Here is a 127,122-nt window from a genome sequence, read left to right as displayed (position 1 = left end):
TTATAGACAAAGCTATTATTTTTCCAAGTCTTGAAAATTAAGGGTTTTTTTTTTTAATTAGATATTTCAACAATGGAAGAAAATGATATCAGAAGGGAAAAACATGGTAGGTTTTATGTATAAAGATTTACAGGAAATGTGAATTGTAAAGGACAAAAAAGACTTCTGAAATCAATTCACTAAATCTTATTCAATCAATTTTGAAACTTCCAAAAATTTAAAAGATATTCCAATTTCATGATCAAACTTCAGTAATCAAATTTCCAAGCAGGAAATTTTCAGATCAAATTAGTGATCTGAGATCTGTGTTTGATGCAGACTTCATTCAGGTAATTAGGAGTAGGTGAGTTTAAGAAGCTAGTAGCTATTTCCTAGGTTTTTATTGACTTGTACTGCATTTGCTGGCGTGCTGCTGCAGTTCATCAAGAAAGCATGTCAAAGAGCTCTCATTCAGGAACCGCGCCACTAATTTTTTCACAGACAAGCAGTGGCTGTGAAAGATAGGGAACTCTGAAAAACATTTGAGGACTAGCAGCATCCAAGTGATTTGAATTAAGTTCTCACCACAAAATTGGCACTTTATTAGATGAGGAAAAGCTGGCAAATAGTCTGAATTTAAAGCAGCAATTTATTTTTGTATAAGTTGCATGTATGCGAGCTGAGAAAAGAAATGAGCACACCCAGTTAAAGGCTATTAATTCCTACTTGCTAACTACTGGCTGTACAGAATTGCAGAAAGCTACTTTTCTGTTTCATGCTTTAAAATAGACTCATAATTTGTTAATTGGAATAACAAATACTCATAAAGATTTACAAGTTACATAAAAAAGAAAATATCTCATTTGCTTTCCTACAAGAATTCGTGGGATAAGCTGATCTTACTATTACTCTGGCAGCACATCTCCTTGTACTGGAGACACCTGTCCGGGCCGCTGAGGGCCAGCAGCAGCAGGTTGCCATAATGCCAAGGTAAAATGCGTCTCTCCCGAAGGAGGAGCAGACAACACACTTCAGGGGGCTGTGCAGGCAGAGCAACGCAACCACCTACCCTTCCAGTGCGGATTCATAGCATTCCAGTAGCACGCATGGCACAAGCAGAAATAAACACAAGTGAGGCCTCATAGGGTGAAGAAAAAAAGAATAGCCTGGGGAGAGCATATGCAGCAGAAGTGAAGTGGACAAGCACAGGCTTGTTTGCCATGAACATACAGCAAAATCTTCAATACAGGGAAATCCTGAGTGTAATTCTATTGACATAATATTTTACAGGTATGCTGCTTATAAGAGGCGAGTTATTTGTCTTGCAAGGTAGTTTCCCGAACACAGACAACTGTCAAAAGAATTTCAAGAAATTCCTTTCATAGGGATTTTGCCAAGATAATTCTGCATTCAGAAGTGCAATCTTTATTCCACACAAACTCCTCACACATTTTTATGGCATATCAACATCAGTAAGCACAGATTAAGGTACTATCACTCAGGGCATGCTCAAGAAATATGTGGCATGATTATATTCCTGGAGACTACTGTTAAGTATTTCATTTTCTATTCAGTTAGTGTTATCTTCACTGACAGTCTTTTTAATAGGACTTTTAAATAATTAGCCCTAAACATCAGAAGTTTGATTCTAGGGGAATTTTCTTTTTGGAAGAAAACAAGCAGAAAAAGCATATGCACTATAAAAGTCCTCTAAAAAGTACCAGAATGCGGCTGCCACAGTACTTACGAGCAGCATCACACGGGTAGTGTGTGAATTCAATGCTGTAAGTTACATTTTGCCACCCACTAACTCTGATGTCAAACTGTGCAAAAATTGGTTTACAAGAAAGCCCCACTCTGGTAGCCAACTCACAAACTACTTCCACTTTTCGTTAGTTGGCTTGAACTGCACTGCAGACACACTTAAAAAAATTAATTAAAAAAAAGAATCAGTGGCAGATCTTAGCTTACAGTTTTTTTTTTCTCCTCAACTTCTCTATGTTCAACCTTTAATTACTCAATGATGCTGCCTTTTAAACAGAGGAAATTCTTTTAGACCATCCTCAAAGGAGAAATTTCTTGATGTTAACGTTAATAATACTATTTTGACCTCATTATTAAGAAGAATGTAACAAAAGCTATCTTTATTTTAACTGCACGTTAAATAGGTTTCTAACGTTACTTGAAAACGGTCCTTATGGAACAACGACAACTCACAACTACTTAACAATTTATCTCGATCCTTCATTTAATTTCTTCTATAACTCCTGCATCAGTCTCATTAAAACACCTGTCTATCTTTTCTCATTACCTTAGCACACAAAGCCTTCACCAAGACCTTACTGTTCCTCTTAACGTGTGTGAAGAGAAGCACTGATCAACTCCTGAGAAAAGGGAGCTCATACAGATGATCAGGTTAACAGAAGGCTGACAAAGATTATGTACTCCTTCACCAATAAGAAATGCTGCTTTCCCATTGCTGTTTCTGAAATGCTAGACAGTGCTTTCTGCCTCCTTACACTGGTACTCATGAAGTGTTATAACTTTAGTAGTCAATATGTTAATAATTTAGTTAAGCGGCATTCCCTTCTTCTGCCAGCATAGAGAGTAGGATTTTTCTACTAGCAAAAAGTCAGTGAATAAAACAACTTGTGCTCACTTTCCAGAACATCCACCAACATGTGCAGCTCTTGTGACAAAATAAGAAACGTCAAATTCGGGGTGAACTTTTCCTAGGTCCAGGTGAGCATGGAACAGTAAGGCACTCCACAGAGTCAGGAACATTCTTTGGAACTTGGAGGGTGGGTGGAAAAAAAAAAAAAAAAAGGAGTTGCTTATGACTACCAAACAATGCTACTGAGAATATCAGCATTTGGCTTGAAGAGAGGAACAAGTTACAAACGGGAGCACGAAAAATTACAGACCAAGGCTTCATGTAAAAGGAAGAAATAGAATCAGCTGGCTGGTTTCTCTCTCTTCACTTGCAGTGCCAGATACCAGCCCATATGCCTCACTCCACATTCCCACTGACCACACTCCTAGCTAGGGCACACAGGCCTAAAGGAAATATAGACCCACAGACCTGTCATGCTCTTCCTCTAGGGACATTCTTTGAAGCTCAGTCAGTGGAAACTTAGTTCTTCTCCTGAAAAGAGGAAGCTGTAAGAGGAATACTGACTGCATTCAGTTCCTGAGCTGTAGTTTTAGAAACTCTTAGGCATAGACTTAGTCTAGTAAAGACTGCAGGAATTTGCTCCAGCGATCATTGTGGGAAAATCAGGAGAAATAACTGGCTGATTAGATCAGATCAGCAGGAGGCAGAATGCCTAGTTGTATTCCAACTTTGTGAACTACCTTCTTCAGAGATTTACTTGAGGGTAAAAACAAACAAACAAGCAAGCAAACAAATGCCCTCCCCACCACCAATACCCTCTTCTATGTCTTCAAATTGAAGTGCTTCTAAAATCTCTTTCCAAACAGGCATTGCTACTAGTTTTCTAAAGCTAAGCACCATACTGGCTGGCCTATATACTGCCAAACTATAGAGACTGAAGAAAGCTCCTCATAACAAGAAGTTAGTACATCAGAAGTATTTTACATCAACTGTAAAATAAGATGGCTTACTCTTGTAAGAATTTATGCCTTATTTTTACAGTCTTAGAACTATGAACTAGCTTAAATTTGGGTTACATTTAAATTTCAGCAGCTTCCCATTTTCTTGACCACTTTCATTTGAGCCTTTAATAAAATAACTTTAGACTGTCCCTAAAAGAACCAAGGTAACAACTGCTGCATCAGCTGCCGACTATTGCTCTAATTTAGATAGATTAGGGCCTGATTTGTATTTAAGCAACAGAAAATAACCCCTAGGTAATATCAAAGGGAATTTTTTGTTTTCTTGTCTGTGACCCAGGACCTAAATTAATCTTGCCAGGACTTCCCCAAAGGTGTCTTTTTTCTCCTCTTCACACTTTGTTCTTTACCAACAACATATTGCTGCTGAATATTCCTGCTTAACAAGGAGTAGTCACTTAATGATAACATTTTATTACTAAGTGATTAAGTAGCTTTGTGAACATGATTCCTGTGCATGAGCAGGAGTCGCACACCTATGACACAGTATCAGCAAAACTTGGGAAGGTTGTGATCTAGGTGTAAACACTAGGACCATTCGCCAAGAGAATTAAAACTGTATTTTACACATGTGGACAGAGCACAGTGCTTCATAATACCTGAGGCACTTCCAAACCTTCTGGAAGGCAAGCACAGGAGCAAGCAGATGAGGACGACCAGCTCCATGCTGGCAGGCACCCAATCAGCAAGTCATGTTACAAACGCAACTCTCTAAGCTAATTTTGAGGAAAGGGGAAGCCCTGCACTAGGTTTCAGCTGCCCGGACTGACAGACCAAGGAAGACTTTCTTGCAAAGCTTGTTGTTGCTAAGCAAAGCCAACTGCCACCCACATCTGCAGACTTTCAGAGAGGGACAGCTGCTGTTGGCATTGTCCCCAAACGAGGGGGCAAACTTTAATGGTAACAATTACAGAAAGGAGGAAAGCTCGTCATCTGCCCTTCCACCAAGTCCACTAAAAATACAGAGTCTGATCTTCTACAACTATTCTAATTCTCACTGCTATGTTACTGAGAAGCCTTGAGGCAACAGTGGCATACGCCAAGTAGACCAAGCCACTGGGCAAACCCTAGGCTAAAAAAAGAAACCACAAGCCATAAATTGGCAGTTGCGATGGGCTGAGTGTTTAGCTCTGGCTCCAGGCTCGGCAGCGCTGCAAGCACGGCTTCACTCAAGACTAAACAGATCAGTATCGCATGCAGGTTTTCAACAAAAGGTGCTATTTTGTAAGAGAAGGCTAGCGTGTAAAATACTATGGAGATGAACACTTAAAATTCATGTTTCGCATAAGGTAGTTTCTCTTCAATCAGTATCAGTGTTTATTAAAACCTTTTCTGTTAAAATTATATTTTACACAAAGTCAAATGGAAACTCCATGGCACAAAGGTTAACAGTGCTACAACTCACTTTTAGGCTCAGTCCTCCAGAGTTAAGAGATCACTCAGAAAGTACCATCACCTGTTATGCAGAAGCAACTGTAACAGCCAAAACAAACAAACAAACAAACAAGCAAACAACAACAACACCCCACAATCTAGTAATTTTAAAAAAACACTTCAATAACACGGAATGAAAGGTGCCAGAGAAATGCAGCAAAACGGCGCCGCAGAAACGCACCCACGCTGTGACCAGATATCACGGGCAAATATTTGGAGGCGAGGGGCGTGTGGCGAGGGCGCCTCCCTGGGACAACACGGGCGCTCGGGAGCTGCATCCGGCCCGCGGGCAGCCTCTCCCGGGGACACGTTTGCTCGTTGGGCGCCCGGGCCGCCCCAGCCCCCATGCGGGACCCTCGCTGCGGCCTGGGGCGACGCGGGCGGGGGCAGCGCGAGGGGCTGCGCGCGGGGCGGGGCGCGGCGCGCGCGGGCGGCCCCACCCCCCCGGCCTCTCCCTCGCGCCGCCACCGCCCGTCCCCGCGTCAGGGGCCCGGCCGTTAGCGACCGTTAACAGCTGCGCTGGGGCCTGGCGGGGAGCGAAGTGGGGGGGAAGGGGCCGCGCGGTGGCTTCGCGGCGCCTCCCGAGCGGAGGGGAGCGCGCAGGGGCTCCTGAAGGCACCGGGCTTCCGTCCTCTCCCTCCTCCCTGCCTCCCCGCCAGCGCTCACCTCGCTCCGGCGGCAGAACAGGCGGGAGCGCAGAGCGCGGCTGCCGCCCGAGCCTGGCGCCCTCCGCCGCCTCCGCCCCGACCGCGAGGCCGCCCACGGCGCGACGAGGCTGCAGGAGCCGGGTCGCTCCGACGGCTTCCGCTCGGCGGCAGCCACCAGGTGCGCGCGGGCGGCGGCCGTTGCGATGCGCCTGCGCGCGGACCCGCCCGCACCTGCCCAGGTGCGCGCGGCGGCCGCGCACGCCGCCCGGCCCGCGGGGAAGGGGGGCACGTGCTTCCCCGCCCCGCCGAGAGACGCGGCGCCAACGGCCGCCGAGGCGACAGCTGAGGGGGCTGAGGGACAGAGAGAAAAAAAAATAAAAAGGAGGGATAAAAACAGAGTTACAGCTTCCTTTTTTCCTCTGTCGAGCAAACGTCTCTCAACTTTCTCTGAGCCTCCCCCTTTCCTCCACCCCTCCAATAAAAGCACCATTACAGCCCCTGCACACCATTTCAACCCCCCTTCTTCTCAGTGTGCTAGGTAAAGGGAGTGCAACGCGCTGAGCAAATACACAGGGTTAGTTGGCAGCAGTTATATTGACTCAACAAAATTTTTATTACTAAGTTCGCTCCCTGGAGATATTTTATGCATCAAGATTTAGAGCACAGTTGAGGTGCAGTTAGCAGAGACCATTAGTTCTAGCCTGTTAAATTTCCTATCCTGTTTTAGCCATCTTTTGTGCCTTTGAAAGCAGAGGAAGCAGTGCCCTACAATTAAGGGGAATGCTGGCCTTAGGTCCTGAAATTCAAGTACAGCAATTTCTAGCACAAAGACAATTTAAGGTTTCAGAACTCAGTTTACATTGATCTACCTTTTTTAAATGATTAAATATGTTAGTCTCTTGAATAGTCTACTTGTAAGGATTTTTTTTTTTTTTTTTTTTTTTTTTTGGAAACACGGACCTGCTTTATGACTTCGCCCCGAAGTACCCTGAGATGAAACTGGAGAGCAAAGCGAAGCCAGAGCTGTAGGCGCAACAGGGACAAACCGGGAATGTTGCTTGGAGAAGAGACATGGGCAGCAGGAGATGAAGTAAAGGAGCAATCCCTTAATTTTTGTTCTATTTACCTTTCTAAAGGAAACTAGACAAGACACATCTTGCCCATTAACATCTTAAGAGCCAGGATCCATAACTACACTGACATGTGGCCACCCAAACCCTTTCAAATCCTTTCACAACAAGCTCCAGCATAGTACTAACCATCTCTTATTCAAAAAGATTTGTTTGCAAAGCTACTCACACAAGTAACAGCTGACAAAACTAAGGTTTAGGCTCCTAATCTCAAGTTGTTCAAATTATGAGCCTTTTAAAATCTGATGTAGCTGCATGTTACAGATGCCTCATGAAACAGTCAAGCCTAGTCTAAGAAAGTAAAAGCAAGCAAAAAAAAAAAAAAAAAAAGTTAAGTTACTGCTTTATTTCTTTTCTAAAGCATTCTTGCTAACATACTTACTAATGTTTCCAGGCCATTTTTCTAGTATCAGAATAAATTAAAAAAAAAAACAGTGGGGAAAACAAATATTTAGTATAATATTACCAGAAAAAAATTAAATATCCTCTAAAGTTATTCCAAGCATTCTGTACCTGTGGAGAGGAAGGGCAAAGAGAAGAGGCAGAGACACCAGTTTCGGTGAATGAATCAATAGAAAACAGAGCCTCGCTCTCCTCTTCTATTCACCCAAGGCAAAACTGGGAGATGGGTTGCTAAGCAACTACATAAAGACTGCAGCTCTCTGAAATCAGCCTCAGTCCCGGGAGTCTCCCATTCAAAACCCTTTAAGAAGGTGACAAAAAACAAAATCATTCTAAGCAGTTAAAGCAAAAAATAGAAAATAAAAATCAACGCTATCAGTTAACTAGAGAAAACAAAGCATGAAAAGCCACTCCTGCAGATGAAGTAAAAAAAGATATAGCAAGCCCAGAAACTTAGACTGGTTTATAGAAACCACAAAGGCGATGGAAAAGCCATCTATTTTTTCTCAGAACACTATATATTAGAGCAGGATTTTATCCAAAAGAGTATCTATAGTCGCAGTTTTTTTTTCTTTAATTGAAATCCAAGGATGCCTTAATTGCGCTCTTAATTTAAAGCCTTATACATAAAAATTTTAAAGCCTCTTTAGAAAGCAGTGTACCATCTGATAAAAGCTCTTTGCTAAATTAAGAGAAAAAAATTAAAAAAATTTGTAGCCTATTGACTCCCATAGTCCAGATCCCCTATGACTTCTCCTAGCCTCAATACTTACTTTCCTGACTCTTCTTCTATGTAGCTCATTGCTCATACCTTCACTTTCTCTTCAGTCTCCTAAAACCTACTTTTGCCCCAGAGCTCTACCAAGCTGCTTAATGGAAACCTCTATGTTGCCAGCTTCAGAGTCTGTGCTGACTGCCAGACAGCAGGGATAAAGGCTTCAAGGTTACCTGGGGAAGGAAAGGGGCTTATCTACCCAAGACTTTTTCCAACTCCAGTTTTCATATGAAGTCCATAAAATTGTTATGCATCTGACAATTGCAAATTTCTATTAAGTTTACACCAGCTTACCAATAACTCAATAGCTACTGAAGTGCAGAGGCAGGAAATGCTGTAACTCCGCCTCACCACTAAGGCTACTAAGCTACTCAAAATACAGCACCCAGTTACTGATACTCAAGATTAGATACAATTAAACTGGTTCCCTTGAGAACAAGAACTCCCTTGACTTTGCATAACATGTGAAAGGAAATTAACTTTGTGCAGTGTCAAATGTCAACATAAAAAGCTAAAGTTACCTGAGGAAACTGAAATTGTTTTAAGGAAATAATTACTAGTTTTAAGAAATCTCTTTTGATGCCAAATTCTAATTTTACCAAATACATAACAGTGTGCTGCCTGAATACCAAACATAATAGTGTAAGTGCTTGATACTTGTTTTTCCCCAGAAATGAGATAAAAAAAAAAAAAATTGATCCTTCTCTATCTATGACAAGGTATTGCTTCCTTAAGGAACCACAAGCATATTATGTACATGAGACAGGATCATAATCCCCTGTAACTAAAACCGTTCTCCGGAAAGATGCTTTATATGGGTTAAATTAGACCAGTGGCATTTCTGTACATACAACTCCGCTGTCTAAACATAGAGAAAGTGCAAAGTCTTCAAAATAAAAACCAATATGCATTTGTCAGATTTCCATTAGAAGAAATAAGTGAATAAATTTACAAGTGGATTTTAATATTTAAAATGGTAAGTTTAATTGAGACAACTATAATCAGTTTTTCAGCATTTAAAAAAAGCATACTTAAAAATAAGTAAAAAAACAAAACCAAACACACACCTTGGAAATACACTTGGAATAATAATAAAAGCATTGCTATTCTGAATAAATGATTTCAGGACTGAAATTCAGTATCTTAATAAATGAACACAGAGGCTAGACTAATAAGGATAGGCTCTTGGTTTTAGTACTCTCAAATAAACAAAGAACAAACTGTTTTATCAAGTTTTAAACAGCTTTAAATGCTAACATTGAAAGGAATAAAAGACTGTGTGCTCAATATCCTTTATGCTATTTCTCTGAGAAGAGATTGTCAGATGTGCTTCTATATAGAATTATGTTGTATTTTAGAAAAACTTTAATAGAGAAGATTAGTTTTCTTACTACACAGTGTAGAATATATAGGAAAATTGTGAAAAATAATTTGAAAAGCAAAGTCACTTGTGCTCTAGCTGTGAGTGAATAATTTTATCTAAAATACACTTCAGCAATATTCTATAGAGAGGTTTATGGCCCTTACCTTTGTTATTTTTAATTTTGGATGACACGCTACATATGCCATACATATTATTATTATTAACATATTCTTATATTACTAATATATAATTGTGTATAAAAATAGTATCTATTCAAACAGAAAAAAGAATCCCAACTGTCATCTTGATTCCTAACTTCAAAAATAATGAACAAGTTTCTGTTATTAACATACTAAAATCTTGCGTATAAAGCACTCCTTTGCTGAATAGAAATAAATCTTTCAGGGTTGCAAATTTCGTTCTTGAAAATAATGCAGATCTCTGATACAATATAAAATCTTCATATTTCCAATTATTTTGTGCTGATATGCCTTCTGTCACAGTTGTATCTCATTCATAATTTCCGAAGTCAGATTAAACACACACAAAAAACACACATCAATGACCCATACAAACAAAATTCAATTTCTTAATGACGCACGGGCCTTGTCAAGTATTTCCTTTCTGATCTTTGGATAGTTTGGGTGTACTTCAAGGACCTGTCAAAAGACAAAAACAAAGAAACAAAAAACATAAAACAGCACATACACAAGTTTGAGTTGTGTTTGAAAAAGAAAAAAAATACTGATGTTTGTTATTCTCATTACTATATTTACATATAAAACTCAATATGACCAGTTTTTAAAAAATGCACAACTATTTAACTATAGAGATAGAGACTACACTGTGTACAGATCAAGAAGAGATGTGTTTAAGAGACACTTGCTTCCCTCCCACTCTTCCATGTGTTCAGAGAAGTGATCTCCAGTTCTCTTTACCACAGGAACTAGCAACTGTATTTAATTTTATTATCACAATGTTCACTCTGCCAGTATAACTGTATCCCTTTCCCTTATTCTTCATCTGTCCCATACTCTCAGGAAGTGAGTTCCTGTACTTTGTATTTTCTGATATTAACATTTAATCAACTTCTTCAGCTGCATTTCTGTATGATTAACCAACTTGCAACTCCAAGGCCCAAAGGAAGAGATGCCTCTTGGACATGATCTCCCATAAAATCTCCAGACACATTTTTCACTCTAATTTACCTGGTATCCAGAGAACTCAGGGTAAAGCAGACTGATTACATATAGAATGCTTAATTTGCGCTCATTAAATTGGACATTAAGCTTGTTAAACTGGACATCTTTCTGTTAAAGTTTAATATTCTATAAATATTAATGTATAGGAAACAAAAAACACGGTTCATGAAAGTATCACCATAGTAGAGTTCACACAAAAATTTTACCTTGTGACAAACATCAATTGCATCAACATATCTCTTTCCTTTCAGGTAATTGAAAGCAAGCTTGTATCCTGTAAGGAGCAGGAAAGACGAGATGACAACTACCATTTCTGTATTAAGTAATGAAAACATCACATTCAAATTTATCTGCTGCTTATTTCTACAGTTAAAGTTGTTTGCTAATATTCTTTCACCCAAACTTGTAAAAAATCGAGTTTTCTGTTCTTAAACACACTGTAAGTAATGAATAGAATCTTTTATTGCTTGAATGAAAAGGCAGCACTATTCCAATGAGTATGTGTTAGTACAGAGAAAAACTTAAAAGTTGCCCTCATTCATTTACTGCAGTGCCCCACATAATTTCTCACTGTGGTCCACAATACACCGCCCCTCTAGAAACAAAATGCAAATTCCTTTATTAAAAGGACAAAAATAAAAATAAATCAGGTTAGCAATAACTAAGGAAAACCAGGGAATTAAAAACACTACTTTGTCTCACTGCTGAAAGACTATAGATTTAAAAAAAAAAAAAAAAAAAAAAAATGCCGTGTAGGAACACTGAAAAATCAGCCCAGCATGTAAGAGACACAGCTGAAGTATATTAGCATGGACAGAGATCAGAACTCAGAAAAAGGTTTAAAATGCAGTTTTGAATTTCAAACCTTTCTTTTATAAATCTTTCTCTAGAAAATGAGTGAAGATGGATTTGAGACCAGTTCATACAGTTTTACTTGACTGCATCAGTTTTGTTGCTTTAAACATTTTTGTTTTAACGCCTGGCAATTTTAAGTCTCACAATGCTCTACAAAAAAACCAAAGAGCACACAATGCCTTCAATTTCACCTTTTTTCTATGTAAGTTCATTATAGATATCACTTTGCAGACAAATGACAATTAGATTTTGTATTTTTGCTCAATTCTGACCCTCAGGGGAGTTTCAAAACAACAAAAAGTAGATTTGGTATGTTTGCTACATATTCAAGAAATTACAATTGTAATTGCCAAAAAGGTGTGGTATCCAATGTATTTATTTGAACAACAACTGTAGAATCTTGGCCAAAATATCCATGAGTTCTCTATAAGACTATTTATTAAAATTACTGCAATCAGACTCTTACTTAGAATCTGGAGATTTTGCTACAAAAAATAAGTCAGATTTCTAGGAGTCCTTTCTATTTCTGTTTTGACTTTTGAGTCTGTTAGGGACATGGTTTAGCTGGCATGGTGGCAATGAGTTACTTGATGATATTGAAAGTGTTTTCCAACCATAATGATTCTATGATTCTATTCCTGCTTTCACTCTCCTGATTTTGTGACCCACAATGTGCAGGGTCATACCAAGCTTTGGCAACCCATCCATGCCTGCTGATTATTGTATCTTTAAGTGTATTACAAAAGCAGGAGCTAAACAACAAAACATTTAGTTCCATTAAAAAAATACTTATTTCTTTATGCTACAGATCATATTAGATATAATCATGATCCCAGACATGGGAGCTGTAGCTAGAAAAAACTAGATGTATGATATTCATATACATTACAATTATAATCTTATTAGAAGCACTGATGTTTCAGTTGACATGAAAACTGCCTCACCTTAACATTAAAGAAAATAAACATGCAACACCTCCACACACAAAAAAACACACCAACACACACATACATTAGAGATTGCAAATAGTATGTATTTTTCTAAGCAGAATTCTCAAAAGTTTATCCCAAAACTAAGAACAAAAGTTGGGAAACTTTTGATAGTCAGGAAACTATCCTTAGGACCTAGAAATAAACTATGGAAATTGAATAAGGAAAGGGCTTTTACCCTATGTATTGGTTTTAAAGTGTTTCCCATATTAATGCTCTAAAAATGACAGCTAGACTTGCACTAATCATCTGAAGTGGAACTTTTAATTAAATATTCCAAGCTTTCATTTTAGCAATTTTAAACAACACATAAAACATACTTAGATGCTTTTAAAAGCATGTAGATCCATATATATTTGTCTGATTATCAAAATGGAAATTAAATCAATGATCTGCCACTGTATGATATTTAAGTACTAAAAATCATTTTAATAGGTGATAATACATACTGTATTACTATAAACACTTTCAAAATACTGTTTACAATACTTACAAGCTGTTTACAAAGGCAGTAAACTATAAAATGATTCCAAACCAAACCTTGTGGGGAAGCTTCCTAAAAGTGGAAACTTCTTAAGTATTATAAAATTGCTGTCTCTTGCCAGGACGCCTCTCCAAATCACTATTAAATGGACCTTTAAACGTTCAAGGCTTTTATGAGAAGACGAACAGTAAACATACTCCAACAAAAGGTAACTGTTTCACTTCTCTCGTATCGTCAGAAATCATAAATTTAGGCTGTATAAACATACCTATTGTTGGATTTGTCTGGTTTCCATATTTCCATGCCATCTCATAATTTATTGCTGCATCCCTATATGCTTGTTCTTTTTCCATTATGTATCCCATGTATTCATAAGCCTTGCAACATGACTGCAAAATATAAATATTCAAAGTTTTATGTAGGGACTGTATAATACTAATAGCCTACTAGAAAGTTTACTTGAAATCTGTTAGCTAGAAAGTATAAACAATCCTTGTGCTAACTTCTGACATGATATTCTGTTATTTAAAGCATCAGTAATACAAATCAGCTGTATGGAATTCTGCCCAGTGAATTTCTAAGTTACCCCTAAGTACAGAGTAAGTACAAAGTTCCTACGACAATACAATTAATCTTCCAAAAATGCTTAGAGCCTCCAGCAGCCCAGTAATACCTCTCTTAACAGTAATCCTATACAGCAGCCACATTTCAAGTCCAATCTGAAAGTGTTAGATCTTTCAGAAATGTTGTTTGTTTCATTATTTCTTAAAAATAAACAAAAAAATCTTAGCCTTATTTTGGGAATGTTTTGCATTACAACCTCCCTTAGCAAAACAAAACTATACTGAAGAGAACACCAACTATTAAAAGTCTTATATTAAATAATTACCAATAGCAAGTCACAAGCAACTGAAAAGTGAATTCTAAAAAGTATCAAGCACTTCATGCAACCATTAGTTTTGAAAGTTACATGTCATAGTCTATTACATATTTTAAAACCTTTTTACCTTCAGGAAAAAAAAAACAAAAACAAACATGCAGGAAACTTGTATTAAGTACATAAAACAGAACGAATCATAATTATAAAAGCCAAGATGCTAATTCAGGTCTTGATTTGAGCAGCTTATAATCTTGCAAGTTTACATGTTGCTGCTAACAGGCCAAATATTTTAAAGACAAAAATGAAACTCATGAAAATATGCATCTACTTTATCATACAGCAGAGCAAAGATACTGATAGATAAGTGACATTTCATCTTTAATTTTGAAAGCCTAATTGGAAAGGACAAAGTCTACTAAAGAAAAGTACCCAAATCACAGCATATTGCGATAAACAGAGTACCTGGAAGACCAGGACAATGAATTCTTTATAATCATTCTTATTTGTGATAAATTGGGAGCTGGGGGAAATACAGAATCCAAGAGAAGTCAGTAAGAAACTCCAATTTTATGGAAAAAGTCTGCTCGCTTGTTTGACTTACAGGTCATTAACCTAATTCTAAGCCTTTTAAATGGAAACAAATCTGTGTTACATATTAGGCTTTTATACAATCTTTACTTATTTACTTATATTATTTATATATTATTATTATATGTATTATTATATATTATTATTATTTATATATTATTAAATATTACTAATATTTACTTATTTCTCCATATCATTCATTTCTGATTGCCAAAAACAAATCTTAAGAAAAAAAAAAAAAGCGTTCTCTCTAGTTCTCAAATTCTCTAGTTCTCTGTTCTCAAATTCTCTAGTCTGGAGAATGACACAGAAAACACTTGCTAGTAAATTTAAAAATACATATATATTCTGACATCTAAAACATTCACCATCTAGCTGTACAGTATGATTCCTGCCTGGCTTCCTGCTTTGCATGTAAGCTGAAGAAAAAACAGCATCTTCTCTGTGTTGTACTAGTAAAGAAATGGACTAACTTTCTAACTCCCTATCCTACCTCCTATTATCCAGAGCTCATTTATTTAAGTGCTCCAGGCATCTCAAACCTTTTAAAAGAAAACAAATTATTTGGTAGTCTGATTTAGTAGACTCTGCTTTTGGAGCTGCGTGGATATTTCTGCAACAAGATATAATTTGTGGTACAGAGGGGATCAACAGATCATCTATTCTGAGATATGTCTTCTTTTGAAACATGACTCATGTTTTTCTACCCTGCAATGATAAGGATTTTACAGCTTTCCTTGGTCATCTGGACAAGCAAGTAACTGTCCTCCTAGTTAGAATTCTTTAAATTCAAAGCAGCTTTCTCAAAAAATGAAGCTGAACACCTTCTATTTTAAGAGGCATTTCAGCAGAAATGATAACATTATGCCAAAATCTGTTGCAGCTGCCTCTTATTTTATGTATAGAAATAAAAAGAATACAAGTCTGAAAGTGAGACTCTCACGGAGGTGCCAGAAATGTGACAGAAGGAGAAACCCTACCTTTTATACTGAAGGATTAAGAAAGTGAAATATATAGCATCAGGTCCTTACCTAAATAGAATCCTGAGCTTGTAACCATAGACTCTGCAGAGGACTTGGACCGCTTTATGCATCCCATCAATAAAAACCATGATCCTTTTTTTCTCCCCCCCCCCCCCCCGCAAAAAAAAAAAAAAAAGGCGGGGAAATAAGTAAAACAGCTAAGATCTAAAATGCTCCTGTAGTCAAAAGTCAAAGCAGAAGATTTGGTAATATGCCTGCTCAGAAATCCCCACATTTTAAAACATGAGGGCTTATCTCAAGACAAAAGAGGGAATTAATATAGGCCTTATTAAAAAAAAAAAAAAAAAAAAAGGACTGCATAGCAGCCGGCTTACAGAATAAGGCTTATAAATTTAATTGTTTAAAAAAAATACTCCAAGATGGGCATATAGCATTCCTTAATAAACACAGCAAGCATCCACAATTTATATGGCTACCTTTTCAACAGCTTTTACAAGACTGAAATGCATCTCTCATTCCCTAAACATCTTCAGCCTATGTGTCACCAGAGTTAAGACTATGAATAAAAATGACTAAGAAGCATTTACAGACAGTTTTGTTTTCTGTGCTCCAGAGCAAATTTCTGGATTCATAGTTTGCTTTGGTCTACTTCTGCTTAATAAATTAAATACTAGTCAGTTGGAAAGAGGCACATTTTGCAAGCATATTTCAGAGGAAAACTAAACATTCAAATGAATTATAATGGAAAGTTGTTTTTTGTCACTTACCCTGTTATGACGAAGGCATCGTTTTAACAAATCACCTGCCATATCATATTTTGCAGATTGAATATATATATCAGCAAGCAGAAGCCAACTTTTTTCAAATTCCTCTGCATCAATTGGATTCCAGTTCATTTTTGAAATTCGTTTTAACTGATTTCTGGCTCGTGGAGTCTGTTTTAAGATCATGTAGGCCGTGGCCATTCCCAAAAGTGCTGGTATATGATCCTTCTGCAATTAAAAGCATAGCTGCTTTTCTTTTTGTTATTGTTACTCCTTCAAGAAAAGAGAGTTTTCTAAATAAGACTTTTACTGAGCATCAAAGTTGGCTTGCATGCTTCTTCTTAGGGTAGTGCTGTAAAGATCTGGTAAATTAAATGTCCCCCCGCAAAAAGGAAAAGCTGGATTCCTTCTCCAACCATGACCACCTTTTATGCTAATGGGTAGCTTTGCACTGGAATCCAAATTTTGTCATATTGCAAATAAAATATGCAAAAGCAGCCTGTACCAAGTTGTTTGTGCTTACAGAGTAAAGGTACCATAAGACACTCTGTTGGCAAAGATTAGAAATTAGAAAACAGACCCAACAACCCAAGCTGAAAATCAAATTCCCATTTTAATAATTGTGGCGAGGTGGGCATCGAGCTTTAAGTTTGCAATTCAAAGGAAAACTTGTAAGAGATGTTGTATTTTTTCTGCCAATCATTTTTATCAGCTTGAGATAAAACATTTTTAATGGGAAAAATAATATTAAGGCCATTATAGGTGTGAGACAGGAAGCGAGGAAGATGAGATCAACTACCAACCTCAGCCACTACAATTTCAGTGAAAGCGTTCAGTGCTCGTTCAACATTTGATTTCTGTTTGGTTGCCATGAGACAATAATTTTCCATGATTCGCAACTGAATATGACCCTGAACAGTCTGTGGCTTGAGTTCTTTGAGGAGATTTTCTGCTGTTCTCACTGCCAACTGCACAGACTCTTGCTTCTCTGTTGAATTACTGTTATCGAAAAGAAGGTATTTGTAAAAACACGTTTATTACAAACCAAGTTACGCATTACAGCTGATTAAAGGCATACCATTTTGTATAACACGTATCTACACGTTATCTACATTTATCCTCTCTAACAAAGACAATTCCAATTGCTTGACAAAGGCAGGCTTTTAATACAAATAACTAGAATCCCAGATAAAGTCCTCTATTTTCTACTCGAATTTGATAGATTTGTTTTACAGTCTAGGATGGTTTCTCACAGTACTGTAGATATAGTATCCAAAGAATTATATAAACTTGATTTCTAGTACTTCACGTAAGGCACATTAAGGGTGATGCTGGAAGAATGAAGAACACAATTAGTATTTACTTCATTCACTTACCCTATGTCAGCATCCAAATTTTCAAAAACTTCACCCCCTATAGTTTCATTATCTGGATTCAAACAAATTTCAATCATGTTATAAACAGCATTCTGTCCCCAGTCACTGTCCTTCCGAGCTTTATTAAAGTGTCGGAGTGCATCATTTGGTTCACCTGTATACCTAAATAGAAAAGAAAAATATTTAAGTTTGAACAAGTAAAATCCACCTCCCAACTCTACCCCAAATCCAAGAATCACCCCAATCAAAAAAAAAAAAAAAAAAAAAAAGTACTTGCAAACTCTGAAAACTGGATTTACATAGTTTAAGTAACATGCACTCTATTGCAATGAACATGTTTTTGCAGGCTAAAAGTAGTCTGAGAAATTCTAATTAAAAGGAAACAATATTATTACATAATTAGAATAAACAAGAATATCCCTTTTTATGAACAGCAAATATGAAAGGTGTGTGCAAGACAGAAAAAAAATGAATAGCTTAGCTTAAAAAATGAACTCATTGGAAACACATAAGGAAACCACCCCCCCTAAAATTCTAGCATTAGATTCTAGCAGTTAGCAAAGTAAGCGCTATAGTTAGCACAATGCAGGCAGTACCTCTGACTACACAACAACATAGAACAGGAAAGTTGCTTCCTATGTATTGCATGATCAAATAAACCTTATGTTAATTATAATTTCAAGTACCAAAGATAGAGTCCTTTGCAGTACTGAAAGCCTGGTTCAAATTTTGTTCTGGAAGAATGTTTCTCAGCCATTGAAAGAAATCTTGGGACTTCTTCCAGCTTCCCAGCTCTTCTCAATAGATCAATTAATCGTGAAAGAGTTGCATAATTATCTAAACATACAATAATCAGGACATTATAATTCCAAATATCTGTAGTATGAGCAGATTTAGAAAAGATTATGGTTTTTTGTCAAGTACAAAAATAATACAGGGCATAATACATAAAGCATACTACCTAGTGAACATAGATTAAAAAAAGAAAATAATACTTGCAAAATAACTAAAAACCTGAAAATATAGTTGTACTTCCCTTTCAGGAACACCCCAAAACACTTGCTATATACTCACAACTTCCTTCACATAGAGAAAAAAAAAAATGTTAAAATGCAGTAAGATAACACTGTAATGAACACCAAGCTTTCTAATGGACTTATTCTCAGAATCTGTAAAAGATCAGAGAAACTTTTTTGTATCACATTCAAATTTCTTATATTAATCCTTTAAGGAAGTGCTAAGTTTCTGTGCATGCACTTTGGTATCTTAAGCACAAGAGAAAGTGCTTTATGGTTATAATTAAATAACCCTGTAGCTACCTGGCTTTAGGGAAGCAATATACATTAATTCTTCTAGGTACAGTAATTTACATTTACATTGCTGCAATGTAAAGTTTTACGCACACATATATTAAAAATATATATGGTGGTCTAAAAATATACCCTATATTTTAGAGAGCAGATCTCTGAGTCACGCAGAACATTTTTTTTTAGCTAAGCTTTTTTAGCTTCTATCTCTTTAGACTTGCGTATCAGAAGTATGTGAAGGTATCGCTACTAAGCATTCACCTGGCTTGCGTTCTAGGAGCTGCTGGAAGTGGAAGACAGCTTGTTCATAATCTTGCTTCCTGAACATGATATCCGCCATCATCTACAGCAGTGACCCATTCAGAGAAAACAAAACATTATAAATGGCACTTTATAATGAACTCTAGTTCTTTCAAACTGCCAGCTGAAACTATAGCTTTAAAGTATTCCAAGAATTGCACATGAGTATGTTTCTTGTTTGTTTTTTTTAATGAACAGTTCTGGTGAATAACCACAGTAGACACACATAGTAATGATGAACAGGGACAAGGTCTCTTCTATATTTTTCATAAGACCTTTTAATGTACATCTGTAGTATGTTTTGGCTTAACTTGTATATATTTAATCTGCCATTTCTGAAAAGTAAAAAAAAAAAAAAAAAAAAAAAAAAGGCATATAGAAAAGCAAATTTAGTTTGAAGTTGGGGAAAAAATACTATAGCCTCTTTCAGTTATGTAGGTAACACAAACTATGTAGTTTTGGTTTCTTTCCTGAGAGCTAGCTAAAAGTAAATTTAATTAAATGTACTTAAAGTATTATCATCCTATCCCTATACCATACTAGGATAAATGAAGATGCTGCGAGATAAGTAGTTCCTGTTTTAGTAGCTTTTGATTTAGTACATAAGAAGCAAAATTAGTTTTAGTGTATTAAATTGTCTTTTAAGGAAAAGAGAGACACAAAACAGATTCTGTAGCTATCTACCATTAAAAACATCTAAGGAGAAGCAACCACAAATCTATCAAGATGCAAAATTATTTAAAGTACATAGAACCTCTGGAACTGTGAAGCTACTACTGAAGGATGTGTTTTTGTTGTTTTCTTTCTAAGAACACTGCTGAAAGTATACACATTATGCCATGCTTTAGTCAAACTTGTAACTTGTATTTCTTCCTTTACTGGTATTTTTGGCACACTTTTTACATTGAGATTAAAGTAAGGTTACAACAGTTAGAAACTTCGTACTGAATCATAATCATGTAGAAACAGAAAAACATTTTCTTGCAACACACTTCCCACATCTTTGAAACCAGATATTGCAGATTTTAAAGAGTATTATTTGTGGTTACATCACATTTTAGACAGCAAATACATATCCAAAAAAGCTTCTGATACAGAATTAGTACGAAGGTACCTTACCATTATAGCTGCTTCATTATCTTGGTCATTCTTCAGCAACAATGAACACTGGTGTTGACAGGCATCAGTATCATCTTGTGCAAGATACAAACGTGCAAGTTCCAACATTGCCTGTAGATAAAACATTTAACCATACGCCGTTCAAACACACAAGAAAGCGTATTCAGTTCCAAGAACGTTTATGTTTGAGACCTCAGGTATAGTTTTCTTTTAAAAGAAAAACTTTTTCTGCTGCTTACTGTGGGTTCTTGGCCAAGCAGTTTCATTTATTTCTATTCCCTCACCTATAAAATAGATACATTTTCTGCTTCAAAAGGATATTCTGGAGGTATATTGAAAACAGATGCTTAGTGCTTCTCTGAAGATAATGCCATTATCCAGTTCACTTGGAAAAATAAAAAGGAAGTGCAAGTAATTTTAAACTCACTGACAGAAGCAAATATCTCATCAGTAATACAATATTAAGAAATTCCAGCAATTCTTTCAATCACATTAGTTTTGTGGGGAACCACTTCTGAGAAGCAACTGCAATACACATATTAACAAACTAAAACAGTGCACAAGCATGCATCATTAAGATAACCATTCTGAATAACAGTAAGCAACAGCACTCCTGCTTAATTCTCAAGCTTTTCTTTTTATTGATTTTGCTTTTAGGAAGGAGGCATTTATAATTGAATTTCAATTCTCCTTCTGGTTTCACTTACGAGGCTCATGTTAGTGAAAATTTTGAAGATCCTGTTCAGTATGAAAAAGCTGTATATATAATATTTAATTTTTTTCCTGCCTCTTTTGAAAATTTTAAGGATTTGATTCCCTCTCACAATTTTTTCCTTCATCCTTCTTGCAAGTTGCCTTGAAGTAAGCCCACCTCAAAAAATCTGAAGCTGTTGCTTGATTCTTGGAAGCACCAGACATGAGTATTACATAATAAAACCAGGTGACATGCTGATTATTTAGCAGCTGGTGAACCTGACAGCTGTGCAGTTAAAAAAAAAAAAGTCTTCACATACACTTATACTAGAACACGATAAAATAAATTTGATAAATTTTTATGGTGACTAAGAAACCATGAAGTTGATTCTGTTATATGATCATCATCAGAGTGTTCTCAGCCTCTCCCTTCTCTAGAGCACAGGGCTATTAAAGAGAGGTAAAAATAAGCACAAATTTACCAGCAATTATCAACATGCAGATTTGTGGGAAGAGAGAAGCAGCACAATAACCATTGCTGAACAAGAGGAAGTTATTAAAACCAGAACGCTACCAAATACAGTGGGAAATCTAAAACTGTTAAAACAAAGAGAAGAGATAAGTCGTCAGAACTGACTCAGGACATTGGGGCTTCATTCCAGACCACAGGAACCAGGCAGAACTGGCACAACCTCTGCTATTTCCCTGCTCTACCTCCACACATCCTCCACAGGTGCATGAAGACAGATGTATTGTACAGGCTAACAGACAATTCAGAGGGAATCCAGAGAGCCACACTTGAATCAGAAACTTGGGTAAACACGAGGTGGTAGTAAAACAAAGAAACAACAACAAAAAAAACCCCCCACACACTTATCCACATAAGCAAAGAAAGGAAGCAGCTTTGAAGTAGAAAGAAACACAAAAACTTTAAAAGCTCTATAAAGCAGATATAGCTAATATATACTTCTATGCTGTGGATAACTGGAAGAAATTTTAGATACCATGTTTGAATAAAAGCAATGTAAAATAGCCAGTAGGAGGACTGACCTTGTTATCGTTTTCACAGTGAACAAGAGCTTCTTTGTAAAATTTAATTGCTTTTTCATAGTTTCGCTGGGCTGTAGAAAGTCTTGCAATCTCAGCACAAATTTCAGCTGCTAACTGTTTCTGTGCAGGAACCGCATCCAGCTGCTCTACTTGAGCCCGCTTAAGTACTCTGGCTTGTAGTTCCCGAGCCTAGGAGAAGGAAAAGAATAAAGAATGAGCAATCAAAAATTGTAAATGAATGGAGGAATGAATGCTACAAGGCTGTAAGTGCAAATTATGCTCTATATGTTAAATAAAAACAAGCAAACAAAAAATTGTCCCTGTTTCACAAAACAAAGAAAACCATCAAAATAAAAGCAAACTAAATTCTTCCTTCAACAACCACATTGTCTTATTTCCCTAAAACCGACACAAAAACACACTGAAAAGCAACCTAGTGTCTAGCACTCCAGAGAGAATCCCAATATTTTTTTTCTGAAATACTCCTAATTTTAACTATATGCCAATGCAATACTTCCCATTACAAAATCTGCATTTCATACAACATAATTGTTAAGTAACATGCTTTGTGATATGCACAGAGTATCAAAACAAAAAGCCAGGGAGGATTCCAGTTCATCACTTACAAACAATCAGCAGATATTACTGCTATCCTTAGGAAACCTTCAGTTTTGAGCCAAGATATCTGCCCTCACAGTTGTTTAAAATATACTCCACTAAATTATACCCCATCAAAAACAAAACAAAACACCACACACACAAAGAACCTTATACAAAAACCTTATACTATGAATTAAGGCTTCCAGTAGCACCTTCATTTCTGACACAGAATTCAGATGATAATGGGCACACAAACCTTTTTTTTTTTTTTCCCCCCCCTTTGTAATCACTTGACATTTCAAATCAGTTCACTGGTATGAAATCAGTAGTCATTTCATTCACTAGTGGTTTATCACTACCATTTTTCATCATTTACACAAATATTATGATCAGAACTTTGGAAAAAAACAAAGACAGTACAAGCTTTTCTAAGTTTTTTATTTTCCTTCTTTTACCTGTTGTAAGGAAACAATAGCTTCATCATTCTTCTCCATTTTGTTGTAAATTTTTGCCAGGAGAGTCTGGTAACGTCCATCTTCCACCAGATAAGACAATTCATTAACTATAAGAATGTTAAATCAACACGATTCTTTCAAGAAATGAACCAAGGAAGTTCAAAGAAATATGAAGTTCCAGACAAAAGTTTAAATGAAAACTTTGCAGCTCAGGTTTTAAGCATTTAGGATTGTGATTTGATGCTATGTTGGCATTAAACAGTGAGAGTAAGCATTACACAACCTATGAATAGGTTGAGATTTGAGGAAGAAAGACATATATAAAAAAGTATAAATTAGTCCGTCTATTTGCATTCTCAGAAACATATGAGAGGCTTTTGATTTAAATGGACAAGAGAAGTAAAGCTTCTCCTGATATATCTTCTATAAAACCTCCTCTGGGAGAAGGAAAAATGTCCAAACCAATCTGATGAGCGTGTAATTGCAGCCAAAAAGCATAAAATTTTAAAATGAATTTTATAGTCAGACCTCAAACTACTTTTCTTTTGCTAGAAAGAGACATGAACAAGAGCAGTTGTTTCATATCTTAGGATCTATCTTGTTAGTAGCAGCAAGCTGCTTTTGATTAGTGACTGAAACACACGTGCATAAAGTAATTCTCGAAAAAGTTATTCCCTAGTTTGTATTAATTCCAGTCTGTTGACAAAGCATCTCAAATGCATTTACCTATTTCAAATATTTCCTAAATCTATGCGTCTTAAAAAACATTAAGGTATTGAGCTATACCCGCTTAAGAAACTGCCTTTGAGTAGCTGTTATTGTGAAAGAATGTTTTAAGTCATAGATTAGCCCAGGTTCTCAGCCGCATGAAATTACTCCCTTTAGTACTTTTCCTTCAGTTCATTTTTCTTTTCCAAAGGTTATATAGTTTTGAAGTTCTCCAAGGATAGTAAACTGTTTTGTATTTCACCCCATGAACAATACCAAAACAAACACTTCCTTGCACAGCCTAAAGGATTAGTAAAACAGTGACAAAGCCAGCCACAAGTATTGGTAATAAGACTTTATAACACTATCTCTCTATTCAAGCATCCACAGTAACTAAATATTAGAATTAAGCCACTGTAAAAATACTACCTTAATTAAGTGCTCAATTGCTCACAAAAAACACTTTTTAATACTGCTTAATAATCTCATAGTCACACAGAAAATAGAAATAAAGAGGAGCAGCAATTGAGTGTTCTGTTGCAAATTTGTACCAGGCTCATGATTTAAAGCTTGCTGAAGTACTTTTTCTGCTTTTTCATATTGCTTCAATTTCATTAAGAGTTCAGCCAAATCATAGCAAAGGAAATTCTGTTGACCACTTCTCAATGCAGCCTCATAGTAACTGATTGCCTGAAAAGAGTAAACAAAAAAGCAAGAATTTTGAATGACAACCATCTTGCTACTTCAGTATTTAATCACATAGCTACCTTCCTTCCTCCTACTGTAACCAAGTATTTTTAAATAAATACTCTACTAAAAGAATAGACTTCAGTTGGAAGTACAAGCTTTCAAAAATCTAGAAATGAAAAATTGAAGACAAATAGAATAACCAGAACCCACATTTCAGTAACAATGCACTAACAAAACCTAATCATATTAGCACATTCTGTTTTGATAGGGTCACTGCTGATACAACTGCATTTTCATAAGCTGACAGAACTCAATAATTCCAGTCAGGTTGGTAAATAGTAAAACCAAATTTGAATTCCAAAGAAAAGTATCTTCCCAAACCTAGGGTCTACCTGCAAGATGTGAAAATTCATGAAAAGGTTAAAAAAAAGTTATAACCTAACAGAAAGGGGTCCCTCTAGTCTCTTTATATTAAAAAGTGTACTCTCAAGAGTAAAGTATTTATTCAAGAAAAAGCAATGTTCTGTCTCAATAGCTTACACTACAAAAAAAAAAAAAAAAAAAGGCAAAACAACAACAACAAAACTTAAAAAGTCCGGATATCAGATGTTATTTTAAGGTTCACTGCCACAGTTTCGAAGTAAAAAATGAAAAGAAATTGTTTACAGGCATTTCTAGTTTGCCTTACATATTTCAAGTACCTCTTAATGTGCTACTTTCAAGATGAAACTATATCTTTTCAAGATGAAACTACATTCATTTCAAGATGAAACTACAACCTCTGACTACTGTAAGCATATTTAAAAGACTGACTCCATTAGCTGAAAGGAAAATTGGAACTGGAATTATGCTAAGAATTACATTTCTATAATGACTTTGAAATATTAACTAGTATTGTTTTAAAGTAGAATATGCTTAAACATGCACAATATATATCCCCACTGTATATTAGTCTGAAGTACCATAGAACAAGTCAGGAATGATGTACTCAGATACTTATAATGCTTAAACAGAAGCAAATAACTATTTTAACTCTTCTAAAAACACAATGCAATCTAGACACACTCTAACAGTTAAGGTTATCCAGATAACATTATTTAGCCTGGTAAAGCCACTTGAAAATAAAATGTAATACAAAGCAGGCAAAACTAATGTTGACAATAATGGACACAACACGTGACTGGTCTAATGCAATATAACATACCTTTGAGTAGTTGTGTGTTTTGATTAGGGCTTTTCCTATTTTACTTGCTAATGCTGGATCTTTTGGATTTTTCTTTAAGGCTTGCTCATAGATTTCTACGGCTTCATCAGGCTTGAAAAGCAACAGGGAAAAAAAAAAAGAAAAAAAACGAAATTAAGATTAAAAGATTGAAAAAAACTAAATCTGCCAATACCCCCAAACATGAATTCCAGGTCCTAGCTATTCATAAGCTTCAATACTTCTTAGAAAAGAAAAATCACTACAAAATTGAAAAGTCTATTTCAATATACATTTTCATATTAAAACATGCAGAGAATCTGGCAAACAAACGACTGAGTTAACCTAAAATTCTTTTTCCACTGCAATTCCTCTACAACTTTACTACGATGCAGCATAAAGCACATACAGTGAAAAAATTCTATTGAAGAATTTGCCTTTCTCTCTTTCAGCTCTGTTATGGTAGAGATACTTAGCACACAAGATCCCTTTTTTTCTTACTATTCTCTATTTAGTAGAAAAGCACAAACATTAACACCCAAATAATCAGTAATCACCTATGGCTCCCAAAGGTGAAATAGGTTGTGTCCCAACCCAAACTACTATTTTGAAACCTGAACTCAAATGCCTAGTTTTCAAATGCTGTCTACCTCACCACACTGCCTCTTCTACAGATAATTAACCACACACTTGCTTTCTTGATCAACTGTGAAAACATAAAAGGAATTCAGTAACTTAAGAGCAACTGAACGTGAAATATAAATTTCAATATATGAACTAATTTAACTAGTTATATTTTAAGCTTCATGACTCTTCTGGAAGTCTTTAAACTTCTTTTTGAATATTTTAGATTCATAATTAGTACTATGGGTAAATAAGTATTATTCAAGACAAAATTCTCCTTGACTTGCCCCTCCATTTTTAGAATAAATTCATCTTCAAGATTTTTTCTTTGAAAATAAAAACTGCTGTGCTCCTAAGTTTTAATTGCTCTAAGTATAAATATTACTTGCTATATTTCTAGAAAGTTTTTTTTCATCCTTCAGTACATTTTGCATGCTAATTAGCTATTGATATGAGTATGTTACATAGTCTCAACTTGCCCAAGTCAGCAAATGACTTTCAGCCACAACTCAGTCATCCTACTCATATATAGCAGGCACTTACCTCTTGAATATTCATGTATGCATCACCAAGGAGGAGAAGAGTATGAGCACTTGGCAGCTTTTCTACCAGGTCTCTGGAAACAGAAGACAGAACCTTGCTCATTGTTTAACACGTCCGCAGCTAGACTTAAACAATACAGTAAATAGGTCACTTTCATCCTACAGACACTGTTTTCCAACCCCTTCCTCTCCCTGCTTAAGGCAAAAGAAATTAAAAAAAACATAAAGATCTTTCACAAACTCAATTACCATTTTGATTATTACAACAGCCAATTTAAATTAATTCATTAATACACACCTAAATAAGTATTTCTGACTTATTTTAGCAGGGAAGTAAGATAGGAGCTAACAGAATACTAGTATTTAACATCTTGGAAAACAATATATACATATATATATATATATATATATATATATATATACACACACATACACACACACCCCTCCAAAATAATTACCTATAGCAGCCAGCATAGAGCTTCTTATCTTTTCTGCACTGAAGATAAATATCTGCCATTTTTTCTTTAGCTTGCACAAAGTAAGGCTGTTCAGGTGTAATATTTCTGAGCATAGTTAATGCTTGTTCTACATCTCCTTGAGCAAGTGCCAAATCTGCATTTGCAATCACAACTCTTAGCTCCTCAGGAGTTCCAGAAAATTCATTAATGGCATCTTGCAGTACTATAGCAGCTTCATGCTGCAGATAATAAAACCAATAGAGTTAAGGATTGTCATTGAAAAGGAAAAGAAAAAAAAAAAAAAAGAAAAAAAAAAAGGAAACAATCAAAGCAAACAGGTGACTAGAGGCATTATACAAAGAAAAGGAAATGAAGAAACCAAAACAGTGTTCCCATTTATTTTGCTTAATTCATCTAAAAGGTAGACAAATGTTACTTTGCTCTTGATTGTAAGTGAAAGTTATGCAATATGAATATATGCAACAAAATGTTTTTAATCGACTTTCACTAATTCACTATCCTAAGGAAATCCTCTTTGTAAAAGAAGAAATGGTTTTCTATTTTGAACTAATGAGGACAGACATTTCTGTTAATAAAAGGGAATTGCTTTCAGATAAGCATAAGAACAAACTCAAGTTTGTTTTCATACCGGTTCTCCATTCAAACGATGAGCTTCTACTAATTCTAGAAAGACAGACACACGATTGCTGGCATCTATTTCAATTCCTTTTGCTTTGGCTTTCAAGGAAGCTGTAGGCTTTCTCATCCCAGGTAAATTCCTTGCCATCTGTAAGGTTTTAATAGCTTCTGATAGTTCTCCCATCTTCTTCTGTGTTTGGGCTTTGATTAAGTGATAAACAGGATGTTCTCTCACCTAAAGGAAAAGAACTAGCTGATAAGTTTCTAAATTTTACTTTATATAATAATTTTACTTTATATAATATTCAGCCTCCCAAAAGAAGAGTTATTTTTTCCTGAATACTGATCTCAGTTTCTTTCTCCCAATACGGCCAGTTTGAATTTCAGAAAATAAATGAAAACATAACAATTTTCATGCAAATCAATAATCAAATGCTTAATAATCAAGGAATGCTTCATCAACAGAGATATGGGAATAAAAAAAAAAAACACTCCAATATAGTGGAAGTTATTTATTCTACAACAATGCTTTATTTACCAGATTTGCTGCGCAAAGGACTGAAAAGGCGAACCAGAGATTTAATGCAAATAGAAGATCAGCATAGCCATGTGGCTACTTCTCTTAAAGCAACATGAACTGTCAAGAAGATGCAAAAAGATCCCTTCTCACTCCCTGATAAATCTACGCTTAGCTCCATCAGTAACTGTACATCTGTGCAAATTTAGAAACAACACCTGGTCATTCTTCAAGTCCTTCTGTGTAGGCTTTTAGGTCCTTTTCTGAGGGCTGTTGCAGATATTGTTTGGAACTACAAATTCATTTTGTGTAACTTACTCTCAACATCTTTATAAAGACTTGAGAAAGAGCTACTATTTCTTTTTCTATTCCAAGACAATTTCTTTATGCTGCAGAAGTGATTTTGTCTTAACAGTGATGTCTCCAACAAATGTTCAAATTTCATGTTCATGTAGACATCAAGATATTGAATTTGCAGTGAAAGTCATAAAAGGTTCTCTGCATCCAAAATATGCAAGAAGCTTTGGATTGAATACAGTAGTTTTTTGTTTGTTTTTTGTCTAGCTTACCTCAAAATTGTAGCTCAGACAAAGTTCTAATGATTGAGAACACAGTTTAGTGTTATTTTGAGCCAAATACACCTGAGCCATCAGTAGGTGTGCATCTGCATAAGAAGGATTCCTTTCAAGACAGTGTCGTAGGTTATTATGGGCTGCTTCAGTATCTCCTGAGAAATAAAAAGGAAGAAAGTGGGAAAAAAATAGGTAGTAGTAAATAATGAAAAATAAATACTCTACATTTAAGCACATAAAGTCATAATCTTAAGTGTGAGCATTTAATGAAAGAACTCACATATGAAGGTTTTCATAGTCGTTGTCAAACAGTTCCATCCCTAAATCATTTGCTAACTGATGTTTTTGGAAGCAGTAAATGAAGTAATAATACCATATCTCTACATTTTTAAAAGTGCATTTTAGAATTAAAATTAAAATATATTCATAAAAATCACACACACAAGAAGTGTAACTTCACTTAACTAATGCAGCACACGGCACTGTAAAGTAAGAGATATTCTATTAATCATTATTAAGTTTTAAAAATATGAATTGAACGGATGAAATTATTTGCACATGATCGGTGACTAGCTAGCCCGTAGACAAAGTATTACCTGACAAGTATTTCACCTTCGCAACTAAAAAGACAGCTTGTTGAAGACCTGGCGCAGTTCTTACCACAGTTTCAAGAACAGAAGCACAGTGCTTGAGAAGTGGTGAAGGAGACTGCCCAGAAATTGCAGGCTGGGAGGGAAAAAACAAACAAACAAAACAAACAAACTCACACACTCTAAAAATCAACAGGAACATAAAATATGCAAAATGGCCTCCAACTGTAAACCCTTCAACACCATATAAAAGCAACTGAAATGTAAACGGAGCATAAAATATCGTGAGCTGATGAAATGTTTCAAGAACAGAATAATCACACTGTGACCATACAAGCTTCACATTAAGATCTGCTCCTTATTAAGTTGGTATGTTTGATAACCTACACCCAAACTTTCTAAAATATCACTGCATTTCTCATTCCACAAAAGATGCACTTTCCTAGTTTCCAACTAAAAAGTGTATAAAACGGAATAAAACATTTACTTCAAACTCATGCTTATGAAGCAAAAATTTAGAAAGTTTTCCCCTTCAAACTAAGAGATCTCAAAATCCAATAATAATTCCTATTTTCAGACAGATGTGGTCTCTTGCTGCTTACCTGTGCTGGACAAAAATTAAGATACTCCCTAATAATTTCCAGCAAGAAATCAGGATTTAATTTTTCAAAATACTCCACACCAAGAGGAAAACCATGCAAGGATGAGAAGTGAGTATCCAGAACTTCATTCAACATGAGAATAACTTCCTCTTGTCTCTTATGTTTTTTCATAGCTAAGACTGCATGCAAGAAAGATAATTCCTACAGAAGAAAAAAAAATAAAAATAAAAAATAAAATTTCAACATTACAGACCGAGATGAATGCATCTCTTACTCTTACAGTAGCATGCAATAATCAGTGTCAAACACTTCTTTATGAATAGGAATATTTAAGATGTTTATTAGTAAAGACACCAACAATTATTGCATCAATGCATTCCTTAAATTTGTGCCAGAAGCTATAAAGCTTTCTACCTGCAAAATCCTGCTATTGCCATCTTATCTTCAGAGATAAGCAAGCAAACAGTTTGGTGTCATGATGTTAAGTTACACATTAACTTTGATTGACAAGATAAACTGGTAAAATGGTGTTGCATTAAGAATGCTCTGCTCAAGTGCAAACTAACTGGTATCAGGAATGCAAATCCTAATCTAAGTAGGAAGGAAGACATCTCCTACCCCAGATTTCCCAATGGACTGTTGAATTTCTTTAAGGAATTCCAACTGCTGCTCTGCATCTTCTAATTGGTCCTGTGTTAGCTGACAGCGAATAATTCCTGCAACATATTAAAACATTTTATTTCAGATTTATCTTCATAGCTGAACACTGTTTTCTAAAAGTAACTTTTCTATAATCAGCTTTTTGTGCACTGTTCAGCCTTTAAATATTTATAATGTAACGTACATAGAAATACCTAGATTGCATGATAATGTATAACCAATACACTATTATATATTCAATGCTGTGAAGTAGTTGCACATACGGATTGCATCCCTAGAACTAAAAAGTTAATGAAACGTTTCCAGGATAACACAAATAAAAGCAATGTGAAATTTGGCTTCCAAACTCAGAATACGTACAAAAAGAAATCACAAATTAAGAGACAGCGCGCACACACACACCAAAAAACACTAAGTCTTTAGCAGAGTTTAGATATTGAAGTAGAAGGCACTGGCACTGTTACAGAGAAAAATGCAGAGAAAATGCCGTGATGTAAGTGTGCCATGTTTGTTCTCTAATTCCTCGATACCAAGTGGACTTTTTTTTTCAGAAACATAGTATGTACATACTTCAAAACTCCTAAGCTACAGTTAGTTTCAGATTTTTTTTTATTGTGTTTCTAATTTAGTTATGTACATAAACAGGTACCTTTATTAGCCATGGACATGGAAGATAATACTGTGTTCTGTCAACTGACCTTGAAGTTATCCCTCTAGAGGGGTAACTCTAGTCATGGACCACAGAGGCACTGTACTAAAACACAATGGAATGGTAATGCCTGCTTAAGGCAGTGCCATTTGATTATTTTAACACCTTTTAATAAATTAAAATGTAATAAATATTTTCACAATAAAACCCATCCATGACTTACAGGCCTAGACATCTAAATGTCTGATCATTACCATTACTTTAAGATTTCTAATTGAAAGAAGTTTCGCTCTTGAAAAGGAAGATTGAAAGACCTAACCTAACAGCAGAAACTACTGCTGCACAAAAGACAACACACCACAAACACAGAACGCACTGTCCAACGCTCTCCACCTATTAGTGCCAGCTTTTCCTAATAGCGGTAGTAGGAAAACTAGATCAAAAAGTCATGCTGTACCAAAAAAAAAAAAAAAAAAAGTGCAAAAAAGCCTTACCAGTCAGTGCAGAAACACTTGTTTCATCAAGTGTCATAGCAGTCTTGTACCATTTCAAAGCTTCTTTGACTTTCCCTTGTAAAATCATTTGGTAGCCAAGTTCAGTAGCAAATTCTGCATTGTCAGATGCCAAACCAAATGCTCTTTCAACTAAGGCTTGTGTATGTTGAAGGATGAGTTGGTTGCGGCCACACTAAAATTTAAGAATAATCTTATATCCTAAACCGATCATTTAAAAAAGAAAAAAAAAAAAAGAACAACTGAAAAACAAGACACTTGCACAATCTCTTTAGAATTTATTTTAAAGTCTACCCAGTGAGTATTGCTGCAGCAATTGAGACAACATCCCATAAGATTACATTAACCTCCTGTGATTTTTACGGAATTGTGACATTAGTGTGCTGGATTCAAATATAAAAATACAAGATCTTATGGCAAAGAAAATTCTACAGGGAGAGTCGACAGCTGCTTTGAATGCTTCCTCAAACACAAAAACAAAAAAACCTTTACAATTAAAAATAATTAAAATCGTATGTCAGTTTCAAGGCTGTGTGATTAACCATACCAAATGCCAGGAAAGTGACTACGGATGGGTAATACGGTGACTGGACATTTGAGGCTATTTTCACTGGAAATCTATTTCTCATTTAAAAAGCAATAAAAATATTTCCTGAAATGAGATGGCTCAAGTATTTCAGTTTACACAATGTGAAACTTAAGACATCAGCTATCAAAGGCTACATAAGTTAGCCTTTTTCAGCTTTCTAAAAAGCATTATTTTGGCAGACACTTAGCATCTATCAGAAAATAAATCAAAATCAGGATGCATGGATATCTGTATCTCACATAAGAAAGAAAAAAGCATGCTCACCATTCTGCTGAAAGCTAATGACATTTTACAGTAGAGCTGTGGATTATGTGGTTCCAAATTATCCAATGCATTAATTAGGTCTCCTAATCTTGATGAAGCCTTAAAAAAATTGGAATCATAATTGGAATAAAGAAGGTACAATTATATTAACTGAAACATTTTCACTAAAAATTAGTCGCAAAGGATTTTACTATGTAAAAATATCTTGAAACTCAAACTTTTTCAGGGTTAAGAGTTTATTCCGCAGCTGTGGAAAACACTGCGGAACAGGAAACAGACAATAAAGCAGCTCACTGCACAGCCTCCTGCTGTACTTCAGAAGTGACCGATTTCAGCAGAGACTGATCAAATCAGTACTCCTCTTCATCAGGAGAGTCCTCCAAAGCAAGACAGAGTGAGGAAAGCCTGCTAGCCTTTCAGGGCCTCAGTGTGATACAGCCAAGCATGCTCTGCAATTCCTTCTACAACTGAAACACTTCTATATGCTCTGACTTCCAATATGACAGTTTCTGAAAAACTTAGTATACTTCAAGCATCTATAGCACCGAAATAACCTAAAATGCATAAACTTTATTAATATTAATTTCAGATGTAGGCATTTTAATTATGTTTAAGTGTCATTTAAAGTTTTTATGACCTTTTCATCTTTTTCCTAAACCTTGGTCATATTTGACATTTTACTCTAAGATCTTCTGTTTTCATCTTATGATGTTAAGAAAGATTACTGAATTCTTCGACAGCTTTAATGAATCAGTCTGCAATTGCTACTGCAAAATATGTTGCTGCTTTTCCTCTGACTGTGCCCAGTAAGACTTCTTAGTTTCATTGATGACTAAGAACTCAATACAACAGTGTAAAAAAAAAAATAAATAAAATAAAAGCCATTAAAAATTGAAATATGCTCAAAAACGTAAAAAAAAAAAAAACCTATAAAACACCAAAACTACTTTTTTATTTATTGCTAAATCTACATCTAAATCTATTGTATTAGCATTTTTATATATTAAAAAAATATATTTAAAATATAATATTTTTTTTCATGATAATTTAGACATTTCCTGAATGCGAAAATGGCAGGACCACTATATATGCATTCCTGTGCAAAGAGGGATTTAGGGAGAGGAGAGAAACACTAAAGAGAAATCACAGACTTACAAAAATATTCCTTGACAGAAAAGGGGAAACAAAACACTACTGCAGGACGGTTATTACGCAGGAATATGGCTTTCGAAATTTTATTCCTAAGGAGCTCATCTGTTTCATTATTAATACTTCAAAATAGTATATTTTCAATAGCTGAAAAAATGATGCAGGAAGTCAAAGATATTTGGGCAGCAAACGTTTCCTTCTGCACCAGGAACTGTCCCTCCCCACCTTCAAAAAAAAAAAAAAAAAAAAAAAAGCCACCATCCAAGCAGAGCAGTCACATGGGTCAAAATATGGAAACATACCCCCTCCTCCTGTAAATATGTAGCACAGCACATAGGTAAACAGAGCATCCAAGGGGAAGGACACAAAGAAGATCATGTACATGGGATCTAGCTTACCACAGTCTGCTAATGGACTCACCTCAGAGATATTTCCTTCCCTACAGAGATAATGCAGAGCCTCCATTCTTATGGCTTCTAAATTGAGAGTGTCTTTCTGCAAGAGTCTAAAAAAAATATAGAATTTGAACACCTCTTCAGTATCAACATCATTTTCTATGCATTAAAATCCTTTTAGAAAGGATTTTAACCCAGATGATTTTGTATTTACATCTTTTCTAGTATGATTTGCCTTGTAACTTAAAGTAGTAGAAAATTCATAGCTTAAGAACCTGGATGAGTCAACCTTTTTTGATCAGAATCCTGGTCATAATTATACAGGAAAAAAAGTTCCAACTCTCAGAGTTTGTTTTACTGGATGCGATCCACAGAAAAATGTGTCTCACACTATTAATGTACAAATAGTACATAAAGAAAAAAAAAAAAAAAAAAAAGACATCCTGTTTTTAAGAACTCCAAGAACTGAAAGATTTTACTGATGAGGTGCCTAACAGCTGTAGCAACCATTATCAAGAAAATCATTTCTAAGACTTTGTGGGCTTTTCGGAGTTTTGTTTCTTGGGCAAGGAAAGGTTAGCGTCATTCTTTAGGGAGAGGTGGGAACCATAAAATAAATAAAACCACACACACATCAAAACAGGTGCCAAAGTTAGGTTCAAATTTCTCTGTTTAGACACATCTTATTTTCAACAGCTGTTAAAAAACAAATTAGTCTTCTGGACAATGCAAACTGCTTGGTTCATGGATAACAAGGCATATTTACATATGTATTTAAGGGTCCTCCTTTAAGAAACTCTTTAATACTCAACTATGTTGTTCATATTAGCTTGAAGTACTAGTGGAGCTAGTTTTTAAAACACAGTATTACCATATTTCAAGCTATGTGCAAATTTACCAAAGGTAAAGCTTTTCACAAAAGCTATCCATATTCAAATATCTTATTTTTTTTCTGCTAATATTTTTGTAGCAAGATAAACACATATCACTAAAGTCACTTTAAAGCATAATTCTCTGATGAGAACACAGCTTTATCACTTCATGTCTATCTCATAACAGGCCCTCTGTTGCACACATACACACACAGTCTCACCCCCTGCAAAAAACCAACCAAACAAACAACATATTGATCACATTGATGCAGTATCCTCATGAATTGCAAGGGTAAGTTCTTTTAAAAATTAATTTACTTTAAAAATTCAGACAGCATACATATATATATTTGACAATCTCTATCAATTTTCCTAAAATCACTTACTAGATGACACAAGTATTTTCTTGATTATTTGGACATGAATGAAAGCCCAGGTACTTATTTTCAGAGTATTCTTAATATCTAAGCACAGCAAGACATAAGCACACAAGCATAACATTCATACTCAACCTATGTGCTGTTTCAACTGCCTGTTCCCAGTCTTGCAAGGCTAGCTGTAGCTTCATTTTCTTTACCAAAGCAGGAAGGAAGTTTGGAAAGTTTGCAATTATCTGATTCACAGTCTCCAGAGCTCCTGAATAATTCTGGCGGACCTCAAAATACTGTGCCTAATGAAAGGAAGAGAAATCATCAAAAGTCTCACAGGAGTAAAAAGATTCGTAAGTTTTCACAAAAAGAAGATCTGGAAAAACTGGTGAGGAAAATATATATTACTTGAAATGTATGTTTGCATGGAAAAATATATTTTTCCAGTAAGATTTAATAACAATCAAAAAGCAAGACATGTCTCACAACCCAGTGCTTGACAAGCACCTGCAAAACAAAAGTAACTGCAGTGCAGTATTAAAAAGTTACTGAACAGTTACATGCAAGAAAAAGATGGATGCAGCTGAAAGTAGTAACTGAAGCACATTATTGCCTTACTAGCTTTCCAATAGCTATGTATTAAAAAAATCTCAAAATTTTAGGACATAAGCTGTGGAGGTTAAACATTTTTTCAAGCCTTGAAATATGCAGAATCCAGAAAACCTACACCCAAGAGGTCACTGTTACCAAAAATAACAAAATTTCATTGTAAAACACTTCATGGATACCCTAAATATACGACTTATCCACAGGCATTGAATATCACAGTATCTAATTATCTGAGTAGAACCTAACCTAGGGCTTAGATGTTCAATGTATTTATAGAAGTATTAAAATAGTAAAATAAACTTACTTTACCAAGCAGAGCAAAAACATCATTCCCTTCCTGCAGCGCTTCATCAAAGTACTTCACAGCTTTTTTAATATGAGTTTCTTTCCCACTGGTGACATCAAGCCATGCTTTTAGAATCAAGCCCTTTAGGCAAAATATAAATTGTATTTTTTTTTTTTACCAACTAGATAACCAAAGAAATATTAGATATTTCATAGTAATAAGTACAAATAACATACTAATGAATTACAACTTGAAGCAAGAATAAGTGAAAATATCTATTTAAATTATTTAAAACATATTTGAAATTATAGCCAGTCTGCAACACAAGCTAAAATCCCAGATATTTGATTGTACATTTAATTTAAACATCTACTTTGACATGTCAGATTATTTACCAAATTGTAATCAACAGCAAGCAAAAAATTGCAATATAAAATATCCCTACCCATCTTCTAAAAATTAAATATAAGAAATACATCAAAAATTTAAACCCCAAGCTAGTACTGCCCTATTTTGCTAACAATCAGTTAACTGCTTTTTAATGCAACAGAAATGGGATAAAATTCACACACCAAAGTATTTCAAATAATAGAAGGGTTTTTATTTTAATGTAATAAGTACACATTAAAATATTTGATTAAAAAAATGTATATGCATTTAAATGCTAACAGGCACATATATGTATGTGCATGGCTTCTATAAAAATAAAACTTAATTCTATTTGGAACAGATGCCTCCTTCTCTAAGAGTCATGGAAGAGAACAACCACTCTTTGGTTTTTGCTAAGAATCAGCAAGACGCTGAGGTTTAAATAACAAAATTGATGCAACTAGTTATTAATAAAAAAAAAAAAAATTCAACTGACCTCCACATAGCACTGGATCAGGAAGTCTAGTTTCAAAGCATACATAATCATTATAGAAGGAGGAGGAAAAAAAAAAAGAAACAAAAAAAGAAATACCTCTTTACTACCATTAGAAACTTTGATCATTCTATCAACATATTCACGAGCTTTGTCCTCACGACCAAGATACCACAAAAATAAGCCTGCGTAGTACAGAGCTTGTTGTCCTGCAGTTTTACGTTGCTCCTTCATTTTTGCATCCAATTCCAGAATAGCATCTCGATCTGAAAAGGTTTTGTTCAAGTCTTTTGTGAGACCATGTAAAAATATTACAGACGAGTGGCAAACAAATCAAATACTTCCAAAGCAAACATTGCTTTCTGAATTGTGTACTGGCAATATACGAACACATAGGCATTCCCTCCCAGCTGAAAATCTTAATCAACTATAAACATAAAAAGCAGAAGAGTTCCATTAACATAGTCATTTATGTGAAAACTTTTACAAACCTCCTAGCTGAGATTCCTGCCAGGTAAAGGGTAACCCGACAGTAAATTTCATATTTATATCAGTGTCTGCTAAGTAAGCAGTTGCTGTAGAATGACCCTGAATAAATACAAGATTAATGCAATCCAGAATATTTTTAAAACTTGTGATCTAAAGCTCATTTTCTCACATCCTCTTTGTGATTGTCTGCTCTTCTCACCAGGTTAATCACCTGTTGACATCTTTCCTTTGCCACATGAGACTTACTGCCGAGTATCTCTCTTTTCCATTTGCAGTTCATTTTTATTTTTAAATTAACCAGTAAATTTAAACGTCAATCTTCCTACTGGGACTTACATAGGAGTACTTAAATGAATAGTAGTTTTACTACTACTTTAGTAGCTGTTCCCAGGGCTTCAAATAAAAGCAATGCTAAGAACAACTAATAAGACAGAATGAAGTTTCACATCATACTGCTTAGCAACAACAGAGTTATTTTGCAGAGTTAAGATGACACCACGGCGGCATATTAATGACAACTCAGTTTACCTATGTTGTCTGCATCTATTTTTCAGATTCTAATTTTGAAGAAGATTTTTACATAGGAAGTTAGATTTTTACATTACTAGTTTTTACATTGGAAAAAGGGGTACCAAAGTCTACCAAACTCTTTTATGCATTTGTAAAGTCAAGGTAACTTGAAAGATAGAAATGGCCTGGCTTTTGACTGCTTACTTATTCTGCTCAAAAGACCTGGCATCAGTCAACAGTAAACAACCAGAAATATCTCGATTGAAGTAGTCCCCATAGAAGATTTTTCACTGTGGTAGATAAGACACAAGATTATAGTTTCTTTAGTGTTTTATTTTAAAATTTAACCTTACTCTTCATAGTTGTGTGTTTTGGTTCCTACTTATAATCTTGAGATACTTCACTCAACTACGTTACTAGACATCACATTAAATACAAAGCTGAACTGTATTCTTTTGAAAAAGCTGAAATAATATACAATGCTCAGACCATAACTTACAAAACTCTTTTATAGGCATTAAACAACCATGTAAAGTTTTAAATAGCATTGCCTTCTTGATCATACCTGGATTAGGACTCTTTTTATGGGCATAAATTAGAGCCATCATTGTACAGAGTGACACTTCCTGTTTATTTTTAATAAATTCCAGTTGCCGAATACTGTCTTGGATGTCACCTAGTGAAAAACAAGACCAGAATAAGCTTTTTGTCTTTCAGGACAGAAAACATCAGCACCAAAACCTGTTTTTTCTTCCCCTTAATTTTTTATTTTCTACTTTGATAGTTCTTCCTATACAACTTCTGTGATTATACACATATCCGTTATCAAATTTGTGTAAGTCTTTCAAATGCAAGAAAGGAAAAAATCATCAATACAGAAAGCTATGTGCTCATTCTGTCGGCTGCCTTAAAGATAAAAATCATCTTTATTATTTGATTTATATGGGGCATTTGCACTCCTGTTTCTTCACATATCCAGAGTTTTTTCTTAGATCATGGGGATCTTTTGAAGATTAGAAGAGGAAAGAAAACTTTTGAGAAATAAGAATACACAATTATAGAAACAGAGGAAAAAGTTTGGGAAGTTTGAGAACAGATGCAGTATCTAACTACCTCTGGAATTCTTCCAACTACCTCGCATCTTCCCCCCAAAAAACTACACACACCTTATTCATACCCCTGATGCCCAACCAAGTACACTTAATCTTATTTTAGCCCCAAATGTTTAGAATACATCTAGCAGGAAAGACTAGGAATACGTTTTATTTATACCTGCTTTGTTTTCCTACACGTTAGTTTTTCTTTTTTATTTAGACAAGAAATTTCTAAAATAAAGAGGGACATCTTCGAAGCGATACAAGATAGCAGCTTTTGATGGCCTATATGAAGGTACTTACTTTGGTGCAAGTACTGTCACATAAAAGATTTTAAGAAAGGCATTTGGTAGCATACAAGCAGATAATCCCAACCAGATGCGATGGTACATCTACCTTACCGGTTTACTTCGGGGGGGGGGGGGGGGGGGGGCGAAATCCTTATTGACACAAGCTTGGGGTTGCTCATTAGTAATCTGTGATCTCCCAACAACATTAGACTTTTCAAAACACATTAATGCAAGAGGGATTCTCCCAAACAGAATTTTTTTGTCATCTCCCCTGAAGCAGGCAGGAAAAACCAAGTTACTATAACTGTATTGAAGAACAAAAATATTAGGTGAAACAACCAGCAAGTCTATCTCTGTGATACCAAGCAATGGGCATTTGGGTAGAGCACTCCTAAACTGTCCCTTACCCCTGAGGCGAAAAGCCTACAGCTCCAGGAGCACCCCACATGCCCGGGCGCAGCCGGAGGGCGCCCCACGACCAGGGGCACCGCAAGACCCCGTCCACTCGCCGCAAGTGACCCCTCGGGCGGGTGAAGCACAGCAGGACGACGCGACTGCCCCCGCAGGCTGGGGGCCGCCGCGGAGCCGCCTCGGCAGCGCCGCCCGCTCTATCACCAACTCACCTGCCCTGAGGGCGCCGTAGGCCCGGTAGAAGAGCAGCACCGGATCGCTGCCCAGCCGCCCCAGCGCCTCCTCGGCCGCGGCGCGGACGCAGTGGAAGTAGCCCTCGCGGCAGTAGTAGTTCAGTAGGGCCTGCGGGAAAGACGGCCCAGGTCAAAGACGGCTCCCGCCGCCGGGTGGCCCCCGGAAAACCGCGCCGCCCTGCCGCTACCCCGGGCCGGAGAGACAACGAGGGCGACCGCCCCGGGCGCGTCACGACCCGCGCGCACCTGGTACCCCGCGGCATCCATCGCCTCAGCGCGTTGCTAACCAGAGCCGCCGGGGCGGGGCCAGCGGAAAAGCAGGGCCCGCGGGGCGGGAGCTCCCTGCCATTGGCTGACTGGCAGCAGTGCGCGCCGCCATTGGCTTGAAGAGAAAAGAGGGAGGGAGAGACGCGGGAAGAACGGCAGCGAAGGGCAGAGTGGGCCTGCTCGTGCCATTGGCTGCTTGATGAGGCGGAGGCGGGACCGTAGGACCAGAGGGAGCTCCCATTTGCTACCCCTCGGTGGGGGGGTGTTACCACTGGGGCAGAGGAGGCGGGAAGAGGAGGGCTGCTTGGAGGTGGTTAGAGTGCAGCGCGCCCTGGCGGGGGGGCGGAGCTAGCCCTGCTAGGGGCGGGGCGCTAACGGTAACGGCTGCCAGCTAATGCGGAGGATATGAAATGGCATAAGCAAGCTTGGCACCAGGACTGCAGCTGCGTTTCCAGCTGTTGTGTATGCCAGTAAATTAGTTTTGGCATCTCATGCTAAAACATCAGAAAACCCCAGTTTACAGAGGACTTTTTTTTTTTTTTTTTTTTTTTTGCTCATGAATCATCTCATCTTTGCAAAACGTAAAAATTACTGTTTAACACAAAGAGGCAAACCATGCTTCAAATCCTGCATGTAATCCTTCAGCTTCTGTAACATTGAAAACCTTGGGTAGGTGTGAGAAACTATTGCTTTTGTGTGACTTGCAATCAGCAATTACAATGTTGTAGTTTTCTTGTAGTTCTCTACCTTATCTTGAGAGGTATTTTTGAGTAAAGAAAGGTTTAAAATCGATAGATACAATACTAAAGAATATTAGTCACATTACTACTAGATTTTTGAAGCAGTCAAATATTTATATCAGATTGTGGACAATTTACATACCTTATAACATTTTAAGACTTATTTTGTCTACATAATTATACGAAAATGTGTATCTTTAGCCTTTGTATCACAGTTACACTTTATTTTCCATAATGAATTTCAGAGCAATTTGAAAGAGTAATGTGTAGAAGATACTCCTCTGTGTGTAGGAGAAATCTCTTCCTTTCTCCAAAAAAATCTATAATGAATTTTAGAAAAGATGCTTTGATTTTTTATTTCTGCATTAGCACGTGCCCAAGCATACAGAACATGATTTCTCACATACTGCTTTCTTCAATATAAGCAGTATAGGACTGCAATGTAAAGTTATGTAAGTGTCTAAAATTAATATTTTCAGAAATTCATTGAAGCAATCAGTAAAGAGTAAATGACAGTCCCCCTTTCCAGCTGTGTTTGCTTTGTCAATATTAGTATCCACAAAGCATAACTTCTAGGATAGTGATGCTTCCCAAAAAGATTCTTAAAAATTCCTGAGAACAAAGCAGATGGTTACTCACCTCAATGTTGATTCATCTTTTCAGAAATGCACTTCAATATGAGATGTTCTATATCCTGTTCATGAATAGCAATTAGCAAAAATAAAGTGGTTTTCATGATCCAATGTGGGGAATTTTGTGCTTGCGGTACTATCCTGCCCTCAGTTTCTCTTTGTAAAACAGAAGACTGTTTAGTTCTTCACACGCCAATCAATGGTGTGGGCCTCCTAGGATGGATATCTTCCTAGGATACTCCACTGCATGGAGTTGCTGCATGAAGTCACTCAATGCCGCGCTGTTGAAACATACAGGATCATCATGTTCAGTGACTGACATGCAGTGAATTAGAAATTCTTAGTTGGAGACTGACAGGACAATCACAAGGATTTCCTTAGTGGAAGAAAAATCAGCATAATCCAGCAGTCTCCTGGATGCCATAAGACTACATCTTTAGATGCTGGTGTTCTATCTGTAAATCAGTGTTTGTTAGCTGAAGAACTTTATTATTATGGAACAACAACAACAACAAAACTTTTATAGTTGCTTTGGATGCTTTCAGCTTCCTTCCTGGTAATGGCTGAACATTAGGAACTCTTAACTACCAAATCTCTCTTACCTTCAGTCATGAAATATTTCTCAGACCTTTACAGTGTGGCTGTTTGTCAGTGCCATGCCTCCAACCTTTCCTTCCAAGATACTCCAGGGGTTATTAGTGGACACTGATATTCCTGCACCTGTGGTTTTCCTATGGAATGAACTGGCAATGTGGTAGGAAATATATTTGATCCGCCTCTCTTTTATTCAGCCAGGAGGTGAAATACACTGCAACAGTTATTTACAGCTTTAGTTGTTATTGACAGTCTTTTAGTACCCGCGCTGTGATATGCAGGTATCTTTCCCCTCTATGTATCTCTGTAGCTTAATGCTCTTGGATAGCCAGAGCATACTTTTATCTATTTGCAAGTAATGTGCCTGTTCCCGAGTATACAGAACATCTTTATAGCATGTTACAGAAAGACAGTTAAGATTGCAGGAGCACTGCTTTACAAGACAATAAATGGAAAAATTGCAAAAGATACTATGTATTAAGCCAAAACAAAGCCTAACCAAACCAAACATTTTTTTTTAGAAACTAAAAAATAGTAATTTTATCTCTATATATTGCTGTTTCCTTTTATGCAATAGTATTTCTCATCTGTGTTTTGTCTTTCTCATCAGTACAGAAATAATACTTACCTCTAGGACAGCTTTTTGTAAAGATTTTCAGTACCTATGCCTTTTTAAATTCTACCTTATTAAATTTCAGGTAATAAAAACAACAGGAACATACAATAAAAAATGTAATCTTTATTATTTTGGCGCATTAGTAATGTTGTTTAGCATCAGTTTGGGTAATAGTAACATTTTCCTGCATGCAGTTCACTAATACAGTATTAGTCAATAATTTTAGTAAAAGTAACTATATTTATTTTTTTTGTGTAAGAAACTTAAAATGTCCTGATGTGTTTGATTACACAATTTTGCTACTTTGTCTGTGTGAAAAAATATTGTGGACCCAAGATCACATTTAGAACTGTTCCAATGCAGCATGAAACTAAAAGAAATAAAAAAATAAACAAATCACATTAAAAAAAATCTGAGAAAGAAAAATTGTATCTGAAAATTTATGATTCAGGCACTACTTAGACATTCAATTAAAACTTTTCATCATTTCCTAACTGAAAAAAAAAAAAAAACTTAGCTTTTTGGAAGTAACTTATGAACTTGCTTTGCAGAAAGTATCGAAATGGTTGCAAATACAGTAAAAAGTAAGAACCTTCAGCTATCCATTCGCTTAGATATCTCTTGTCTCTGGAGTTGCTGTGGACAGAAGGTAACCAAAATGGTATGACATCAACCTGAAGATAAAATTCAGTTCGTATTTTATGTACATAATGCTGAAAAATAAAATAAAATGATTTTTACAGTATTTATATTTGCTTATAAAATTCTAACATTATTTCAACAAGTTTAGTAGTTTTCAACATGTCTGTACAGTCTGGATACACACTATATGCATTTCACTTAAAATTCAGGAATGTAAAACCAATAAGCTCCTAAATAGCTGCAAAATATTGCTTTATGGTATGGAGGAGCAAGGTCTTGTTGAATAGTTTATTTTGTTTAGCTCTGATGTATGGCTTCCCATATTTAAGACTCCTGGACAGTCAAAGGAAGAGCAGCATAGGCAATATAAACATGCACTGATAGCATCCAAACTATCTATAATGGTAGAGAATACATAATTTTACCTGTCCAATGCTTGCACACTACACTTATTGTGGTACATATTTGATGCAATAACTGTGCTCAGGTCATTCTTTGTTTGCTCAAACATGCACCACAGGTTAAAAATTACTATTTACATAGCAGAGGGCTTTTCATTAACATATGCAACATCAACCTTACTGAGAGCTGAAGATGGCTAAACAATACTGCAGGATAAAGAGAACAACTTTGTAAAGGGCTCTATTCGATCAATTCTGTCGTTTGGGGCAAATTCATTTAGTACTTGTATGCAGAAAAGAACTTGACAAAACATGGGACTCTAGAGCTACAAAGAAATTTGTTCTTTCTGAAATTTAATGGTCTGTGTAAAAAAAAAAAATCCATTTTTACTCTTGTGAATTATAGGGGACTTTACAAGCATACCAAGGCTTGTTTGGATGTAATTCGCCACGTGAATGCATTAACTGCACACCTCAAAATTTATTATTCCTCTCTAGAGACACTAAGTTAAAAAAAAAAAAACTTTTGTTCTTTGTGACTTAATGTTTTTTCATGCATGATCTATAAGTGCAGCATGCCTTCATGCAAATCATTTCTTTCTGTATATTAGAGAGTCATATAATAGAACATCTGGTCCTTCTACCTCTAAAGTAGTACTTAAACCTTTCCCAACAGAAGCCCCATTTACAAAAATAGTCACATATAATAAACGACATATGAATAAAAAAAAGATGAATCCATCAACACAGATCTTGTAAAAATATGATGTATGTGGCAGTTGAAATGCAAACAGTGGATACAGTTACTGTCTAATGTTAAACACACAAATTACTGGTTTGCACCCCTTTAGTCCCTACAGCCTGAGTAGCCATTTTTTCTCTTCTCTTCAGCAGTGTCAGCTGGTAGTGAGAACAGTAACCTCATGTCAAGGTTGTTTCCCCCATATTAGAGTCACAGTTACTGACGAGGGTCACTGTCTTTTATAGGCACTGACCTTAAATATACAGTACATTTGTAAAAACTGTCCGTTTGGCATAGACCTCCTATCAGGAGTCCCGTTGACACAAACTCATCACCCTTACAGACTACTAACTATTTTGCACATAGATTATTTTACTTGCATTTTACTTTTATTTCTGAACATCTTTACCTTCCTTTTCATGCTTTTCTTTGACTGGTCTTGTTACACGATCATAAGATGGTGGACAAACCGCTGTTGACGCAGTTATATCTGTTTTCTCTGTAAATGAGTTTTCATTCAACTTGTCAATAAGAATTTCATCTTTGATACCCAGACCAGCCCCTCCTTCAGTTTTATTTTTGTTATAGATAAAGGAAGCTTGTTTTACTGTTCGCTTTAAAAGGTGACGTCTATAAGCACGTTGAATAATGACAGCAGAGACTTCTTCCTGTTTTCGTTTTAGTGTGGTTGTAATAGGTTCATAGGAGGCTTTAGAAGGGTTTGATGCCATAAACCGATCTTCCATCTGTATTCTGAGGGCATCCATCTCTCCACTTTCCCCCAACACACGCTTTGTGAAAGCAAACAAGATGTCAAGGCAGTGAATTCTGTCCCCACTTACCATGGGCAGATCCATTGCAATAAGCTGGACTTTGTTTGGTTTCGGTAGATGAAGAGGAGGTTCAAGTGCTGCTGCAAAATCAGATAATTTCTCAAATTCCATGAACTGTGTTGCATCTGGATCAAATTTCTCCCAGACCTCATAGAACATCTCAAAGTCATCCTCGCTCAAGGGCTCAGCACTTTCTTCTGTAGCAACGCCGAAGTTCTCCAGAATCACAGCAATGTACATGTTCACCACCACCAGAAACGATATGATAATGTAGCTGACAAAGAAGAAGATCCCAACGGAGGGGTTGCCGCAGTCTCCTTTCACAGAGCTGCCTGGATGAGCTTTATATGGGTCACAGTCTGGTTCCCCACTGTTGAGAATAGGAGCTAACAAACCATCCCAGCCAGCAGATGTGGTAATTTGGAAGAGACAGATCATGCTGTTGCCAAAGGTTTCAAAATTGAACATGTCATCTATACCGGCTTCTCTCTTGACATAGGCAAAGTTGGACATTCCAAAAATGGCATAGATAAACATGACCAGGAAGAGCAGGAGGCCAATGTTGAACAAAGCGGGAAGAGACATCATCAAAGCAAAGAGCAGAGTGCGGATGCCCTTCGCGCCCTTAATGAGACGCAGGATTCGACCTATTCTGGCAAGTCGAATGACTCTGAACAGAGTTGGGGACACAAAATATTTCTCGATCATTTCAGCTAGAAACATGCCTAAAACAGAACAAGAAAAAAGGAAGGTTTTACCACTTACTCTCCATATTATAATAGAAATTTAAATATAAGACTGATTTTAAAGTTGCTGGTTACATATTAAAGATATTCTGTAAATTCCACTGTATAATTTCTCTTATAACATTTAAAATTTACAGGCATCATATATGTTCAGTGGTAATAACAGTTTTTATTGTCAGATGAGACAAATTATTAGAGAAAATGAAAGTTGCATTACTAATTTGTAAACCTTACAGTGGCAAAAGCCAACCATGAAGCCCCTTGAGTAAATGTTCATTTTATATTTATTTTATCCTCTTTTTTTTGCAAGTAGTACAATAAACAGTACTTACCAACTATTGAGAGAATGACAACTACAAAATCAAAGATGTTCCAGCCTATGGTGAAATAGTAATGGCGAAGTGAAATTAATTTCAGTACACATTCTCCAGTGAAAAGTACAATGAATACTAGGTTTATCCAGTATAAAATATTTTCCATTTCGTCACTTTGGTCATCAGTTTCTACCATCATGGTAACCATGTTTAGACATATAAGAATCATGATGCTGATGTCAAATACTTGCTGGGTCACAAAATCAAATACCATGCCTTGAAATTTGTTCTGAGGAGAAAAGAAGAAAAAAGAATCATCCAATACGATTTACAATTGTTTTTCATTTCCTATTAGGGAATAGAAATTTATATTCAGTGATCCCTATAAGACTTCAATAAAAATAGTAATTAGTGAGAGTAATTAAGACTAGTCAAAGTGAATACAACAGCTTAGTTCGGGTTCCTTTGCATGTATGCACTGTGATAGTCTTCATCCATCCATTCATCCACCTGGCAGATTTATAAATGAAATTTAGCCCTACCGGATCCTGGCTTTACAAACACATCTTTTTTTTTTCACTTGAAGCTGAATTCCTCAGGCATTTTTGAAACATCTTAGCTGTAGGTAAACTAATGGTTTCATTTCTTTTTTTCATTGCTGTAGTAAAAGAAGATACATGTCTTTTGTTTTCTTACCAAAAGTAAATCTCTGGAACTGTAATGGAAAAATTAACCAATTTTCTTTCTACGTTCTTATTTTCCACTTTTGCTGACTAGAGAAAATTTGTACTTAAGCAATTTTCTCTTCTGTATATGTCAATGAAAACTGAGCTCTTCATAAAAAACTACTGGCCTGATGAATAGAAATAATTTTACCCCCGGTCTTGGTATAGGTTTTTGTGGCTTTTTGGATCCCAACTTTTTCATTGCATTGTAGTATTTCTTCTGCTCTTCTGTCATAAATATGTCTTGACCTCCAAAGTAAAAACATGAAATCAAAAGTGGTTATAATCACATTTATACACAGTGTTATAAAAGAAAATTTAGAGAAAAGTGAACAGTATATCATATTATATATATGTATGTTATCGTGAAGACACAAGACTATGCTGACATTGAGCTATCTGCACAACAGATATTTTTATATTTTAACATGTATTATCAAGCTTAGTTAACAATTAAGCCTAGTGAATTTTTAGTTAAAGGCTTTATTATTTCTGAAGAAAAGGCATAGGTATGCTGTCAGTGATAAACAAGACATCTACACGTAAGCACATGCATTGACTCTCAGCATCATATGTCAGACTTAAACATTAAACACTTCACACTGTCATGTCTGACAAAGATGATTTGCTCCTTTTGTATCTGTGTTGAAATGGTATTTTTTCTGATAGATAAGAAGACATTTTTGCCAGTAATGTTTATATTGAAATCTTTTAAATTCAAATAATTACAACTTTCTAAAAGGATGCCTTAAGGAAGATTCTTCCCTCAAAAGTTCTTAAAAGGCACCATATATAAGTCACTTATTGGACAGGCAAATGTGGATTAATCATTTAGGAAACTGAGATTAGTGACTGACTAAAGAGATACTCCCTTGGATAGTTAGATATGCTGATATGTGAGGAAGCATCAGTTAATATAAACACTGCTTCCTGAGTAAGATTTGTAATGATAATGTTCTTCAGCTTTTTCAATTTTGAACAAAGTTTGAGTGTGCATTCCATACATTATGAACCTTACAAAAATCAATGTTTTGCGGTATCTTTAGAAGCAAAAGAAAATACTTATCTTCTTTTTTTGTTGGTTGAAGTTGTCAATAATGACACCAATGAACAGGTTCAGGGTGAAAAAAGAACCAAAAATGATAAAGATGACAAAATACAAGTACATGTACAAGTTGTCTTCATACTTGGGTTGCAGTAATACCTAAGGAAAAAAAATGAAATTCCTTAGATTTCTTGTAAAAATTTCAACTGAATAAGCAGCAACCTTGGACAAAATGTGCAGAATATGTTGTATTTGGACAATATCCTTGTCACTGAAATCAATGTATTTTTGCCCATTATAGTTATTGCCTACAGCATCTGGCAGTTCACTTTCAATTTTTAGCAATTTGTTACAGCAGAATTTGTCTCAGATGATTTAATTTGGTTAATTTTATTATATACATATTAATTGCTTTTGTAAGCAATATATATATTTTATAAAAAAAATCTGAAAGAAGAAAAAGGTATTTAAAATATTTGCAGTACTTACATCTCTTGAATCAATAGCTGCATACATAATATCCATCCAGCCTTTAAATGTAGCCTGTGAACAGTACACACCTGTTTAAACATATTGCTTTAAGAAAGTTATATAACTATTTTCAACACCTGAGTACAGTATCTGGAATTATTAGCATAATACAAGATTTCTAGATAATTTAATCTCTTGACTTTCTTCAGAGCTGCATAGTAGATGCACTACTGTGCACCCCTGTTTTGTCTCTATATGAGCAATGGCATTTCAGACAATAAGTATAGCCAACTAATTTATCACAAATGATTAATATTTTAATGGGTTCATCAAAGTCACATCAATTGTGGAGCCTAGGTACAGGTAAGAAATAGCTTTTGTAATTGAAGACTGATGTCCCTTCCACTTATATCAGTCAGAAACGTGGCAAACAAAGGGAAATGATGATCTGATGAGCTCAGAAAATGTGAGTATTTGAGCTGTTGTAGGTTTGTTATTCTTATTACTATTAAAAAGGAGACTTGAAAAGAGAGTGGGGACCAAAAGGATTTAACATTATATGTATATCTTGTAGTCAAAATATCTGAAATAAAATCTGTTAAACTCAGTCAAACAGACCTATGAAAAATTACCATTCTTGAAGACACGAAGAAAAAGCAAAATTTAATTAAAAGATGGCTTCTTTTGATAACAAAATATGTTCCCTCATCATATTTTGGATTTTTTTTTGTAGATTCTTCTTGTGAATCATTAGGAAACCATGAATATAATCACTGTCATGCAAAAAAAAATTTAAATTAGCTGCAAAGGAGGAGCTTAACTGCAAACAAACCTGATGCCGTAATTTCCAAAGTAGAAGCCACAAGCTCAGTAGAGATTTTGCATTTTTTAAAGTATGTTGTCTGAGCAAAGCAGAACAACTGAACTGGATGTTCATTGTCAAGATATCAGATTTAATGAAAGAACGTCCTCTTTAGTGTAGTCAGTGCTTATGCCTGCTTATGTTAAGCTTAAATTTGTCTGCAGTGATTTTTCTTTAACAAAGTTTTATTTGGACATTTGTGCATACTGAAGAGAAAATAACACACACCAGTGACTAAGAGATCAACATCTTAGTTTCTTTTATGGATATTCAGTTATGTAGATATACTGTATATTCTCAGTGACATAACAGACTCTTGTCTTTTACTCTTTAAATCAAGAGTATTTCATTGATTTCAAAGACTATGGCAGCATAACTAGATCAGCATCTGTTCCAAGTATGTTTCCCACAAGGATATTTGAAAGACATAAATTCAACTGTAGTTAGAAATACAGCAAAACAAAAATCATCCAATTTACTTTCTTAAAGGTATCTCTCTTTTTTTTTTTTTTTTCCCCTGATGAATAACTTCCGGTTTAATTATAAGTAATGTTGTAGAATATTCTGTTTCTTTACCAGAAATAACTGTCAGGAACATTCTCATTCTGAGACAGAATACTATTTCCTTGTTAACATACTAAGTTGTTGGAGCTTCGAAACCACCCTAAACTCTCTCATAGCCCCAGATTTCACCTTCTGAGTATTTTACTTACACTTACCAAGATCCGTTTTATATTGTATACAATATTGTGTTTTGAGACCTGGTTTGCCACATACTATCCTGGTAATCACCTAGGCTTCCAGGAGATTTACTTACCAAACACTAGGATGGGAAGTTATCTTATAAACACATGATGCTGTAACAGTATCCAGGCAGATGTCACATCTCTTTGTGCACACCTACCTCTTTCTCTTTACTTACTGATGCATGAGAATTGTGAAAGTTCTCCAGGAGATGTGTGTTTGCTTTGATGCTTCTCTTTAGACACAGAGAAATACTCGTACAAGTTCCAACCAAGTAAAAAAAGGAACTTTGCAGATCCACACAGACTAATACGAGCTATGCTGGATCATAGGAGATAAATTGTCTTACAGAGACAATTGTAAACTACCATTATCCATGGCACGAATGTTTATTTTCCAGTTAAGTATATTCAAATTGCAAATTATATAACACTTGGAAAATGGTATATGTCTCTGATCTCCAAAGTCTACAAAATTTGATAACACTGATAGCACATATTGTTAGCTTGTATTTTGGGGCAGGAAAGAATTATAACATTGTTATCAATGCCATGTATTTTTCTAGCCAAAAAAAAAAAAAAACCACACCCACAAATCAAACTGATTTTATCTTCTTTTTCTGAGGTCCATTCCTCCCTCCACCAAGCAACCTCAAAAAGGAATTTCTGTAAGATTTATTTTGACTTAAAATTCCACATTGACACGTTTATGATATATTTTTGGAACTTAGAATATTTCTTTCTAATATTATCTTCCAGTTGTTTAGAGTAGTTCTATATGAAATGGCTATGTTTAATTCCTACACTGGGAATTAATCCTTTTTTTTTTTTTTTTTTTTGGATGTAAAACACAGAAATCTCTTCATACTTTACCATGCATTTTGTAAAACAGAAAAAATAAGCAATGGTGGAAGTGAAATCCTACTCACATAACAAACTCCATCCACTAGGAAAGCATTTAATACCTGTGTAAAATAGTACTCAAATTATATGGTAGAGATTTTTTCTCTTATGACAGCTGAGTACTCCCTTTGACAGACCTAGATTAATTTTCCCATTTGGAACCATGGGAACAATAGGCACATTTCTCTGAACTAGGCACCTGGAGCTATGCAATTGCTTAAGCACCTCAGTTTTCATGTCAGAAATATTTTTGTCATCACCATTGGGGTGAAGATAGCACAAATCACGCTTAACTGAGACACTGCAATACCTATTACTCTGCAAATAGTTGTGGGGTGGCGACGGAGGCCATAAGCCCGGAAGAAGGGTCCATGGTCTTACTCCTGTGCCAGGACAGACTAGGTTACTACTAGGAAAGGATGCAGACCTGGGAAGAGTTTTGTTGGTGCCTTAGTTCTGAGTGTAGCTAAGAAAGAGAGCCTTCTAAACCTGCCTTTCCCCATTCTAGGCCAACGGATCTCGAGAAACAGACTGGGAGAAAAGAAACAGTCCGCACTTCCCTGATGTAATTAACCACAGTGAAATTTAAATTGTCAGACTTATCAAAGTCATACCAGCAACATGCTATGACATTAGCTGGAAAGGGCAGTTCATGAACCTCAGTACTGTTGCTTCAGATCCTTTGCAGGTCCACATCAATCACTGTATCATGCAACTGAAGTAAATTTTAACTAACCTAAAAACAGGAACTACTAACTTGGATAATAAACCTCAGAAAATATGGAGCTTGCTGACTGCACATAACCCAGGTTAGAGTCCAACATTTTGTTAACTAAAGCTGGGGCTGATAGTAAGCTACTGAAATCAAAGTGCAGTAGCTGATGCTCTGAGAGCACAACTTTTGACATTTGACACATATTTGCCAGTCTTTTCTTCTTCTTTTTTTTTTTTTTTTTTTTGGTAAATAAACTCCAGTAGGTGTTAACTTGATTGATCCAATGCAATTTTTTGATTTTCATCAACAGTAAAACTGTATTCAAATACTTACAGAAATTCAAAATTAGAAGGGGCTGGAGGACTAAAGGAGATATAAAGGAAGACTAACAGATGTTCTGTGAAATGTCCTAAAAATTCTTTATTCTTAGTAGCCTCTATCTGCTGCTTACTATGAAAAGAGTAATTAGTTATCATTGCAGTGCTATTACTAAGTCACAGATAAAAATCATCAGGTAAATATCTATCTTTTCCATTTTTGGAGCTAGTATCCCTTTTCATTATTATATATAAACAATAAGAGGTATATAAAGAGTGATCACTTACTACTTGAAGTAAAGAAAGGTACCCAAATCCTACATTATCAAAGTTTACTTTCACGTTTTTCCATCGGGCACTTTGATTGTTTTTTATGAGTTCCTCGCACTGACTAAAATTGTTGATTTGGTCGACATCAAACCTTTCATCAGTTGTGGTGTTAACACAGTAGTAGAACTTCCCAGCAAACAGATTTACTCCCATGATGCTGAAAATTAGCCAGAATATAAGACAAACGAGAAGCACGTTCATGATGGATGGAATTGCTCCTAAAAGGGCATTCACAACCACCTAGTACACAAATACAGGGGGAAAAAGAAAAGAGTGTAAGAATACTTACAGCAGTGAGGTTTTGTATACTGTTTTACCAATGCTTAATAAATGTTTTTTAAGAAACTAATACTACAAATGCTAATGCAACACATTGATAACTGTAGCACTGCATTGCTCTTTTGAACATTAAATATTAGTACATGTTACAAAAGAAAAATAAGTAAAAATAATAATAATAAAAGAAAAATAAAATAGTTGAAAGTAAAACAAAATAGAAGACCTGGTGGTAGTAAGATGAAACCTGACACTGATGTTTCTATATAAAAAGAGATATGTGTTAAGTACAAATACAGAAATAACCAAAAAATGCAACAAATCATAGCTTAAAGATGATTTAAATAAAAGTGGCAACCTGTAGATTTAAGCAAAATAGCTTTGAAATTTAAGCTGAATACACAAATGCCATGAATCTAGAAACTAAGTCTCTATTAAAAGGATTATGCAGGAATATACATATCTTTATTGCCTTATTGATCCATGCAAGATTATAACAAAGATTAATTTCTTTGTATAGAAAAGCAAGACAGTTTTGCAATATGTTTCTATTTGAATCAAAATAATTTTATTTCAAGCTCCAGTCTTATTGTTTCATTTATCGAGTTTAAGTCAGTAACACCCTTCATTTAGCTAAAGAAAGACAAGTGCCAAGGACATATTTAGGATTTTGATTTTGCATTTCAAATTATTTTTGGCTAGTCATCTGCTTAGCCCCTTGTAGACAAGAGGTGAATAATTACTTATGTAGAAAAAATATATTTTCTGATAGATATAGTAAGTAATAGCATGTGTCTGTCAGAGCTACCAAAACTTTTGTGATATCTGCTTGGCTGAAGAGCTGAGTAATCATTTCTGCTTAAATATACAATGTCAGATCTTCTCATTTAATAATTGCATTACATTTTAAATTTTATTTTCTTCTCTGTAAAACTTTATGACTATATAGAAAGACAAACAGAATATATATTAGGGGATCTGTTTGTCAGTAATCCAATTCCTACAGTAAGGCAGGAATGGATATATTAAGGTGTCTAAACCCATCTTTGTTGTCCCTGTTTTCTGCAGCACACAAGAATCTTCCCCAGTCAGTATGATTTCCAGCAAGCTCAGAGCTGCTCAGTCTTACTACCTGTATTTCACAGCCTCTTGAAGGCCTTTGGAAGCAGAGTGTTGTGGCAGTGTTACTTGTCACTCAGCACCCTCCTCCTCCCAAAAGTTATGACCAGGAATTAGGACCTGTTTAGAGATCTTAGATATAAATGTTATTTTCAGGGCATATTTCCATCTCATTTTAAAGATCTCCTCTATTTCCAGAGGATAGAAATGTTTGTTACACAGAATTATCCTATCACTTATAAAAACCTGAAGGTTTAAAGATTTAAATTTATTGGACAGCTTTTGGTTTTGGTGATAACTTTAGAAAAAGCATGCTTGTACTCTTGAGATTTCTATTACAGAAAATGTGAAATATTTAGGTCACGTGTGCATAAGCTAGTCACATATTAAAATTTTTATTTAGAAAGACTAATAAGGTCTAAATATAAGAATCCTCATCTCAAAGGAATGGGGGAAATCTTGTTTTACTATCCAGTAGGGGGAATCAATCTGTTGCTATTTAGGTTGATGAAATTGAGAAAAACATAAAAATAAGGAATGATTCAGGAAATTATTCTTAGTCTGACCTGATCTATGTCACTGCATTATGGTATTGCTGTTCTGCATTTCTAAGCCAGCTAGTGCCTCTTTCCTGTTCAGGATGCATTTTGGATTGAGACTCATCTGTTTAGTGTTAATGACAAACCTGAAAATAGAAATGTCAAGACATGAAGATGGGAATTTATTCCCATAAGTCAAATAAATTAAGGTTATCTACACTCACATGAAGGAAGGGTTTTGTTGCATAAATTGAATGCTCATGGCAGTTACCTTATTAACAACTCTGAGATCCATTGGACCACAGCACAGATCCGGAACAGGCAGCAGAATCCTAACAGCTACAGTAATTGTTACAACAGTTATGAACTGAAAATAGTTGTAGAAAGAAAGATTTCTACAAAATGCCAACCAAGGGTTTTGCATCGTCAGATGAACATGTAATGCAGTCTCTCTATTGAGACTGCCAAAAAAGATCCTGAGTAAGAACTGAACAGCTTCCAACAACTGTTCCAACAACTGTTCCAACATCTTAATTCATATAGGTCACTGAATACCCATCAAATGGTAACAATTTTTGGTCACTACTGACCTGGCCTGGATGCGAACTGGTGACCTAGAGATGAAAGGCTCTGTATCCTATTACCAACCCCTTGAGCTATCCAGTCCCCCTGGAAGGTTTTTTAAGAAAAGAAGAAAAGAAAATTAAAACTTTTAGAAGTTGTTTTCTGTTTGTGTTTTTGTTGTTGTTTGCTGATTTTTTTTGTCTGTTTGTTTCTGTGTTTTGCAACAGTGTTGAGCCTTTTCCCTACTTAGGTATAATGCGAAACTGGACTTTTACATGCTGGTCAGATGCTACGGGGCTGACTGTGAAGTCCAGTTTGGGAAGAAGTCTTTAATTTCTTCAAAATGGTTGGAAGAAATAACTTTTTTTTTTTTTCCTCCCATTTACATTTTCTGTATTGTATTTGAGAACACTTGCGGTGTTTTAGGATAATAAGGATATTATCTTACATAATAAATATCCATGGCAGGAGTTGTACATACGCAAACACAACACCTTCACATGTAAGTTACTACAAATGGACACAAAAAAAAAAAAAAAAAGAGAACCAATTATAAAGTGAACTGAATGCAGAAGTCAAGTAGCATTTCTTCAACAGTTAAACAATTTAGAGAACAAAAACCTGCTGGTCTCCTCTTGTTAGGAATATGTTGAAAAATCTGAAGTTTTGCTCTTTTTTTTTTTTTTTCAAATCTAGGGTATATCATTCTAAATGTAATTTTTAAGGGTTTTTTTTTATTTCCCCGGATGTCCCCCAGACCTCTTTTCTGTTATTCTTTCATATTGAATGAAATACCACTAAGTTGGAAAAAGATGTTCTTGGAGTTTTCCTTTCAAAATTACCTATGCATTCCCTCAGGACTGGGGATGATAAGTGCCAGGTCCATTCAAGTGAACAAGGCTCAAGAGCCTCAAGTCTGCACGTTCTATGGCTTCAAGTATACGGAATGACAATAAATAAAAGTAAGAAGCAACATCTGACATCTGCAAAGTCAAGTGGAATCTATATCATCTTAAATCTCAGCCAGTAAAAAAAAGTGGGAAATGAGAATGAGTCTTCTAGACAAAAAGCAGTATTCCATATATACATACACACAGACTTTTTGTGTTTAGACTTCCAGAACATTCATCTTCCAATCAGAAATGTATGTAAGGTACAAGAATTACTCCAATGCTAACTATATGTCTATTCTTCTGGCTGACTATGCCAGTAAAAATTAATAATCCAGTTTGTTGGTTTTTGTATCTTTTTTTGGACAGCATAAGGAATTTGCACTGGAATATACAAAGTAACAGTTTATCCCTGTATGTAAATATAAGGAAGTTTTATTAGTATTGGCCTTGCTACATGGCAGGTCCTAAAGCATACAGTGATTATCATAACTCTATTATAGATCTCACAGCAAAACAGTGTCAATACCTCCTAGTATCTCAGCAACTACAGGCTTTACAGGAACTTGGACATTACACCTGATTAACAGATATATCAAGACCACCTGATATCTGTAAGCAAACCAGCAATTTTGCAAGTAATTCTTTGTCCCCAGTACAAAAGAGAAGGAAGCTGCCAATTTTCAGATAAAAAGAAAAAATATAAGATTGTGTCTGGAACAGTCTTCCTAATAAAAAGGAAAAACTGAAGTGACTACCTACTTTATCTGCTTCCACTTAGCTTTTTATAATCTGAGTAACAGAAGTTCACCAAAGATTTAATGTGTCTTGTCTCTTATCTCAGTTCTCTGCAGGTGCATATTGAAGTCTAGAGAGGTTATTACATTATGATTCCCTAGACTTATTTTCTGTACATAGTTTCTTAAATAATATTCATGTACACAAGCACAAAAAGTAGAAAAAAATTTACTACACCAGTACCTTTATGGAGGAAAGCAATTTTTTTCTTCTCTGCATGATTTCTCATATATGTTGTAACAAGTGTGGGACATGTTCCTCCCACATGTACTTCCTTGCTAGTTGAGAACGCATAAGAGAACCTTCAAGAATTTCAAGGAAGAGCAAAGAGTATGCTTGTATACACATATGTCAGAGATGAAGAGCTTCTCTCTCTTTAAGTAACTCTCTGTAAAAAAGTCATTCATGTGTCTCAGCAGTACAGAGGCTGAAGATACAGTTGTTCACAGGCTGCAGAGAGAGTTGGCAGTAATATACCTAGCATTAGGAAGGAAGGTCAATTACTGACTCAGAAGAACCTCTGAAATTGCCTTGGGCTGCAATGGAGACTGTCTTAAAAGTCTTGAGCAAATATAAGAACACTTGCTATAAGATCTCAAGTATCTCCTGCTCACCCAGCAAATGTCTGAATGTACACAAACCTCTGAGAGAGAACATTCATTGAAAGATGAAGAATGCACTTACATGCCTGGCCTGTCACAGAGTCAGGGAGGCATACGATGACTGGAAAGGAACAGGGGCTCAGGTGGCACCCATGATCTGAATTTAACGTATTCACACAGAACATTGGATAAATTTGGCAACTTCATGCTAAGAAGGTTAGAAGATGCTGAAACAACACTAACTTGACAAGGAAGACTGCATCAGGGTAACTACAGCTGTATTCTGTCTTAAACTGTGGATGAGTTGAGGCAAGGGAGTAAAAGACAAAAGGAACACAGTAAATTTCCTAGTCAGAAGATCAAAAGCACATCTGAGCAAGACCATCTAGAAAGCCCATACCTGAGTCAAATAGATGGTGCTACCTGCTGGTCCAAGGCAAAGAATAATTGGAAAAAACCTTTGTCTTGAAAGCTGTCAACCCCTGTTCTCTCTCTTCATGCATTAACAACTTGAAATAGCTCAGCCCAGCAGCTCATTTATTTTTAACATGGCATCATAAGAATGCCAGCAGTCTGTCATTAGCCAAGCAGCAACGGTCAGTGGTGACATCAGCAGTCCAGCAGCTTGAATTCAATGTATGGCTCTCCTTCATGTGTATTTAACTACATTTCTCTTTCACTGTTTCATGAACTCTTCTACTGGTGCTCATCCTCTAACACACATGTATTATTCATTTTCTGACTTATCATCAAACTCAGGTGCATGTACCAATTCAACTAGATCTGATTCATATAATAGGAACTCTTCTATTTACAGATGGCATTTACAGACTTTTCCAATTAAGTTTCCACCCCACTAAAAAAATAAAGTATTTTGGTAATTGCACAGTAAGTCCAAATCCAAAATATGAATCAACCTATTGAAAATCCCTCTTGAAAGGTGATGAGAAATGCAAAGAGAGGTAATGTAGAGCAGAAGGTCCCTCTTTAAATACCTTCCAAAAATATTTGAATGACTCCTCAGTCTCCAGGAAGAAATTCTTCTCATAATCATATTTATGAAGAATAGGGAATGTCCTGAAGCTCTCCTGCAGATTGTTTCTTTGTTATCTTTTCATACTTTGAGGTTCAGAGGTGTCTTGTGATTTCTGGCTTTTCCCTTCTCAAATTATATAGATAAGATAAACTGGAACCTTGCATATGTGTGGTATGATGTAAGACAGAGCGCTAGGTTTGTAGAAGAGAAATGTGCAAATTCTTATTTGCTTTGTCGAGTAAGAAGCGGAAATGCATGTACCTGCTGGGCAGTCAGTGATGAAAAATTCTTAATCAACAAACAAAATTAACAAAAAAAAATCTCTGCAAACATAATTTTTATCAATTATCAGATCATCCACCAGTGCAGTGAAGTAATTTGCTAGTATCCAGGTTTTTGCTCAGGTTACAAAGGTGAACGTGAGCTTAAATACTTAAATAATTCAAATTAAAAGTATAAAATCTTAAAATAAGTCAGTTGGAAGATGGGCAGATGACTATTTGAGTTCCTTTTCATCACAACAGTATCTTGTAATAGCACTGAGAAGCTATTAGCAATGTGCTGTCTCAGTAATGACTAAACACTCTCAACCAAAATCATTTTAACCAGGTAGGAGATGAATTTGACTTGTGAAACAAGTATAGTGAAATAATAATAGTGAAAAGAGGATGTTACTTAAATAAAGAAAAAATCACGAAAGTTTGTTTCATGGAAAAAAATTGTGAAAGAATCAAGTGCATTTGTCAATGTCTTAGAAATGGCATGTGAACCACCTGACATAAAACTGGAAAATTCTAACATTACAAGATTTATGAAAAGTTTTCAGTTTTCTGACTAAAATGAAGACTGTGCTAAGAATATAGAGTGAAAATTATAAGAAACTTGCTTTTTAGAGCAGTAAGTAGAAAGAAAAACTTTGGAGTTAACTGAGAATATGCAAAGATAGACAGATGGAAAGGATCAGAGAGACAAAAGGTCTCAGAGGAAAAGAGACTTCCTGAACAAGGCAATGCAGTCATTTCTGCTTGTCTGTAATTATTATTGTACAAGTGCAGGTGACTCTGCAGAATGTCACTGGTAGCTTTTTTATTCATCTAACAGTCTATTAAAGACAAACTACATCTATACATTTAATAAGATACTGGGGTTTCTCAGTGCAACTTTACTTCTGTTTCTTACCACAGAAAGCATGACAAAAGACTTCTGAGACAGAACACAGAAAAGGAAAAAGATGTTATTTAACAGACTGTATGATGGACAATAATTATCTGCCAGCCAATACATCACATGGCAGTAGCTAGATGGGAAGACCAAAAAGTATTGTTAACACAGACGAACTTGAAAATAGAATAATTAATTGATGTGGAAATAATGTCTTTAAATTTCACTAGAGGTAGTGAAAAAATAATATTTTGCTCTTGCTGTTGCATATATATGATATTGCCTTTATTTTGCCTTTAATTTTTTTAATAAAAATATAAACTAGGTATCTCATAAAATAAATAAATTTCATACAAATTCTGAATAAATATCCTATAAAAATAAATTTCATTAAACTGTGATCCTAAAACTAAGGATTTTCTTCAAGATATTACAAACAAACATTAATCTTGATAAAAATCATACCAGTTTCAACTATATAAATAACTCCTTCAGAAGCTCTCTTCTAACTGAAGAAGTCTCAGAAAAATCTCAAAATACTAAATATTTATTTTGATTCATGAGTATCTATACACAGAGTTTACACTAAATCTTGTAAATTTTGTAACTTGTGTTTCAGGAGAGATAGGCTTCCAAGAGACTTTCCTTAAAACCCAAAGGTTGTGAATAAGACCACAGTATTCAAACAAAAATTCTTCATAATTCATAAATTTTTGATCAAGAAAATATATTTCTCTGTAAAGGTAAGGGAAACTTGCAGAACTTTCTTGAGAGTAAATACACAAACCATAACTGTATCAAGAGATGCTAAATTTACAGTTAATCCTGTTTATATGGATGCACCATTTACACTGAAGCTATAAAAGAACACTGCATAAGCGATAGCCTCTTACAGTTGGTGCTTGCAAATGCACCAGAGATAATTTTTTTCGATGTTTTTTCCTAAAAACATGAAAATAAATGCAAATTTCTGAATTGCTAACACACTTCTTCATAACATTTCTAAACTCCAAGCAAGATACCTTAAAAATATTGATCAGAAAGTTCGGTAGTTCTTTTTGACCTATTAAGATTCTGTGACAGCAATTCTAAGAAAGGAATATATATCATACCATGATCTGTAAACACTTACAGTGATTTACTGAAGTAACATATATGAGTTTAAAGCTTCTGTAAAAATTTAAACTACAATTTAAACTACAATTATACAAATACCTATACTGTGATTATTCAGATCACAGTATTTTGATGCACTTTCTGTCTTATAAACAATTTTCAAAACTTACTTAATGGGATATTTTCAAATGTTTGTAACTGAGTAACAGACTAAAGCACAGATCTTTCAAAAGCAACATGAAAGCCAGAATTATAGTTTAAATGAATTTTTTTTTAGTAAAAGAAGATCTAAAAATCTAAAAGCAGCTGAAATATCTTTCCCCTGCAAAAAGAACTCAGATAACCAAAAACAACCATAGTAATTTTCTCAAAAGTTTTCATCTTATTTCTGTAACATCAAAAATTTCAAATAATTAGGTTCATATATTAAAAGCAAGTAAGAAGGGGTATGAGGTGACTATATAAACTAATAGTGCTGTCCCTCCCAACGTTCAATCCACAATGTAGTGATTTGTCACACTGTAAACAGTAAGGGTAGAAAAGGGGGAAATACTATACCCATAATATAGATAAGGGGAGGAACCAGTGCTCCACCCCATTCCAGTTGAAGAAAGGTTATCCTATATGAAATAGAAATATATATCTTGTTATTAGTCATGAATCTGTAATGACAGACACTTGATGTTATGTTTTATAACTAATCATATGATAAATTGTTGTTTTCCTACTAATGAGGTTTGGAGAACTCTTGAAAATGCCTCATTATAGCTTTCCTGGTAAGAAAATCTACGGAATAGCCATTGAATTTTAGAGGATATTTAAGACATCAAATACTCTAATTTAGTTTTAAATGTTATGAAATTGGACTGGAAATTTGAAATACAGTAAATGTTTAAAGCCATCAGCCAGAAATATGCATAAGGCATGCAAAACTGAAAGTGCAGGAGGTTTTCAGATTTTTTGCTGCCTTCTACTATTTCTTTAATAAATAAGTCAAGCACGGCATGACATGCTTTATTTTGTGAAATTACACACAAATGCATGCGTTATTGTCACTTAATTCTCTAAGTCAGCAAAGCAATGTATATTCAGTATTCTACACCTATAAGAAGCATACCAATTCAAAACTAGCGCAAAAGCATTATGTTGCAAGTACTAAAAAGCTAAACAAAAAGCAATAGGTATATTCAAATCTCAGTTTGCAGATAGTTCTTCTAAGTACATACATTAAATGAGATGAGAATATAAACCTTATGATAGAAATTTGAATCAAACGAAAGCAATTCCTTACTTTGCCTTCCAGCATCTGAGCGGAGTTGATTTTGAGATTCACTATAGAAAGTTTTAAAATTTCTCAGAATGCAGAATATTAACAGATATTTTACATATATGGCAAAATTCACTTACAGCAAGCATAAGCTATGCACCACTTATATCCTGTTTTGTGCAAGTGATGCATAGATCTTTTGTTGGCTATGTGAAGAGGATTTAACCCACTTATGGAACAATATATTTACAAAACGAACCTGTAACTGTGGACTATATAATGAAGTACATTTCATACTTAGGGATAAAAGAACAGTTATAAGTTTACCAATTAATTAAAAAACTGTATTCTTCTAATTCATCAAAATTGTAAATTTAATTAAGAAAAAGAAACAAAAATATGTGCCTATTCATAGCTTCTGTGTACTGTCATTTCATAACAAAATTATGGAACTATACCAATTTAAAGTTCCTGTGAAAATAGCCTTTATTTTCCAAAATGACCACAGTTTCTTACATATTGGGGATTTTGGGGGGAATACATTTGATGTCTCGTGTTTTCAAGATAAATCTTTCAGTTTTGAACATGGGTAAAAATCATAAAATTACAAAAACATGCTGAATAAAAAAAGCTCAGCATGTTTTGCCATAGTTCAATGTAGGTTTATAAGCTATATAAGAAAGCAAAGAGGTTGATGTATTTTTGCTTCCTTCTGGCAGATAACACAATCTTTTTTAATGGACTTTTATGAAACGAACTAAGTTTCTGAGAGGCCTGTAACTTGATATAATAATCTTATCATGAACTGGTCAATTATTTCTTACCATTTGTTATTCAAATTCAACCTTTTACTGTTCGCGAGTCATTCATAAACTAATATTAATCTCTCTGAATACACTGCTGTTGTAAACGTTTGCCAAGTGCTGTTGGAAAATGATTTTTTAGAATTGTGCATAGTTCACAGTGAGGATAAGGACTGCATAGTTGGCCAAATTTGTTATGTGATTGGAATCAGGCACTTCACTGATTACCATTACCTTTGCAGGACCGAGCTGTAACCCTTTCAAGGTTTGTCTGTGATTCTTGTATGATGTGCTGCTCATGAACTACTCATGCTGTACATCTGAGATTCTACTATATGATTGAGTTGTTGGCATAGCTTTGTATTTTTTCAGTGAAAAAAAAAACTTTTTATAAAAGAAAGGAACAAACAGATCTGAAATAACAGATACCTTCCTTTCACCATAAACATCCTGAATCTTTTTAAACAGAAAGATTTACTACGGAAATCATGTAAGGATAGAGAATGGAATAAAACATTTATTCATCACTTTCAACATTAACTTTCTAGTTTCACTGGTTAGCCAACATTATCATCTATTATCTTTCTGTTTTTTCTAACATCATCTCAAGAGATGTTCTCCTTGTCCCTGTGCAACGTTTGTGTTATTCTCACAGTCTTCCTGCAGCTGATCCAGGAAGTTATTAGAAGTAAAACTGACAGCAATTTCCCAAACATTTATCTGTACAAGTAACACATTTATCTGAATGTTCATGAACAGTAAGTACAAAGACAAAGAGAAAAAGGGTAAATCAAATAGCCATCCTACACTTAAATGAAAACTCATACACTCTGTAGTATTTGACCAGCTCTTACCCTGCTGAATTATCAATTTATGAATTTCAGATGATGAGAAAACTGTTCAAAGTCAAACGGTTACACAAAACTGAAATTAATTATTCTAGTAATCATCTATTAGCAATATTTTTTTTCTGATGCATCGTGAACTAGAGATATGCAACCTGAGGGATACAATTTAAGGAACATAATTCTAAGAATCTGCATTTTATTTCATTAAGCTAATATTTATACCTCAGAACTGTTCAGTCACTATATTGTAGAGTATTCCATTTGATTATAAATGACTTTTGAAATTCATTAGCACAATGTTTCCTCTCATTTTTCCATGAAGTAGAAAAAAAAACCCATTCTCTTAAAACATAGTTCAATAACATGCACATAGAGTTTTGTACTCAGTGGCTTTAAGGAACAAAAGGCATAGACAAATAAAAAAAACAAGTTAAAATACTTTCTTGAGTGAGCAGGGCCTTTAAATTACTCAGTCTAAGTTTGAAGAACCTTATATACTTTGCACTGAATATCAAATAACTGTAGTTTTTTGAAGTAAGAAAAGCACTTACTTTACAAAAAGAATAACTTCATAGAGAAATAATTTGATTTATTTTTTAAGTTAATCAAACTCAGAATATGAATATATCTAGTAGCTAGTATGAATATATCTTGAATATATCTCTGGTGCGATCTAGCAAAACCCAGTCGGGATAAACCAAAGTTGATTTATCAAATATAAAGTGGAAGATTTGAAGAGGTAACAGAAAATATATTTATTAACTAATGTTAATTTAGATTCCTGCATAAGTATTATGATCAATAAAAAATTAATAACATCCTGTTATATTTTATTCATTATTAAGAGTACATTAAGAGAGCACATTGTTGGTAATTTCAAAGCCTTAAATGAAAAACTCCTGAGATTGGCTAGAAAGTAAAGTAACCTTGAAGAACACAACTTTTATGTGATACTGCATATGGATTTAGATGAACCAATGAAGCTTTTTGCTTATCTGTTAGTAGAAGATATGCAATAGATAAAAAGATAGTGCAGCCTTTCTGCATGGATTTATCATTCCTTGTTCTGCATGCATGATTCTTGGTATGCATGCATAATTTCAGATTCTTTCATGTTGTCTTACCCTCATGCCTTCAAATCGTGACAAAGCTCTTAGAGGTCTCAAAGCTCTTAGTGTCCTAAGGGACTTAATGGCACCAAGCTCAGAGTAACCCAATGCATTTGCTGTTAAGCTAACCAAAGACACCTAAATGAAAACAGGAAAGTAAAAATTACTATATTGCATGTACTACTTTACATACCACAAATGTGAGATACAAACTTCTTTAGAAGGATCTAATTTTGCACTACTTTCTTCAAGAATAGGAAGTCTTTCAAATAAAAAAGAAGTAATAGGAAAGAAGAATAAAATAGGTAAATAAATAAATTAACAAGAGTGTCACAAGTTAACAGTTAAGTAATATCTGGAAACATTAATACTTTGGAATTCTGTATTTTTCTGGTGATTTGAGAGCATTTTTCACTTTCCAAAGCAAATGAAATTATTTTTCCCTTTTACAAATTTACTTGCTAAAGTCACTTCTTTCTCTATTTTACAATGCTGTTGGGATCAATAAATACAGTTGATAAAATTCTGGGTTATACTCTTTCTAACTGCTTACAGATCTACAGTAAGCAGACCCTTTTATTCCTTCTTAACTCTGTAATATAGGGAGACAGTATTGCAAGTGTGAAGTAAAGAACAGTGAACCTCCAATCTATTTTGTTTTATAAATTGAACAGTAAATTGATTGTTATATGTAGATATTACAATTGAAAAGTATAAATAACATAAAATAAATATAAAATTAACACCGAGGAAATATGTTACTTACATCGACAATCAGGAAATCCAGCCAGCACCAGGCATTAGTAAAGTATGTTTGATAGCCATAAGCTACCCACTTAAGCAACATTTCCAGAATGAAGATGTAAGTGAAGACCTTGTCAGCATATTCAAGCATGGTCTTGATTGTTTTGCGCTGTTCAATATATATATCTTCAAATGCCTGTAAGTAAAAATATTCCAAAATATTATTCCATTTTGTTATTCCATTTTTTTACTGCACATAGTTTAGGTTGTGGTACATGCAACAAAAACAACAACAAAAAAGGAAGATCTTTTTTCAAGAAAACACATGAGAGCATGGGTTTTATCTCATGTGTCTTTCTGCTATCTCAATTTGTTATCCCTTTTTTTTTTTTTTTCCCCAAGGAATTGTAATTTTCATGGGGAAACTATCTCTGTAGGAGTAGAACAGCAACACAACCATAGCTTTATTAGTCATTGATTTTTTTTGAAAAAATCAATGGAAAAATTAGTGGAAAAATTAGGGGCCATGATTGTGAAAACTGCACAAGTCTGATGTTTTTTAAGAATCATAGGTAATAAATCATAAAACAAGTTCTTTCTTGATATCTTTAGTCTGCTTCAAGTATGGCTGTGTAGATGATGGATTATAAGAATATATATAATAAGTCCTTATTCTTAGAAAGCAATAATAACAAAAAAAAATAGTTTTAATCTTTTTACTTTTCCAGCAAACTGCAACATTTCTAAGGCTACATAAGCCAGCTGCAGGTCTTACTGGTAGCATGTGTCTGCCCATGCGACTACCTCCAAGGTGTTACTTTCGGTGAGGCACAGTTCTTTCCTAAGATAGGCCAGTATACACAGGTAAAATTAGAAAGAAAACTCACATAATTAAGTCAAACATGTTTTCCTCTTGTACTGCATGTTACCACCTCCAAAGCTTAAGGCATACTATAGTCTCTTTCAAATATGTGCTTAAGCCTTTCTAATCAATTAGCTCTCTTTCTTTTATTCGAACATATTGTTAAAAATAAACTTTTTCTAACCTTTTTGAAAAGCATAACTAAAATTACGTCCTCAAAAGCCAAAATTGAAGTTTTCTCATGAAATTGCACTTTGTTCATATTTTACTCACCAGAGCACCACTACTCAGAAGAATCATAAAGACAATGAAAGTCTCAAACCAGTTGTGTTCAACAATTCTGAAGCAGGTTTTCCTAAGGTTCCACCACTGTTTTCCTCTCCCCTCTTCTACACTTACTTGACAGCACTTGAACCTTCGTACACAGCCTATAAAAAAGCATGTATTGTGAACACTAAAGAGAGGATTTTTGCTGAATTGTATTACTGTTGATTATGCATTCTGTTAGGGATACAACCACTACTTTTCCACAAACAGTGTTATCTAGTAAGACCCAGCAGATTTTACCTAAAAGTCCTTTTTTTTTCTCTCAAAGCAAGAAAATTAAGCAATGTGACTATTAGAATTTACAATTAAATGAAAGAATTAGAAAAATTATTTCTGATTTTTAAGGAACTAATCAAATGCTCAATATGATACACACAAGAAGATAAACTCCATGCAATATGAAGGCAAATTATAAAATTCGAGGTAAAAATACACTAGCAAATGTCATTCACATTTGAGGTAAGTTTATGTACTATTATAAGTGAAAGAGTAATTAAATTGTACTTTTTTCATGTTTTGGAGAGTTGATTAAACATTTTTTGTATTTATAGTGTGAAGCTCAGTTCCGAATACTGAGCTTTTCTCTAATTTATGCACTTAACTTATTTAAGATTTACCTTTGACTTAGCTGTTAACTTGATTTTGTTTCCTCTTTCATTTATTTTAGGCAGAAAATGCTTATAATCAATAACGTTATTCTTTACAAAAGCCAACTCTGTAAGAGTATTACTTCTTACTAGTCGAGTGTAATTTGTAAAGAAATCTGTCTGTCATCACGCCCAGGAAAATATCAATCCCAGTGCTGAAAGCAGCAATTATTTTCCAAACTCTATCTGGGCCAGTACTTCATACTTCATTCTAGTATGAAGGTGCTTTTTCAACTTGTGTTTCTCTGTCAAGTATTACTACAGAGCCCCTGGCTTGACTCACCCTATTTCAGGACAACCCTAGAATACATAGTCAGCTTTTCAGACTATGCCCATGATATCTCTTTGATTAACAATCCATAGGTGATACTGACCTAAACAGATTTGGATTTATCAATGCTAACCTTTTCTTGTGTTTTCACCTTCTACATATCTCATGTACAAGGCTACCTATCAAAGCCAGCTATTTCTGTTTTTCTTGTATATACCTTTTAATTGCTGGATTCTAGTTATGATTAGAGCATTTTAATCATATCAGAGTTATTATTATATCATACTGTTACATAACTATAGGGGTAATTGAGTTTTCTTCAGTTTGGTCTATAAGCAGCTTGGCAGGTACCCAAACACTGCTGTTGTCTTTTATTGGCCAGAGCCAGTTTCTGTCAGGATCTGGCAGTAATTTTCTCCTCTCAGACAAAGGCAGGAAGTTAAGATTATTACTTACATCAGTTATAATTTGTTTTTTGAGTCAAGGCATCATCCAGTATACTTACATTTTCAGAATCTAAATTTTGATTATAGGTACTAAAACTGACATTTGTATGTTTATATTACAGTCATAGATCTAGTCCCTTGTCTCCACCTGCTTCCTACACATACACACACACTCATGACGTTTCTCACAAGCAAGGAAAATAACTTAGCAAAACATGTTATATCCTGTTATATCAAGTGGTGCAAAAAAGCCCAACTTTTTGAATGGAAACTTGAAGGATGAGTGAGTCAACTGGATGTGCCTGTTATTTTTTTCCTGAGGTGGCACACAAAGGCTTTTCCTTCTCCTTTGGCCAATTTGTAGAAGATTCATTTAGCATTTTGCACAAGACCATCCAGCTGCAATTTTTATTTACCAGTCAACAGCCATTTCAGCAATGAAGAGTGCTATGAAAATGTGTTATTTTGTTATGTAATTAGACTGTAAGTCAATTCAGGCAGTATAGTAGTTGGTAGTAAAATAAAACTGAGTAATATATTTCTGTCCTATTAAAAATAATGATAAATTTCTGATAAACTTATGTTTTCTTAATTGTTATCTGAAAGATCATATCATTATCAGTATTCATATTGTAAACTGTGCTGTAAAAGTACAGTAAATTATTCTCTAAAAATCATAGGCTGAAGATTGCCAAGTTTAAATGGATTGTACATTTATTCCATATTTCATGAATAAGTATTATTTTTGTTCTGATCACCTTCTGTGAAGCAGGCCTCTGGCTCCTGGGCTTCTTCAGGTTCAATTTCTGGTTGTTCTTCTGCAGGAAGTCCAATGTCAACTGTGCTGCCTTCAGAAGAACTGGACAAATTTAGCTTCTGTAAAGAAGAGAAAGGATCACAAATGCACAATGAATGCTTTTAAGGAAAACATCACTTTTTAAAATAAGGAAATAATTCTTATGGTTTCGAATGTTTTAATATTCAGTGTAAGTGAATAGCTGAAAAAAATACTTAAGTAAAATTTATAAAATTTTTGGTTTTCCTTCTGCATTGCAGGGGTCCTATGGGTGTACCAGTGATACGTATTGCTGTAAATGAAATGACATTTTTAAACTGAAAAGTGTGAATGATGGTCTGTAGCTTGCGAAGAGTTATGACTACATGTAACAATAAGTAGCAATGATGTATTGAACAGAACAAATAAATCTAAATAAACATAAAAAAATTTCAGAGAGTCCACTGAAAGGTGGGTAAGAGACTAAATAATACGAAATAAACAAGGTGGGAGCTCAGAGGAGTGAGAGTAAAAAGCATTGATCACTATATAAAGCTGTAATTTAGAGATCAGCAAGTGACAGATTAAAATTGCTGAAAGGCTAGCTCAGGAGAGGAAGCAGCAAGGAGGGTGAGGTACATTAATGACAGCCGATAAGACAGTAAGCTACATTTCCTAATTCAGTCAAGTTTTTAGTAACACGATGGCCATAAAGACTGGGAAGCGGAAGGTGGAAACCAAACTCAAATACCGTTAATGCATTTAAACCAATCCCCACTGCAACATTCTGTAAGGCACTAGAGGCCTTCTGCACACTGAAGTGGCAGCAGCACGGAAGGCACTTTGCATAATTCAATATCTGAAGTACTGTTAGCAATGTAACAGTGGCAAGAAGGAGATGAGCTACCCCAACAGGAAATTTCATCACTACCAGAATGCTAACCAGCCAGTTTAAGGATAATCTCTTCTGTGGTAATTTAAGGACTAGTTTTATGTTCTTCCAATCAGGAAATTAAATTTGTTGGCTTCTGCTGAAAGAAAAATGTTCATATGATCATAGAGAAATGTTTGCACAAAATCTAAGTACCTCTTTGCTTTCTTCCAAATCTGATTCACTGCTAAATTCCTCTGTGTTTAAATTTTCGAAGTCAGATTCACCCACAGCAATGGGCACTGTCACCGTGAGGCTTGGGTTGTTTATGAAGGACATGTAATCGCTTTCATCAATTATGTACTTTTCCACACTGCTGCCCGTGCCTATGCCACTAGTTGTTCCATTTCCGTCTTTATTGAAATCATGATCCTTGCTGATTTCCATATTTGTATGGTTAGAAATACAGCTATTTTTGTTGTTTAAATCATCAAGTGGTTTGATTTCATCTAATGCTTTTTGTTTTTTAACAAAAGCTTTTTGGAGGAATTCACGTGCTTTTCTTTTCACATAGTCTATGCCTTTCTGCATTCTTGCTACAGCAATCTGGAGATTGTTCATTTCATTGTCATCATCCGTGACAGCAAGGTTGTCTGCACTAAAGGAGCTCAACAGCAGAGCCAAAAATAGGTTCAGTACCTGCAGAAAGATTAAAAAAAAAAAAAAAAGACATTCTAGAGTTTATCATAATGAGGAATATTTATTTTATAAAAATTTGTCATATTAGGTAATACCTAAGAGGGAAGTCCCAATACGTCACAAAAACCAAACAAAAAATACCTTTTCTTTCCTCCAGAACAAGATGGGGTTTTTATTTTGCTTTAGCTGATATCCAGTACTGAAAAATGTCCTATTACTGTCTTATATCTGTAAATGTGTCCTTAGATCCCCCAAAAATTTTTCATGCAAAAGCTTGTAATCTAAAAAGGGAGATAAACTTTGCTACACAACATCATCAGAAACTTAATATAACCCATCACACAGCAGAAATTATCTTGGATTATTTAGTTGCTAATTATATGTGATAAATAATAAAAAATCTGCAAATGGTTTATAAAGAGCCCATAAACTAAAATTATGTGAAGCACAAAATATTTGCAAACAGCCAAAAGACAAATTAAGAATATGTCTAAGCGCTCACTCCACCATTACACTCTGTATTTCAACATTGCAAGGTGCAGAATACTTTGTTCCGAATTCAAGAAAGCTTTTATACTTAACTCTAAGCACTGCTTCAAACCACCTGCCTAAGTGCTTTGCTGAAGTAGAGCCAGAACACTTAGTGCATTCGGCACTGAGCCCACCCTCCTGCCAAATAATTTTTGTTAATGTTTTGATTACATACCACTAGGTTTCCAATCACCATGACCATCATGAAGACAGTAAGGCACATGGCTTGGCCCGCAACCTCCATGCAGTCCCACATGGTCTCTATCCATTCCCCACACAGCACTCGGAACACAATCAAGAAAGAGTGGAAAAAATCTTGCATGTGCCAGCGGGGAAGTACACAGTCACTTGCGATTTTGCAGACACATTCCTTGTAGTTTTTGCCAAACAGCTGCATCCCAACGACAGCAAAAATGAAGACAATGATGGCCAGCACCAGGGTCAAATTTCCCAGAGCTCCCACAGAGTTACCGATAATTTTTATCAGCATATTTAGTGTTGGCCAAGATTTTGCTAATTTGAAAACTCGTAACTGGAAAGAGAAAAAGAAAAGCCATTATTAGGACAAGCAGCAAGAAAGGCACAAAAGGATTTTAAAGTTAAATTGTGGAAAGGTTTCACTGCAAAGTATGACTGGAGTATGACTGCTGAGATGGTATCCTCTTCTCTAAAAGCACGATGACAGAAGTGCCAGCCACAAAATTTTGCAAAGTTAGAGCTAAGTGTCCTCAAACCATAATTTTTACTGAAAGTCAAAGCTACTGCACATACTAAATGGAATTTAAAATCTAGGGTTCATATCTTACAAAACATCTGGGCCCTCATTTCTCTATTTTTTATTTGCAGAGAAGATCTACCCCTGTGCTGTCAAACAGGGCACCACACATTTAGTAGGGCTGCTTGTTTTCACCTCATGGAATATCTGAAGAGTGTAAGTGCAATAAACAAAATTGAGACAGGTCCAGGCAACTTTTGCCATCCACTTGCCTGGATCTCCACCTGTTCCACTATGCACAGTAGAATACTTCACATAAAATAATTTGAATTAGTGAAAGAGATTCCAGGATTAGTATCAGTATCATGGCAAGCATCAAACAAATTTCTAAAGAAAATAGAGTATCCTTAGCGGAATGAAGTCCCATTAAAAAAATCAGCGCAATGGATATGTATTTACCAGTCTGAATGATCGCAGAACTGAGAGTCCTTCCACATCTGCAAGACCAAGTTCAACCAAACTAAGGGTTACAATAAAACCATCAAAAATATTCCAGCCTTCCTGGAAATAATAGTAAGGGTCCATTGCAATTATCTTGAGAAACATTTCTGCTGTAAAGATCCCAGTGAAGACCTGGATTCAAAATGCATTTTGTTATTGCTATGTAAAATGAAATATTACAAGTTTAACTGTTCAGTTTTTACATTGAAGCAACATAACTGCAGTGTTTCATCCAAAACTGATACTTAGAAATATTTCAGTGTAGTATAGTAATTTATTATGCCCCCCTTTCTCTTGGCAAGTGCCATACACAAAATATTTTTTTTCAGTTATTTAAAGTTTAGACTAAACAAATCACATAAACTTCAGGTTTATAATGTTTATAATCCAATTTTAACTTTATCAGGATATGGACTTTCTCATTAACTGTACAAGCAATGTCTTGGATTTGATTTTCACAACATAAAGCAGAACACTTTCCAAGAAATTATATGGTATAACATCACTCCTGGTATACTACTAACATTCCACGGAGAGATTAATGAGGCCAAATCTAAGACTTCTGAATGTCAGTTCTTTTTCTGGTATAAACTACCATAATTCCATTCAATTCAAAAGAGAAGCTTATTTATACCAGCTGAGGCTCAACTGAGCTGCAAAAGCCGAGGAACTTCCGTATGGGTGTTTCCACTGACTGCAGTGAACATCAGATCACTAACATGAGGAAGGGGATGGCATTTAATAATGCATTTGGGAAGCGATATTGCCACAACACTTTCTTACCAGGGGACATAGTATAGTGTAACTGGAAACAGTATACTTAACCCACATTTAAGAGTCACCAAAATATTGCCTCTCTGTAGCTTTGAGAAAAAGCTCTTCAGGTCCTGGGAGCATTAGAAGAACTTCCCATAGGATAAGAAACTACTAATGGTTCTTTCAGTTTTGATAACCCATTTTCAAGCAAGCTGAATTGAAAGCTGAACAGAAGAGTCTGCCTTTCTCAGCCTCTATGCCCAGGCTAGATTTTACTGCTGTTTTAAAATTCATCACAGATATGAATACTGGAGAGTGAAATGATTTTTTTTTTGTCCTTTTAAGTTAGAGATTTGGAGTAGGAGGTGGGAATGAAGAAACATAGTCTGAAAATGTGAATAAGCTTCCTAAACATAAGAAAAGTGAGAATTTAGAGACCTAGTGTGGAACTACTGGCTTGTGAAAACCCTGCAATTTCTCCAGCACAGATTAAGAAGTTCATGAAGGTGTTTGCTACCGGGAGTTTAAGATTGGAAGAGAGATGAGATTATAGCCAGGTCCTCTCTCACCCTCTTTACAGTCTGGTATTCCCCTAATATTCACCAAAGTCTAGATAGAATTGTTTTAGATGGAAAAAAAAACTATAAATGCTACAATGCAAGATTTTACTATTATTAGGAAGCACATGTTCAGAGGTTCGTTTAAGTATATGAAAAGAGGTTATGCATTTATTTATTAATTCTCCATAGTAAGTCTGGTATTACATGATCTTAAATATTTTTTCTCATTACAAAACCAGGTGTATTAAAAATCTCTTAAGAAGAAATCAGTTCTTAAAATAACAGACAAAGTAGGACTGCAGGTGCAAATTCTTCTACATGATCAAACTTGTCAGTTCAAAAGCCTCAGAGCTACAGAAAATTAACTGCTGGATTCCTTAATAATTCATGTTTTTGAAGTAGAAGAGAGAAAATAGAGTTGACATGAAGAAAAGATATCTTCCTAATTTTATGTTACTAAAAACTCCAAGAGAAAAAAATACTGCAGGATATTTTTCTAGTTTTACATAAAGCATAGAGAAGGAATCAAAATATCATCATGAGAAGTCATTTAGAGAAGAAAATACTAGAAATGCTTTTAAATAGCTTTCACTTTTTGCAAAACTGTGCTCAGGAAAGAGAGCAACAAGAGGAACACAATCAAAAACACATTCATAATTTACACTTTTGTAATGTACTGATTGAAAAAGCACTGCTACATTTATTTGTGCATTCTCCTTTGCACAGCAGTAATACATTTCCTGGATTAGCAATTAGATAAATCAAATTTTATTTAAGATGGACTTAATGTAGCATTGGTGCCATTTTTTAAATATTTAATTTGTCTTAGTAGAACATGGGCACATACTGGTTTTATAGAATCCTAATTTACATGAGCCAGGGTTGAAGGTGAAATTGCCAAAAATGTTCTGAGAGATATTTCTAGAGGTCAATGCATTCGCTCTCTAAAGGGGTGGAGGAAAGCCCTTGAGATGCCTGCTTTCACTTGCTTCAGGCATAGTTCCTTGAGGATTGTAACCACGGAAAAGTAAAAACATGTCACATGATAACAAAGAGACTTACCAGATTTCCGACTGAAAGAACATTATTGAATTCCGGAGTCATTGGATAATGTTCCATGGCCATAAAGAGTGTATTTAAAACAATGCAAATAGTAATGGCGAGATCGACAAATGGATCCATCACCACTAAGTTGACGATATGTTTTACTTTTAGCCAGTGTGGACTGCAGTCCCAGATCAAGAAAATATTTGCAAATTTATACCAGCATGGTGGGCATTTTTGTCTTGATTCTTCAAGTTCTAGGGGAAAAACATGCCAGGTGAGTATATGATTGCGCTAACCTTTCTCAAACTCTACCAGTCAAATGGTCAAGCTGCACTGGTAGCCATTGATCTTCCACAAGCATGCCCTTTGTAATTCTTACAGAGCTTTTCTATAAACCTTTCAAAGTTTTTAAGCCAATACGTTTATATATTCTTTCAAAGCTCCTCTGCCTACCACAACTTCTTTGTATTCCAATCACTACTCTAGTCACCAGCAATTTATGAAATGATTTCTACTTTGTATTTGATTATTCCATGATTAAACCTCAGGCCATTTCCTCAACTTGCTGTTCCAGTATTTTTATTTTGAAACCCACAGTGTTTAGATATGAACTTCTAATGTCATTTTAATTCCTATTTTAAGAAAAAAAACTTTTATCAGCTAGAATAGAACTTCTTTATAGAATAACTGAATAAATATACCTGCTAGAAAATGTACATATTTTAGGAATGATAGCATATATTTGAATATTGTTTTATGCGAGCTCAAATTTTGTGCTCAACAATATATTTTTTAATTAATATGCATAAGCTTGTATTCAATTCTGATCCTTCATGTAACTATCTAGTCCTAAAGTGCACATGAGATAAATGATAGCAAAATAGTGAGATATGATTGCTTTCTTACTTAATAGATAGCAAATATGGCAATGAATATGAGGTGTGGGGTTTACTGATAAGTATTTGCTGGTTTATGGGACAATATAGATTATTTTAAATCAGTTTTTAAGTGTCAATTCAAAGTTACAGAAGTTCATTGAAAAGCAGCATTTAAATATTAAACTACACATGGTACACACCTTCCACAGTGTTTGTGAGTATGCTAGCAATACTCATTGCTCTTTCCCTTAAAGCTGGATCTTCTAGATAATCCATAGAAACGTGAAAAGAGCCTGATATTCTCTTTCTCATTTCTGGTTCTGTTGTGGTGCCCTACACAGAGAACAGTAACAGACGAGACCATATTTGAGTCGTGAGAGAAGCAATAATATATAGAAACCTGTTAGTAAGGTTTAGCTTGGATGCTTCATGCACTGTGATCTTTATTTATCGAGTCAGACTTTTCTTACTTTCTAGCATCTTTAAAACAATTTTAAAAGACATATGAGGGAATAATCATCTGTTGGAATTTCTGCTCAAGACTTACAGTGTGATATTTGCTTAACTTTCGCATTTCTTTCTTTCGATTAATCAAAAAAAAAAAAAATGGACAAGTGGAAAGTGACCAAGGCCAAACTAGGGTATAAAATATTTGCAAACTTTGATTTTTTTTTCTTGCTCTTCTGTTTTTTATCGAATTGACAATCTTTTCCTCCAGGTACGCTGTTTCAAATAAGAAAAGTATGACTTCATCATGCTTCTTCATGCTAGCATTTTTCTTTTTTTAATAATATAAGCAGACAACTTTTAACTAAGCCAAGAAATTTTTTTCAAGACATCTTTTCCTACCTGCATATTCAATGAGAGCAATATATACTTCACAAATGCTCACAAAGACATTTTTTATTTTTGGAAGTGTGTATATAAATGCAATCTTCCAATGAGCGATTTGTTGTCTACACTATCGAACTACACCAGCAAAGGATGGAAAATAAATAGGAATGAGAAATGAATAGTAATAATGAATTTACAACCTCATTCCATTTTCATGAGGCTGATATAGGACGTTATCAAAATTATCTGATACTGCTAATTTTGATAAATTGGTTTCAGCGGTGTTATATTGATGGCATTTTTGTACTGTTTTCAGTTGTGCCATGACTTTGATTTTGCAAAATAATAGCCAGATAGATATTTATACTAGCAAAAGTAAAAGTAGCATATTTTTGTGAGTGTAAAAGTAATTTAATATTTTACTATTTGGAAGCTGCAATTTGTACTTGTTAGTTTTGAGAACATTGATAAAAAAAATGCTTAGAGTGCAAACCTATCTTATATGTGTTATTTATTTGTGATTTTACAAGATGCAGGAGCATTCACAACTTGGCCAACCAGGAATCATTCCCAAGGACTCCATTCTGGAGAAAACACTGGCTGGTGCAGCGAGAAAAGGCCATGATGCCTAAACTATTTAAAACTTTCTTACATTGTCATCAGTAGCTGGTTTATCTATTATCACCTCTGGCAGAAGCTGTCCAACAGGCGATGTAGGAGCAGATGGTCCACCAACCAGAGAAACCACCCCATTGCAATCCACAGTGCTGTGCATCTTCCCGTTCACTGGAAACACTGCCAGCATCCTCGATGACCTGCTGGCCTGACTAATGTTACTGTTGCGCCGTTCACCGTGTCTGCGTGGCACAAAGAGAGAATCTCTTCGGCTGTCATTGTCTTCAAAAGTGCTGTGCTCATCGTCAGCAAAGTCATTTTCGGAGCCTATGTCCTTCGCTCGACCTCTGAAGCTGAAAAGACTTGTTCTGCTGTTGCGCCTCGGAGAAAACAGCGAGCCACGAATGCTCAGCAGGGACTACAGGCAAACAAAATTTGTAATTATTAGCTGAAACCTTAAAATTTAGCACTGTTGTTAGGATGACATGGATTTTTTTTAACCTATATGAGTGAAACCATTATCTCCAGAAGGAAACTGCTGCTGTGAGATTTTTGTATGTATTTCGTTATATTTTGCAGACAAAAAAATCACAATTCATGGATCTTTATGACAGAAACATTTTTGAGGACTCCCTGCTCCTAACGGCAGTTAGAGTTGCATAATACTCATGAAACAAAAGTGGAAGTCTAAGCACACACATAGGTTTCATATTTACAGTATCCTTCACATATTGAACCAATTCACAAACATTACTGAAGCAAAAAGAAAATGTGAGGATAACATTATGGAAAAAGAGGGCAGCATTTTAATAAGAATATAGACAATATGCAAGAACCCCACCAAGTGAATTGGAGAATATTTCACTATGATTTTTTAAATAGTTTATTTCAAGAATGGAATTATGAGACTACATTTCATTCTTTGTGCTTTTTAGAGAATGGTCTAGCAGCTACAGCACATTCTCTGAAGCACTGGCAACAATAATTGAACTTACTCAAAACTCTGGTCTTTTCTTTCTTTAGCCAGTTGAGTTCTATTACTGTATCAGGAAGATTTAACCAGTTTTGTAATAGCTTATGATGCTTTAAATGTGTACTTTCCCTAAAAGTAACAAAAATGCAATACCTGATGTGGAGAAGAGTACTTTTTTTCATATGTTAGTCTATTCCCTTCTATAGAGAATCGAAAACCTTTCCGCCGGATGCTGTCTTCTGATTCAGACTTGTGAAACTCATCTTCATCTTTTTCTTCTCCTCCAGACTGCTCTTTCTGTTTTCTTTTCTTCCTTCTATTTCTCCTCTCTTTTGCACTCTTAGAGCTCAGTTTTGATGCCTCTGAAGAGCTTTCTGAGAGCCCCTCGGCTCCTTCAGCAGCGCTGGGCTCTCTGGACTCTGCAGATGCTGCTGCTGTCGCTGCTGCTATCGCTGCCGCCTGCCATTTTGCAGAATGCATTTGTGTCACCAAGCAAGGCACAACATCAGTTCTTTCTCTAATTTTACTTATAGAGAACTTTTTCTCCAACACGTCTGGACCTTTAGACCTTAAGAATTTCCATTGGGAATGCTCTCCCTAGTTTCTTCTCTCTTTTAATACTTAATTGCTTAAATATGTTTTGGTCATAACTTCTTTTACCTTTCTTATTGTATTTTTGTTCTGAGATTGCAAGCATTTCAGATCATGAATGAGTATTGTATCACTGGTACTAGACTAGAAAAAATAATGAATATTCATGGACTTTAATATCCCTCCTTGCTTATGCCTGGATTATTCGCAGTAATGCCTGGATTGCTCTGCAGCAATGTCCCTGCTGTAGAAGGCAAACTCACCGAGCTAACTCTGTTATTAAAAGATCAATGGGTGTATTAATAGCTCAAATTTCAGAAAGCATGCTAAATCTAAGCAGGCTCTAGAAAAGTCATTTTCATATGCTTTTGCACTACAATGGCCTAAGTTATACCTGAGCTGCTTCTTGCTGCTTTTTCAGTTGTTCCAGCATCTGTTGAAATTCTGCCTCTTTCTGCTCTGCTTCTTCCAAAGTTGCTTGATTTTGTTCTTCATAGGCCATGGCAACCACAGCCAGGATCAAGTTGATCAGATAGAAAGAGCCCAGAAAAATCACCAGAACAAAAAATATCATGTATGTTTTCCCAGCAGCACGTAGAGTCTGGAAGCAACAATACAATAAGCAGGAACAGGTTTGTTTTTGTTTTAAAAGTTTTGGTTTTCGTATTATAAAAATTAAGACATAAGATAATTGTTTTTAGGCCTTCTGCATTATTGGTATAAACTTATTTAAGCTACTTGCCATCTTTCCATAAGAATTTCTTACCAATTGGTAAAGGTTTTCCCAGAAGTCTTGAGTCATCAAGCGAAACAGTGACAGAAAAGCCCAACTGAAGGTGTCAAAACTTGTATAGCCATAATTGGGGTTCCTACCAGCTTTCACACATGTATATCCTTCTGGGCACTGCCTACAAAGATAAACTGGGTGTTACCCTACATAGTTACTTTAATATCATCATCGAGAAGGTCCAGGAGAAGGTTAGAAATACAAAGCAGGTTTTTCTTGAGGTAATTATACAATTATACTGGAAATAATAATAATTGTGATTTTAGGAGAAAATTATTCTTAAGACCAGCCCAAAATTTCTACCCATCTCTTCCTGAGCCCGCTAATATTCATATAAGTGGCTAGAACTGCAAAATAACATGCGTTTTCCAGTTTCTCTTACTTCTCATCTAGGCAGGAGCTGCGCTAACCCTAAATTACTGAGTTGACCACACAAAGATTAAGTTTATCTGACTAGTCCAGCGTGCACTGACAAGGAACTCAAAGGCATAGTCCTGTGATAAACCCTAGTAACCTTTACATCTTAGGTAAAAAATGTGATCAGTCACTCAAAGTATTTACAAAACCAAAACTGTGTGTCTTAAGATGATGGCTCCAATTTCTATATTGTAGAGTGAAATTTTTTCTTACCCAGCATCAGAACTGTTACCACAGAGCAGAGCATCATTTTGCCCTTCCAGAAAATAAAAATGACCTGTTTAGAAAAGAAAAAAAAATACAGTTATTACAGTTCTATTTTTCTAAAGCTCTATGAAATGACTAATGCTGATTTTAAAAAGTGTTAAAAGGATTTCATGATGCAGTTTTAAACAAATTCAATAAACAAGCAGGAGCACAACTTTTGAATAAATGACAATAGCATTGCAATAAGTGCTCTTGGTAACTCTTATTGCTAATACGGCAAAATGTACTAAAAATTCTCAGAAATCCTGCTGGGTCTGGATGAACCCCACCTCTTTCCCTTTAGAATGATTACAAGATTAAATCATGCTTTGTGTAATTTCATTTCACTGTTACTTATTACAATACTGCTGCAGGTGTCCTATGTGCTGCTAGCATAAGCAGTCACTGACACTGGAATTGCACAATTAGCAGCCTGAGAAACATTTTTTTAACTATTAATAAATAATTAATATTAGTTAACCACATACATGAGAATGTCAACAGAATTTGAAGACCACATCCTAATTCATTTTCTAGTTCTGTTTATAAAGATTTGTAGCAAAAATAGTTAGATGAGTTCTAGTCAAAAACTAAATGCTAAACAGTAAAGCTGTTTTTGAAATAGGATTTGTTATTTCAAACATTAACTGCTTCCAGTACACTGTATTTAATCCAATACATTCCAGCCTACAGAACAGAGAAGAATAAGGGTTTAATTAGACTTCTGGCCCTGCAGTGTACCTATCTGGCTAAAAAAAAAAGCATGCTGAATAACATTTAGGCCTATGTGTCAGCTGTTTCTCAAATAAATATGCAAGATCTAAATGATTTAAATAAAAATAATGTAGCTGTAGATGAAGTACCAAGTTCTGCACTGTAGGTGAAGAGAAATAGAAGCAATTCTACAGTTCTTGAGGTTCCTACAATCGAAAGAGAGCGCCATGACTCCAAACTCGGCTTTTAGGGAAAGTTAAAGGACAAATACCCAATTCCAGTGTCTTTGACTTGTCCATAGGAAATATTCTGACACAGATTTCTTAAACTATGTACATATAAAATATTTCAGAGAAATGATTTCTCTCTGTGTGATACACACAGAACCCAAGGTTTTAGGGTTCTTCAGTGAAGAACATCACAAGGAAGGAAGTGAATATAGAGATTAAAGGAAAAAATCCACAAAATGCAATGAAAGAATTAAATGGTTCTTCAGTGACAAGGACAATGAACTGCACTACATTATGCTATATTCCAGCAGGAGATTCTCAACGTAGTAAAGGGCTCCTGCTTAATCGCAGACATGGTGCATGCAGGGTCAGGTCATGTAGCCCCAGCCTTGTTTCTGACAGAGATGGACAGTGGCACTGCAGGCAGATGCTGAGGATGGGGCAGGACCGCTATATGAGTACTTTAATCATTTTTTTGTGACAAAATTTAGGGTAAAGAACCTACTTTGTTTTTTTTTATGACATTATAAATGTTATATCATAGTATTATATATTACAATTATACACATTACTACTATAGTATATAATAATGTAATTAATGTAATATTTTTTTTTTCTTAACCTATTTACAAGGTTAATAAAATGGAGTGACAAGGAGAAAGCAGATATTTCAAATCAGCTACATGGAAAGAAAGAACAGAGATGGCACAGGGACATCCTGAAAGACTCTGCTAGACCAAAAAAAAAAAAATTGAATTGAAGGACTTGGGCTGCACAGTACATCAGAAGGGAAGATAATGTGGCCATCACTGGACCGATTCCCTGACAAGCAATGATGAATTTCAGAATTGTTCTGAACATCTCCCTGCAGTGTTCCAGAGCACTGTTCAATACATAGAACTAACTGGGAAACAGCAATTACTATCTGAAAAATGTGTTTCAATACTCACTGCTAGATTTATTTTCTAGAAAAATTTGCTTATGCCAAGCTTAATGAGTAAACCTAAACTGATCTAGTATTAAATTTATCAGAACTGATATCACAGAAAAAAATAGAAAAAGGAAAAAAGGCACTTACCTCAGTAATGTCAGCAGAACTTACTGACTAAATGGTATTTCCAAAAATTAACTCAGAAGAAAAATGAGGGTTTAAATGCTTCTTCTTTGCATAGGATACAGAACATTGTCCTGAACTGTGCCCAGGTCCACAGAGCCTGGGAGCACTAGGTAAGTCTTTTCTCATTGTCCTGTCACACATCTTTAGGATTTAAGAACTAACTGCAACTTTTCCCCATTGCTCTATCCTGTCTGCCCATTGCAAGAGTAAGCTGTGAAATCTTTTTTCTCTGTGAAACTGTCTGTAAGACAGGACTAGCCTTTTAACTTCATAATAAGCCTCATAATTTCATAATAAATTTCATATTACATATGGACTCCTGTTTAAATATACAAAGGTTGAAATAGCCAAGACAGTTATGTATTTTCTCTTCCTAATTCAACTTCATTTTTCAAGAAGCTTCAGGACTTCTATAAACCAAATGGAATCAGAGGTTGAATTTATAGACGCTTCTTTATAAAACTAGAAAATATAGCTTGACCTTAAAGACTAGGAGATTTTGCTTGTATTTTGTTATATGCTGCAGCATGGGATCTTCCTGAATGCACACATATTTAAATGAAGTGTTTCATTAAAAGATTGCATTCTTGCTTCAAGAAATTTGGATGGAAATCCATCATCACCATCGATTGGCTCCTTAATTGCGATCACAGTCAGAAACTGTCTGCCTTCTATTTCAGATTTGTCTAGCTTTGACTTCCAGCTATTGAACCTGTTATATCTTTGCCTGCTAGATCAAAGAGATGTCTATGATGAATTTTCTGTTCCTCATGTGTTTTTCTCAGCTGTGATCAAATCACCCCTTAAACCTTCTCTTTGATATGCTAAGTAGTTTGAGCTCCTGCTCTATCTTGGTATAAGGCATGTTTTCCAAACCTTTAATCATGCTTCTCTTTCTGAATATTGTCCAATTTTTCACCAATCTACCTAAATTGAACTCGATATAGTATTCCAGTAGTAACTGCACCAGTGCTAAATACAGAGGTAATACTGCCTTCCTAGTCAATAATTTATTTATGCAAACAGAACGATATTTAGCTTTTGGGCTGCAGATTGTTGGCCTTAATTTTCCAGAGTCATGGCTCTTGCACAGGCCTTAGGGGCCTCAGCTTTTATCTTGCTATGGGCCTTCTAATTACACTTTTATTTCCTGTCTCTCTCTAACCCATCACATGTGCTGCTATGACCATGTTTTCTGGAGCCTCTGGGGTACTGTTTTGCCTTTGTTTGCATGCTGGCTTTCCTCTGCTGTTATTCTCCTGACCTTGCACCTGTGGCTGCTCCTGGCAGGAGAAACACTCTTTTCTGCCCTCCTTCTCCTACTCCTTGGCTGTAGCATTTGATTTATATTAGGAAAGCCAATATATCCATGCACAAACCAAACCAAACCAAAAAGCTATGCTGCACTGGCGCCCATCAAAGCAAATTCCCGTCAACACTAACAGCACTATAAGAAGGAAAAAACAATAGCGAGTTTGAGCAAAATAGAATGAAAAATATAAATTTAATATGGGAAAAGTATTATGGGGGATCCACCTACTTCACTGGAAAAGTTAGGACACAGCAGAGGACACTCACCAACTCCCAACACTATTCTTTGCAGCTGGCCACTTTAGGGGTAATTTTCTCTTTTTCCTTTCCCTTCCTGTTTCTTTCTGTATCTCTCCTTTTGTTTTTATTTTTCTCCAATTTTTCTCTTTTACTCTTGAGGGTGATGTATCCTATCAGCTACATAACCCCACCAAGAAATCTCTGTGCATGTGAACTTCTCCCAACGTGCTTTGTGTAGCATTGCCTGTTAGTTCAGGTTTGTAATCTCACATTTAGCTGCACTGAAATGCATTTGTTTATCTGTCTCCAGTTCATGAGACTACTCTGCTTTGGCAAAACTCACTAGAAAATTGCACGTTGGGATACTATCAAAACGGAAAGATGTTCCAAGGAGGCCTCTGAAGAGATTTTTCTGGGACTAGTCCTATTCAAGAATTTAACTAATCTAGATGATAGAAGAGGAATTACGCTTATTAAATTTGTGAGTTGTACTTATCTGATAAGAATGGCAAGTTTGTTGGAGGAAATGACTGTGATGTACAAGATCTGGGACAACTGGAGATACGGCCTGAAAAAAACAGGGCAATTTTCAGGCTGGAACAACAAACTGTGTAAACACAAAGTGAGAACCTGATGTGGTAAAAACCTGTAAGACATTCAAGAAACAGGTAGACCACAAGTCGAACAGTACTTAGGGACTTCAGTTGCAAACAAACACTTGCCTAGAGTCCATTGCACAGAGGTGTATGCAAGTTACTAGGCCACAACATTAGCAGGCTTCATGTGGAGAGGAAATGCCTAAATGGGGGGTTGAACTTTAAGAAGGATGTTTACAAATAAGAAAGATCCAAATGAGAGATCTAGATCAATAAAATATACTAGAAAAAAGGGTGAAAGAGTTGGCTCACTTAGCTTACAGAAAAGAAGCTGAAAGAGGAGAGAACAGGGCATGATAACATGAGAACTATTTTTAAATACACTCTGTTTAAGGGTAGGAAATATAATATTTTTCATGTGGAATATAAGATAAGAGTTTAATATGCAGCAGGAAGATTTATGTTAGACCCTAAAAAAGTTTCTAACAATAAGGGCAGTGAAGCACAAGAAGAGGTAGAAGGTAAAAATAAAGAAGATTCCACTTTTTCTCCACAACATTTTTCCTGCTACTTCTTGGCCAGACAGGTCTCTTTCTCACCTTATTTCTAAAAAGTGTGTTAGCCAAAAATGGTTTCATTTTATGAATTTAGAATTATGCTAACAATACTTACTTTCATCCTCTATGTACCCCTTCCAATCAAATGGTGTCACTGTTGAATTAACCAATGTACCATTTTCCCCTAATGTGCTGTTGAACTGGGAAGTAATATTTGTTTCCAAAGTAAAATTTTCTGGAGGCCACTGTAGGCATTTATTCCTCAAGTTGCCCATGAACAGCTGCAGCCCTATTAGTGCAAATACACTCAGACAAAACACTGTCAGGATCATGACATCCGAGAGCTTCTTCACTGACTGAATTAGGGCTCCCACGATAGTCTTCAAGCCTGCAAAAGTAAAGAAATTTTTATTCTGTCGTTCAAAACATTTTTAAAGCATAAAAATAACAACATCTCCCAGTAAAGTTATAGATTTCATGCAGAAGCCCAAGTAAATGATCATAATGTCTGTGAAATAACGTTTCTGTGAAGAGCTTTTTCACTTGTGAAAATGAATAAACAGCAGAAGTTTTATGTTCATTTGAAACTGTGAATGGAATGGATTGCATATATATCAAAACACTTGTTTTAATGTTAAAACAAGTGACTTCATTATTCATGCTGTACATGAACCTCACATAAAAGTCTTCCTTCTTTTTATTTGCCAGTACCTCTTTGCCCCAAACCTTTGCTACTATCAGTTTTATAACATACTAAATTGATAAAACTACAGTAAGGAGCCCATTCAACAATAAATAGGATTAATATTCAATGCTATAAAACTGGAGATGGTTTGGAAAATCATAGAATTTTAAGATAATAAATCCCCCATGCAATGCCCATGCTATTCTTTATTATCTTATTCCTTTATCTTCATTACTAAGTCAACATTTCACATATTTTAACTGTTAGTAACAAGTATTCACAACAGAAAACACACAACATCATGTAGGTAAAATACACATGGGTAAGAAAACTTCAGGATTACTGATTTTCATTGAATGTGGAGAAGAAAGCTTGACATCATAAGATGCAAACCACACACGCTGTGTACTGCAATGTCTCATGCAAGAATCTGTTAAACTCAAAGGCTGATTTCAAAAGGAAAGAGCTCATGTTAAAAAGCAATGAATCAGAGATTTCAGTGAATTCTAATATCTTCCGATTCCTGCTTTTTTTGTGGAAATAAATTAGGCTTATGTTTAAAAAATGTGAATTCATTTCTGGTGAATTAAAGTCAGCCTCAGTGTTTAACCTAGCTCTCACCTGGAATGACTGATATTGTTTTCAAAGCTCGGAGAACTCTGAATGTTCTCAACGCTGAGACATTGCCCAGGTCCACAAACTCTGTCACATATCTGCAATAGGGGAGTTCACACACAAACACAATGACAGGATAAAAAGGAACAGTTGGGAGGTACGAGGGGCCTAACACCTTACACCAACTACTTCTTACCTGGGATTACAGAAATAGTTTTCAAAGCTCTCAATACTCTGAAAGTTCGAAGAGCTGAAACATTGCCTAGGTTTACAAATTCTGTTACATACCTGTAGGATTAAATCACAGTTATTCAGAATTTAGGCAAAGTTTATGCTACTTACTTGGGTCTTTCATCAAGACCGCTTCGGCGAGTTTACCAAAAACTAAATAGCAACAGTCAGAGGTTTACCTTTCACTGCAGTTTGCCTTGCATTAGTATGCTTTCAGGGCCTTCAGTTAAATTAAATGTCACTGAAGTGAATCACAGTGATTTAACTTTGAAAGCCTAAGATTTATCTAGACTAGATTGGCAAGTTTGTAGAAGGAAGTCAAAGGGATGCTCCTTTTCTGCTCAGAGAAAAAAATTCAGGACATGAAATTAGCCGCTCTAATACTAACTGTACTAATGGCTTCTGCAGTATTTACATTTACATCAAAATATGCATTTAGAATGTGAATATTGCTTCAGAGAAAGTAAATTCATAGAATAATTTTCCTTAAAAAAATTGATATTTGTTGATACTAATTTCATGCCCTTTGTACCCTTCGTTTTCCAAGAAAAATCATAAAACAAAAACTTACGCAAAGGTAATGACAGTGAAGTCAAGCCAGTTCCATGGATCTCGCAGAAAAGTAAAATCTTCTAAGCAGAAGCCTCTTGCAATGATTTTTATAAGTGACTCAAATGTGTATATTCCAGTGAACGTATACCTGGAAAATATCAGAAAATTTAATGAAGGAAACAAGTAGCAATGTTTTTCATTTCTCTTTTGCTAGAAACTTAGGGCAAAATGGAGAACTTATCTGATTTCTGAGCTGGAAAGGAAACATAGTCAATGAGCAATTTCTCCTAAAATTCATTATATTCATCATACATATTTGCATATTTACAAGCTTTTCTTGTGATATATGTTAGACCAGCCCTGACCTTGTACATAAAATACCATAATGCAGTATATTAAAAATGTATTTGTGACATTCTGGTTAAAATTAAACAACACTAGATCCATTACTGTTATCCAAAAATGTTGTAGGATTAAGTTACTGGATACTGAATCACTAAATGTCTAAACCATGTTGCATTGACTCTAAAAAAGGAAGCATTTGAACGTGCATCTGTGTCATACTCAGACTATCTGTGCTTACATGCCCTTCCCTGGCACCTACAGGTGGATGGCCCTTCTTCTGTTATTAATGCAGTGGTGTACAGGAGGCATAAGAGCATATGTAGATGGTAACATGTGAATATGAGAGAAAACTTAACACAGAATTGAAACAGATAAATTTACAGATTACTTTAACAGATAACGATATCCTCTCTACCCAATTGTTCTGCTACAAGAGATTTATATAATTATTCAACATTTCTACATAGTTTACAGAGGAACTAGCACCAGTGCCTCCTAGCAGTTCCTGCCAGCACACACCACTGTAGTCATGAGCATCCTGACTCCTCTAGGGATGGAGCTGAGAGGGGAATTTCTTTAAACAAAACATGCAAAACTTACTCTACATTCTTTGTCCAGTCGGGAGGGTTACTCATGGTCATAAACACACAGTTGGTCAAAATAGTGCACATGATCAGCATGCTGAATAATGTAAATTAAAGTTAAGGAAAATACAATCGTAAATTTCCCAATATAATATCACACAATGTAGCTTAACTTTTGACTCATGACTTAACTCTTTTCACAGCTGGATGGGATCAAAAACCAGAATACTTAGGGACAGCTGTATTGTGACAAAGTGTATTTGGACAGAAGATGTTATCAGGAAAAGCATGTCTTCTTTCACCAATGCTATCATGTCAAAATGGTCAATACCGTCTTGTGGTCAAGTGCTTGAAAAGTATGAAGAAACGGGGAGTATGAGACTGCTTTTTGTTTGTTTGTTTGTTTGTTTTGATTTCCAGCAAGGAACAATTATTCTGGGACTATCAAACCCAGACTGATAGCTCAAAGTGATCTGTGCTAAGGATTTGGGGCAGTTGCTGTGTTTCATTACACTGATCTTAGCTTGGCTATGAACAGTCAATGGGTTCTTCCCTTGATTCTAAAATAACCCTAATGACCCAGCGACACATATAACAAAACCTAAAAAGTGACTTAAAATGACCACATGATGGCAGCAAATAGTCAGAAATGCTACACTTTTATACCAAAGGTGAACTCTCTTCTAGGCTTCTCTCTAAATGACGCGCTCCCTAAGAACAGTTGCATCAGAACGGGTAGCATAGAATCATAAAGGTTGGAAGGGACCTCTAGAGATCATCTAGTCCAACCCCCCTGCACACGCAGGGTCACCTACAGCACGTGGCACAGGGCCAAGGGAGTTTTGAAGATCTCCAGAGAAGGAGACTCCACAACCTCTCTGGGCAGCCTGTTCCAGTGCTCTGTCACCCCCACTGTTAAAAAATTTTTCCTTAAGTTCCTGTGGAACTTTTGGTGTTTCAGTTTGTGGCCATTACCTCTAGTTCTGTCGGTGGCCACCACTGAAAAGAGGTCAGCACCATCCTCCTCAGTGGAGCAGTGAGCATCTACATCCCTGCTCCTTTTCAGCTGCCCTGTGCTCCTCAGCAGTGGCCACTGCAGTCTCTTGGCTGCTCTCCACACCTATTCATGTCCCTTCCCACTCCTGCAAGCCCTGGACAACTCCGAGCACTCCTGCATTGCCCCTTCCGCTCCATGCTTGGCCTTAGTTGAAATCAGCCTGGCCACAGGAGAAAAGGCAAGACGACAAGACAGAGAAACAACAGAGCTCAAGAGAGGAACCTGTGCTGTTACCAGCTCCTGTCTCCGGTGGTACAAGAGGCACCAGCAGTGAGGAGGAGTAACTGTGGGGAAGAGACGGGAGCGCATGGAAAGGCGCTGCCTCCCCAGGGGGACACCAGGCCATGCTGCGCCTGGGCACACGTGGTCGGAGCATAATGCACAGGTACAGGGTGCACAGGCTCTGAAAACTTGGAGCATGTGCAGACTGCAGCCTTCTGAGACCTACCAGGTGCATCATGCTTAAGTACGGGTGTCCCACGGACAGTCCTGTTCGAGAGGCCAAAAAGGCAAGACCATAAAAGTTTGCTATTCCTGAGCAGCTGAACACATGCTTAGTTGCTTGTGAAACCAAAAGCTTACCTGGAATTTTTGAGCACAAATTGCAATTAAAAAAAGTAATAATCATTTAATAGCTAGCTTTATAATGCAGAAAAAGAACCACAAACACATTCACAAGTGTTACTCTGAAGATACTTTCTGGAAAATTCCTACAAATTTAAATTCATGAGACTGTAAAAAGCTTCAAAAGTATTTGTGATTTAAGAGAACTTGTGTTTTCTTAAACCTATCCACATCATAGATTTCTGCAGCACAAATAATGTAAATGTAAAGAATAGCTAAAATGTAACTACATAATGCAGAAAAAATCTATTATTTACAGAATATACCATTGCTTATATTGTAAAATAAACCTAGAGTGCATAAACACTTGTCATTTATAATGACACAGAAACAATTACGGGTTTGCTTAATTTTTAAGAAGAACATTTTGAACAACCATTGAGAAAGGATATGAATGTACCAAAATTTTAATTGCTATTTTTCTAAGAGGATTGAAAGGAGTTAAAATGTACAGGGCAGAGGTGGCACTGAATCGGAAGATTGCCTTCCCTTTATTCAATACTATAAAGGTCTGAAAAAGAGAGAGAAAAAGTAGTAAAAAAAAAGTAAGCGTGTATTCAATATAGATGCTTATTTAAAAACTTTTCTTGCAGACAATCACCGAAACTCTAACTTTTTATATAGACAATACATTAAAAGTTTAACTTTTTTTCCCCATACTTACTTTGCATATAAAAGTACTTACCGGATATACAGAAAATAATCATTTTAAATATTGAAAAGTAGTAACTTTGTAATAACACTTTACTAAGCAATCTTGGGGTAATTCTTACTATGATACATTTACATGATTCATTTCTTGTAAGAAAAAGGGTAGAAATAATTAACTAAAATGATCATTTTATTCATGCCATTCCATAGAAAACTAGCCTCTGCCTTCCTGTTTGAAATACCATACAGGAGGGTTACTTTATCGTGGCTGTTTGTTATCAACGTATTAGCATGAAAGAAATCTATAAACAAATTGATTTTATACATGAGTCACTCCTTTATAGCTTTCATTTTATTTCCTTTTTTGTTCTCTGGGCTAAGGAGTGGGATGTGGCAGTAACACATCCAACCATGGTGGATCTCTGAGGATTGTGGCCCTCTGCACAGGGCCCCTTAAGTGGGGAGAACAAGGGATACCTCCTAGCTCCTCTCCCTGTGGAAGTTATAGTTTGAAGGGATGAAAAATTTCCAGAGCTTGTTAAATTTAAACTTCGACAAAGAGTATATGAAATTTAGAGAAGCTTCAAGGCATATAGGATTTTTGAAAACTCTTCTGAATAAAGAGAGTATTTTTAACAGAAATTTCTTTTATTCTTGAAAAAAAAGAGGCTTTTAAGCATGCAAACCCTTCTTTAGTAAATACAAGAAGCATGGGTCTGAAAGCTATTTTTCTAAAATAAATCACCAGGCAAATACAGATTGCATGACTGCAAACCCTGTAAGCATTGCTTGCTTAAGCCATAGGCCATCACAGCTGCAACACTAGCTGTCCTGCACTGAAACATGGACAGTCTCGCTTCTTTGCGGCATCATGGGGCTCTTCAGCCACAGGATCAATCAAAAGAGAATGAAACATGCTGCAGAGGCAAGGATGAATAATTTGGGAGAGGCTGCAGGCAGGGGAGGAGATGATACATGGCCTAAACTCACATAGCATCAAAGGGTAGTGAAGTACCTGAAGATGATAAATGCCTAAAATGTTGTTGTCATTGCTATTTCATCAGAGTAGTTCATCTCTTGGAGAAGCTATGCTGCAGCCTGGCCTGCGGTACCTTCGTTGTGTTCGCTGTGGACAAGGGCGTGTGCTGCTGTTGTCGGGACCGACGCTGGGCCGGGCCGCCAGCAACGCGGCTACGAGCCGCTGCTGGTGGGCAGGCTGGCAGATGGAAAATATGCCAAGGAGGTTCAAGAGAGACAACTATCAAGCCTGCTTGGATTTGGGCACATTAGTGAGCATGATGTGCTGGTGTGGAGGGAGACAGGGAGGTGAGTGAAGGTTTCTCCTGGTCTGTGACGGCATCTAGTTACTAAAAGCAGAGAGGAAACAGGGATAAATCCCGGAGGAGAAGCTGTCCCCGTACCAAATCTCTTGCTGGCTTCTTGCACACTCTGGAGGTTTTTGAAACACATCTTATTTGCCCTGTGTCCTGCCCTCATTCTCCATCACAGCTTGGCCGCGGCCTGCTCACCAACCTGGTCACACATCTCCTATTCGGACTTAAACCCTTAATGGGAAGAGGGGTTAGTACTGAGACTTCATACTGAGTCCTGAGAACAGACTCAAGATGTACAGAAAAAGCATAACATATGTATCTGATTTCCTCCTTGTCTGCACAGAAACAGAGACTGCATGAAACGAAGAGCAGCGGGATAAAATCCGAACTAATGTTTACAAATAAAACTTCCAGTTCTGGATTACAGAAAACCATGACCTTCAAATGGTAATGCTGTATCATTTGACCTTATATGAAGCTTTCCCCTGAACTCCTGAGGTCCCAAGGAGGAATGATTTTTGGCACATGACTTAGGCCTTCCCCCAGCCTTGGCGGGGAAGCTTCCCCTCCCCGCTGTGTCCCTGGCTGCCCCAAGTCGCAGCGCCTCAGGAACCCACAGCTTGAGATCTTAGCTTCTGTAGCTATGAGGTAGTTGACAAAACACATTAAAAACCACACTCCCTACTTACTTTGTATCCAAGACTACACCACCTACATTTAGTCAACCCATATCTTTTTAAAAAATCTTTGAACCCAAGCATATTAAACATACCTCTCTTCTCTCACACCTTATGGAAAATAACAGCCTGCTGGCCCAGCTCCAGGTTCAGTTGGAAGCTGCTGCTATTTTAGCTGTTCTACTTTTTGCTGCCCTGTATAAGCAGAACCAACCAGACTTGAATTTCCTATCTCAGTTTTAATTTTTCACTCAAAGCAAGCTCATGATGGGGGGCCTTCACACTGACTTCGTTAGTCCCCTGACTTTTAGCCTTATGTGTGAACCAAACTTATATCTCATATTTGAGGGAGAATTTTCCTCAAAAATCCAGCTAACAGCTCCATCAAATCCCTACGCAAGCTTCCTTCCACGGCAAACCTGTTCTCTCATGCCTGTCTCCAGCCGGATGCAAGCCAATGTTTAGGCAGTGTGGATGAACATGAAGCATTGTACCCAAAACTGTCAGAGTAATGTAGACATACACTAAGAAAAGTTAAAGAAATTCTAAATAAATAAGAGATTAGTGTTAGCATATAAAGTACTAGGAATACTTTTCTGATTCTATTCATTATAAAGTGTTTAATCCATTAAGGCAGAAAGGCTGCTCACACTCAAAGATACCGATGTGAACATAAATTTAAAGAAATTAGTAGGAAAGCAGAAGTATCTGATTTGCAGCTTTTGCAGTCTGTGACCTGGATTGCAGTTCTGGTGCTTCTGCCTTACTTACTATAAAATGAGGAACTGCATTTTTACCAGAGCAAAGAATGAGAAATTTTGAAAAGATGCAGGAAGAAGTAGACAAACCCATGCTGGACAAGGAAGACATGGCCTCCAGGAACTCTCAGGACGGACTGTTTGTAATCCTTATTTCTCCTTTCCTTCCCCTGAAGAAAAGAGAAACTAAGAAAAGGAAACTAAAAGTAGTTTTTGGAAGGGATTACTTGGCAGGATGAGGGCTAGGGTTACTGCACTGCATTTCCACAACCTATAACTAAATCCCAGAAGACAGTGGTTTGATCTGGTTTAGGACTGATATGCTTAAGTGCCAGGACCAAAGCAAGAATCTTCTCTGCCAGGTATCATTCAACATCCTTCTGGCAAGCCAGGGCATGGGGAGACAATGGTCAATCTAAATCCATAGCTATAGCAGGAGGAAAGTGAGGTAAGGCCTGTGTAGTTTCAGCTATTCTTTGCCTTTTCTTTAATGTAGCAAGCTAGCTTCAAGAGAAAATATCCAGGCCTCAAAGTATGACACCAGACAGACCACACTAGAGTTTGCTGCAGACTTGCAGGTCAGGATCTTAAGCAAGTCCAGCTGATGACTTTTCTATAGATAGGGATGGGGACTCCTTGATCCTTTGTGGAGGCAGCTGGCACACAAACAGGCAGTCACCACTGCACTGGGAACACCCAGATTTTCATTTACACAGAAGTGGAACATGAGAAATGGGTAAAATCCCAAGTTCATTTTTACTCAGTTACCAAAAAACCCAAGAGCATTGCATGACTTTGGACTCTGAACTTCACAGTTCTAAAGACTAACATTATTGAACGCCAAGTCAGACGTATTTCATTATGGCAAAAAGAATGTAAGAACAAGTATTCTATTGCAACAAATAATTATGTCCCAAAGCTACTGTGGCTATCATTTGGGCATTCAGGCTACCCGCAAAAGGGTCTGTTGCTAATTTGAATTTGCTATAATGGGCTACTTTGTTACTAAACAGAGGTTGCCAATTTTTACCTTTTCTTTCCAACTTCAGACAAATACCTAAAGATTTACATAGATACACAGTTACAAAAACAGAAAACTAGCACATCTGTCCGTTTTTGTTTTTCTAGGCAGGTTTTCCTGTTTTTATCATTTCATCTCAAGACTACCTTCTCCACAAATGAATGCTCTTACATCAGCTCAGCATATATTTATTTCTGTATTATTCTATATTAAACTATATAAAATCATGGCATGCACAAGCCTTCTGCTGAAAAACAAATTTTAAAGATGAAATGCGGAATGCTCCAGCTGACATTTCCACATGCAATGCATGCAAAAATGCAAGAAACTTTTCCAATTTGAAAATATTTCCATATTTGGAAATTCCTCCACATTTGAAAAGTTCTATTAATTTTATGTGTACACATTTGATTCTTGCTACTTTCACAGTGAAAGGAGGTGAGCTGGAAGGACAGATTTTCAAATAGGTGCAGTAAACAGAAAATAAGAAAGGCCAACCTATTTTTGAAGTGGAGACAGTGGAGACAAGGTAGTGATTAGAGAGAGAATCTCTCTTTTGCTGCAGTTCAGTGCAGGTGTATGAGCCTCAGGCTTCCCAAACGCGCGCGCCGCAGGCTGCTGGAAGCCCGGAGAGGAGACTGCTCTGGAGAACTGTGACTGCCCTAGAGTGCCCTACAAAGGGCTCCTCGGGGCAGAGAGCCTGCACTGGCTGCGATTCCCCACGGCCCTGTCTGGCAAGCCCCCAGGCAGCAATGAAGATCCCAAAATCGCCCTCCCAGCTGGCTGGATGCCACCTGCCTGTGCTCCAGCCAGCAACCCCATCAGCAGGAGTAGCTATTAGAGCTGAAATGTGATCAATGTCATGCTGATTTATTTGTGCCGACTGGAGAGGAAATGTAGAAGGAAACTGAAGCATGTGCAATGCAGGTGTGAATTTAGCTTGTTTGCAGCATCATGCAATATTAATCACATCTAAAAGATTAAAATATTTAAAATATATAGCAGTAGGCATGAAAGCCTGCTTTGAATTTGGGAATATTTTGCATCTAGAAGTATTTTCGTTCAGTTAAGAAAACCTCCATAAGTAGAATGGACGATGTTTGTTAATGTTCCTACACGGACCATATACATGAATTTTCTCCTGCTGCAAGGGACGTAAGTATCACCTAAAGAGAAGCAGGCCAGATCCTTCACATCTGTCTGTCTCTCATATTTTCTAGGTCTCTAGGCCAGACCTGTGGTCAGTGCTCTTCCATGCAAAGAAAATTTCAAATCAATGCAAAAACAATTTTCTATTCTTCATACTATGGGTGACAAAACAATTACAAAGAGATTTAATAACAGAGGGCCTTAGGATGGAAGGCAAGATTAAACTTTGAATGTATAAGATGTTGTATAAAAGGGATATCAGAAATTACTCAAAAAATATCTTGTAAAATATGGATCATGAAAAGCGATCTCAGTGTGTACTTAAAAAGTAAATAAGCTGCAATAAGAATTGGATTTATTTTTATGAATATATTTTGCATTCTTCATCAGCTCAGACCTATTTCTATATCCTGTCCTAGATACTTTGAGAACCAGCATCACCATGTGTTTCTCTTTCAGCTTTCTCTGAAAAGCTTTTATTTTTCTACAGCAAATCCTACTGTTATCATGAACTCAGAAAACTTAATCAATAAAATTTGGCCTCACATGCAAATCTAGGAAAAGAAGAAGACTCTTCATCTGAAAACCTAACTGGCTGAGGTTGGCAAAATGGCTGATTGCTAATTCAATGGCTCTCCTGTACTTAGAGACTGAGGTCTCCCCAGCAAGGTTTCCCCTGCTATCACTGCTGTGACACACACGACAGGACTTTTTGACTCTGAAAGTCCAGGATGGGTTGTGGGCAGACAAGGGTGGAATTATATGTGATTTTATATGATAAAGTCAGACACAATTAGTACAGTACTCCACAACGCCTGCTTTTATAGAAACACATCTTTTATCTTTGCAAAAGTAGAACTGAGATTTAAAGATAAATCTTCATATGCTGTGAATGGCAGATAAAGGCTCTCTCAGAGGCATCAAATAATAAAGTCAAAAATACTGCTCTTTCACATATTATTTTTTGTCTACTTGTCAAAATTGAACTCATAAATCACATAAAATTTAGCAAGCCAGAAGACACTTAGAACACAGCACTTTGTGGAAATCAAAATAACTCCTCCCTTGGTATTTATAGAGATTCCATAATCACAGTATCTAATAATGAAAGTATCACCCAAACAAGCTATCACTGCAAACTGGGAATCTTTTCTGCTGCACACTGCTCTGCAACAGAACCATGCTGCAAGAATCGCAGACCTACTAAAGGCTGGTTCCTCATAAAACTTTTAAATCAGTTTTACATTCTCTTAATGATATTTTCTGCTTACCTGTGTGTTTCTCTATGGATTTCATAGATTTCCTAAGAATTTCGAAGACCAAAATGTAAATTTTGGTGAAAAAGAAAAAAAAAAAAAAAAGAAGGAAAGGCTAATACCCACTAAGGATTATGAATTCTGCCCTCTACCACTAAAGGCAGTGGGCACTTGGCCACTGATTTAGAGAGCAATGAGATAGCAGCCTAGATTTTCATGCTATTTATCTATATATTATTTAAACATATATGTATTTATATACGCTTATATTTGTATGTATGCTACTGCATACATTGAACAATTAAACAAATCAATCATAATTTTACATTTAGTGTAAATGTGATTCATTTAATGTTAAAAATCATATTACTGAAAAACGACTCCATCTGTAAAGTCAGAGGTTCGGTAAAGCAGTGGTAAATGTGTTCCAAAAACATGAATTAGGTAAAACAACTTTTAATGAACTTTTTGTAAAGAGAAGATGCTAAATTTCTATTTACTAACCTTCTGGAAGGTAGAATATATATGTATTTCTGGCATCAAGTATTTTCTATACTTCTCGCATATTTAGGCCCTTCAATATTGCCCACCCATTTCCACATTATTAGAGCGACATTTTCTACATGCTAAATTAAAAAAAAAGGAAGTAGCGAAGAATATTATGCACTCTAAGCAAATCATATATCATGAAAATGTTAAAAGACTACCAAGACAGCAATATGAACAAGGCTAGTATTAGACTCACTTTTTTATTGATATAATATGGGTCCATGTCCTCCAAGGGCTCAGACACCATTCCTGGGGGTATGTCGCCATAAATGAAGGGAAGTGTTTTTCCAGCCTCCAAGTCACTGTTTGGCTTTGGCCCATTTTCGTCGTCATTGTCTTTACGATCTTGTTTAGGGTTCTTAGCTTTTTCTGCAGCAATGCGCTGTTCAATAGCTGCAAGAGACTCTCTAGTGAAGTATTGGAAGCTGTCTGGTCCTGGTGGTACAAGCACTGACTGCTCCATCTTTTCATCCTGCACATTTTAATTACCATTTATTCTTCTGCATAGGAAAATACTAGAAGGAAGCAAAAAAGAAGATTCAAACAAATGTGTTATAACCACCAACTAAGAAAAATCTAATACCTATATTAAAATACCTGTGTGTATGCAATGGTTGAATATTCAAATATGGCCTATTGAAAAGTGTAAAGGACAATGAATTAGCAGTTAGCTGGTGATTTGACCTTTCTGAAAGGCACTTCTTATGCTAATTATAAACTGCAATAATTCTTTGGCTCTAGAGACGCACTGCTCTTTTTACACAGAATAAGTGAAAACATATTGCTTGAGAACAGATACCTTCTTTCTCTGTAACTGTAATTATCTTAATCACCCCACACACCTATGCAATCAATACTGGTAGTTATAAAGAGCACAGTTCAGTCATAATGCCAAAATCCCCACCGACTTCAGCAAGATCATCAATAAACAAGCATTGTCAAATCAGAATTTTTGTGAAACGGATAGAAATCAGCTCTGTATGTTATAGGAGAGAGCAAATTAATGATTCCAAGCACTCGTACAATAGCTACTCTGGATAACAAGAGGAATAATTTCCTATTTTTATTTTATATAAGTAATAGCTATATAACTGGTGCTTTAGTCAGCAGCAATAACTGGATAATTTTGGAAGTATTCTAATATGTGCATTTATATAATACAGCTGAAAAAATTAATCTGGCAGGAGAGAAAAATGAATTCCTATTAAAAGCTACAGATCATCCATCTTTAATCTGCTGAATGTCTTTCTCATGGCATACAGTTGAAACCAGTACTTGAATAACAATTATGTATGGAGCATATCCCTTACATCCAAATCTAAAGAGATATCTACCGTCTCCACTTGGCTCCTTGCAGGTTGACCAGTCTGCCATGAGGAAGGTTCAGGACTGATGTAGGTCAGTGCACCTTGGGATAAGCAAGGGAGAGGGAATGCCAGAGAAGAAAGAATACAAGAGATGTTTGGAAGGGAAACATAGTTGGAAGGGAATGAAAGCAGGAAGTATGGACAGAAACTGAAAAAAGAAGATAGGAGGAAAATAGGGCAAAACTGGAAAGACAGGGAGATATGTAATCAAGTAATATCAATGTAAGTAATGTAAGTAACATCAATGAATGTAGAAAGAATTAAGGGAGAAAGTGAAGAATGTGAAATGAAAAAGGAAGGCTGGAAGAGAAGGAGTATAAAACCAATATAGATCTTAAAATAAAGAAAAATAAGAAAATAGGTCAGAGAAGAGAGGAGCCAAGAAGACAAGAGAAAGGAGCAAGAAGGGTAGTAAAAATAGACAGGCTTAAACTTTGTATTTAGAAGAAGTCAACAAGGAGAGTCAGAGACTAAATGAAGTCTAAGGGGAGTAGAAAGAAAAACACAGATGGGAAACAAAAGAGCAAAAGAGTAGTTCACTAAAATATACTAACTAATAAACCCAAATCTTCTAGATCATGACAATGTGAACACAAATATCTTAATCACACAAATGTATTGAATACTGGAATAGAGTGGATACATTTGTAAAAAGGTGTGAAAGTGCTTATGGATTCTCTCACTCCAGTAGAGATTCTAGATTCTCTTGATTCTAGAGAAAAATTCTAGAAACATATTTCACCTGCCTTTATAAGATTATCCACAGTCAGAGGAAGGGCTTCTAAAATTGCAGGGTGCAAGATTTCTAATAGTAAAAAAGTGAAAGGGTGCTAAACTCCCACTAAAACACAAAGTATTGATCCATGTAAAGTGCTGACTCATGCCAAAAATGGTATTTGGAATTATTCCCTATTTCTAGTCCTGAAAGGCATCACTGAAGCACCCCAGCCTCTCTTCATTAGGGGGAAACCCAATACCAATAACTAGATGTCACCCAGAGAGGATTTTACATCTCCTCTCCCTCTACACAAACAGCACAGCCCAGGTGCTCCCCACTTTCCTTGGTAATGTCCTCTCCCAGCATCCCGGGGCAAACAGGTGGCAGCAAGGAGCGAGGAGGGGGTGGCCGCTAGCCAGGCCTGAGGCGGGTTGCACAGGGGAGGGGAGGGCGGCGCGCCAGCGCTGCCACTTCATGGCGCATGCGCTTGGCGGAGAGCACGGAGCCCTCCTCAGAACAAGGGGTTAACCCTGCCAGATTTGAATGCAGGCACACAGAAACAAGTTATATGCTCATTATTTTGGTTGCACAAAAACTCTCCTATTCAGCTATTGTATTTACAAACTGAATTTACAAAATTATAATGCAAATTACAAACAGTAGTATCAACAAGAGTTTCTGGGAGAGTTTGGTCAGCAGTAACTTACCCTACAGGCTAAAACCTGCAAATACTTGAGCTCTATAAAGCTCATTTCTTTATATTATCCATATCCTTAAACTTAAGGCTGTAACATGGTTCTCTGCCTGACCCTTTGTGATAAAACGTGTAAAATAAACTCATCTTCAAAGGCGTGCGAGATCAGAAGTTCACCTGCATCCTACATCCCAGAAATGTAGGAATTTGATCCTAACAATGCTTGTGGTACAAGAGGTCTAATTCAGCTTTATACTTTCTCCTGTATAATCAGCTATTTAAAGTCATACATGGTCAGTTTTTATATGAGAACTGTAATTCTAGAGGAAAAAAAAAAAAAACACATCTTCCTCACATCTTGCAAAGCTGAGATTAAAAACGTGATAACTTGTAATTTTACTCAATAAATATATTTGAAATTATGATTAAAAAGCTGTAGCTTCTTAGATTTTCCATGTTAGCAATCAGCAGAATAACTTGTTAGAACATACTATATAAATTAGATTTTTTCCTAAGTGAAATGCAGATTTTTCTCCTAGCATCACAGGTACTAAGTGATTTAAACTTGTTTCTAATGTAGAGACGGAGTAAATGGACCAGAATTCGCTCTTCTCTTGGCATAGTCATGTCAGGTACAGTTGAAAGAGGTTGGCGTAAAGGGAGAGATTACCTTCTTCAATGTTGTCAATATAATTTTTAGAAGTGGTAGTAAATTAATACTTATGGCTCTCCCTGCATCCCCCTTTATTCTGTTTTATTTCCCAGTTTCTAATTAGGCAAAAGCCCTCTGGGAGCAGATTCATATACTGTGATACAATGTAATCAGAGATAGTACATGCTGGTTTGTTGCATATGAATCTACCTTCCAGATCAAGTGAAAAGGGGGGTGCAATAGGAAATCCACACCAACAGCTAACAAATGAATTGCACATTCTGTCACACTGCTACTTGCAAAATTAATAACTCACAGGACTCTTCATTACATGCATCAAAAATATGACTTGTTACATTTGGTGATGCAAGAAATATATCACTTTTCACCACTTAAAAAAAAAAAAAGCACTAAATCAAACCAAACACACTGAATCATATAAATCAAATCAAACATCAAGAACTTAGCAAATGTGACTGTCTTATTTTCGTTGCCCAGCTAATTTTCCTTTGAATTTCAGAGGGCGTCCCTGAGCCGCCTGTGCCAGCGCTGCTCCCTCAAACTCTGCAGCTCCATGCGGCTCCCTGATTGCTCAGGGAAAACTCTGGCAGGAGAACCTGCTAGAGTAAGCAGAATTTAATCTGTGTCCTTCACTCTGCCCTCGCCCTGTGACACACATTATGGTTTTACTTTTGGCATACACTAACAAATCACTTCTATTGAAAATCCTGTATCTAAGTATTTTGAAAAAAAATCACAGCAGTAAACAGACACAACAATATTTTGAAGTGCTTTAGATGTTTAAACAATGCATTAACTTCGCTCTTATAAAATGACTACCTGGGAAGTAAGGCTGTCTGTGCTATGCGCAGGGAACTTCATCTTCTTCAAAGCTATGAACAAGCCAATGGATAAAGCTAGTAGAGAATAAATGAATGAGTCTACGTTTTAAATTCACATACTGAAATTCACAGCACAAATTTCTACTTCTCTTTGTTCTTAGTGTTTACTGGCATAATTGCTCATTTTTTTGATTTAACATATCAGTTAATTGATTTTCAGAACGGTTTTATATTTTCAAAATATGGCATAAATATGAAATACCTCCCTCAAAGTGTGGATTTGTGGGAGGGGAGGAAGGGAGGTACTACCCACTACTGCAGCTTCCTATGTGAGGCTGTGGGTGAGGTGCATATGAGGTATAGATGACCCCTTCTTCCTTCATTCACAGAAATTGAACCTGTATCTGGCCTGCTTATCTCCATTTTAAGGCTACCTGAGGCAGCAAAATTAGGTAGCATATTCAAAGCAACACACTTGGCAGAATGACAGAAATCAAATTAGAATATTAGGACCTTCCATGACTCCCTGTAGCTCATATATAAAATTTAATTTAATTTTCAGGGACAGATTTATAAGGGAAACACACATATTACTAGATTGATAATGGGATTCTCCCATATCATTTTTCACTGTCTTCTTGATGTTCCCTCTCAGTGTGGCTAATGCAGAACTGGGCACAAGAATTGCTTGTATTAGATTTGGGCTTGGCTAATTATACTTGCTTAAAGCATATTAGTTTTAAATAAAGAGTACATAAATCCTGCAGACATCAGAACAGTGAACATACGTACATACTGACCTATAAATGAACTATCTGAAATATTGGAAGCAATCAAATAGCATATACTAGCTCCAGTGAAAGCCTATGCTTTGCAGCTAGGCATTTCCATTAGCCTGGCAAGGTTATGGGCACAGGGGAACAGCAATACCAGGGGAGAGATGAGGGCACAGGGTGGCTATTTAGTTTGCTGCAGACTCTCAAACAGCCATGGGTAGCTCGTCCTACATGATTTAGCAGGGCACTTTTTGCTCTATACAAGGCTGCTCAACACCCAGAAAGCAAAATAGATACACAGATCAGAAATACAATTTAATGTCTATGAAATCCTTGATTTTAAAGGATTTGCTTCACTTACATCTTATTCCATGAGCAGTTATTCCATGAGTAAACTCACTCACCAGCTCCGGATAATTCAAAGACATGTTTTCCATCAATGAGCAAAAGCCTTACCCGACCACGGGGTAAAAAACTGTCTGAGCAATCATTGCCATCACTATGCAAGAATGATATTAAAATTTACTGGGATAGAAAGAAAGAATATGAGAAAACATGAGCTTGGCATCTTAATGGTAAGCTTACCATAAGCTTCTCATCCCTGCTCCTGGGGCTACTTCTCTCTCTACCTCAGAACTGAGAACTGAGAAGAGTCAATGGAACATTGCTGGAGCTGTATTCATAGCTGTAAAGAAATAAAAAAAAAACTAGGAATATCTGTGGGACAGGAGTGTTTAGTTCTAGTTTTCAGTTCCAATTAATTTATTCAATTAAGGAAGAAAACATAACTCTCAGTTTTGAATAAAATAACACTAAGTACAACAATCTCCCAGTCCTAACCAAGATAATAACAAATGAAATAAAAACCCTATGCTGGAAGAGCAAGGCCCTACACTGTGAACTATCAGTGCTAGACCATTCTAGTAAAAGCGGATTCTCATTTGGCTGCAGCCTTTTTCCCCCTAAAGCCTTGATTTTCAGTCCTGTTCTTCTTTGTTGCTATGGAATAAATCAGAAGGTCACATGATGCTGGATGCAGCACTTTGTTCATGAGCATTAGTATATATATGCATTGCTTAGTTTTCCAGTGGAGTTTTCTTTTTATTTTTTAATGTAACTAATGTATCTCTAGACCAAAACATAGCTAATGTGCTTTGCTTTAGATTAAAAATAAAGAGCTTGAGATTAAAAATAAAGAGCTTGCTCATGTTTGCTGCTTTGCTAGCGTAATTCCATTAACTGTAACTGAATCATTTCTGTTTTAAAAAGCAGGAAGAACCAAATTAGTTATGTAGTTCCCTAGAAAGAAAAAAAAAATATGTTAATGGCATAAATCACAAGGCATCTGCATTGCTGCTCCATCCTAGCAAACACATTTAATAGGTTAGAACTACTGGCCTGCTACCAGGCTGAATGATTTCCATATGCACTGTGCTTCTGCAGTGCATCCTGTGCAGCAGAGGACTGCAGTACAGAGCAGCAATCTTTTGGCTTTCTTTTCCTCAGGCAGTGCAGCGACCCTTCCTCGTCAAAATCTACATTAACAATTCAATATTAATTTTCTCAAGAAATGTCTTTCTTCATTTATCTTAGCAAACGTAAAAACACCTTTATTTGGTAATTAAAAAAAGGAGGCACAACAAAGCAATAAAGGCTATGGAAGGTAAATTATATAATGCTACTGAGGCTTGAGAAATGATGTTTTCCCTTTACATTAAAGTTTAATTTAAGACAAGATGTAAGTTCTGTTACTGGCACATTATTATACTTGAGAAACCACAAATAAATAATGGTGGAGCACAGATTTCTCCATACTGTGGAAAAACACCAAAGAAACAAACTGAGAAACTCAAACTCATCTCCACCCTAGATGATATTTGTGGGCTGCTTACCTCTATTGACAACTTTCAGGGTCTTGCTATCTCATCTGGTCATCTGAAAGGCCAGTCTGACATTAGAGTCAGAAGCTTTAAAGATATAATGCCAAAAGTATTTACATTAAAAAAAAATCATGGTACTTGTAGCTGCCTATGTGTGTTTCTTGCAAACACGTAGAAGAACAAGCACTATTTCTGCCTGGAGGTCCCCCTGAGTCAAGGAAGCAGATGTGGGGACAGCAGGAGTATATTTAACTCAGAAGATAATGGAGAAAATCAACTGTAATTAAGGAAACCAAAAGAGCTGCAGGTGTGCAAACAAGATGATGGGACTGCTGGGAGGTGGTAAGAAAAACCTTTAGAAAACTGCACTACTACTGCCCAGGAAAATCTGGGCATCCTATGAAGGGTAAGAGCTGAGCGGCTGTGCTCCAGTTCAACAAAACAAATTCTGATATTTAATCTACAGTTCTTCCATGTACCTCTGCTTTTGAGAGAATGAATTCATAAATATCAGCCATTTTTACTAGCAAGGAGAGAATACTTTTATTTCTTAATAGTTTGGTTTTGGCATATTAATAATTTGGTAGTAATATGTAAGAAATGGTTTATAATACCTAGGAGATTAACTATTACATCATACGTCAATCGATTTGTATCTGTTCTTACAGATACAGATTTTTTTAAACGTATAGAGTATTTCAAGTTTATACACTGTTTTAGATATCTATATAGGTCACAAGCCTGCTAAAATAAATAATCTTACTACATTATTTATATCTCTCAAAATTTCTTATAATGACTATAGTGTAACATCACTGCTGTAAAGAAACTTATTCCAAAACAGAGATCTAGTCAAAAACAAAACATGAAAATGACTTTCACCAATTTCCTGATTGGTTTCGAGCTGATTTTCAATAAAATTTGAATGAGCAATGTTAGCTGAATGTCATTTTTTGGAAGAAACCTCATCAAGTTCTACCAGGTGGACTCCCCTGTTTCAATCTTGCAACCAGGCACCTCTCTATACGACAGTCATCCAGAGAGGTGAACCTGCTCCAGCCTCACTAGTCGCTGCCTTGGAAGCACTATGGCTGTGTAGCCTATTGAACATTAGATAATTAGATAGATTAGACAAATTAACTTGCACTAACATCAACAAACTTCTGCTACTCGTGCCTAAACAAGCACATTAGAGCTAGCTGCTGTATCTGCACCTGCCCTTGCAACTGGCACAAGGTACTCTCAGTAGGTTACACCCTGCCTTGCTTAGTCCATCTGGCATGTTCCTTAGGCAAAGCCTGTCACCTTTCCTACAAACAGGTCCTATGGTTCAGAAGCAACCCACAGTCCCATCACCAGCGCACACTGGCCACACTCACTGCTATCTTAAACAGTTTCATTCCTAAGACTCGAACTTCACTTAGAAAAACAGCCAGGAAACATGTGACTGACTTACAAAAACAGCAGTTGAAGATAATGATACAGAGACATTGCAGAAGGCCTTAAGTAGTTCTTATGCTTTCCCCTGACCAGAATAAAGGAGAGAGAAAAAAATAAAAAAGGAAATGCACCATTTCCTTCCTGGAGCACCATGGAAATTAGTTGTGGGGTGACCCAGCTGGCATGCCTCCTCAAAGAATTACTAAAAATGAACATAATCTGAATGATATTAAATGACATGTGTTGACTCCCTGTGTGGATGGGCCCCAGCCACATTTACCTCCTCTTTCTGCCATAGCTGCCTTGCGATATTCCAAGTAGCTGATATTGGTAAAGCACTAACTTCCACCTAGTGATGACCGCCCCAGGAACTGGACTTAGCATTTGTAAGAGCATTTGACATACATATGAAGCACTTTATCACAGAGAGCATGAACTAAAACGTAATATTGCTAATTATAAAGGTTTAGGAATAAACCAAAGGACAGAACAGCAAACTGTAATATCTAAATAAAATTGATCCCAAGTGGATGCAGCTCATAGCTGAACTGGACTTTGCATATATAAAACTCTCCACTCACTTTTCAAGACTTAGTTCCTTTTACTTTTCCTCTTTCATCATTTTAATTTTCTGAGATATTTTTAAAATGATGATTTCACCTTTCTTAAGAAACTATAGGGAAAATCAAAAAGGGACAGAAAAAAATATTCAAGATCTAAGATATACTTAAAAAATAAAAAGATAGCATCATCATCTTTAAAAATAGTTATGAACATCTAAAAACAAAAGCCCTTTTTTGACTTCATCTTCCAAATTCACAACTGCATCATGGACAAATATATATTGTTTGTTTGAAATGGGTATCACAGTGAATCTAACTGTACATTCTGATGTGTGGTATAACTTAGTGGCTCATGAATACAAGTGAAAAGCATAAATATAAATGTCATTAAGATTTTCTATATCCTTAATGTACTCGCTTACAAAATTTGTCTTGGAAATTTAGAAAGATTTACATGTATTTTAGTATTTATCATAAGTATATTTATACCAAAAATTGAAACTTTTGCTTGGATGTGTTAATGAAAGGGATAGAAGAAGAAAAGAAATTTGTATATACATATAAACATTCATATACACCCACAAAACTGAAAGGAAATTTCATTCTCTGTACAATGCTGATCGTGCAGAAAAGCTAAAGAAATGTGATAGCTTGTCAGCTGGCAGGAACCAACATCAAAAGCCAGTAATGTATTCAGATTATATTAAAAATCCAAAAATACTGCTCTGCTCTGCATTTTTTTCCAATGATATGAAGAAAGGCAATGCAGTTTCAAATAGCTGCAGAAGTCATGCGTGATATATTAATTTACAGGGCTGCTTATTGGCCAGTGAAACCTAGGGCCATGGTAATAAGATCCTGCACCCAGGATGTTTTTATTCCAGCTTGAAGAAGTTACATGATTAATTTTGGAGGCTGATAGGAGAGTAAATACGCTTTTTCAAAGAGGCTGAGAAATGTTCTCTGCAAAGAAATCCCAGAGCACTTTTCAAAAAACAGCCCCACTGTTGAGGCAGCACAGCTTTAACTGACATAAGCCAAAGAACGGACAGAAGGAGATGCCTGTTTTTCAGAATTCCTACCGCTGATTGCTCTTGCCATCATTTTCCCTCCTGTCATGATTTGTCTCTTCTCTCCTGCCCTACATCTCAACAGTCTTTTAATTCCACCAGATGCTCCCAGCCTTCTTAGCTCTTCTCTCATCCAGCTCCCAGCACCAGCAGCCACACTCAATCCACAGCTCATGGCCAGGGCCCCAGATGCCTCCTCAAGCACACAGCCAGGGTCAGTATGTGAGGAGCCACCCACCACAGCAGCGGTGTCCAAGGAAAGGAGTAAAGCTCTGACACATTTTAGAAAGCACCGCTCATACATGCAGAGAAAGACCTTGAGAAAACCTGACAGTCTTGCCCTCACCTTCAGCCAGAACATCTCAAAATTCTGAACTTAATGCTATTGAAGTATATGGAAAAGTATAGAATGTATGGAAGTATATGGAAAAAAATAGGCATTGCAGGTGACAACAAAGTGCAAAATAGTAGATCTAAGAGAACACTGCTGAATGCCCAAAAATGTGATATAATATTCAAAAATGGGATAATATAAAACTATCAATTAAATTTTTTTGTACTAATAACTATATACTTACAAATAGCATAAATTATCCCAAATTTTTCAGTAACACAATCAACCTTTCACAATCTGAGTCACTTCTGATACTTTTCCTACTAAAAAGCTGGCTAGGCTTACTTTATCAAATACAGTCCCTAACTGTATGCTTAAAATGTAATTGTAGTGCACACTTCTTAATCATTTTGCAAATAAACCATTCTCAATATAGCTGCAAAGTGCCATAAGGAAAGATGTTTAAGACAAGATTTAAGCACTTCTTATAAATATCATTCAGTGAGTATCAAATATGTGCAGTTAAACTACACTAATGAACTTAATGCAACATTAACATATTTAATAATTTCAAAGGCTTCTATCCTGCAGTTGAACTGAAACTGATAGATGACACAGCTGTATCATGGGAATCTGTTTATGCAGCCCCACCTGTGAGACAGGAGCTGAAACAAAACTGCAACATGATATACTGGTCACCAGAGCAAAGATAGGCAGATCTGGCTAACGACAGATCACACCTCTCTGAACCTCAGTTTTTCTGTCTGTATAATAGCGAATAACAATGCTTACCTATTGTAAAAGCTTTGGGATTTGTGATTAAAAATGCTTTTCAGATATCATTCAACAATACACTTTTGTCTTTTTAATGCCATGTACCAGTGCATCTGTGAATTTAGAGCACTGAGCTGCTTCTTACTGTCTACATTGTCATCCTTTAATCCTGTAATAGTGGATTTTTGAGTATTTTTTCTAAATAGTGATTTTTTAGTTATCATAGTGAGTTATGATGATCTAGGGCATGGATATGTAGACTTATAGTTTTCAGACAGATGATAAGACTAGTCATTGTTGGCCCTCAAATCTTCACTCTGCTAATAGCAGACCCACTATAAGAGCTACTTTTAGGCCTACTAGATGCAAGAGAGCTCCAGCCACTTCAACTGCCTCCGTGAGGGATCGACATACAAGGTGCCCAGCTGAGACCCGTGCGCGGGCGCATTCCTCATGCCTCAGCGTGCCACTCTCGCCTCTGATCAATGGATCTGAGAGCAGGGCACCACTCGTACTGGGCTCTCAAGCTCAAGGATGTTTCCATAGGTGCCATATATACCACCTACCAGCCTGTGCAAACAAGCTTGCAGTGAAGATGACAAAGATGGGAATTGCATATTTCAAAATAGCTTATCAAAGTGCTTGAGAGAGTACAAGAAAACAAAAATAAGTACACTACATAAAAGAACATTCCCTACACTTCCTGTTTAATTAATTGATATTTTCCAAAAATTTGGAGAGGGAGGGGACTTCAAGAAACTCAGGGCCAGCTGCTCTCTAGGAATCAGGCATGCAGTTATAAGGGAGAAAATCTGCTTTGTTTGTTAACATGTGTGGTAATCTATCATTGCCTGCTCTTGAGCAGTATGCATTTTAGTTTCTTCCAGAAGCATCATTAAGTATTATTTAATGCTGGTTAAAGATGTCAGCTTCACGGATGCATAGAAACTTGTCTTGAAGGGAAAGGAGAGAGCAAGTCTGAGGTCAGCTCCCATGAATGACAGACTCGCAAACAGTCTGTGCAGCAGCTAAGCAGTCTATAGCCTAGAGTCAAAATTACCAGACATACTATAGCTTTTACCAGACTGTAGCCCTAAAGCTCCCTTAAGAATCCTTGATACTGGCATATAACAACTACAGATTAAAAAAAAAAAAGTGTAAATTCTTCTAATCTATTACTCATTTCCAGATCTTTGCAGTAATACTCAAACTAAACATGGCTGTTAGCAAATGAAAAGAGACAGCGCATCCTTCCAGTTTAGACTGAGGCTTGTTTGCAAAAGCAAATGGTAGCACCAGTGCCACCTGTGTAACAAAAGCCCACTTTCAAAGAAAACAGAAAAATAAAAGACTAAAAATATTATTCAAATAAAATTAAGATTCAAATGTAATTCTACTTAAAGTATTCAAGGTCATTGTATTTTTTTTAACATCACTGAATATGTATATCGATAAAGCAATAAAATACTGTCTACTGTATGTTCCATTCATGAATTACAATGAATTGACAGTTTGACCTCAGGGCAGTACATTCCTTACACCTAGTGACTCAACACCGTGTCTATCTTAGCATCGAGATATTTTATATATATATATATATATACACACACACACACACAACATACATATATACATACACACATAGAGGATGCATAGCGGCATCTAATTACAGATGTATAGGCTCTAGGATATTGTTTCATTGGTGCCTCTGCCACACTTTGTGTTGTATTTCTAACTGTTTCCTCAGTGCAACCTCTATTGCTGCTTGAATGCAGGAAGATGGTCACAATAAAATATTTTAGGTAAACAAACATATCTCAGCTGATCTCTGAACACTTTCATTGCCTCATTTGTTAAAGACAGGTAACTGTTTCACAGTGTATGAGGATTATATGTAAGGGTTCATAAACTCTTTCATATGGAAAGCACTCTCAAAGTGCTTTTAGTATTGAAGTGTAATTATGAAAAGTAGTGATCCTTTGAAGTGTTTAAAATTATGAAGGTAGTTAACTCTACCAGGGATAGGGGAGGAAGCAATATCCCCTGTGCAAGCCAACTGTTTCCTTTCACTGTTTTCATCCAATTTAGAAACTTCCTTTGTTCTTTCAAATCATGCTTTTGTATTAGAATAAAAGTATTTGGGAAAAAAATCTCACACATTTCCAGCCCAGGAATAAAGTCTGCTTTATACATTGTTACAGGCAGTTTCATATTTGCTAATCAAAAAGCAGACAAGCAAAGCAGAGAAGAAACATCCCGAAACAACATCCTTATCTAGATGTGTCAAGTAAAGGCAGTTTTACAAAGCTCCCCTTTCCAAGGAAACAATGCTGTGAAATAAAGTGTAAAATTCTGCAGCACAGTTACAAGTATTTTTAGTGCACCATCTTTAATGCCTTTATAGGAATAACATTTGTTTCCTCCATTTGCAATGTTACCAATGCATTAAACAAAGCTAAGAAATACTTTTGGATCCTGGGACACAATGTCACCTGTAGTGACGCTGTTAGGTAGTTAGAGGTGACAGTGGCATGGTTTTGGCCCATTTTAGTTAGCAGTTTCCTAAAGATTCTGTAGGCATGACTGAAAAGTTAGCTCACCTCAGGTGGCTGTCCCTCTAGGTAGGGTGCATGGGGCCACCAGGTTTTGCAGGACAAGACACTTTGCAGGCACAGGCTGTTTCATGCCAGTTGGTTTTGGCATAGACGTAAACAAAACGTCTAATAAGAATTTTATTTTAATGAACAGAACATTTCTCTTCAAGTGAAAATTCATACATTAAATCAGATATATGTATTTATTTCAAACATAATATTTTATTAATTCTGAATCCTAGAAATGTAAGAATGTATCTTCGGAAACAATATAAAGTCCTGAAAACATGATAAGGGGTAACTTTTTTTTGGTCTATGTCCACCAGTGTGCCTGTTAAGAGCAGATAATGTGAGCTGAAGACAAAAACTAGGTGAGTTTCTAGAAGAAATCCTGATCACACAATCAATGTTAAGAATAATTTCCTTAAGAAAGTCACATGACCTCTCTTTCCGTTAAGCATTGCTAATGTAGCTAGCCAAAGTTTCTCAAAAGATCTCTGTCCATCTACCTCTGTATTTCAGGTGATATATTTAGCATTCTTTAGGCTTTAGTTTTAGGAAAGAAATATATCAGATCAGGTCTTTCAAACACTAAAAATACTAGTATAAATATAATATAAAACATTGAAATGGCTCTGGTGCACCCACTTTCATTTAATCAGCTTTTGAACTGTCCTAGTTCTCTCTGCTAAACTCACTCTTTAAAATGGTCTTTTTAATTAACTGTATAGCATGCTCCCGACAATGAGAAAAAAAAAAAAAGGATTTGCCATATACCCTTGTTTTACCCCTTTTATTCATAAATGCACTGTAATGCACATTTAACCTAAAAGAAACACTAAGAAATTAAGCATCCTTTTGGCACAAATTTTCAGCTCTTTCTAGTGATGAAAGTACCAGATGGAAAAAGTATTTCTGAGGTATTTTAAGTGTTGTAGCATTTATATTTACCAAAACATACTTAGAATAAAGTTTAAAGAAATATCTCTCAGAGGTCAAAGACTATATAACTTATATGCATTATATAATTTATGACATTCTTTTCTGTAAGTCTTGACCTCAGAAACCTATTTTCTTTCATAGACTAACAGGAAAACAGGAGAACAGGTAGGAAAAGATCACAAGAGTTCATGTAGCTCACTTGTACAGATCCTTGTGATGGATATTTGACAATTTCCCCCAACAGCCTATTCCAGTTCATGGTGAGGACCACCAGAAAGCTCTCCTCAGTATCCGCTCTGAGTTAGTGTTTTTTTTTTTTTTTCTTTCTACATGTCCTACCATAGACACGAAGAACAGAATTAACTACTGTATATTTGAATTACTCCCTGATCCTCTTCCCTTTCTGTCATCCCTAGACCTGCTCCCTTCTAAAACTACACAAAGTGCCCTTCTGAGGTTCTCCTAAGAAAAATCCCCATCACCATCCTCAGAAAGATCTTAGTCTGCAACTTTACCTTTTGACAAGTAAATTTACAGTAAAACAAAATGGATAGACATTTGAAAGCATTAAAGAAAATGAAAGACTTTACTCTGAAAGAACTACATTAAAGAATAAGTAGAAAATGGGGTCCAGGGAGAGTTGAGAGGGTGTACTTGCATGCAAATACACCTGGAATACATTCAAGTCATTGGTTTAAAATGCACTTAAATAACCAAACATTTGAAAGCTTCCTTCAGATATGTTACTTCAAGTATAAAACAGTGCAGTGTCAGCTTAATTTTTTCATCTTTGACCAACACCACTATTAAAAAGAGCCTAATTCAATCCCATAAGCCACTCGTTTTATTCCTAAAATCTTCTTTGTGACCTTGACAGAATTTCATGTAGCATTTTGTTGTTTTTGTTGTTGTTTTATCCAGAAGGAGAATATTCTGAATTGTATGACAACATAAGTAAAAAAAGCCAAGGCTGGAAGCAAAACAGAGAATCTGCTGAAGGAGTAAGAGCAGAAAGATTAAAATTGTTGATCTGAATGTTCACAAGGTATCAAAATAAACAACCAAGATAGAGGGAATGAGAAGATATACAGCTGGAAATCACAAAGTGAGCTGGATAACTGCTTCTGAGACCACAAAATAGAGGGATTATGTCCCATTTTTCTCAGAGACTTGTTTAAAAAAAAAAAAAAAAAAGAGAAAATTAGTCAAAAGAGAGATAGAAACACTGTAAAACAGATCACTGGAAAGACAGCCAGAGATGCCCTGAGTACCACTGACAGAGAAGGTAATAGAAACTTCAGTAGAGAAAAAGTAACATGATCTGAATTTCCTAGAACAGAGAAGTAGGAGAGAGAGCTTCTGGGCATGATAAATACAGACAATAAGTAGCTGAGTTAGAAATATAGTATTTCAAGTGATATTAAATAGGACAGGAAAAAGTTTTACCTAGAATTTTGGTAATAAGTGCAAAATAAATATTGATTATTTTTGTTAGAACTAAATAGTACATTAGAAGAATGTGAAAGGGCCCCATATACATAGTAGAAATGGTAACACAATAGTGTACCACAGGACAGGAATAGGAAGACAGGAAGCCTGACAAGACTGAACATCTATGTATTCGGTAAGATATTACTGCAATTCTTCAAATAAATATTATTAATAAGTACATTTTACAAAAATTTGACTAATTGCAGTAATGAAAAGGACTATGATTTCTCTGTCCACAAACATGACTGAACTAATTACTTCATCTACACCAAACTTCAGATTGCTTCCTTCCAGCTTTCAGATGTATTTATTCATAGGGAGCTACTAAGGATAACCTTACAATTAGAATAATCAAAGTAACATATGCCAGAACTACTGAGTTTGAAGAAAAACACTGGGAGAATTTTGCATCATATAATATGAGGTTTAATCAGAAACGTCACTTGTAGTATAAAGGTTTAACCTTACTCAAAGGTTCTTTTTTTTTTTTTTCCATTTTAGAATATTTCAACTTTATGATTTTTTCCCTATGAGCAATTTGATCTCTTAAATGCTCTGAAAGATTATGTTAAAAAGAGCCTAATGGTGTTCCTTCTCTTACTGACTGCATAATTCCAGTTTACATGTATGAATATATATTGTTCAATTTTTAATATGTCTGCCAGCAAAGAGAACTCAGATTGTCTTCTGTCATTCCTTTTGGCAGTAAAAGTAAGTCTACAGGCCAAATACAGCTCTCTCTTACACCTGTGGAATCCCATTGCTGCCAGTATATATAGCAGCTGTCCTCGATGGAGAAACTGAACGTGGAATATATTTCTGCTATAGGAAGAAAATTAATAAACTTATTCATGATGTTTTTCATCCCAAAAGAGCCAGCATGCTTTCTCATGGCTGAGTTGGCACTGGAGTTCAGAAAAACAATATACTGAAAGAAGCGTATTCATCCAGAAAATTATCAAACACAGTTCTAATGGATGCTGAAACAAAAGGTAGAGCAAGTTTATGTCACTTTTCTGAGGAACTTTTCAAAGAAAGTATCATTTCACCTTTTAATGTCAGATTATCATAACCAAAAGCAAGGAAACCCTCATACTTCTCTAATCTCATTCAAAGAAGGATGATAAAAATGCCATTTAAGGGACAAAATCCAATGAAAAGGTTTGTAGGTTTGCCCTTGACTCTGTCCACCTCTGCCATTGAACTGCAAAACTCTTACAGTCTTTTGTAGGAATTCATGTGTTGGGAGGATACTGTAGGATCATGTGTAGGATATGGATAGTAGCAGTGATGACATCCATAAAAGTCAACAATCAGCTGCCCTTTAAAGTGCTTAGCATTGGGATAATGTACTGAATAGAGGAGTCATACTCATAGTCATACTCATACTCATAGTTCAAGGCAGCCTTAGTTTTAAATGAGTTAATCACTCATTATTTTATTTTAGCTTCCCAACTATTTTAGTAATTGACATTTACAATTTCTGAAACTTCAAAGCAAGTTTATGTTGTAACATAAAAAAAACATGATCAATACTCTTATTCCTGATATAATGCAGCATTGCGTAACCGCCTATAAGATTTATGATTCCATTATATATAGTGATCAACATTATTTTCCTGTAGATCATTACACTCATTATTTTGTATTTCTAGTAGAAGATACTATGTAAATTAATATTGATTTTCAGAATTTCCCTAAAATAACTGAGATTATACTGTTATGCAGCAAAAATCTGACATCTCTGGAACAGGTTAAAGCCCCTACTTTCCTTACACCATCATCAATACTTTCTTTAAAATAATAAAAATTATCTTTGAGTCTACCTAACAAACTAAGGACGATCAAATTAAGGCTGCCTGTCTCTAACTTGCTTTCTTGTGCCTAAATGTTTCAGCGAATATTCCAGATCACACAAATTAGGCTCAACAAAATAATTTAACTGGGTTGACAGCAATCAACCTGTTATTGTTTCACGTGAGATTGTCAAAGTCATTTTTAGCACATCCTTTTTTCCTTTGTACTTTATTAAACTTGGGTCAAACTTGAAAAACCCAATAGAAAATAAGGTGCAAGTCAAAGATGCCATAGTAACATCAGCCAATATAGTTCAGGAGTTTGAGATCACAACTACAAAATAGCATGTCTAGAAAAAGTATACAACTGAATAGGTTTTCGACCTTGAGACCTGAGGAATCCATTTTCAAATACTGCAGGATAAGAAACACAAACTTTGCCTGGGGGGAGAGGAGAGAACAGCCAGTCTGATCCAAGAAAAATTAATTCAGTGGGAGTCTTTTAAGCACATACCTCAGACAAGCAGCAGAGAAGAAATCCATTTTAGAAAAGATGCTGAAAGTGCTTGATGTCCACCTGGTAAACTCCTTGTGCTGTTTAAAAAAGCAAGACGGTTCAGATTATGAACCGAGTCAAATCTGCAGTCATTACAGACTTATAACCAGTCCCAATCTCTGTATAAATGAAAATAAGGGTGCTAGCTATGTACACTTTCAGAAGGGAGGCAGGGGTAGGAGGTGCAGGGGAAAGAGGGGGAGCATAAAATAGGGGCAATGGGGAGAGGAAAAGGATGGAGCTCTTTTCTCTACATTCAGTTTCCACAAATACTTGGGAAAAGAGTTTAGCCTTAAAGCAGGGCTCCTGTATGGGAAGGAAAACTGCACACTGCTGCAGTACCCGGGATTTGACTATGCATTGTTTTGCTTCAGCCCTTAATATATTTTCCAGGTGAAGGAACAACATGACCTCTACTATACAGTTACTAGTTCTAAATAGTTCAGGGGAAAAATTAAATTAAAAAGATAAAAAAAGGGAAAATATACAAAAATATAATGGCAGTGAAATCCATCTTGTAACAAAATGCCGTGCCACCAGACTTGACTGCAGCTTTTGAAACATCAAAAAAAAAAAAAAAACTAAATTGGATTTTCTCGTCTGTTTTATGCTTAGCATTCACTCTAAAGCAAGCATTCCCAAATGATCCCAAATAAAAAGGGGGAAGGTGGAGGAGAACCATACAGATAAGTGGCATAAATGAGTTAAGGTCTAGGATTTAACATTTGCTTGCTTACCTGATAAAACATGAATTTCAAATGTACTAGAGGAACAAAAATATAAAAGCAAGAGATAGTGATGATGAAATCCTCTCTAAAATTTTTGCTCAGGTTCCCAATTCCAAAACATTACCAAGTATTTATAATTGCTGCATTCTCACGGGGCGGGTGGGAAGAAAAAAAAGAAAAAAAAAAAAAAAAGCAGCCTCTGCAGTATCCTCTCTGCTTCGTCCCCGGCTCCCAGCGCTGAGGCTCACTCTGTGGCACCTACCACAAATCAGCAAAGAGCAGGCAAAAAAAGGGGGGGAAGGGGGGAGGAGGATGAAGAGTGACAGAGAAGCGGGTGAAAAAAGAAGAAAAGGGGAAAAAAAGACAGAGCCATCACCTTGAAGGACAGCCCCATCTACCGGCAAAAGGTTGGAGCCAGCGGTAAAGGATTTTCTGACTTTCAGAGTCTGGAGATGTACAGAACCCAGAGCCTTCAAAAAGGAGCAGCGGGCAAGGATTAGGCTAGCAAATAGATTGCTTTATTGGGTGTCAAACGAGTAAGAGTTGTCATTACTTTCCACTCCAGTGAATTCTTTACCTCTGAAAGGTGGGAAGGAGGTACGAGGCTGTGGCCCCTGTGCCAGACTGCGCTGGCAGTGCCGCCGGCCAGCAGACGCCAGCGGGGCAGCCAAATCCGGCGCCCAGGCAGAAACTCTCCCTTTGACCAGGCAGACGGCTAAGTAACAGCAGCTTGAATACAGCCAACTGCAGCTGCATTGGATCAGCCTCAGCTTTGAGCTAAATCAGACCCCATTATACGTTTCCAGTTCTGCTTTCCTGACCAAAATGGAAAAGAAAGAAAAAAACTGGGAGATGGGCTGGCCATCTGCAAAGGCTTTTGGAAAGCAGAATTTCCCCCATGCTGGAGGAAGGTGGGTGCGGGATGAGTCATGCTGCTAGGAAAGGAGGCAGTGACTAGAAAGATAGGAGGTGCACAGAAGAAAGGCCAAAAATAATACTGCATTTCTTTCCTTATATAATATAGTTTTGGCATCTAAAGATAAAATGAAGAAAAACAAATTAACATCTGTGTAAAACAAGTCTGTCATCTGTGATATAACAGATACTTGACACACTAACCTGCAATTCAATAATTCAATGACCCATGGTAGCTATAAGGAACATGATCACCTAGATGGTCCTTTTTAGTTCTTTTTTTTTTTTTTTTTTTTCCTTTTTGGTATATGGGTCTCCTGAAATTTTGACAGCTTAAATCTTGCCTCTAAACTATGTGAGGCTGAATTTCTCCAAGCAAGATGCTTGGTCTCTCACAAAACACACTTGGATTTTTTAAAGTGTTTAACAATAGTAGGATGTTATAAGCAGTCGTTCTAACAAAAATAACGAACTCTAAATGTTTTCTGTCCAAATATTGCAGCGATTTAAAGAACACTGCAAGTAACCTCTAAGCGTTTAGTTAACATACCCCTAGGCGTTTAGTTAACATACCCCCAAAACCTCCAAATACTAACCTTCAGATGCAGAGACACTGAGAAGCAACATGACTTACATCTCCTACAGAAGTTACATATTACTGTTTCTGAAAAGCCTAACATTAAAAGAAAAACATGCAGGTTTTTAGTTTGTTTTGGGGCATTTTTGTGTCATAGATGCAGTGTGAAAGGTTGTCTGCAGTGCAGATACATATCCTGCGTGCACAGGGCAAGAACAAGCTGGATCCAACCATCAGCCTTTCTCCCTGGAATGTGCCTGAGCTAGACTTTCCATGCTTTCCAACACTGCTGCCCTAATGACCAATTCTGAAATAACTTTTAGGCTGGCAATACTGGTAGGCCACTAAATACTTTGGGCAGGTCCCTGTTACCCAAAAGCAGTTCAGTTCTATGACCTGGGGGTGGAAAAACCTGTGAACAGCTCTCTACTGCTCGCAGACTCTTGATCTGTCTATTATTATTCAGGCTTAATCATAAAACCCAAGAGATCTTTTTCACACATTTGCAAAGTTCTTCTGGGTACTCAACAGTATTTGCAGGTGACAAGTTACTTTGTTGTGGTAATAACACATGACCTAGAATTGCCCTCAAAATTTGAAAGACTTAACAGATGCTCAGACACTGATGCCAGCTGATCATTCCCAGAAGCCCTTCAAGTCATTCAAAGATGACATTTCTGGAAATGATAGAATTGCCAGGTTTTTAGAAATGCAGATTTGACACTAGGTTGAAAGGCAGAATATTTACCCTGCAGCTTGAAATTTTAATTCCTCTGGTCTTTGCTACTGTCTGAGTTTGTTTCGTATTTTATGGGCATAGCACCTTTAACTTTGAAACTTTGAACTAAACACTGCACCAAAAACCAATGCACTAGAAGCCAGATAGCTTAAACAATAAACACAACGTAGTAAAAAACCTGAGATTCCTCAAGTGCCTTCAACTTTAGTCTTGAACGTATTACTGACCTTAGCACACTGTGAAGTGAAACACTGAACACACTGAATTTCCTACCAGCTTAATCATAATTTGAGCATATTATGAAACCAGCCAGTGTTCAGTAGTCCTAAAATGTCCTTCTGTAAGTATCAGTGGAGATGCTGCTTAGCATACTTGATACAGTCATTCTAGGTATCCTAAAGTCAGTGACTATTAACAAAATACTGAAGTATTCTTTTTTAAAGCTGTATTTATTGTTTCACTGGGCACCCTCTAATGAACAAGTGCTCACATCTAGCTCTATCAGCAGACAGTGTTTGGAAAATGGATAGAGTCCATGATTACCTTAACAAACTGTTTTGGTGGCTCCTTGAACCAGATCAAGACGACTGATATGAGGTTTGAGTGAGTTGGAAGACTTTATCAAGAGTATAGCAACTTCTTACATACTACTACAGAGCTGAATCCTTTAAATTCTTCTATTTTCAATGTTTGTAACTTATACATTGCACCACAGGCACAGAAAAAAAAATCAAGATATAGTATACCTAGTTCAAGTACAGATTTCTCAATCATATTGGCTGTTCCAACACTAAAGTTCACAAATAAAATATGTTTTCTCTTTCCCTCCAAAACCCTGCTTGCCTTTTCCGTTCTCCTATCTCTAAGCACACAGGATGGTACTAATAGCTAGTAAAATATGGTAACTTTCAAAGAAAAGCAAGCCACTGATACATGTTGCCTTTTTTTTGGAAAGTCCTGGCCACTCCTCACTGCAGATACAGTGAGAACTTCTGCCACCCAGTTTACGTCTGAGTAATCCCTGTGATGGGCATGGGCTGAAGCAGCCACCCTATGGCACAGGGGAGAGCACGTGCCCTGCGCAGCAGGTTCATGGCCACCAGGAGATCCACAATGACTTCTGCCTTGCACCTGCAATCTTGCAGGTTTCAGATTCTGAAGACCTGGTAAATTTGCACTGATGGAGATATGTTGTCCTCATACATGTCCTCATACAAATTTTGATCAGTTCTACTCTTGCCTCTGCCTCAGGAACTGAGAAGAACAGACTGGTAAGTTCAAGCTAAGTACCACAAACTGCACACCCTTAGTGATCACAAGGCATTGGGGCAACTTGGTTTTCTTCAGAGAATCTTTTCTTGAAGTGGCAATGTCTAAGGTACATTTTGTTTATCAATACATTAAGCAATTTTCCACAACTCTTGTACAGTAACTCTTCCTAGTTATTCTAGGAATGAATTCTGTGAATTGCACCAAATGTGGAAAATGGGTAATGGAGTAATTCATATAACATCTAACAAAGGAACCATCCAAGATTTCCATGGACCACCAGGTAAACGTGATAGTCCAGAGGGCCTTTTCTCTCTCTCTCTCTCTCTCTCTCTAAACTATGTGAACCAACTATACTGTGGCCACAGTTATACAAGCACTCAAGGATTGAAAAATGTCATCATGGAAAACCAAGAACTGAAAAAACAGCGTGAAATATAGCAGTATGGAACCAAATATTACCTCCAGTTAGGATCAGTGAAAATCCTGGAATCCTCTGAATAAAGGAATAAAATTGTTTGCCAAAGAACAGAGCACATCCACCAGTTATTAAACAGGTATCTCTAAAATGATATAAGGTCCATTCCTACATCAATAGATTTTTGTGACTTTTGGAATGCTTTTGTGTACTGAATGTAAATGGAAGTTGTGAGTTTTAGATGGTGAAATTCTGAATTTCTGAGAACCCAAACTTACCTGAAAAGTTTGTGACTTATAAAATTACAGACATATCTGGATCTTATCTGAGATCTACTAAACTAAAGCACAGCTGTTTGTAAACTTTTTTTTTTCAATTTATCATTAAAATTAAATGTGGATTTAATAGGCATATGTTTTTCATCACAATATGTATCTCAACTGCTCAGTTAAAATGAGCAGATACAATCTAAGAAGTAAATTTGCCATTGTGGAAAGTAAAAGTATGATCTGTACAGCTATACTTTGCTTATGTTTTAGATTAAGAAATTGGTATAATTGTTGTTTATGCTTAACAATTTAGTCTAAAATAGTTTAATTTACACAGTTCCATACCATGTTCATGCTCCTCTGTTTTAGTGCATTACCAGTCTAAGTACAAAAAGTCCCTTATAGAGCAGAAATCTGTAAGAACTAAGTGAGAAAGTACTGAGAAAAGTTTCTCACAAGCTCAAACTGCATATTGTGATGTAAGGAAAAATACAAAATACTGATAGCAACCTACTATGTAGCCAAGGAGTGAACAATTCTATAAAATCACAGAAATATACCAGGAGGAGGCACTGACCACTAATGACCCATGCCCTGCAACATAGTAGGTTCATGAATTGCATGAATTGCCTTTACATACAGTTGGGATCCAATTTCTCAGCCTCAAAGTGGTATATTAGAATGTAGGGTACAAAAACACATATGACACACAGACTTCTACTGCTTTGTATCCTGTTCATTTGCACCTTGTTACGCCAAGAAGAACAGTACTTAGCCTGCTATATATCATGATCATGAAACCATTTCCAGAACTCTACCCTACATTTAAAGCAAATAAATTAATGTTTTTTTGAAATTTAATAGTTAGGTTATTAACACTCCTTAAGCCAGTAAGAAAATACCTGAGGCTCCCGTTGTTGAAATGGGACAGAACACAGTGTGCTCGTATAAAATAGCATAGCTATTTTAGAACACTTGAGGCAGCAAGAAGCAAAGAAGCTGAAGTACATCATCATAATACTGCGTGGTACCTAGGAGTTTTGTTCTAACCCCTCATACTATAGTATGATTCAGGAAACACTTCCATATTTTGAACTATAAAATGATATCATAGAGAAGTAATTTGGTAAGCCAAGATCATGATGAATAGGCAAGTGACTGCTTGGCAGTTCTTTTCCAGAGAAATAAATCTTTTAAAAAATATATGAAAATGATAATACAATTCACCTTGCTTACAAACAAGCGTTGAAATGAAATTCTATCTGTTATTTCTAGAGATGTGTGAAGAACTAATAGTGCATAGTGGGAGAAAACAAAATTAAAGGACTTCCACTGTTCCCGTCAAAATTAGTTCTTGGAAATACATTTAATCTTATTTTGACTCAAGAGAGGACCTCAGTGTTTATCTTGAGAATGATAAATTACCCATTAGACATGTAAATTTTGTAAATGCCATATTATCAATGGATGTTAATTTTCTAATTTGTATTTTCTGTTTAGACACTTATGAGCAAAGACACATAATTCATTGCGAATATCAGTCTTTTTACATTAAGTGAAATCTTGGTAGAAAGGTATAAACTGTAACTGGTTAACCAAAGTTTCTTTCATGCATTTTTTTTCAATAACTTTCCCAATATTCTGCAATTCATTAATCTATCTTAAATTAGTAGTAGTAGTATTTTTTTTTTTTTTTTTTTTTACAAATTGCTAACTCCCATAAATTAGACCTTGTACTTAGGGCGTGTGGGGGGGAGAAAGGGAGAAGTGGAGGATAGAGGGGGCATTCGCTGTCTAAGGTACTCTACATACGCACAAGCATTCAAATTAATATTTCATATATATATATATACACACACACATATAAACTCTCTCTGTGTATAAACTACATATATAAAAATCAAAGTTATTAAACGGTAAGTGCCCCTGGCAACAGTGCTAGCCTTGCTGAAATTCCCTACATGATACTGCAGTATCAGGGTTATGCTGTTACTTTCCAGGGCCTCTTCTACTGCATTCTGGTATAATCACACAGTTAAGCATCTGACAACTCTCAGTATGTATAATTTGTTTGAAGGCAGACCCATTCCATGTTTTATCATAAACTGTTTTTCAATGTGTTATAATAGATTTCTTTGAGTTCTATACGGCTGATGAAAAAAGGCACCCTCTAACACAAATCTAGCCAGCATTTGCTGTTCTGGCGTTCTGCAGAGCAGTCACTGAATGGAGTTTTATCTGCAGCATTCACCTTCTCTGTACCACAGGCATATAGATTCACGCATTCATGCGCTAAATAGCAACCAGAATCCTGGCTTTAATTGCTGCTTTCAAAGGATGATCAAAGAGTGCAAGACAATTATATACCAGTACTTTTCCCCATTTTGTTTTGTTTAGTAAAGGAAGCATATTTGCAATTCACAAGGCTAAAACAATGCAACAGCCAAGAACTGCAGTAAACCTCTCACAGCTAATAGCTCTATCTGATAATGCGTTCCCGCACCATCTTCAAGCAAATGGGTTTCATTCACTGCTTAATCAGTCAAATCAACAATAACCCCCATATGGTTAGAAAAGATGTTTGTTAAACAAGCCTAATTTAGAATTTATTTATTTGCAAAGTGTCTTAAAGCTGAGATGCTAAAGACTACTACTCTGATGATTCGATCATGCTGACAGAGCTAGTTTCACCTAGCAAATTACCTCTGCAATTCTCAGCATGGCTGACAGTTATCCGCATAGAAAAATAGCATAGTAACCATTTAAATCATGCAAAAACATTTACCCAAGAAGATGCAGCAAAGATGAGGATCCAGCTTCCAGACCCCATGAAGCATGAAGCTCAGGGAGCAATCCACTAGCTTGCTCGGGCCAGCAGTGTCTCTCCTACACTTGACCTAGACTGCCTTACATAATGAGGAATCAGTGCTGTATCCCGCATGGAGGAGCGAGCTGAATGTCATCACTGGCAGAAGTAGGGAGAACCGGCAGCAGGCAGGCTGGTAGTTAGCATGGAGATCACGAAGTCTGCTTTCCCTGAGTGTTCTGGGAGAAAGCACAAGAACAGCTCGGAAATGCTGGTGTCATTCCCCTGCTGGAATGACTGCCCGGAAGGAGTGAGGGTGTTACAAACGTGAGGCAGCCGGCAAGTGCAAAAGCTGCCTCTGTACTCACTACCAAGGTAGCACAGCTCCTGTCACACTGTATCTAGAGGACTGCATAGCTACAGCTAACAGGAGAGAAACAGCAAGCAAAGTAAGAAGGAGAGGCACAGACTGCTGCCGCATCCCCTTGTCTGTATTTTGCTCTTTGTGGTGAGTAGCAGAAAAGCAAATGTATAAGATATACTGGCATTATTTTCCAAAGGGAACATGCTATTCCCCTAAATTACTGCATGCCAAAAAAGCTAGTTTCTGGAAAAAGAAACACTTGCTATCTGTTTTACCTTATGTTACAGAGGTCAAACTGCTTGTATTACAGATGCTTTGATATTTTCAAGAAAATGACAGGTAAAATACATTCTTGGCTGAAAAGTTGCTTACAGTTGGTATTTCTTTGCTTTTTTTTTTTTTTTTGAAAGAAGCTTTGGGGAATTTCCTAGTTTATTATTGCATGGAATATATCAGCACTTCCTCCGTGCAGGGCACGAGGGAAAATGAGAATCTAGGCTTAGCTAACAGTTTAGGAACCTATGCAACCTTGCTTAGAAGTAGTTTCATATTAATTAAGATCACTGCATAGGACTTATATTTTGTATTTTATTTGAATATTTGAAAAGTAAAGAACTTTAAATAGTGATAATTTCTATACAAGTTATTGTTATCCTGTGAACATTTTAAATGATATAATTTCTCTGCACAGAGGAAATTGAAGGCTTCACCAAGATGAGACATCTTAAGTTTTCCAGTATATCTGAAACAGCTTCATTGCGCCTGATCAAGAGTAATGGCAATTGAATTGAAATTTCTAATGTCACAGATCAATATAAATATCAATATTGTGTTGACAATTAATGTAATAACAGAGGGATAAAAGGAAATATGAAATATTTACTCACATTTAATCCTGCAGTTGATGAAAGTACTGATAGACGTGGTGCTCCTTGTTTAAATGCAATGGGTGTAGGGTGAGTGGGTGAGATAATGAGCAGAATTTTCAACATAGCTCTGAAAGATGCCAAGTTAAAATCCTGGGCTTCATCAATACAAGAGGAACTCAGCAACACCACTGGAGAAACATCAAAAGATCAGGTCACTGTATTCAGTTTTTTTTTAATATCACAAGGTTCATGAACAAAATTATCTTTGCCTGAAAATTTTAAAATATAGTATGCTAGTAAGCATTTACAAAAGACAGCTTAAGTCTAGCAACTATTGTATTTAGCAGAATGCAGACGTGATTAGAGCTCTGATCCTAAATACAAAAATCAAGGTGGAGGTGGAAGAGACAAAATTATCCAAATTAAAAAATGTAAATAATTTTAATTATTTTTTTCTCCTTGCTAAGTAAGCATATTATTGTTTTTCTTGCAAATTTTATCAAGTTAAACTAGCCTGAGTGTCACCTTCTTTTGAAATATACGTATTCCTAGCCCCTTGTGGAAATGATTTTCTTTTGCTTTCTTGAGGACACACCCCCCCTAAAAAGGCAAAAGAAGCACAGAGTAGAAAAACTAGGTCACTAATGACCAGGATGTAATACATATAGGTCTAAAGTGTAATTTAGAAACCAAAAAATGCTAGTGAAATTTCATTTGAAAATAAGCTTCTTTTTAAAAATATTTTTAAATTTGAAATCAGTATCTTTTTTTTATCCATTCAGTGCTATTTATTTATATCGGAAAAGCAAATAATGACAAAAATAACTTGGTGCAATCACTCTTTTCTGTACTGATGTTGACTGTTAACAGGAAATCCCTATTCAAGCTTTACAAAATTTATACTTATTGACCACTATTTTTATTTTTTCAAGTGTTAAACAAGAGACTTGCTTACAAGAAAACTATTCATGTAATGCATGATGACCTGGATGAGCCTACAAGAGTTCACAATATTTAACTAAGGTTTACTGGAGTTAAGAAAGTTTGGGGCTTCTGTTGATGATGGAACTGAGAACAGCAAAGCACTCGAACTACTCAACCTAAAGCCAGCTCCGTTGCACCCCAGTCATGGCACGATTAATGGATCACCAGGATAATGCGCCTACAGATACTGAAGAGTTGACTGTATAGGGCAGGCGAATAAACTGATCATAGAATAAAGCTCAGGCAGTTAAACCATCCAGAGGAATTGAGCAGGAAATTCTCCCCAAATGAACAAAATGGCAAACTTGACTATTAGCATTACAAATGCAATATACAGTTCATATTACTAAGACAGTTTAGGCAAACATCTGCTGTACAAACTAGACACAGCTGATTCTATCTATGGGCAGAATGATATATTCCCAAGCACCTCCTTCAAAGCTCTGCTGGCCTTATTTTCTATCATCTGACCTGTAAGTATGTGTGTTTGCAGAACAATGACTTAGTCTCACCATACTCTTTGGTGATAAATACACTACAAAGTAAACACAAGTTATTGTCACTGAGAATATACCTGAAAAGCATAGTTTTTGTCCAGATTTCAGAAACTGTTTTACTTTATTCAGGAAACTGGCTAACTCATTCTGCTACAGGGTCAAAAAACTTCTTGGTGTATGATGATTTTGGTAAGTTTTTTCGCTCTAGATTTACTTGATATGATTATGATATATTGGTGGCAAGTCAAGAATATCTTACCCAGACAGATGCAGGGACTGGTGACATGGGATTCTTTCTGAAAGACTATTTCCGAGCCAGCTGTACTAATAATGCGAATAGCAGAGTGTAATTTTTGACAGTGGTAAGAAAAAAAAAATCAAATTGATTATCATTCTCATTTATTTGATTACCAGCTTAGTTATTCTAAAGCCCTAGTGGTCAGAAAGATTCCTGTCAAAGCAAATAAACTTTTTTTTTCGTTGTTTTTTACGTTCCGTTCCATTCTTTTGCAAAGAACTGTAGGGCAGATATCAGCATTTATTTGCAGCTGATTAGAATACTGGATTCAATTATACCTCCTGTTAAGACCAAAGTGAAAAGATTAACAATGTCAGAGTGTTTCATGTGCAATGAATATGACAAAAACTAGTCTCTTTTGCTATGCATGTATTACAAACACATTGCTGGTGATGTTTCTCAAAAGACTGCAAACATACGAAAAAAGTCTGGGAATTTTTCTTTAATGTAAAATATCACTAAATTATCCTTACTGCCTGAGTTTCTGTGCAAAGGGTTCTATTGCATGCTGAGAAGGAAGAGGCATCTCATAGACATTATTCCTGCCAACAACCTTGAGTAAACAGGACTTTTTTTTTTTTTTTTTTAGACACATTGTTCTTAAGATACCCTGCACATAAATAAATCATTACTTGAGGTTTGTTCATACTAAGATATATTCCATCTGGGGTTTGACAAAATGTTAAAATGCTCTAGTATCACTGACGGTAGAGACTGCTACAATATCTTGAGGTGCAGTTCTCTGGGTTTTTTTTCTGTCTTCTCTGACCTTGCTTTCTGTTCTCAAAATAATTT

The 127,122-nt window shown here is 36.1% G+C and overlaps 2 protein-coding genes across 2 annotated transcripts; both read right to left on the bottom strand.

The window, feature by feature from the left end:
* Positions 1 to 9,767: 9,767 nt before the first annotated feature.
* On the bottom strand, positions 9,768 to 40,672 carry TTC21B (tetratricopeptide repeat domain 21B). The gene is made up of 29 exons (XM_088519468.1): positions 40,640 to 40,672; positions 40,373 to 40,502; positions 38,931 to 39,041; positions 37,466 to 37,632; positions 36,523 to 36,645; positions 35,754 to 35,911; positions 34,395 to 34,479; positions 32,826 to 32,924; positions 31,955 to 32,147; positions 30,770 to 30,867; positions 30,152 to 30,352; positions 29,556 to 29,685; positions 28,957 to 29,114; positions 27,881 to 28,105; positions 27,232 to 27,470; positions 26,775 to 26,847; positions 25,611 to 25,721; positions 24,268 to 24,406; positions 23,009 to 23,115; positions 21,954 to 22,142; positions 20,211 to 20,321; positions 19,053 to 19,134; positions 18,171 to 18,321; positions 17,485 to 17,646; positions 16,912 to 17,107; positions 16,112 to 16,336; positions 13,162 to 13,282; positions 10,772 to 10,839; positions 9,768 to 10,022 (listed from the first exon to the last, which is right to left on the bottom strand). The coding sequence occupies exons 1-29, from the start codon at positions 40,658 to 40,660 to the stop codon at positions 9,945 to 9,947; spliced, it is 3,951 nt and encodes a 1,316-aa protein (XP_088375594.1). The 5' UTR covers positions 40,661 to 40,672; the 3' UTR covers positions 9,768 to 9,944.
* Positions 40,673 to 45,169: 4,497 nt separating this feature from the next.
* On the bottom strand, positions 45,170 to 124,721 carry LOC104573475 (sodium channel protein type 1 subunit alpha). Its single transcript, XM_088519492.1, has 28 exons — positions 124,687 to 124,721; positions 123,295 to 123,554; positions 97,302 to 97,620; positions 90,103 to 90,221; positions 88,046 to 88,135; positions 87,120 to 87,248; positions 86,324 to 86,415; positions 85,133 to 85,405; positions 80,220 to 80,283; positions 79,569 to 79,710; positions 79,197 to 79,403; positions 78,365 to 78,670; positions 77,276 to 77,656; positions 75,990 to 76,122; positions 74,927 to 75,165; positions 72,507 to 72,680; positions 71,508 to 71,864; positions 70,319 to 70,801; positions 69,215 to 69,332; positions 67,039 to 67,193; positions 65,926 to 66,099; positions 65,175 to 65,297; positions 52,990 to 53,271; positions 49,180 to 49,233; positions 48,712 to 48,849; positions 47,797 to 47,901; positions 46,939 to 47,209; positions 45,170 to 46,585 (listed from the first exon to the last, which is right to left on the bottom strand). Exons 3-28 carry the CDS (start codon positions 97,566 to 97,568, stop codon positions 45,417 to 45,419), a joined length of 6,045 nt encoding a protein of 2,014 aa, XP_088375618.1. The 5' UTR covers positions 97,569 to 97,620; positions 123,295 to 123,554; positions 124,687 to 124,721; the 3' UTR covers positions 45,170 to 45,416.
* Positions 124,722 to 127,122: the final 2,401 nt, after the last annotated feature.

This window comes from Tinamus guttatus, unplaced genomic scaffold, assembly GCF_059628265.1.
Source record: "Tinamus guttatus ecotype Peru unplaced genomic scaffold, ASM5962826v1 Tinamus_guttatus_pri_ptg000060l, whole genome shotgun sequence".
NCBI classification, from domain to species: Eukaryota; Metazoa; Chordata; class Aves; order Tinamiformes; family Tinamidae; genus Tinamus; species Tinamus guttatus.
Note: the sequence above shows the minus strand (reverse complement) of the source record. Positions and strands in the feature narration are given on the sequence as shown.

What these genes read in the sequence shown, in the direction of transcription:
- TTC21B (XM_088519468.1), bottom strand. Translation starts at nt 40,660, where the DNA reads ATGGATGCCGCGGGGTACCAG. An exon ending in AAGTGTTTCTGCACTGACTG is followed by an intron (nt 30,868 to 31,954) that starts GTAAGGCTTTTT and finishes AATATGTTGCAG; the next exon opens with GAATTATTCGCTGTCAGCTA. An exon ending in TGCAAAGGACTCTATCTTTG is followed by an intron (nt 17,647 to 18,170) that starts GTACTTGAAATT and finishes TTTTCTATTTAG; the next exon opens with GTATACAGGTGAACCAAATG.
- LOC104573475 (XM_088519492.1), bottom strand. Translation starts at nt 97,568, where the DNA reads ATGGAGCAGTCAGTGCTTGTACCACCAGGACCAGACAGCTTCCAATAC. An exon ending in TGGTGATTGGAAACCTAGTG is followed by an intron (nt 70,802 to 71,507) that starts GTATGTAATCAA and finishes ATCTTTCTGCAG; the next exon opens with GTACTGAACCTATTTTTGGC. An exon ending in TTCTGAGTAGTGGTGCTCTG is followed by an intron (nt 66,100 to 67,038) that starts GTGAGTAAAATA and finishes TTTTACTTACAG; the next exon opens with GCATTTGAAGATATATATAT.